Source organism: Somniosus microcephalus, unplaced genomic scaffold (assembly GCF_052327205.1).
Source record: "Somniosus microcephalus isolate GS21.2 unplaced genomic scaffold, FLI_Smic_1.0 unresolved_chr2, whole genome shotgun sequence".
Taxonomy (NCBI): domain Eukaryota; kingdom Metazoa; phylum Chordata; class Chondrichthyes; order Squaliformes; family Somniosidae; genus Somniosus; species Somniosus microcephalus.
Window position 1 is genome coordinate 86,128,403 of NW_028225180.1, and position 142,517 is coordinate 86,270,919.

Here is a 142,517-nt window from a genome sequence, read left to right on the forward strand (position 1 = left end):
GGGAGCCAATCAGCAGGCGGAGAGACGGGCCGGCAACCAATCAGGAGGTCAAGGCTGGCGGCGAAGAGGCGCCCGGCCGATTGGTCAGCGCCGGTTCCTGCGCCCACGCCGTCACAATGCCAAGAGGGTGGGACGCCGCCACCTTTTGATTGACAATCGGCCGGACCAATGAGCGGCTCGAGAGGTGGAGAGGGGGGCTGCAGCAAGCGGGGAGGAGCCGCCTTCCAGCCTCCGATTGACAGCCGAGCGCACCAGTGGGAAGGGAGCGTGGTGGGGGGCGGGAGTTCCGGGAAGAGTTCTGGTAAGTTCGAGAAGGCGCATGGTGAGGTGCTGAGATGCTTATGGATCAGGCGAAGGTGAGGGCCGGTAAAACAAAACAGCGATATTTTAAACATCTTTAATGTCTAATATCTCGGGGAGTGGCGGTGGGGCGGGGTGGGCTGTGGCTGGTCGCACGGTGGGCTTTCAATGGGCTGGCTGGAGCTCAATCACAGTGCGGGCTGAAACAGGATGGACATTACCTTCCATTAACCACACTCACACTTCACTCAATCTGACCCACACATTGCTCAGTTTCTGCTCTCCAGCTAACATTGTCTTTGGGGGCAAACTCGTGGTTTTTCTTTACTAAAATGTAGATTTTTTTCTTTAATTTTTAAGAGTCTTTCTAAATTCTTTTTTTTTTAAGGGGTCTTTCTAAATTCTTTTTTAAGTCTTTTTAAATTCTTCATTTTTAAGAGTCTTTCTAAATTCATTTTGGCTTTTTTAATAGTTTTTAAATTCTTTTATTTTGAGTCTTTAAAATCTTGAGCCTTTTTTTAAAAAAATGGAGTCTTTAACTTTATTCTTTTTGTGTTTTAAGTTTTTTTTGAAATCTTTAAATTCTTTTCTTTTAAGAGTCTTTTAAGTTCTTCATTTTGTTTTAAGTCTTTGAATTACTTTGAGTCTTTAAAAAAATTTTTTTTTATAAGTCATAGCTTCTTAATTTTCTCTAAGTCTTTAAATTATTAATTTTGTTTTTTTTAATAAATATTGGCAATGGGGTTCTACACTTTTTTGTACAGTGCCCCTCTCATGATGGTTTTTAGATCTTGACAGCTTTATACAAATGGTTGGGAACTAATTCGGCATTTTCTTGGTATTGAATCTGGTAAGTGCAGTTCCAGAGAAGTAGAAAATGATCCGAGGACAACGCTAGGCTGGTGTTTTGGGTGGAAATCCTTCAGTAGTCCCAACAATCATCACTGAGAGTCTATTTATAGTCTGTGTCACTGTTGTTGGCTTAAAAGGGAAAGGAAAGTCTCGGGGGCAGTATTTTTGGTTCAGATTGCTTTTGCTTGCCTTTTACAACCTTTTTTTGCAAAGTTGTAACTACAAAAACTTTCAACTTGTAATAGAGACTCACCAAATGGAGGTTGCTCAGGTTCTTCAGTGATGTCACCACCGGAAAGCAGCCCCACGCATTCCAGAATTGCTTTATTAAAAGTAGCAGGAGCTGAAACTCTGACTCCTCAGTTATCCAGCTGAGTGGGATTGCTCCCGGTTGGTTCTCGTAATTGTAACCAGAAAATCTCCAGCAATGACCGTGTGCGTTTCCCCCACCCAGGTTGTCGTGCCCATTCATGCCTGAAGAACTCCTCTAGCATGCTGCGCCACGGTATATTCAAGGTCCTATGTGTGACTGAATCTTATTTTCTTAAGTGACATCTTGTAATCAGCAAGTCCAGTCCTTAATGGGTAGTTTTGTTTCTTGGTAATTTTGTACCTCTTGCATGCTCATTGTTTTGTCTGACCTTGTTGCTTCTGTTCAAGACAGCTTCTGTGTATCCAAGATGGAGCTTATTCCCCCACCGTGAGAACAAAAAAATAAATAATTCCGGTAGATGTGTATTACTGCGATAACAGGTGGTCAAGGCAGTTTAGACACCAGATTGTTGCTGCTTTTGGGCTGATGTCTGTCACTTAACTCTTTCTGACTTCGAACTAGCTCTGGGTGTTGGGGTGTAGAGGGAACTTTATCTTTCATCTAACCTGTGCCATCTGTTAGTGGGTGGGGGGGGACAGACTTTGACTGTGCTGGTTGTAGAAGTGGGATTGTGTCTATTCCCTGATTTTTGCCATCTGATACTTTGTTACTGCATGATTCTGTTTTTAAAAGGTGAATTGGACAAGTGTATTGGTGTATAACCCTTTTCTCTGCTTTTCATGCTTGCTGATCAGAGTTCCACAATCCACAGCATCTCCCCATCACAGCCAAAGGACAGTGTGTGATGTCTAACTTTGGGAGAGGGGAGTTCATCCATTGCATGCACTCAAAACCATACTACAGTACAAACAAACCTTTACTGGGCAGCTGGTTATTTCAATTGGATGTCGATTTAACTAGATACAGCTCCAATAACTCCCCCCCCCCCACTCCTGTTCCATAGAAAGGTTTTCAAGCTGTCAGGTCGCTAGTCTACTGTGTGCCTGTACACCAGGGTTTCCTCGAAGACTTGCTGTCGAAAGTGTCCTGCGTGTACGAAGCACGTACGTGTTCACTGGTCCCTCGGAGCACTTCCACTGTTGCTGAATATGTATTTCTAAAAAGCAGACTTGTTCGTTTTGAGCATTGCTACAGCTTTTCATGATCCAAGGATCACAGTTGCTGTTGAACATCCAACGGGATTATCAAATTGACATTACATTTAAAAAGTTGTGTAGATATGTCTGCTCTTACCCTGACCGTAAAATTGTAGACACTGGAAAAACAGAGTATACAATTTTGCTGCTAGTTTTAGCAGTGACAATGTGGGATTGGGCACATGGATACCAACTCCTTTTAAATCTGATCGAAAGAAATGGCAAATTAAAAGCTCCTTCTGTCTGTGTATCTGGTCTGTCAGACATTTGCAGATTTAATTGTTCGTTGGAAAGCACTACACAGAACCAGATTTGACTTACCAGGCTGAAAGTGTCGGGATCAGTAGGAAATACTATTTTTAGGAAAAGTGCAAAAGGATTTCAATTCATCTGTTGGCTACCTCATCCAACTGACCTGGATACATGAGTTGCATACTGGAGCCACATATCCAACCGAATATCCATGAGCAATGATGAGTTATTCTGATTAATCAGGTGAATGTATCCAATTCCATGGTATGTTCTGTTTGTGCCAGGAATATATCCAGCAATACATTTAGTTTAGTTTATAAGTTTTTAGAATAAAGCATTGCAACCTTGCAGTGGATTATTAAGGTAATGTAACAAACTTGGTGTCTTCAAGCAGCTAAAGTTTGGTTTTGTTGTCACTGTTCCGAGTACAGAAACTATTTTAATTGCCTGGTTTAGATTTCCCGTTCACTGGTAGCAGTGTCGTTGCTACGGAAACTTCTTTGCTCTTGAGCTGAAGAGGAGTCCGCTTTGAAACAGCACTTCTGTAATAGAAAAAGTTGTGTAAACATTATCTCGGGCTGAGAACAAGGTTCCTATGGTTTTAGGAACAGGAACATGTTTGAAATTTGTTGATTTTAGTCAATTTGAGCATGAAATTCAAGTGACTTTTAAACTTCATCCCATTCGTGAGATACGGGTACAGTAGCTAGTGTTCTGGTACTGGGCGAACATCCTAGAGGTTATAATTCAAAAATTAACAAAGTTGCTGGCTTATTGTAACAACCTAACTGGTTCACTAATGTCCTTCAGAGACAAGAACTGCCACGCCTACCCGGCCTGGCCTACATATTGCTCTTGCCCCACAGTACGTGGTTCACACTCCTCAGATCAACTAGGGATTGACACTCCAAGAATAAATAATCATTTGTCAATCTGACTCACAGCAACATTTACAATGTATTTATAATTTATAGTTGTCTTTTTTCTGTGTTCATAAGTTTTGGCACATGAAGCAAGTCTGTCACTGGAGCAATAGTTAAATTTACTATAGCTTTTACAGGAATATGGTGCTTTTCATTTATACTGTTTCTGGTTTACGTGGAGCAGTCTTATTCTGTCTATAGTGGATTAGTGGTTTAATCTAGTGGGCCACCAGCTTTAAATTCCTGTTGGTCTTCAGCCAATAATGAATGAATGAAATTCTTTCAATCCTGGTACAATTCAGTGTCGTTGAAATAGCTTATGAAGGTTAACATCCTGCACGTGTTGATGTCAGGGTCTTTCCGGAATCTTTATAACAGCTGCAGTTTGGTGTAAGCTGCCGGCATGCCTCTTAGATGTGTAAAAACGGCATTTTGTACAAGTCCAGCATCCACATTCATCTGCTTGTCCCAGAGCAACCAAAATTTGATATTTAGCAATAGGGTGAGGACATGCATCTGCCATGGAGTGGTATGGTGTGCATCTGTGTCCATGAATTTCTACGTGGTGAGTTCCCAGACTCCTCCGTGGTGTTGGTGGGAATTGTTGAGCGGAGGAGTTGCCGTGATGCTAGTGTAGATTTGGTCAACGGGTTCCGAACCCATCATTGGGCTATGTTGTTTACTGCTATTCAGCTGCAGCTCATTGATGTAAGGCAACATGCAGTCCCACAACCAGGTTTTAATAAGTTGGGCTTGAATTTTTAAAATAGTTTACTAATTAAAATAGGCATAGATTATCTCTTATGAAAGCAAGAAATCATTATGTTGAGAATACAAAAAGTAAGGTTAAAATGGCTGCGTGTAGATTTGGGTCGAAAGCTGCCAATATGGTTGAATAGTAATGGATGGTAGACTCATGTTTCACCATGTGCTGTTGCAAGAACCTTATTCTAGTATGGTAACTCTTTTTTCTCTTAGGTGAATGAACTGAAGGAGAAGGGCAATCAAGCCCTAAGTGCTGGGAAAATAGATGATGCCATCATATGTTACAGTGAAGCCATTAAGCTGGACCCCAAGAACCATGTACTGTACAGCAACAGGTCTGCTGCCTATGCCAAAAAGGGAGAGTATCCGAAAGCCTATGAGGATGGCAGCAAAACTGTTGAAATTAAACCAGACTGGGGCAAGGTAGGCTATCCCTCAGGAAAAGTGTTTAACCTCTGCACAAAATAGTTGTGGCGGTCGCCTACCTAAGTCAGTGCACCTCCGGGTCATTTGTTGTACCTGTAGCACTTTGGAGAACGTTTGAGAGATGTGATAAGGTGCTGTATAAATACTAGTTGATCTGTTTTTGATGCCTTTGGTTAGTTGAGGGAGGATTGCTAGCTAGACACTAGAACTCCCTGTTTCTCTCTTAAATAATGCCATAGGATCTTTGCAATTTTCCTGGCCCACCAGACCAGGCAGACAGTTTAACTTCTCAATCGAAGGAAATTTTCTCTGACAATGCAGCACTTGGTCAGAATTGTACTAGTGCGTTAAGCTAGATTCTAACTCGGGTGAGCTCTAGGATTGAGCACCTACTCCGCTGAATATCAGCCGAGGTTACTGAGAAAAATGGTGCATTGTTCGAGCTGCTGTATTTCAGACGAGATGTTGTATCTAGGCCCTATCTGCCTGTTCAGATGGACGTAAAAGATTCTGTGGCACTTAGAAGAAGAGCAGGAAGTTCTCCCATTGTCCGGCCAGCATTCATCCACCAGCCAACACTTGCAGTTATCTCGTTGCTACTCAGGAGACCTTCCTGTACACAAAGAAAATGTCTTCTGTATTTATCAAAAAAAAGTGACTTTGTTTCAGAAGCAGTTCATTGTGTGATGCTTTTTGGGCTGTCCTGAGGGCCCTATATATATTTTAAACGTTCTCGTTCTCCGCTCTTAATTTTGAAGCTATGAATGACGCAATGGGGTGCAGCTGTTGTGGAAAGTTCCAAATTCCCTTAAACTTGTACAATAGCTTGCATTTAAATCCTTCTGCCTGAAACACACTCTTTTGTTTTAATAACTGTGCCACCTTTAGGGTTACTCAAGGAAGGCTGCAGCCTTGGAGTTCCTTAATCGCTTTGAGGAGGCAAAGAAAACGTACGAGGAGGGACTAAAACACGAACCAGGAAACCAACAGCTGAAGGACGGAATGCTAAATGTGGATGCCAGGCTAGCCGGTAAGAAGCTAACTGCTTAATGTCGGGTGGAGTTGGCAGTTTGTCCTTCTATTTGATTGCTTCCAATTCAGAGTACAATATTGTAGCAACCTAGCTAGTGGGGTGAAACATAGATAGAAACATAGAAGATAGGAGGAGTAGGCCATTCGGCCCCTTGAGCCCGCTCCGCCATTCAATGAGATCATGGCTGATCATCCAAATTCAGTACCCTGTCCCTGCCTTCTCCCCATATCCCTTGATCCCTTTAGCCTTAAGAAATATATCCAACTCTTTCTTGAATATATTTAATGAATTGGCCTCAACTGCCTTCTGTGGTAGAGAATTCCACAGGTTCACCACTCTCTGGGTGAAGAAATTCCTCCTCATCTCTGTCCTAAATGGCTTACCCCTTATCCTTAGACTGTGACCCCTGGTTCTGGACTCCCCCGCCATCAGGAACATCCTTCCTGCATCTAGTCTGTCTAGTCCTGTTAGAATTTTATAAGTTTCAATGAGATCCCCTCTCATTCTTCTAAACTCCAGCGAGTATAAGCCCAATTGACCCAATCTCTCCTCATACATCATTCCTGCCATCCCAGGTATCAGTCTGGTGAATCTTTGCTGCACTCCCTCCATGGCAAGAACATCCTTCCTCAGATAAGGTGACCAAAACTGCACACAATACTCAAGGTGTGGTCTCACCAAGGCCCTGTACAACTGCAGCAAGACCTCCTTGTTCCTGTACTCAAACCCTCTCGCTACGAAGGGCTAATACAGTGCACAGACCGGACAAGATTTGCATGTACAATTTCTGAAGTGTCCGTCTTGGCTTGGCGCGCCACTAATGAGTAGGGAAGAAAGGCAGCGGTGAGCAATGCCTTCCTTTCTTGCAAAGAAAATCCAAGTTGCTCCCGAGTGCCTGGGAACAGATCAGCCTACCGTCTGAAGCAGATTGGGGCAAGGCAACAGCTTGGAGCAATTCATTAGACAAAGTGCTTTGTAAGGTGTTTTGATGTAACGGGTAGATTTTTGTCTTCAATGTTTGGGCAGTAACCTGGCAGTTCAGACCTTTTACAGAAGCTCCTGATTTTCATTCCATCGCAATCAGTGGAATGAAAATCAGCTGGGCGAACCACTCCAGTTTGCTGCCCAGGCGGTGAAGATAAAAATATGATATGTTGCTACGTATTTACAATCCATTCCTGCTAATCGAGTCTCTTGATTAGAATTAGTGGATGATTCAAGGTGGTTTTTTTTACTCTTCAGAAGCCTCCTATGCTGTTTTGCTGAATGATTCCTATTTTCAGCACAAAGATGCCAAATAATTCTATTGTTAGACACTAGTAATTTGATTTGCTTTTTTTGCAGAAAAGAAATTCATGAACCCGTTCGCTTCTCCAAACCTATACCAGAAGCTGGAGAGCGACCCCAGGACAAGGGCACTACTGAGTGACCCGAGCTACAAAGAAATGATTGAACAGTTGAAAAACAAACCAGCTGACCTAGCCACGTACGTGCAGTCCCTTCCACTTCAGGGTATTCCATTACCTGAATTTTTTTAGTTAGATAGAAGTTACCCAGAATGCTGGCTAATGTCTAATTCCAACTCCAGGTCTAAACCCATAGCTTTGGAATATAAATGAGTACAATGCAGTGACTATTGAATGAAATGACCCCAACTTGTGCCCTTTATTTACCCATGTAGCAAGTTTCAATTTCTTTATCAATCATCTTCTCCTCTGTTGCCCCTCTCCTGAAGATGCTGACTTTCAACAGTACAATTCCCACATGTTCGTTGTGCTTCCAGTGTTACCATGAGTCATGTTGACAGGCCATTCATTTACAGGGAAGGGTGCATCACATGCACTTCCATAAGGGATCATTCATTAACCCAAGGAGACCCGGCTGAAGTGAGGCAACCCAGCAGAGACTGTGGATTAAACCGGGATCTTTCCTTGTCTATATGGTTGAACCATCAGGGAAATAAGTACCAATTTTTACAGGTCTTTGAGGGAGGTTCAGAGTTGATGTCTGTCTCTTTTTTCCTAAGCAGAATGGGAAAAGTAAGTCCAAATCGATCCATTTAAAAAAAATAAAAAAAAACTTGTGATGCAAGGCTTGTTATTAAACTGAAGACCTGACCTTGTATAATAGTGAATCCTGTTTATATTAACATTTTGCTAGCTTCAACTGGGCTGTGCATTTAACCAATCTGCCACATAAATGGGTACTGCTTAAGTGAGTGCAGTTTGAATTGCATCAAAGTTGTGACTGGAATAGCCTGAAGAATTTCAGACGTTTAATACCCTACAAAATATATAATGGCAGACAGGAGATCGCTGGTGCTCTCTTCCAGTTAGGAGCAAAGTGCGTGTTTGTTAAATGTATAGTAAGCAGCTGGTGTCCTCTGCTTTCTCAGGAGACTACAAGATCCTCGAGTTATGACGACTCTCAGTGTTTTGCTTGGAATTGATCTGCAAGGCACTGAGGATGATGATGAAGAGGAGACTCCAGCTCCACCCCCACGACGCAAAAAGGAAACTAAACCAGAGCCAATGGAGGAGGACCTCCCTGAAAATAAAAAGAAGGTACCGCACCATCTAAAAGGACCCTCTGGCACCTTGGAACTCGCTCTCTTCATTCATTTACCTGTCATTCCCATTATTATCCTAAATGTATTTTAAAAATTAATCCTTAGGCATTGAAAGAGAAAGAATTGGGTAATGATGCCTACAAAAAGAAGGACTTTGAAACTGCATTAAAGCATTATGATCAGGCAGCAGAATTTGACCCTACAAATATGACCTATTTAACCAACAAAGCAGGTGAGGATTGCAGTGAATTCTCTTTAGATGTTTTTGTTGAATGCGGCTAGACCACAAGAGTGGTGGGACACGAGTTTGCAGCAATGCTTTATTTTCTTCTCCTTCATGCATTCTTCCCCTCTGGGTCATCAGAAGGCCCGCCAGGGGTCATGACCCATCTGGCGCCAGTCTGTGTTGCCCTGGAGGAGGTCACTTATCTGCTCTCTTGGGAATTGTGCTTGATGGGGCTTCAAAAGAGAAGGGGGAGAACGGTTTTAGTTATTTTAACAATGCATGCTATTAAATTTGCAGTTGCACTGTACCTCGGAAAAGTGGCCTGCATAATCCTTGGTGCACTGAATTTCTGCGCTCTCCTTCCCTTTCCCAACTCTCCTCTTCCTTTGTGTTGAGTGGAAGCCAGACACGCACTCTGGTTGTTCAGGTACAGCTATCTCCCTTTCAGCTGATTTTGGGGTCACAATCCCAAATACCCTTGAGCTGGTTGCCTGTCCGTCCTCTCAGTTGGGTTGGTGCATGATGTGACAAGATCCAAACACGGAGAAAATGATTTCCCTCCTTTTGGTTTTTAAAAGAGAACTTGTCTTTAGTAAACATAGAAGATAGGAGCAGGAGTCGGCCATTCGGCCCTTCGAGCCTGCTCCGCCATTCAATGAGATCATGGCTGATCATCCAAATTCAGTACCCTGTCTCTGCTTTCTCCCCATATCCCTTGATCCCTTTAGCCTTAAGAACTATATCCAACTCTTTTTTGAATATATTTAATGAATTGGCCTCCACCGCCCTCTGTGGCAGAGAATTCCACAGGTTCACCCATCTCTGGGTGAAGAAATTCCTCCTCATTTCAGTCCTAAATGACTTACCCCTTATCCTTAGACTGTGACCCTGGTTCTGGACTCCCCGGCCATCATAAACATCCATCCTGCATCTAGTCTGTCCAGGCCTGACAGAATTTTATAGGTTTTGATGAGATCCCCTCTCAATCTTCTAAACTCCAGTGAGTATAAGCCCAATCGACACAATCTCTCCTCGTACGTCATTCCTGCCATCCCAGGTATCAGCCTGGTGAATCTTCGCTGAACTCCTTCCATGGCAAGAACATCCTTCCTCAGGTAAGGCGACCAAAACTGCACACAATACTCTGAGAATTACCTAGGTATAACTCTTGAAATATTGTTATGTTCTTGCAGCTGTGTACTTTGAGCAAAATGAGTTTGACAAATGCCGTGAAATCTGTGAAAAAGCCGTTGAAGTAGGACGGGAAAACCGCGAAGATTATCAACAAATTGCAAAGTAAGTGACCCATATGCAGCCTAATCATAAGATATTGAAGGATTTACTGAACCCAGTATATATGGCTACGCTACACTAAGATTCTGAAGCTTAACAGCATGTTCCCCTTAGACCAGTCATTCATTGATTGGCTCGGGCCTGGTGGATCGGTGTCACTTTTATGCCCAGTTATATTATTTTAAATCTTTGGGGGTGGGGAGGAGTTCAACACTGGTAGTATTCAATCTATTGAACTGACCGGTTCCGTCTAATTCTAAAAAACACAACTGCAAACATTTTGTAAGCAACCTTAGTACAATATACAAATCAAGGTTTAAAAAATTCTACATGGAGACATTTGCAAAGTGCGTCTAACCTAAACTTGCATATCTCCATTCCTTGGGAAAGGTTTAAATTACCTTTGTGATTGCTGCTGCCTCCGTTGTAGTATTGTTCATAGCTCGCATTTACATAACAGAAAAATGTCCCAAAGCGTTTCAGAGGCGTAATCAAAAATCATAACGTCAAGCCAAAGGAGATATTGGGAGGGATGCCCAAAAACTTGGTTGAAAGTGATTTTAAAGGAGGAGAAGGAGGTGGAGAGGCAGAGGGACTCGGGGAAGGAATTCTTGAGTCTCGGCAGCTGAAGGCACAGCCACCAATTGTGGTGCAAAAGGATCGGAGGAATGGAGAGTTTGTGGAATGGGGTTCGAGAGATTGGAAGGGGCAAGGCCATGAAGTGATTTAAACGTGGGGGTGAGAATTTTAAGTAACTGCAAGGCAATGAGGTAAGCGAAGTGGGGAGATGGAATAGTGGGACTTGATGCAGGTAGGATACGGGCAGCAGAGTTTTTGACGAGCTGAAGTTTCCGGAGGATAGTGGGTGGGAGACAAGCCAGGGGACTATTGGAATACAGGAAACTCTCGTTTAAACGGCACCTAAATATCTGGAATTCTCTATTAACCGGCAAAATTCATACTCCAAAAAACAACACCTCAATAACCGGAGAAGTTGCCGGGTCCGAGTCTCCCGCGGTGGCAGAGTTAGTCAGTGGGAGTATTTCTCCAAACTGCTACTACTCGGCTTCTTGGCGCTGTCGGAAGTCCGAACACCTCAATAACAGGAGCCTGACTCTCCCGTGCTGCCAGTAGTCTCTTCTGATCCGCCAATTACTGTATACTGCACATTTCTTGATTTTTTTAATTTTTGTTTGTTAAAAATAGCCTCAGTAGATAACCCTCTCTGTCATCTGGAATTTCTAATCAACCAGCACCATCCCGGTCCCGTCGGTGCCGGATACCAAAGAGTTTCCTGTATTTAAGTCTGCAAGTGACAGTAGTGTGGGTGAGGGTTTTATGAGCATATGGATTGAAATTGGGGCAGAAGCGGGCAATGTTAGGTGTAAGGAGGCTGGCTTTATGATGGGGTTAGAAAGCCCACCTCCAGATTGAATAGGATACAGAGGTTGCATAATCTGGTTCAGCCTGAGACGGTGGCCGGGGAAAGGGATGGAGTCAGTGGCACTAGTACAGTTTGTGTCAGGGACCGAAGGCTATGGCTTTGGTCTACCCAACGTTTAGCTGGAGGAAATTGTGGCTTATCCAAGACTGGATGTTGGAAAAGTAGTCATAGGACAGTGGAGGGATCAAGAGAGGTGGTGTAGAGGTAGAGTTGGTGTTATCAGCATACACGGGGAAAGCTGACCTGATATTTTCAGGCGATGTCTCTAAGGGGCAGCATGTAAATGAAGGGGGGGCCAAGGATGTGTCCGGGGGGAGGTGGGAAGACTCAAGGTGGAAACAGAATGTGTTGTTGGAGATTCTTTGGCTACAAGTGAAATGCAGTAGAGGAGGATAGTGTCCTGTGGCAAAGGCCGCAGGGAGTATGAAGAGGGATTGCCTCTGATTGTGACCTTGGTTAGGACCATTTTGATGCTGCAAATTGATTGGGTGGATGGATGCCTGATGTGGTGCAATTCAAACCAAGAGTTGCCAGCAAGATTTGGTAAGCGACAACGCATTTGAGGACAGGAGTCGACGGTGGATTTTTTTTTTGAGGAATGGGTGAGGGAGACATTGCCTGAGGAGAGGGAACCATTTCAAATGTCAGGAGCCCAGGCAGGGAAATTGGATGGCCAGCAGTTTAATGGGGTGAAGGGAGAAGAAAAATATTTTTTTCAACTAATTGCTCCTCCTCTTCCTTAAAATCGAATGCAAGAGGTAATGGTGGTGGAATACAATGATTAACTTTTATGGTCCTCATTCTTGATTGCCTATGACTAAGATTCTTTTACCTGATTATCATTAGTTGGGTGGAAGGGGATCAAAGTTTGTGCATGCCTTGATGCAAATAATGCCGACTTCTCAACATAGAATCATAGAATAGTTACAGCACTGAAGAAGGCCATTCAGCCTGTCGAGCCCGTGCTGGCTCTCTGCAAGAACACTTCAGCTAGTCCCATTCCCGCACCCTTTCCCTGTAGCGCTGCAAAAAAATTTCTTTCAGGTACTTACCCAACTCCCTTTTGAAAGCCACGATTGAGTCTGTCTCCACCACCCCATCAGGCAGTGCATTCCAGATCCTAACCACTCGCTGCGTAAAAAGGTTTTCCTCCTGTCGCCTTTGGTTCTTTTGCCAATCACCTTAAATCTGTGTCCTCTGGTTCTCGACCCTTCCGCCAATGGGAACAATTTCCCCCTCTCTCTTCTCTCCAGACCCCTCACAATTTTTAACACCTATCAAATCTTCTCTTAGCCTTCTCTGCTCTAAGGAGAACAACTCCTAGTTCTCTACTGTATCCACGTAACTGAAGTCCCTCATCCCTGGAATCATTCTCGTAAATCTCCTCTGCACCCTCTCCAAGGCCTTCACATCCTTCCTAAAGTGCGGTGCCCAGAATTGGACACAATACTCCCAGTTGAGGCTGAACCAATGTTTTGTACAGGTTCATAACCATTTCCACGCTTTTGTACTCTATACCTCTATTTATAAAGCCCAATATCCCGTAAGCTTTTTTAACCGCTTTCTCAACCTGCCCTGCCACCTTCAACGATTTGTGCACATATACCCCCAGGTCTCTCTGTTCATGCACCTCCTTTAGGATTGTACCCTTTAGTTTATATTGCCTCTCTTCATTCTTTCTACCAGAATGTATCACTTCGGACTTTTCTGCGTTAAATTTCATCTGCCATGTGTCCACCCATTCCACCAGCCTGTCTATGTCTTGAAGTCTATCACTAGCCTCCACACTGTTCACTATACTTCCGAGTTTTATGTCATCTGCAACTTTTGAAATTGTGCCCTGTACACCCACATCCAAGTCATTAATGTATATCAAGAAGAAAAGCAGTGGAACTAGTACCGACCCCTGGGGAACACCACTGTATACCTTCCTCCAGTCCGAAAAACAACCGTTCGCCACTACTCTGTTTCCTATCACTTAGCCAATTTCATATCCATGCTGCCACTGTCCCTTTTATTCCATAGGCTTGCCAGCAACGTTGAATCCCATTATGTGGCACTTTGTCGAACGCATTTTGGAAATTCATGTGCACCACGTCAATCGCGTTGCCCTCTCTGTTACCTCATTTAAAAAAAAACTCAATCAAGTTGGTTAAACACGATTTGTCTTCAACAAATCATGCTGGCTTTCCTTAATTAATCCACACTTGTCCAAGTGACTGTTAATTTTGTCCCTGATTTATAGTTTCTAAAAGCTTCCCCACTACCGAGGTTAAAATGACCGGCCTGTAGTTGCTGGGTTTATCTTTACACCCTTTTTTGAACAATGGTGTAACATTTGCAATTCTCCAGTCCTCTGGCACCACCCCCATTTCTAAGGAGGATTGGAAGATTATGGCCAGTGACTCTGCGATTTCTTCCTTCACTTCCCTCAGCATCCTAGGATGCATCCCATCCGGTCCTGGTGACTTATCTACTTTAAGTACAGCCAGCCATTCTAGTACCTTGTCTTTATCAATTTTTATCCCATCCAGTATCTCCTCTACCTCCTCCTTCACTAAGTCTATGGCAGCATCTTCCTTGGTGAAGACAGATGCAAAGTACTCATTTAGTACCTCAGCTGTGCCCTCTGCCTCCATGCGTAGGTCTCCTTTTTGGTCCCACCCCTCCTTATTACCCTTTTACTATTTATATGCCTATAGAAGACTTTTGAATTACCTCTTTATGTTAGCTGCCATTCTATTCTCATACCCTCTCTTTGCCCTTCTGTTTGTCCATTTAATTACATTTAGTTGACAATTTAACTTCGTTGTGTCTTTTCAGGGCATATGCACGAATTGGAAACTCCTACTTCAAGGAAAGCAAGTACAAAGAAGCTGTTCAGTTCTACAACAAGTCCCTTGCAGAGCATAGGACTCCTGAGGTCGTAAAGAAATGTCAGCAAGTGAGTTTTTCATCCTTATCTCCACACTTGTATTGTGCTTGGGTAGGATTGCAAAATGATACTGAAATTGATGCTCGAGGAGGCAGGTGGTTTTAGTACCTTGTGATCCAGGCCAGGGAATGTCCTCGCATTCCTTTTGGCTGGAAAATGGGGGTGGGAGAGACTAAAAATGGGGAAGATTATGGCTGTTTTAAATCTCTTTTTGCTATGGGGGAGGTGCTTTGCTTCTGGTGCTCTATTGCACTTGGTTGCTGCTATATATGGGAATTCCCATTATGAAAGGCTGATCTAAAATGCCTGTCTTCACATATTTTGCCTAGTTTTCCTCTGGGCTTATTTTCCAAAACACGTCCACTCCTATTTTTATAGGCTGACAAGATCCTGAAGGATGAGGAGCGGACAGCGTACGTTAATCCTGAGCTCGCCATCCAGGAGAAGAGCAAAGGCAATGAGTTCTTCCAGAAAGGTAATGTCACACTAGGATTAGGTTCTGCAGGTGGAAGCAGTGCCTGATTATGTCTTTGTTCGAAGCTTTAGTAAATTGAAGTGGAGTCATCCTCTCGTAGCAACATTCTGGCACTAGAGGGTGCTGCTACCGAAGCTGACGCTGCCATCAGTATCTCAAACAAGTTCATTGTCAGTGAACTTTTTTTTTACATTTATCTATATTTTAAAATGAATCCCAGAAAGTTTGCACACCTGCCCTGTTTCGGTGATACTTTGCATTGTACTTGTGGCGATGTACAGCTATCTGTGCTTTTGTTTGCAACTTTGTCCCCCAGTTCTTTACAGCAATTTGTTGACTGTATCAACGCTTCTGACTTTCCGCACAAAGTACGTTCGCCTTCTCCCTAGAATTTTTTTTTTTTTTTTTTTTTTTAAACCTGTTTCAACTTGTGTTTGTCATTTTAAGTTGGGATGTGTTCACCAGACTGTAACCAAACTGCAGTGGCTTGTTTCCGGAACGCTGAAATTCGAATCCACCACTTGGGGCATTCAAATTAGGGTCCTGTTGGAGCCCCACAGCAATACAGCCTGGGGTTTCAGATCTGCCAGGAATCCAGGGTCAGGCCCATCTAAATCTTACTTGGCAGGCTCCTGGTGGTGGTATCACTGCCGCCAGGACTTGCAAACCTAGAATCTTACAGCACAGAAGGAGGCCATTTGGCCCATCATGCCTGCGTCGGCTCTTTGGAAGAACGATCCAATTAGTCCCACTCGTCATAGCCCTGCAAAATGTTCTTTTTTTAAAAGTAGCGATCCAATTCCTTTTTGAATGTTACTACTAATCTGCTTGCACCATCCTTTTTCAAGTAGTGCATTCCAGATCATAACTCGCTGAGTAAAAATATTCTCCTCGTCTCCTCCCTGGTTCTTTTGCCAATTTACTCAATGCCAAATAGAATTATTGTAATGTCCTCTGGTTATCGACCCTCCTGCCAGTGGAAACCGTTTCTCCTTATTTACTCAATTTTGAACACCGCTTTGGCTGGAGGGAAATGGCTACAGGATCTGCTGCAGTGTGGCTTGTCCAGTGAACCCCAAGGCTGGGAAATCACTACTGCAATTGGTTGATTTCACTAAGTCAGTTGGCTCTCTTTTTTTAACCAACCCCCCCCCCCTCGCCACTTAGGATCTCCTGGTGTCTAGCATTTCTGACACATGGCTTTGCTACGGTGTTAATAGTGGGGAAATATGTCTGCTGATATATTCATCCTTCATTGAATTATGGGCCAAATAGGGGCAGACATATTCAACGTCCGTTATCACTTCCGTCAGATAATCCGAACAATGGAGACGGAGCCAGTGAACCGGTCCCCACTATCTTTCCAGCTCCTGACTGCCCCACTGCCACCTGGAAATGGGCGGTAGTGGGACTGAGAATGGACAGCAAATCCATTGAAAGATCGAGATTGCTCTTCCCTGCACGAGCTTGCGATCTTTCATTGATGTATCCGTTTACTTCCAGTGCTATGATTGGATAAGAGGGGGATTTGTGCTCTTGCAATATTGAATAGATGGTCCGATGTTTTTATTGTTGCTTGACTTCAGTGGGAAAGCCACTTCTATTTGGCATTGAGTAAATTGCTTTTTTTTTTAAATGAAGCATTGGGAAGTCATCTGACATTTTATTACATGTAGACTGGATGATGATGCATGTGAAGAGCTCCATTCTGGGCATGTTCCAAGTGGAAGTTTTCAAACCTGAAGTTTTTCTTTAAGTTGTTAGACCTCATTTTATAATTGGCAAGGTCAGGTGCTGTATCATCCATGCCTTCCATAATTTGAAGAGTGTGCATTGTAATGTGTCTGCACAGGTCCTGGGTGATGCACACTTGCCTCTGAATTAAACTGTGCTTATGGTATCTAATGTATGGCTGGCCCTCTCTCTTTAATCACAGGTGATTACCCACAGGCTGTGAAACACTACTCGGAAGCTATTAAACGCAATCCTGCTGATGCTATACTCTACAGCAACAGAGCTGCCTGCTATACCAAGCTCTTAGAATTCCAACTAGCTCTGAAGGTAATATTTTTAAATTAAAAAACTTTATAGAACTGTTACTCTTGAACTTCCCCCAGCTGCACTGTTTGTTGCACAGTGTGGAATGGAGTCATGCAGACCAGGAAGATCTCTGGTTTAATCCCCAGTCTGTGCTCAATTAGCTATGAAGGGGCTCGATAGGGTGGATATGGACGATCTGTTTTCAGTTGTGGGTGAGTTCAGAGCAAGGGGACAGGAATACGAGATAACAGAACAAATAAAGAATATCGGAGGATTTTCTTTTAGAATGCTGAGAATGTGGAACTGGTTGTCGCATGGAGTGGTTGTAGCAGGTAGTATTGATGCATTTAAGGGGAGACTTGCTGCATATGAGGGAGAAGGGACTAGAGATATACACGGGCAGGTCTGAAGAGGTAATTGGAATGGAAGGAGACTTGTGGAGTAGAAACACCAGTTAGACTAAATGGGTTGTTTCTGTGCTGCAGATTCTATGTAATTAACTGCTGTTGGCTGGGAGGGGGGTTGGTGGGGGGAAGAGGCAGTCAGTAGACAGCTTTTCAGCTGTGAGCAGGGAGGGGGAATATCCATTCTAGTTTGTGATTGGCCTTTGAAGGACGTGCCTGTGAATTTTAGGTGACAGGACCTGGCTTGACTCTGACCCTACTCCTAACCTAGATCAGATAGCTTGTAGGCACACTCTGCATCAAGGCTTACACTTGGATCCTAACTGGGATACAAGTACTGGAGGGCAATCAGCGTCCGCACATTTAGGAGAGATGAGCAAGTTTAGACTTGTTTTCTGGAGGTTGCTGACTCTTGATGATGTGGTTCCGGTGCCCATTTTTCACGTGAGCCTTAGCTGTGTTGACAAGCTATTCAACTATTGGGGGTATGACGACTGAGCCCAGTTGTGTCTTCAACCAATTTCAAGGCGTGCACCGTTTCCAGCTGCGATCACTGGCTATCGATCAGGAGCAGCAATTCTGGTTGGGGTTTGCCTTTTCCCTTCCTAGCCCAGGACCAGTCACGTGCCCCAAGTGCGACCGGAGTCCACCGATGCTAGCAATGCTGCTCTGGCTGGTGAGTGACCGGCTGGGAAGCAATACGTCTGCACCAACATGCCAGCTCAAACTTGCCTGGTTTAGAAGGCAGAATGCAAATTTCAGTTTGGCAATCTTCCATTCTCTAATTAATGGAGGAGCTTCAAATAAGTGCCTTTGACATCTGGCTAGCTGCTGTAGACTAGAAAAATCAAACACTTGAATGCTTTTTGTTTTGAAAAGCTGATCATTATTCATCTGTATCCATTGAGAATCAGCAACCTCCACTAAACTCTTTCTTGGGATTGAAAAGCTGTTTTCACTCGCATCCTGCTGACCACAATGATTACTGCTGTGATTGTTGTCGTTAGTAGGATGGGAATGAAAATGAATTTTCTAACTTCCTCTGAGTAGGAGTGCCCAACAGTCTACTGACTTTGCCCCGTGTTGAACACAAACTCATATAGTGGGAGCTAGGGGATGAGTAACCAGAATCGAGTGTTGACATCGCTATTCAAATGGTTGAGAGCTTAAATCTGAAACGTAGGCACTTTTAATGCTGCTATTTTAGATATATTTTTGAAGTATCATTCAGTCGGGGAAATTTCCCTCGTGCCATCCTAATGCTTGAGGCTGTAACTGCCCTTGTTACAAAATGTATTTATAGGTCTTGAAGACAGCAGTCCTGGTAAAGTGTAGAATATCCACGGTCTGATTTTTAGCATTAGTCAGTGTGATTATAAAACAAAATTCCAATCTTTGGAGTCTCTTGACTTTTTTTTCTCTTTCCAGTTTAAAATAATGGGCTGGAGGAATTTTATTCTCTTTCCCTTTCCTCGGGGCCCCCACCCCTCCATGTAATTTTATCACTGGCTTTTTATTATCCAGCTGATATTTGAAAATTATCAACTTCTCCAGTGATAATTTTCATCAAACTGGCATTTTAATCCCCTGTAAGTCTTAATTTATGACTCCTACATGAAAAGTTATTTGAACCTGTAACTAGCAATAATTTAAGATGCTTTTACTCTTCCCTTTGCTTACAGGACTGTGAGGATTGTATCCACCTTGATCCCACATTCCGTAAGTAGCTCCAAGTCTGTTGTGGGATTGTAAGTCTGTTTTGTGATGATTTTGAAACTCTGCCTATGTGAATGTCATCCCAAATTCGTACTAGTTTTTGTTGGTTGGGAGCAGGTAGAAGTAGTATTGATGGATTAGCAGTTACAGGAAACTTTGTGCTATCCGGCACCGACGGGACCGAGCTGTTGCCGTCCCATCAAAACTGCCGGACAAACCAGCGCTAATGTTGAAACATACGGAGATTTTGAGCTCCGTATCTGGCAACAAACCCTGTACAGCTTCTAAACAGTCGGCCATACCTTGCAAGCGTCTCTGTAGCTTAGCAACAGCTTCAGCGAGACCTTGCAGAGCCTGACTGGTGGAAAAAAAGCAACGAAAAGAAGAAAAAAAACTAATGAAACGGCTCCTGATTTTTGGCGGTGGCTCGGGCATTCCAGACAGTTAACCTCCGGATAAACCAAAGTTTCCTGTATTTTAAATACCGAAGTCTAACCCTATGTTACAATTTATGATTGTAACAAAATGTGCCTCTTTAAAAACTCATTCTGAAAACGCAGGAAATACTCAGCAGATCAGGCAGCATCTGTACACTTCCAAAAAAAATTAAAAATAGCAGCACAGACGCTGCCTGACCTGCTGAGTATTTTCTGTTTATAGTTCAGATTTCCAGAATCCGCAGTATTCTGCAAAATGTTTCAGAATGAAAGGCTTGTGGATTTTGATGCACCTGAAATTTTTTTTTTTTTTTTTTTAATTTTTTTGAGGAAACTTTGGTCATAATCCTCCTTTCCCCCCCACACTATTAGGTTACAGACTAGTTGTGCACAGTGACGGTTCAATGTTGAATCCTCTCCCACCGTCCCTACTGCAGCATTATCCTGTCAAAATTTAAACCTCCCACCAGTGGGGAGGCGTTGTGGCAGCATTATGATCCTGGCAGGTAAAACAATATGATTCGTCCAGGGCATGAACGCATACCAGTTAGAGGCCGGATCAGACATCTCTTGGGGAGGGCTTTCCTTTGATCACTGGGGATGGAGTGAAGGTGAATATTCAGTACATTTGAGACTGGCATTGAGTAACTGGCAACAATCCAGTTGAGTGACTGACTGGATCGCCATGGAAGTGAGATTAGCAAGACTGTAATCTAGATGCTATTTATCATAGTGTTACAACAGGTGTGCTGAGCACGGTGTAGAATGGCAGTCAGTGCATCAAAATATGGTTCCCAAATGCATTGGATGCAGGAATAAAAATCCAGTTTTAATTTTTTTTGGTCTGATGGTGGGGGGGAGTGGGGGGGGGCTGGCTGTCTACTGTAACAGATGTTGCAAATGAATTGAATTCAAATGCTCTACCTTATTCATTGTAGTTAAGGGTTACACAAGAAAAGGAGCAGCCCTCGAGGCATTGAAGGATTTCTCCAAAGCCATGGATGTTTATCAGCAAGCGGCTGGGCTGGACCCCAACTCCAAGGTATGACTGGATCATCTTTCATTTCAGCTCCTCTTCTGTTCATGTTGGCTGTGATGTAAACCTGAGGGAGAGCATTGTAAGCTGGAGTTTCTCTGGTCATGTCGTTTTAGGTGGCACAGCATGTTTGGCATTCTACAGTGCATTGCAGCAGTGCTGTAAGCTGGCTTTCTGTCCGTGGGTGATGTATTGTGAGCCGTTGGCTTTTATATAGAGCTCCAGTAGACTGGAGGTGGGCTCGTGAAGTCCCAATATTTAAAAAGGGGAAGAAACCTGACCCTGGGAATCATCGGCTTGTTAGTTTGATGTCCGTTGCAGAGAAGATGCTGGAAACAGTTCTAAAGGATGTGATTAAGATCCACCTAAAAGGCAACAAAGACAAACTGCATATTTGCAGTAAACATAAGTTTGCCTGAGTTATACTTTACAATTCCTTTTGAAGTGCAACCAAGAGCAAAGGAAATAGAAAATATACAGTCACGACTGTCAGGCTGACAAAATAAAAATACAGAAGGTAAATAGGACTGAGCTTCCTAGCTGTTGGAACATTCCAGTTGCCACAAGTGTAATCGCACCTTTGAAAGGGGGTAAACAAGATAAATTATATTGGATATCTACAACAGATGTTTCTGTTCCTGGGCAGTTGTGTATCAGTCAGACTGGGTTATTTTCTTTGAACTTAATTTTTTTTTTTAGCCCTGAAAGAATCCTGAAAATACACACTAGACAAATCTACTGTTCACGAGCACCTGGCTAGACTGGGAGAGTGGCCTGAGAGACTTTCTTTCCTGCAAGGTTTTTCTCCTGAGATGCCTTTCTTTGTCTCTGTGAAAAGGTTCTCTCTCGGATTGTCTGCTTGTGATAACATAAGAAATAGGAGCAGGAGTAGGCCAATCGGCCCCTCGAGCCTGCTCCGCCATTCAATAAGATCATGGCTGATCTGATCCTAACCGCCAATCCACTATCACAGAACCATCTCCTGAATCTAACAGAATTAGACACACGAAATAGGAGCAGGATCAGGCTACACGGCCCCTGGGCCCGCTCCGCTACCCACTGGGCCATGACCGATCCGAACCTAGACTCCTGTCCAAATTCCTGCCTGCTCCCCGTAACCCTTAATTCCCTTTACTTCTTGGAAACTGTCTATTTCTGTTTTAAATTTATGTAATGATGTAGCTTCTACAGCTTTTTGGGGCAGCATATTCCATGGACCTACCACCCTCTGAGTGAAGTAGTTCCTCCTCATCTCAGTTTTGAAAGAGCAGCCCCTTATTCTAAGACTATGCCCCCTAGTTCTAGTTTCCTCCCACAGTCCAAAGATGTGCGGGTTAGGATGATTGGCTATGATAAATTGACCCTTAGTGTTAGGGGGATTAAATACCTGGGGTTACAGGGATAGGGTGGGATATGTGTTGGTGTAGGGGTTACGGGGATTGGGTGAGATATGTGTCGGTGCAGGCTCGATGGGCCGAAATGGCCTCTATCTGCACTGTGGGGTTTCTGTGATTCTGTGATCTGGAACATCCTTCCCGCATCCACCCGATCCAACCCCTTCACAATCTTTTATGTTTCAATAAGATCGCCTCTCATTCTTCTGAACTCCAATGAGTAGAGTCCCAATCTACTCAACCTCTCCTCATATGTCCATCCCCTCATCCCCGGGATTAACCGAGTGAACCTTCTTTGTACTGACTTGAGAGCAAGTATGTCCTTTCTTAAGTATGGACACCAAAACTGTACGCAGTATTCCAGGTGCGGTCTCACCAATACCTTGTACAACTGAAGCAATACCTCCCTATTTTTATATTCTATCCCCCTAGCAATGAAAGCCAACATTCCATTGGCCTTCTTGATCACTTGCTGCACCTGCATACTAACTCTTTGAGTTTCGTGCACCAGGACCCCCAGATCCCTTTGTACTACAGTACTTTCCAGTTTCTTGCCATTAAGATAATAACTTGCTCTATGATTTTTTCCTGCCAAAGTGCATAACCTCACACTTTCCAGTATTGTATTCCATCTGCCAAATCTCTGCCCACTTACTTAGCCTGTCTATGTCCCTTTGCAGGTTTTTTATGTCCTCCTCACTCACTACTTTCCCTCCCATCTTTGTATCATCTGCAAACTTTGATATGTTACACTCGGTCCCCTCCTCCAAATCGTTAATATAGATTGTAAAGAGTTGGGGACCCAGCACTGACCCCTGCGGAACACCACTAGTTACTGATTGCCAGTCTGAGAATGAACCATTTATCCCAACTCTCTGCCTTCTGTTAGATAGCCAATCCTCTATCCATGCCAGAATATTACCCCCAATCCCGTGATTTTTTTATCTTAAGCAATAATCTTTTGTGTGGCACCTTGTCAAATGCCTTTTGGAAGTCTAAATACACTACGTCCACTGGTTCCCCTTTATCCACCCTATACGTTACTTCCTCAAAGAACTCCAGCAAATTTGTCAAACATGACTTCCCCTTCATAAAACCATGCTGACTTTGTCCTATTAAATTATGATTATCCAAATGTCCTGTTACTGTCTCCTTAATAATGGACTCCAAAATTTTACCTACCACAGATGTTAGGCTATAGTTTCCAGCCTTCTGTTTACTGCCCTTTTTAAATAAGGGTGTTACATTAGCAGTTTTCCAGTCTGCCGGGACCTTTGCCGAGTCCAGGGAGTTTTGGAAAATTATTACCAATGCATCCACAATCCCTACCGCCACTTCCCTCAAGACCCTAGGATGTAAGCCATCAGGTCCAGGTGATTTATCCGCCTTGAGTCCCATTATTTTACCAAGTACCACTTCCTTAGTGATTTTGATCGTGTTTAGCTCCTCCCCCCCCCAGCCCCCTGTTTGTCCAGTGTTGGGATATTCTTAGTGTCTTCTACTGTAAAGACTGATGTAAAATATTCATTCAGTGTTTTTGCCATCTCCATATTTCCCACCATTAATTTCCTGGTCTCATCCTCTAAGGGACCAACATTTACTTTAGCCACCCTTTTTCTTTTTATATAACTATAAAAACTCTTACTATCTGTTTTTATATTTTTTGCTCAATTACTTTCATAATCTATCTTCCCTTTCTTAATCAATCTTTTTGTTATTTTTTGCTGTCTTTTAAAGTTTTCCCAATCCTCTATCCTCCCACTAGATTTGGCTACTTTATATGCCCTTGTTTTTAGTCGAATACTATCCTTAATTTCCTTACTTAGCCACGGATGGCTGTCTTTTCTTTTACACCCTTTTCTTTTCAGTGGAATATATATTTTTTGGAAGTTGTAAAATAACTCCTTAAATGTACACCACTGATCATGTATCGTCTTACCCTTTAATCTATTTTCCCAATCCACTCTACTCAATTCCGCTCTCATACCTTCATAGTCTCCTTTATTCAAGCTTAGCACGCTTGTTTGAGATCCAACCTTCTCACCCTCTAATTGAATATGGAATTCAACCATGTTATGGTCACTCATTCCAAGGGGATCCTTTACTAGGACATTTTTAATTAATCCCATCTCGTTACACAAGACCAGATCTAAGGTTGCTTGCCCCCTGGTCGGTTCAGTTACATACTGCTCAAGAAACCCATCCCTAATACACTCAATGAACTCATCCTCAAGGCAGCCCTGCCCAATTTGATTTGTCCAATTAATATGATAGTTAAAATCCCCCATAATTATAGATGTTCCCTTATTACAAGCCTCAACTATTTCCTGATTGATACTCCGTCCAACAGAGTTGCCACTGTTCGGAGGCCTATAGACTACGCCCACTAGTGTTTTTTTCCCCTTATTATTCCTTACCTCCACCCAAACTGTTTCATTATCCTGATCTTTTGACCCAATATCATTTCTCTGTATTACAGTGAAGCCTTCCTTTATTAACATAGCCACCCCACCTCCCCTTCCTTCCTGCCTGTCCTTCCTGATTGTTAAATAACCTGGTATGTTTAATTCCCAGACATTGTCACCCTGCAGCCATGTTTCTGTAGTGGCCACAAGATCATACCCATATGTAGTTATTTGTGCCATTAACTCGTCTATTTTGTTACGAATGCTACGTGCATTCAGATAGAGAACTTTCAAAGATGTTTTGTGACACTTAGTTCCTGCTTTTGCCCTTTTTACTTTACCTTTTACTCCATACCTTCTGCCCCTTCCTGACACGCTCTGGTTTTTAATTTCCCCACTGCTACCTAAGTCTATGACCTTCTCTGTTGTCATTTGTATTATTTGCTCTCTAGGAACCCCCCCCCCCCCCCCCCCCCACTAGTTAGTTTAAAGCCCTCTCTACAGCCCTAGTTATATGATCCGCCAGGACTCTAGTCCCAGCACTGGCCAAGTGAAGCCCGTCCCAATGGAACAGCTCCCTCCTGCCCCAGTACTGGTGCCAGTGTCCCAGGAAGCAAAACCCATTTCTCCCACACCAGTCTTTGAGCCACGCATTTAACTCTCTAATTTTATTTGTCCTAGCCAAATTTGCTCGTGGCTCAGGTAATAATCCAGAGATTATTACCCTTGTGGTTCTGCTTTTTAATTTGGCCCCTAGCTGCTCAAACTCCCTCAGCAGAACCTTCTTCCTTGTCCTATCTATGTCGTTGGTACCAACATGGACCACGACAACTGGATCCTCCCCCTCCCACTCCAAGTTTCTCTCCAGTCCACAGGAGATGTCCTTAACCCTGGCACCGGGCAGGCAACACCGCCTTCGGGACTCTCTCGGCTGCAAAGAACTCTATCTATCCCAACGATACTATCCCCTACCACTACAACATTTCTTTTAACTCCCCCCACTTAAATGGCCCCCTGCTCCACGGTGCTGTGGCCAGGTTGCTCATCTTCCCTGCAGTCCCTGCTCCTGTCCCCACAGGGAGTAAGAGCCTCGAACCTGTTGGACAAGTGCAAGGGCTGCGGCTCCTCCAACACTACCTCCTGGATCCCCGTACCTGCCTCACTTCTAGTCACACCATCCTGACCCTGGCCACGGACTACATCTGAATTAATTAATCTAATTGGTGTGACTACCTCGTGATACACAGAGTCCAGGTAACTCTCCCCCTCCCTGATGTGTCTCAGTGTTTGAAGCTCGGACTCCAGCTCTTCAACACGGAGCCAGAGTTCCTCGAGCAGCCAACACTTACTGCAAATGTGATCACTGTGAGCATCAATGGTGTTCACCAGCTCCCACATATTGCAGCAGCAACACATCGCCTGATCTCCCATTCTATGTAATTAATTAAATTTATTAATATTCTTAAATATCCTCGGCCCCGATTCTAGATGGTGAATATCACACCTTAGAAACTAAACCAAAGAGATTTAAGCTTAAAAGGGAGAAATACTTACCAACCAATCACTTACCCGCTTTCTGGTGATGTCACACTTGGATTACTTTTTACCTCTCTCCTTCCCTCCGAGTTCCCAGACTGGAGACTGGTAAACCTTACCTGGTCTCTGGGACTTTGATAGCCCCGCTCTGCCGCTCAGGTTTCCCGCCGACGCTGTGAGGCCTTACCTGGTCTCTGGGACTTTTATAGCCCCGCTCTGCCACTCAGGATTCCCGCCGACGCTGTGAGGCCTTACCTGGGTCTCTGGGACTTTTATAGCCCCGCTGCTGCCGCTGAGTTCCCGCCGACGCTGTGAGGCCTTACCTGGTCTCTGGGACTTTTATAGCCCCACTGCTGCCGCTGAGTTCCCGCCGACGCACTGAGGCCTTACCTGGTCTCTGGGGCTTTTATAGCCCCGCTCTGCCGCTCAGGATTCCCGCCGACGCTGTCGTAATGGTGCAGTAAGTAGAGGAGGGTTGCTGTGGGTAAGGAGAAGGGGTAGCGTTAATCTCTCGTGCAATCCAGGACAGCACCTCCTTGGTTATTTCACAGCCTGGCGTGAAAGGTGAAGTTTGTGAGGATCCACTGAACAGGCGGCCCTGTTTTGTGGATTGATGGTTGAGAGCTGACTCCAGGCCCTGTCTGCGTAAACACTCTGCTGTCTTTGACACAGACATAACAGTGGCAAAACAGAATTGGACCCTTTCCTCCCAAAATGGCCATCACACATCGAGGGAACCATGCTCTGCACCAAGCGAGTGGATTAGTTTAAGTGAGTCTTTTGGAAGAAGGTGACGGTGGTGGTGCTGCAGTACTCGGGCAAGGCAACAGTTATAGTCACTTTGGACTCTTCTCACAACTTGTGGGGTGGGATAGTTCCAGAATGTGGGCAGTGTTGACATTGTCGATGTGGAGCACATACTTGATGGACTGTTCTAATGGCATCAAGATGCAGACATTCCTGGGCAACATCCAGTAACTAGGAGTTGCTGTGGTCAAAGCAACCCTACAGATAACTTTTTCTCAAACTTCCTTAGGAAGCTTCTGAAGGTTACCAGCGCTGCCTTGTGATGCAATATAACCGAAATGATACTCCAGAGGAGGTGAAACGGCGGGCCATGGGTGACCCAGAGGTGCAGCAGATCATGAGTGACCCAGCTATGAGGCTGATCTTGGAGCAGATGCAGAAGGACCCGCAGGCACTAAGCGAGTGAGTACATGCATCAACGTATCAAAAATTGGTTGCATCTTATTCCTGACTGTCCTGAATGAGTTTGGCGCCCCCCTCTCTCTCTGTAGTGTGCCTAGTGTAATTACCGGTGAGCAACGCTTCTCAAACTCTGAAATAGTTCATTTAGATTTGTGTTGTAGTGTGGCATTGTGCTACCCCACCATTGTGGTCTTTAAATAGGGGGAGGGAAGACAAATTTGCACTCTGCTTCATTGCTGACCTGTCGTGCCAGTGCTACTAATGCTCACTCTCCCCTCCTTTCTCCCCAGCCACTTGAAGAATCCAGTTATAGCCCAGAAGATTCAAAAACTCATCGATGTTGGTCTCATTGCAATCCGGTGATGACCATCACAAGATTTCAGCAGAGATGAGACTAGGACAGTCCTTCAGGAACATGCTCTCTGGGGATTTGGGGGGGGGGGGGGTGGGGGCGGGGGGTGGGAAAGAACAGGAGAAAAAATGAAAACAGCCAAAATAGACACTGTGTACAGCACCTCATCTTAGTTTGTATTTGTAAGATCTGATGACATTTAGCGCAATCTTGGTGCAAACCTATAAGCCTGTGCACTTTCTGTAATTTTAATTTTTTTCATTTTTAAGACAATGTAAAATGTGCATCTCTGCCGCTGTTTTCACCTTGCAGTAACCACAGAGATGTTGGGGTTTTCAGATATTTTGCAGTTTATCGCATGCAGAGAGTTGCAATAAAACGTATCCAACCAACTATACATTTCTAGTCAATTTCTATTCATTTCTGCTGCTGTAAAGGTTGCAATTTGCGGGTAATTAGCGAACGACACTGCATTGTCGTGTAAAATTCCCCTTAAGTTGAGACACTTCTGTCTTTTGGCTATTTTCCCTTCTCCATCAACAACTGAGATGGAGGAATTTCTGCAGTGTCTGCAATTTAATAAAACTTCTCCAGGGAATGGCCTGCCTGCATAACTGGCAAGTACTTCATCGTATACAACTGGTACCATTTTGTTTCTGCTTTTTCCACTGCCTCTTACCCCTCTGCCTAAAATGGGAGCTCCAGCCACCTGTGCTTCTGATTTTGAAATGTTTCTCTGAATTATTCCTTCACCCCCCCCCCCCCCCCCCCCCCACAAAGTGTTACCTTTTCCTGGGATATATTTCCATAGACTCCCTGACATACCCTCCCATTCTTTGTCAGCCTCGAAGTAAGTGTGGCTGTCAGGAGCTGGAACCCTGACTGGATTTCTCCTTTCTGTGGCCCCACCCCCCTTCTCAAACTCGAGGGTGGGAGTGACTGAGTTGTGGCACCTCGTGGTTATTCTATTGCCCATGAAAGTGCTGTGAAATGTCCACACTTCCTATATTTTAAGGGGAACTCCATTCTGTCTGAATTTGTTACGTCCTTCCAAAATATAATTTGAGGGAGTTATCCACGTAGTAATTGGCCCTTGTTTCTGTTTAACACAGCTAGGCCAGAGCTGACTCTGCAAGAGGTAGCCAGATCTGGGCAAGCCCTGCTCCAGTGATTTGCATGAATGGGAGGATTGTCCCTCATGGGTGGATATCATGTGTGAGGAAAATTCAGAATGCTGTCTTCTAAAACATTCTATCCAAGCACAAACCTATACAGGAAAAATGAAGCAGCACTGGAAGCTTGTTTGACAAAAAATACTGTCAACATCCACGAGGGGTCACCATTGACCAGAAGCTCAACTGGACCAGCCACCTAAATGCCGTGGCTATTTGAGCAGGTCAGAGGCTGGGTATTCTGCAGCGAGTGGCTGGCCTGACTCCCCAAAGTGTCTCCATCACCTACAACGCACAAGTCAGGAGTGTGATGGAATACACGCGCCTGGATGAGCGCAGCTCCAACAACACTCCAGAAGCTCGACACCATCCAGGACAAAGCAGCCCGCTTGATTGGCACCCCATCCACCACCTTAAACATTCACTCCCTCCACCACCGGCGCACCGTGGCTGCAGTGTGTACCATCTACAAGATGCACTGCAGCAACTCGCCAAGGCTTCTTCCAACAGCACCTCCACCACCTACAAGGTAGCAGGTGCACAGGAAAACCATCCCCTCCAAGTCGCACACCATCCTGGCTTGGACATATATTGCCAGAATAAATATATCTATCTGTTTTGGTGACATTAGTTGAGCGATAAATATTGGCCAGGACACCAGAAAGAACACTGCCCTTCGAAATAGTGTTAGTGGATCTTTTACATCCATTTGAGAGGGCAGATGAGGCCTTGGCTTAACGTCTCATCTGAAAGACAGCACCTCCGACAGTGCAGGACTGGGCGTGTCAGCGAAGATGATGTCTCTCGAGTGGGAGTCGAGCCTACAACCTGATGACCCCAAAGGCATCACTACCTGGTATGGCAACTGCACCGCCACAGACCGCAAGGCTCTACAGATGGTGGTGAAAGCTGCACTTTATCCACTTTGGTGGCAAAAACAGGAAGGCAGATTATTATCTGAATGGCAATAGATTGGGAGAAGGGGAAGCGCAACGAGACCTGGGTGTCCTTGTGCACCAGTCGCTGAAGGTAAGCATGCAGGTGCAGCAGGCGGTTAAGAAGGCAAATGGTATGTTGGCCTTCGTAGCAAGAGGGTTCGAGTACAGGAACAAGGATGTCTTGCTGCAGTTGTACAGGGCCTTGGTGAGACCACACCTTGAGTATTGTGTGCAGTTTTGGTCGCCTTACCCGAGGAAGGATGTTCTTGCCATGGAGGGAGTGCAGTGTCGATTCACCAGGCTGATACCTGGGATGGCAGGAATGACGTATGAGGAGAGATTGTGTCGATTGGGCTTATACTCACTGGAGTTTAGAAGATTGAGAGGGGATCTCATCGAAACCTATAAAATTCTGTCAGGCCTGGACAGACTAGATGCAGGAAGGATGTTTCTGATGGCCAGGGAGTCCAGAACCAGGGGTCACAGTCTAAGGATAAGGGGTAAGCCATTTAGGACTGAAATGAGGAGGAATTTCTTCACCCAGAGAGTGGTGAACCTGTGGAATTCTCTGCCACAGAGGGCGGTGGAGGCCAGTTCATTAAATATATTCAAGAAGGAAGGAGTTAGATATATTTCTTAAGGCTAAAGGGATATGGGGAGAAGGTAGGGACAGGGTACTGAATTTGGATGATCAGCCATGATCTCATTGAATGGCGGAGCAGGCTCGAAGGGCCGAATGGCCTACTCCTGCTCCTAACTTCTATGTTTCTATGTTAGATACTATAGGAATTAAACTACCTGCTGTCCAGGATATCTACCCCGAGAGGTGCCGGGGGAAGGCCCTGAGAATCATTAAAGACGCGAGCCACCCCAGCCACAACCTCTTCGCCCTGCTCCCGTCCGGTAAGAGATACCGAAGCATACGGTCTCATACCAGCAGGTTTCGAAACAGCTTCTACCCCCAGGCCATAAGACTCATGAACGTATAATTTATTATTTATTACTGTATTTCTATTAGTATTTTATCATTGTTATGCCATATTTATTCCAATGTTGGGAGGACTCGTAAAAATCAGCATTTCATTGTGCAGTACACACGTCTGCTGCATATATGACAAATAAAAATTGAATGAATTAATTAAAAAGGCGAGTGTGAGAGCCATAGCTGTCATCACCACACTCCCACTGGCCCTCCCATTATAACCAATCAGCATCATGACTCGTGACAGTGGGCTACAGAACAGAGGGGGTTGGTAGGGAAACCCCTTTCCTAGCATGCCGGGAGGGGTGGGCTGAGAAATGGTACGTCAGAAAAATATCAGCCCATTGGTGGTGGTGGGAAAACCACCCAGCCAGGGAACAGGAACAGAAATTCAAAGCCACAGCCTGCTGGTCACAAAATAGTAACTGCTGTGTAGGCAGCGCACAGGAAATAGGTGTCAGTGTCTGATGCGCCATCAATTACTCAAAAGACTGAGGTTGAGCGAGTAACAACCAGGCTTTTATTAACTAAAGAATGAAGGTCTAGTCTCAAGTGGTCGACCCGTCCAGAATACTAAGGGACTGGGAGGTAGTCACTTATATACCTGGAATAGTGGGAGGAGTCAGCCGAGGCATGTCCAGACCTGTACCTAGTGGAATACACATACACATACAGACAGGTATAACAGTGGTTTACCACATTCACCCCTTGTTTAAAAATGAGTCCGGCGGGGTGAAGTATATTTAAAAGTTCGTGTATTGGAGTCTCTCGGGAGGTCTTGTCTGCCGCTGTGATCGACGTGGCGACGGCAGGGGTGGTGGAGCTTCCGGCGTCGCGTCCCGTGTAGGCTGGGGCACTGGAGTGTAGTCCTCGCGGGTGACGGTCCAAGGTGAGCCGGTTGCTGGGGTTGGATATCGGGTCGTGGGGGGGGGGGGGTGGTAATGGGTAGTGGGTTACAGCGGTCCCCGAGGGTGCCGTGGGGGGGGGTGGTAATGGGTAGTGGGTTACAGCGGTCCCCGAGGGTGCGAGGTCTCGTATGGAGACTGTGTCCTCACGCCCGTCCGGGTACGCAATGTAAGCGTACTAGGGGTTGGCGTGGAGGAGGTCGACCCTCTCGACCAAGGGGTCCGTTTTATTGGTCCTCACGTGTCTTCTCAGTAGTACCGGCCCTGGGGACGTCAGCCATGGCGGTAACGCTGTCCCCGATGTGGACTTCCTTGGGAAGACAAACATTTTCTCGTGAGGGGTGGCAGTGCAGAGCAGTGACCGAATCGAGTGGAGCGCATCGGGGAGCACCTCCTGCCAGCGGGAGGTCGGAAGGCCCCTAGACTTTAAGGCTAGTAGGGCGGCCTTCCAAACTGTTGCATTCTCTCTTTCCACCTGTCCGTTCCCCCGGGGGTTGTAACTGGTGGTCCTGCTTGTGGCTATACCCCTAGCGAGCAGGTACTGGCGGAGTTCGTCGTTCATAAACGATGAGCCCCGGTCGCTATGGATATAGCTGGGGAAACCGAACAGGGTGAAGAGGCTGTTCAGACATTTAATGACCGTGGCACTGGTCATGTCCGGGCAGGGGATAGCGAACAGGAAACGGGAGTACTCGTCAATGATGTTGAGGAAGTACACATTGCGGTCGGAGGAGGGGAGAGGCCCTTTAAAATTGATGCTCAGGCGTTCGAAAGGGCGAGTGGCTTTTATCAGGTGGGCTCTGTCTGGTCTATAAAAGTGCGGTTTGCACTCAGCGCAGACTTGGCAGTTCTTGGTCATGGTCCTGACCTCCTCGATGGAGTAAGGCAGGTTGCGGGCCTTGATGAAGTGGAAGAACCTGGTGACCCCCGGGTGGCAGAGGTCATTGTGGAGGGCCCTCAGCCTATCGATCTGCGCGCTGGCGCAGGTGCCACGCGATAGGGCATCTGGGGGTTCATTGAGCTTCCCAGGCCGGTACAAGATCTCGTAATTGTAGGTGGAAAGTTCGATTCTCCACGTCAAGATCTTGTCATTTTTGATTTTGCCCCTCTGCTTGTTGTTGAACATAAAAGCAACTGAACGCTGGTCAGTGAGCAGGGTAAATCGTTTTCCGGCCAGGTAGTGCCTCCAATGACGCACAGCCTCCACAATAGCCTGGGCCTCCTTCTCGACCGTGGAGTGTCTGGTCTCCGGGCCCTGGAGGGTTCGTGAGAAGAATGCCACAGGTCTCCCCGCCTGATTAAGGGTGGCGGCCAGAGCGAAGTCGGACGCATCGCTTTCCACCTGGAAGGGGATGGATTCGTCCACTGCGTGCATGGTGGCTTTGGCAATGTCCTCCTTGATACGGTGGAAGGTCCGAGCGGGCCTCTGCCATCAGGGGAAAAGAGGTGGATTTGATCAGCGGATGGACTTTGTCTGCATAGTAGGGGACCCACTGGGCGTAGTAGGAAAAAAACCCTAGGCACCTCTTCAGAGCTTTTAGGCAGTGGGAGTTCCATAAGGGGACGCATCCGGTCCGGGGTCGGGACCGATGACCCCGTGTTCCACAACACAGCCAAGGATGGCGAGGCGGTCTGTGCGGAATATGCACTTCTCCTTGTTATATGTCAGGTTCAGGAGTTGGGCGGTGCGGAGGAATTTCTCGAGGTTTGCGTCATGGTCCTGCAAGTCATGGCCGCAGATGGTTACATTGTCTAGGTAAGGGAAAGTGGCCTGCAGCGCGTTTTGATCGACCATCCGGTCCATCTCCCTTTGGAAGACGGAGACCCCGTTGGTAACGCCAAAGGGAACCCTAAGGAAGTGATAGAGGCGGCCGTTTGCCTCAAAGGCAGTATACTGGCGGTCTTCGGGGCGGATGGGGAGCTGGTGGTACGCTGATTTCAGGTCAATGGTCGAAAAGACGCGGTACTGCGCGATCTGGTTGACCATGTCAGCTATGCGGGGGAGTGGGTAGGCGTCCAGCAGGGTGTAGCGATTTATTATTTGGCTGTAGTCGATGACCAGGCGTTGTTTCTCGCCGGTCTTAACGACCACAACCTGGGCTCGCCAGGGGCTGGAGCTGCCCTCAATAATCCCCTCCTTCAGGAGCCGCTCCACTTCGGTTTTGATGAAAACCCTGTCCCCGGCACTGTATCGCCTGCTCTTTGTGGCGATGGGCTTACAGTCGGGGGTGAGGTTAGCAAACAGTGGGGGGGGTGGGACTCTGAGTGTGAAGAGGTTGCATCTGGTGCGCAGCGGGCAATTTGGAGGCTGCGGACTGTGAGTGGGGGGAGGGGGCCACCGTACGCCATCGTAACGCTTTTGAGGTGGCACTGGAAATACAACCCCAGTAGAACGGCAGCGCAAAGTTGGGGCAGGACCAGGAGTTTAAAATTATTGAACACAGTCCTGTCTACTACTAGTGTCACCACGCAGTAGCCGCCAATGTCCGCTGACTGGGACTCGGCGGCCATAGAAATCCGCTGGTGCGCAGGCAGGACTGGGAGAGAGCAACGCCGCACCGTGTCGGGGTGGATGAAGCTCTCTGTGCTCCCGGAGTCAAAAAGGCAGTTTATTGCATGGCCGTTTACCTTAACGTCCATTTTGGACCGAGCTAGTTGGTGCGGTCTCGTTTGGTCCAGCGTAACAGAGGCCAGCGTAGGGGTCGGTGTGTCGCTGCGGGTATCAGATGGGGGGGGGTTGGCGGCCTGCTGTATCCCGGCTGGTGTCCAAGATGGCGGCGTCCATGATTCCCATGTGGCTGGAGTCATCCAAGATGGCTGCTGCTACGGTGGTTCGCACATGGCTGGGGAGGCCCAAGATGGCGGCCCGTACGGCCCACACGCAGCGCTGTTGGAGGCCCAAGATGGCGGCTCGCACGGCCCACACGCGGCACTGCTGGCGTTCGGGGTGGCTTTGGCCTTGCAGACGCTAGCGTAGTGTCCCTTTTTCCCGCAGCCCGAGCAGGTCGCATTCTTCGCCGGGCAGCGCGCTCTGGGGTGTTTGGCCTGGCCACAGAAGTAGCATTTCTGGCCTTGGGATACTGCTGTCTGGCTTTGGGACACTGCTGCGGTGGTTGGGCCGTTGTTGGGCTGTGGCTGGGGTGGCACGGTGCTATGGGGCTGTCCTACCGTGTCCCAGGTTGTCGTTCCCCGCGGCGTCCACGGTGCAGAGGAGTAGGCATCCATGCCCCGGTAGGCTGCGTCCAGTGTTAGTGCGATTTCGGAGGCTTTGTCGAGGGTGAGGTCACTCTGCTCCAGCAGTCGCTGTCGGGTGTAGTTGGACCTGTGGCCCGCTACGAAGGCATCCCAGATCAGTTCCTCCGTGTACTTAGTGGATGTTACCGCCTTACACCCACAGGCCCGGCCAAGCACGGACAGTGCTTGGAGGTATTCCTCAGTCGATTCCCCAGGTTGTTGCTTGCGACTCCCCAGGAGGTGCCTGGCGTAAACTTCATTCACAGGGCGCGTGTACTGGGTCTTGAGGAGCTGGAGGGCGGCTGTGTACGAGGTCGCGTCCCGGATGACTGAGTACACTCGGTGGTTCACCTTGGAGATCAGGACAGACAGTTTGTTCACATTGGTTACGACCGCAGTGGAGGCAGTCAGGAATGCCTCGAAGCACATGAGCCAGTGAGCAAACTTGGTGGGAGCGTCCGCTTCCCGACTGTCCAGGTCCAGGCATGCTGGTGTGAGGATCTTCTCCATTATAAAAATTTAGTTAATAAAATTGATGCGCCATCAATTACTCAAAAGACTGAGGTTAAGCGAGTAACAACCAGGCTTTTATTAACTAAAGAATGAAGGTCTAGTCTCGAGTGGTCGACCTGTCCAGAATACTAAGGGACTGGGAGGTAGTCACTTATATACCTGGAATAGTGGGAGGAGTCAGCCGAGGCATGTCCAGACCTGTACCTAGTGGAATACACATACAGACAGGTATAACAGTGGTTTACCACAGTGTCGCAATGATTGTTGTACCACTAACGGGAGGAAGGGAAGGGCCAGGAAACTAGTTGGGAAAATGAAATATTCAAAATGGTTTTGAAGGTAGGAATAATGGATAGATCAGAGAAAAATGAAGCATTATTGCTCAGATATACTAATCATGAGTTGGCAGAACCTTACTCTTCCTAATATTAGTAAGTTAACCCATACACATGAGTATTCGAACCGAGAAAAATATTGCTTTGGTGGGGTGTGCGTTTGCACCTGGATCGTTCCTGAGATCAGCTCTGTGTGGGAGATGGGGAGGGAATGCTTATCCCACTCCAAAGGGAGGAGGGTTGGTGTCAGTCTGGCTGCCTTGGGAAGATTAAAAGGCAGAATTTTGTTTCTACAAGTCTGTGTAACAACAACTAGCATTTATCATAGTAAAACGTCCCACGGCGTACCAAACTAAGTCTGACACCGAGCCACATAAGGATATATTAGGATAGATGGCCAAAAGCCTGGTCAAAAAGTTTTTAGGTTTTAAGAAGCGTCTTAAAGGAGAGAGAGAGACAGAGAGGTTTAGGGAGGGAATTCCAGGGCTTAGGGCCTTGGCAACTGAAGGCACGGCTGCCAATGGTGGAGCGATTATAATCAGGGATAGGCAAGGGGCCAGAGTTGGAGGAGCGCAGAGATCTCGGAGGATGGTGGGGCTGGAGGAGGTTACAGAGATGGGGCGGGGTGGGGGGGTGGGGCCATGGAAGGATTTGAAAACAAGGATTAGAATTTTAAAATCGAGGTGTTACTGGACCGGGAGCCAATGTAGGTCAGCGAGCACGGGTTATGGGTGAACGGGACTGGGTGCGAGTTAGGATATGGGGGGGGGGGTAGAGTTTTAGATGAGCTCCAGTTTATGGAGGGTGCAAGGTGGGAGGCTGACCAGGATAGCATTGGAGTAGTCAAGTCTAAAGGTAACAAAGGCATAGATGAGGGTTTCAGCAGCAGCAGCAGATGAGCTGAGGCGGGGCAGAGACGGGCGATGTTACGGAGATGGAAGTAGGCGGTCTTGGTGATGGAGCGGATAACTAGGTGATGGCTGCAGCAGCCCTCAGCGGATACGGAGTGTGCTACTGGGTTTTATACGAACAATGATGTCCCACACAATGCGATGCCTTGTGCATCGCAATAAATACACTCCCCACCCCACCCGAAAGCCATGTGATCTCCTGGCAGGTGAAAAACCAGGACAAGTAGGGAAAAGTAAATTTAAAATAATGGAATTTCATATTAAGCGGAGGTTGTTCAAACCTATAATGCTAACAATGGCTGAGATTTCCCACATTACAACCGTGACTACAATTCAAAAGTACTTCATTGACTGTAAAGCGCTTTGGGACGTCCTGAGGTTGTGAAAGGCGCAGGAGTAATGCAAGTCTTTCTTTTTTGTCCTTGTGACAACTCCCAGCAACCTGTTGTTCTGTGTTCTTGGCCAGGTTGGTTTGTTAGAGTCTCCTGGGCCGTGCAGCACGGGAGACAACCCAGGTGCTGTCTATCCAGAACAAGATATTTGACTCAAATCGGAGTATTGTCTTACCTCACATCCAGCAGATCGTGGCTTTCAGCAACTGATGCTCATAAAGAGACTCGTCTCTGAGTTGTTCCTGTAACAAACGGCATTATTACGTGGAGAGGTCATTGTTAGCCGGACGCACAGCCCCCCACCAGGAAGAACGATGCACTGCCTTCAGTCTGGATCCTGTCTTTCTACCTGTCAGGCTTGGGTGGCCCGAACAGGAGCAATACTCCTGCCCGCTGAGCTCTCAGGGTCATGGGATATGGGGCAAAGGTGGGTAGATGGAGTTAGGTCACAGATCAGCCATGATCTCATTGAATGGCAGAACAGGCTCGAGTGGCTGAATGGCCTCCTCCTGTTCCTATGTTCTGTGGGAGCACACAAGCCTTCCCAACACGTCAAGGGGCAGACCCGAAGGAAGGAATTTCTGAGGACAATGCCAAGGGCTTTATAGTGACCACAATCCCAACAGTTATCAATGGCATTATAGAGTCATAGCGGCACAGAAGGAGGCCATTCGGCCCATCAAGTCCGCACCGGCTCTCTGTAGAGCAATCCAGTCAGTCCCATTCCCCCGCTCTATCCCCGTAGCCCTGCAAGTTTATTTCCCTCCAGTGCCTATCCAGTCTCCCCTTGAAAACATTGAGTGTCTCCGCTTCCACCACTTCCGTCGGCAGCGAGTTCCAGGTCCTCGCCACTCGCTGCGTAAAAAAGTTTTCCCTCACGTCCCCCCTGTATCTCTTGCCCAAAACCTTGAATCTATGTCCCCTAGTCCTTGTACCATCAACTAGTGGGAACAGCCTTTCCCCATCTAGCCTATCCAAACCCGTCATAATCTTGTACACCTCTATCAAATCACCCCTCAACCTCCTTTGCTCTAATGAAAACAAATCCAGCTTCTCCAACCTGTCCTTGTAACTAAGATTCCCCCATCCCCGGAACCATTCTGGTAAATCTCTGCACCCTCTCAAGGGCCTTCACATCCTTCCTAAAGTGTGGTGACCAGAACTGGACGCAATACTCCAGTTGTGGCCTAGCCAGCGCTGTATAAAGGTTCAGCATAACTTCTCTACTTTTGTACTCAATACCTCTATTTATGAAGCCCAAGATCCCATATGCTTTGTTAACCATTCTCTCAATATATCCTGCCACCTTCAGGGACCTATGCACATTAACTCCCAGGTCCCTCTGTACCTGCACACTCTTTAAAACTGTGCCATTAAGTGTATATTGCCTCTTCCTGTTTCTTCTGCCAAAATACATCACCTCACATTTCTCTGTATTAAATTCCATCTGCCACTTGTCTGCCCATTCTGCTAACCTTTCTATGTCCCCAAGTTTGGTGTCATCGGCAAATTTAGAAATTCTACTCTGTATTCCAATATCCAGGTCATTTATATATATCAAAAAAAGCAGTGGCCCCAGCACTGACCCTTGTGGAACACCACTGTCTTCCATCCTCCAGTCTGTAAAACAGCCATTTACCACAACTCGCTGTTTTCTGTCCTTAAGCCAATTCCTTATCCAAGCTGCCATTGACCCTCCTATTCCATGAGCCTCAATTTTGTTAACCAGCCTTCTATGTGGTACTTTGTCAAACGCCTTCTGAAAATCCATGTAGACAACATCCATTGCATTCCCTTCATCAATCCCCTCTGTTACTTCATCAAAAAATTCAATTAGATTAGTCAAACACGATTTGCCTTTTACAAATCCGTGTTGCCTCTCCTTAATTCGCTTAAACCTCTCCAAGTGCCTGTTAATTTTTTTCTTGATTATTATTTCTAAAACTTTACCCACCACTTATGTTAAACTGACTGGCCTGTAGTTACTAGGATTGTCCTTACACCCTATCTTGAACAATGGTGTCACATTTGCCACTTTCCAATCCTCAGGCAACTCCCCCGCACCTAGGGAAGATTGGAAAATTATGGCAAGCCCTTCTGCTATCTCCTCCCCCAATTCCCTTAGCTACCTGGGATGCAAGCCATCTGGATCAGGCGACTTGTCCACCCAGCCTTTCTAGTACATCCTGTCTATCAATTCACCCCTTCCAATTGCTTCTACCTTTTCCACTTCTACCATTATTTTGTCAGCATCCACCTCCTTAGTAAACACCGATACAAAGTACTCATTGAGTATTCTAGCCTAGCCTTGCCCTGCGCCTCTAAGCATATATCACCTTCTTTGTCTCTAATAGGCCCCACCCCACCTCTTACTACCTGCTTACTGTTTACATGCTGGTAGAATATTTTTGGGTTCCCTTTTATGTTAACCGCCATTCTACTGTCATATTCTCTCTTTGCCAATCTTATTTTCGTCTTCACATCCCCTCTCAACTTATTATATTTGGTCTGGTTCTCCCTTGAAGAATTCACCTGACATGTATCATACACCCTCTTTTTTTGTTTCATCATCTTCTCTGCCTCCCTCGTCATCCAAGGAGCCCTTGCTTTGGTTCCCTTACCCTTCCCTCTTCTTGGAATGTACCTAGCCTCTACTTGGAACATCTCCTCCTTAAAGATCACCTATTGTTCCGTTACAGTTTTTCCTGTCAGTCTTTGGTTCCATTTTACCCTGGCTAGATCCTTTTGCATCCCATTGAAGTTAGCCCTATTCCAGTTTAGAAGTTCCACTCTAGATTGTTCCTTGCTCCTCTCCATTGCTAATCTAAATCTTATGATACGATGATCACTCGTACCCAAGTGTTCTCCCACAGACACTTGGTCGACCTGGCCCACCTCATTCCCGAGCACTGGATCCAGCAATGCCTCTTTCCTAGTTGGGCCAAAAACATATTGGTCAAGGAAATTCTCCTGAACACATTTCAGAAATTCCTCCCCCTCCTTTCCCTTTACCCTAGCATTATCCCAATCGATATTTGGGTAATTAAAGTCCCCCAATATCACCACTCTATAGCTCTTGCATATCTCTGTGATTTCCCTGTAGATTTACTCCTCTACCTCCCTCTCACTATTTGGAGGCCTACAGAATACCCCCAATAGCGTGATCATACCCTTTTTGCTCCTCAACTCTAACCAAATGGATTCTGCCCTTGTCCCCTCAAGAACATCCTCCCTTTCCAACACTACAATGTCTTCCTTAATCAGCACTGCCACCCCACCTCCCTTTTTTCCTTCCCTATCTTTTCTGAACACCTTGTACCCTTGAATAGTAAGTGCCCAGTCCTCACCGTTTTTAAGCCACGTTTCTGTTATTGCCACATCATATTGCCACACAGCTAATTGTGTTGGTAGCTCACCAACCTTTTCACCACACTTTGTGCGTTTACGTACATGCATGCTAAACCCATTTTTGAATTTTTCGTAGTCTTTCTTAGTCTGCTCCTATCTAATATGGTACTAATACCGCCTCTCGTACTATCTTCTCTAGTACTATCCAACACACTCACTCTTTTATGCACCTTATTCCTCTTTTCTACTCCTATATGCTGGTGCCCATCCCCCTGCCGAGCTAGTTTAAACTCTCCCCAACATCACTAACAAACCTCTCCGTGAGAATATTGGTCCCGGCTCTGTTGAGGTGTAATCCGTCCGGCTTGTACAGGTCCCACCTTCCCCGGAAATGGTCCCAATGCCTCAGGAATCTAAAGCCCTCCCTCCTGCACCATCTCTCCAGCCATGCATTCATCTGCTCTATCCTCCTATTCCTGTACTCACTAGCACGTGGCACTGGGAGTAATCCGGAGATTACTACCTTTGTGGTCTACTTTTTAATCTCTCTCCTAGCTCCCTAAACTCTGCCTGCAGGACCTCATCCCTCTTTCTGCCTATGTCGTTGGTACCGATATGGACAACGACCTCTGGCTGTTCACCCTCCCACCTCGGAGTGTCCTGCAGCCGCTCAGTGACATCCTTGACCCTGGCACCAGGGAGGCAACATACCATCTTGGAGTCACGTCTGCGGCCGTAGAAACGCCTGTCTGCTCCCCTAACCATTGAATCCCCTACCACTATTGCTCTTCCACTCTTTTTCCTCCCTCCCTGTGCAGCTGAGCCACCCGTGGTGCCGTGGACTTGACTCTGGCTGCACTCCCCAGAGGAACCATCGCCCTCACCAGTATTCAGAACAGAATACTGGTTGGAGAGCGCGATGCACTCCGGGGACTCCTGCACTACCAGCCTGGTCCTCCTCTTCTGTCTGGCGGTCACCCATTCCCTCTCTGCCTGCACACTCTTAAGCTGCGGGGTGACCACCTCCTGAAACGTGCTATCCACGTAACTCTCAGCCTCGCGGATGCACCGCAGTGACTCCAGCCGCCGCTCAAGCTCCGAAACCTGGAGCTCGAGTTGCTGCAACTGACATTATGTGCAAAGCAATCAAACAAGACGACCGACACCTGAACCCCTTAAAAATAATGTGTTTCAATAACCAGGGGGCACAGATTTAAAGTAACTGGTAGAAGGATTAGAGGGGAGTTGAGGAGAAATGTTTTCACCCAGAGGGTGGTGGGGGTCTGGAACTCACTGCCTGAAAGGGTGGTAGAGGCAGAAACCCTCATCACATTTAAAAAGTACTCGGATCTGCACTTGAAGTGCCGTAACCTACAGGGCTACGGACTGAGAGCTGGAAAGTGGGATCAGGCTGGAGAGCTCTTTTTCGGCCGGCACAGACAGGATGGGCCGAATGGCCTCCTTCTGTGCCGTAAATGTCTACGATTCTAAAGGGTTAGTGTAGTGTCCGCATATCAATAACACACGGACTGCAGGAGAACAATAATAACAGGTGTTTACTGAACAGAGGGTATGCTGGAACTGAAAGTACAGAAGCCTGCTACGGCTTTATATACAGGTGTGGTCACTGCCGGTACTACAGTATAAAAGCAGTTCTCTCTTAAAGGTATATACACAACAGTTAGAATCACCTCTTGTTGTGAAATCAACATTTCAACAGGTCATACTTGCATTGTGAAAATGTCATGAGTCAGTGCGTGACGTGAATCGATGTCATCCTGTGATCGCCTCCAGTCTTTCAACACTGGGTCCAGGGCTGGCTGGTCAATCACCTGCCTTTGAAAAACCACCAAAAAAAAGCCAAGTGTGTTATGTATAAGAAATGGAGCTGTAAATGATTCGGTGCCTTAGCTTCCCCACCAGGAGTGTCACTGCACACAGGGGCCAGTCAGCTCCTGTTTTGTACAGACCACAAGTGCAGTTGGGTGTTATTTTAAGAAGTAGACGGGAACAGACATACCACAGCCTCTACACGTCACACACTAGGGCAATCGGAATGGTTGGAACAGTTGTTAATAACCCCTCTCAACATGTCCAGACAGGGCATTTATCTCTTCGCATGTATCAACCTCGACTAAAATTCTCAAGCAAAAAAGAAAAAAAATCTCAAGCTTTAAACAAATTTACAACAGCAACAAAGAAGGATCTGAGTGTGACGATAAGGGGGCAACCAAACGAGGAGGAGGGCGAGGGCAATCTGACAGTTTCACAGGCAAATGGGCAGGGGCAGGAATGGCACACAGGCAGGCATTTAAAAAAGAAACCCAGCCTCACGTATATAGCTGGTGCACTGTCACCGCACGCCTGTGCATCATTGCACACTCACTCTCAGGTTGCACACTTGCAGAAACTGCCACGGCAGATTTGCTCGAAAAGTTGAGGCAAAGTGAATGCATTGTTTTTTTTGGGTTGCGGTGTGATGCAGCGTGTCGTCAGTCAGTCATCCCTGGATCTTAAGGGCCTCTCTTGAGCCCCGGGTAGGTGCATATATTTGCTTAGCCTGCAGAAGTGTGACTCGATACTCTTGCTGAACGGAAATTACTCGCAGTTTGAAACCTTCGGCGACGCCCTGCAGAAGAGCGAGCAAGGGCAGAAGCGAGCGAGGAGCAGAGGAGAAAGGTTTCGCCAGCCTGAACTCTGGAATCAGGACAACCGGATTCTGTGGAAACTGGTGAGGGGAACGTTGATACTTTGTAGGAGTGAAGCTTACACATGGGCTATGACTGGAGTGCTTTCTGCTGGATCCCCTTCCGTTGGGACTGTATGTGCGAGGTGTATGTAACTGCGTTAGCTCAGATGAGAATGTAAAAATCATAGAATCACACAGCGCAGGAGGCGGCCATTCGGCCCATCGTGCCTGTGCCGGCTCTTTGAAAGAGCTCTCCAATTAGTCCCACTCCCCCCTGCTCTCTCCCCACAGCCCTGCACATTTCTCCTTTTCAAGTATTTATCCAATTGCCTTTTGAAAGTTACTATTGAATCTGCTTCCACCGCCCTTTCAGATCACAACAACTCGCTGCGTAAAAACATCTCCCCTCTGGTTCTTTTACCAATTATTTAAATCTGTGTCCTCTGGTTACCGGCCCTCCTGCCACTGGAAACACTTTCTCCTGATCGACTCTATCAAAGCCCCTCATGATTTTGAACGCCTCTATTAAATCTCCCCTTAACCTTCTCTGCTCTAAGGAGAACAATCCCAGCTTCTCCAGTCTCATGTAATACCCTTATTCTTTTTAAAAACACAAATCAAAACTCCATCATCCACTATTTTAACTTTTTTAGTTTTTTTTACAACAATTTGTTTTGTTTATAAGGGCTTATTTACATATTTAGAATCAATGTATTTGTGTTACATAGGAACAGGAGTAGGCCATTCAGCCCTTCGAGCCTGTTCAGCCATGTTGTAATCTACCTGTTTAAATGAGTCCCCTCAGCGCCACCCCCGCCTCCTCCATTTTTCTTACGGAGGGTATGGTGTTTCTTTGTTGACCCTTTAACTGCATTTCCTCGGGGCGTTTCAACAGCTGCGGTTGGGAGGACAGGTGAGAAGGGCCGGGCCCTTGACCTCTTCGATAGTACCGCCCCCACGATGATGCCCTTTTCCCTTTCTGTCGGGACAACCCTCCTGGGGGCACAGCTGAGACCCAAGAACTCGGCAGGGGATGGAGCGTGGGCACGTATTCTGCCTAAGTCCTACTTCACTGAGGGGCAGTGGTCTGTGCTCCCATTGCACCATAGTTTCCGCTGCTTTTCTTCAGGCAGCGCAAAGAATTGGTGGCGAATTTTTGCGACGGTAGTACGCCTCTGGAGTCATGATCGGCAGGTTTCACAGATATCATCAATTCATCTCACTGTGAAACCCCCCACCCCAGGTCCCATTGGACAGCAGTGCTGAAAAGGGTGAAAGCCAAGATAGGAAGGAACGTTCAATGTGGGCCTTCAAAATACCTGTCGATTGTAGGAAGAAGAGACGAGACTGAGGGAGATGACATCTTCCACAGTTTTGTGGTTTTTGGAAAAAATGAGTTAGTGTAGAAGGCAGTGCATTGAGTCTTGATTTCAACACTGCGAGTATGTAAGACTTCTAACTTTAATAGTTATAGTCCAATGCTCTCTTGGTCGCCTCCCATCTTCGAGCCTTGAGCTCATCCAAAACATTGCTGCCCCGTGTCCTAACTCGCACCCAGTCCCGTTCACCCATCACCCCCTGTGCTCACTGACCCGTGTCCTAACTCACACCCAGTCCCGTTCACCCATCACCCCCTGTGCTCACTGCCCCGTGTCCTAACTCACACCCAGTCCCGTTCACCCATCACCCCCTGTGCTCACTGCCCCGTGTCCTAACTCGCACCCAGTCCCGTTCACCCATCACCCCCCGTGCTCACTGCCCCGTGTCCTAACTCGCACCCAGTCCCGTTCACCCATCACCCCCTGTGCTCACTGACCCGTGTCCTAACTCGCACCCAGTCCCGTTCACCCATCACCCCCTGTGCTCACTGACCCGTGTCCTAACTCGCACCCAGTCCCGTTCACCCATCACCCCCTGTGCTCACTGACCCGTGTCCTAACTCGCACCCAGTCCCGTTCACCCATCACCCCCTGTGCTCACTGACCCGTGTCCTAACTCGCACCCAGTCCCGTTCACCCATCACCCCCTGTGCTCACTGACCCGTGTCCTAACTCGCACCCAGTCCCGTTCACCCATCACCCCCTGTGCTCACTGCCCCGTGTCCTAACTCACACCCAGTCCCGTTCACCCATCACCCCCTGTGCTCACTGACCCGTGTCCAAACTCCCACCCAGTCCCGTTCACCCATCACCCCCTGTGCTCACTGCCCCGTGTCCTAACTCGCACCCAGTCCCGTTCACCCATCACCCCCTGTGCTCACTGCCCCGTGTCCTAACTCGCACCCAGTCCCGTTCACCCATCACCCCCCGTGCTCACTGACCCGTGTCCTAACTCGCACCCAGTCCCGTTCACCCATCACCCCCTGTGCTCACTGACCCGTGTCCTAACTCACACCCAGTCCCGTTCACCCATCACCCCCTGTGCTCACTGCCCCGTGTCCTAACTCGCACCCAGTCCCGTTCACCCATCACCCCCTGTGCTCACTGCCCCGTGTCCTAACTCGCACCCAGTCCCGTTCACCCATCACCCCCTGTGCTCACTGCCCCGTGTCCTAACTCACACCCAGTCCTGTTCACCCATCACCCCCTGTGCTCACTGCCCCGTGTCCTAACTCACACCCAGTCCCGCTCACCCATCACCCCCTGTGCTCGCTGACCTACACTGGCTCCCGGTCCGGCAACGCCTCGATTTTAAAATTCTCATCCTGGTGTTCAAATCCCTCCACGGCCTCCTCGCCCCCCTCCCTATCACTGTAACCTCCTCCAGCCCCTACAAACCTCCCTATCTCTGTAACCTCCTCCAGCCCCTACACACCTCCCTATCTCTGTATCCTCCTCCAGCCCTACAACACTCCCTATCTCTGTAACCTCCTCCAGCCCCTACACCCCTCCCTATCTCTGTAACCTCCTCCAGCCCCCACAACCCTCCCTAGCTCTGTAACCTCCTCCATCCCCACAACCCTCCCTATCTCTGTAATCTCCTCAAGCCCCTACAACCCTCCCTATCTCTGTAACCTCCTCCAGCCCCCACAACCCTCCCTATCTCTGTAACCTCCTCCAGCACCACAACCCTCCCTATCTCTGTAACCTCCTCCAGCCCCCTACACCCCTCCCTATCTCTGTAACCTCCCTATCTCTGTAACCTCCTCCAGCCATACAACCCTCCCTATCTGTGTAACCTCCTCCAGCCCTACAACCCTCACTGTCTTTGTAACCTACTCCAGCCCCTACAACCCTCCCTATCCCTGTAACCTCCTCCAGCCCCTACAACCCTCCCTAGCTCTGTAACCTCCTCCAGCCCCACCACCCTCCCTATCTCTGTAACCTCCTCCAGCCCCTACACCCCTCGCTATCTCTGTAACCTCCTCCAGCCCCCACAACCCTCCCTAGCTCTGAAACCTCCTCCAGCCCCACAACCCTCCCTATCTCTGTAACCTCCTCCAGCCCTACAACCCTCCCTGTCTCTGTAACCTCCTCCAGCCCCTACACCCCTCGCTATCTCTGTAACCTCCTCCAGCCCCCACAACCCTCCCTAGCTCTGAAACCTCCTCCAGCCCCACAACCCTCCCTATCTCTGTAACCTCCTCCAGCCCTACAACCCTCCCTATCTCTGTAACCTCCTCCAGCCCCTACACCCCTCCCTATCTCTGTAACCTCCTCCAGCCCTACAACCCTCCCTATCTCTGTAACCTCCTCCAGCCCTACACCCCTCCCTATCTCTGTAACCTCCTCCAGCCCCTACAACCCTCCCTATCTCTGTAACATCCTCCAGCCCCACAACCCTCCCTATCTCTGTAACCTCCTCCAGTCCTACAACCCTCCCTATCTCTGTAACCTCCTCCAGCCCCTACACCCATCCCTATCTCTGTAACATCCTCCAGCCCCACAACCCTCCCTATCTCTGTAACCTCCTCCAGCCCTACAACCCTCCCTATCTCTGTAACCTCCTCCAGCCCTACAACCCTCCGAGATCTCTGCATTCCACCAATTCTGGCCCCCGATTTCCATCGCTCCACCATTGGCGGCCGTGCCCTCAGCCGCCTGGGCCCTAAGCTCTGGAATTCCCTCTGTAAAATCTCTGCCTCTCTCTCCTCCCTCTCTCTCCTCCTTTAAGACGCTCCTTAAAAGCTACCACTTTGACCAAGCTTTTGCTCACCTGTCCTAATATCTCACATGTGACTCAGTGTCAATTTTTGTCTGAATACGCTCCTGTGAAGCACCTTGGGACGTTTTACTACGTTAAAGGTGGTGTATAAACACTAGTTGTTATTATATACCACCTCTGAATGTGTTTTGTGCTGGAGTAGTGGACAGAGAGCCAGGAATTGTGCTGTAAGTGTGCAGTGATGTGATTGTTGGTACTCCAGCCCATTGTACTGATTTCAGAGCACAACATGGCCTGTTTTGAAAATGTTGGAGCCATTGAATGGTGACGAGGCAGGAGTCCAGTCAAGAGCAGTTTATAACCACCATATTAATCCTCAGAGTTAAGTGTTTTTTATTAAGATGCTTAGTTGAAAGGTGAAGGTCACACAGTGCAAGACACCACCAAGGTTGGAAAGGGTAGGAGAGAAGACGGAATCAATCAAGCCATATTATAAAAAGGATATAGAGGCACTGGAGAGGGTGCAGGAAAGGATGAACAGGCTGGGTTTCTTTTCTCTTGAATAAAGGCGGCTGAGGGGTGACCTAATAGAGGTCTTTAAAATGATGAAAGGTTTTGATAGAGTGGATACAGAGAGAGTGTTTCCACTTGTGGGGAAGAGCAAAACTAGAGGCCATCCATATAAGAGAGTCACCAAGAAATCCAATCGGGAATTCAGGAGAAACGTCTTTACCCAGAGAGTGGTGAGAATGTGGAACTCGCTACCACAGGGAGTGGTTGAAGCGAATAGTATCGATACATTTAAGGGGAGGCTGGACAAGCGTATGAGGGAGAAGGGAATAGAAGGATATGCTGATAGGGTGAGATGAGGAAAGACGGGAGGAGGCTCGAGTGGAGCATAAACACCGGCTCGGACTGGTTGGGCCGAATGGCCTGTTTCTGTGCCGTATATCCGATGGAATCCTATGTAAGCAGTAATAGTTAGATTGATATCAAGCTTTGTGGCTTAAGTTAAAAGCTTGAAACCACTCAGAATCACACAGCACAGGACGAGTCCATTTGGCCCATCATGCCTGTACCGGCTCCTTTTCAAGTATTTCTCCAATTCCCTTTTGAAAGTTACTATTGAATCTGCTCCCACCGCCCTTTCAGGCAGCGCATTCCAGATCACAACAACTCGCTGCGTAAAAACATTCTCCTCATCTCCCCTCTGGTTCTTTTACTGATTATCTTCAATCTGTGACCTCTGGTTCCCCACCCTCCCACCAATGGAAACAGTTTATCCTCACTTACTCGATCGAAACCCTTTATTTTATAATCATCTCGGTGAAACTTGTGTGGGAGGGATTTGGTTCTGACAGTAACAGCCAGTACCGCCTTGTTTATGAAGATCTATGGCCACACCACGCCGAATGGTTGTAACACATTTATTGCAAGTTAGTCAAGGGATAATCAGCAGTTAATTATTACCAATTAAAGTAAAAAAACATACTGTGTTTATCCCAATGCTGTGTAAACAATTTACAAATGTAATTCAGTGTGACTCACAGAAAGAAAGACTCCCATTTCTTCCGCGCTTTTCCCCACCTCAGGACGTCCCAAAGTGCTTCACGGCCAATGAAGTACTTTTTGAAGTGTGGTCACTGTTGTAATGTAGGAAACGCGGCAGCCAATTTGCGCACAGCAAGCTCCCACAAACAGCAATGTGATAATGACCAGATCATCTGTTTTTAGTGATGTTGGTTGAGGGATAAATATTGGCCCCAGGACACCAGGGGGAGAACTCCCCGTGCTGTTCTTCAATAGTGGCCGTGGGATCTTTTACATCCACCTGAGAGAGCAGACGGGGCCTCAATTTAACGTCTCATCTTGAAAGACGGAAAGGGTGCAATGGACTCAAAGCAGGAGGAAAGAGGAGGGGTGGAACTTAACAGGAGCTTCATTAACTGTTCTAAAGGCACAATCCTGTTAAATGGCAGGTCCCTGGGGAACAGATACAAAATATTACTCCGAGCCAGAGCCAATGTGATCGAAGGGTCTGCAAACCGCTTTAATTCACCCGACTTCGCTTCAAGTGGAGTGTCCAAAATTACAAACGGCAGCCAAGCGCTGCACTTGAATCAAGCTGCTGAATAAGCACTGGGCGGTTGGCTGACATAAACAGTTACAGAAGCTAAACCGTCCAAAAATATCTTCAGCAGCTCCGAGACAGCACAGCACTCCTGTTCCAGCTGCTATCTTTGTTACTTGTACACTGATCCTGGGCTGTGGACAGGATACTGTGGCTTGTCAGCCAGATAAACTGCAGGCAGTGGCCGCTCTGTTTGTGACGGGACCTCGTTGCTTTACTGCACAGCGTTTGTAAGTAGAGACATGTTTGTGCAACATCTTATTTTATCTTGCAGCGAGATTGCTGGGCTTTTATTTTTGGTCAGTTTTCTCCCTCCCCCTTCTGAAGGTCCTGACTCTCACCATCCCACAGGTCCCCGGCACCCCCTCCGACTGCCTCATCCAAGTGGCCGTTCTTGATGCGTGAACCCAGGCTATGGGTGCCTGTCGACTGTTTGACTGTCGGCAAGCCCAATCTTCGGCGGCTCCTCCCAAACCCGCGGCCAAGAAGGACAAGGGCAGCAGATGCATGGGACCACCGTCACAGAATCACAGAATCCCCACAATGCAGATAGAGGCCATTTTGGCCCATCGAGCCTGCACTGACACATATCCCACCCTATCACCGTAACCCCACATATTTAATCCCCTAACACTGAGGGTCAATTTATCATAGCCAAATCAACCTAACCCGCACATCTTTGGACTGTGGGAGGAAACCGGAGCACCCGGAGGAAACCCACGCAGACACAGGGAGAATGTGCAAACTCCACACAGACAGTCACCCGAGGCCGGATTCGAACCCGGGTCCCTGGTGCTGTGAGTCCTCCAAGTCACACACACAACATCCCAACTTGGACATGTGTCGGCCATTCCTTCATCGCTGGGTCAAAATCCTGGAACTCCCTCCCTAATGGCACCGTGGGAGCACCTTCACCAAGGGTCCATTCTTGACGCCCTGCCATTTTTTATTGGTGTGCTGCCCCTCAGCAACCTCATTTGACAATACTGTACATTGACACCAATGATACTTGTCTTTAACTCCCCACCACCACCCTCAGTCGCACACTCCACTGTCACCCCTGGACTGTCTTTCAGACCCTAAAGGTCTGGATGAGTCGGGACCGCCTTCGGTTCAGATGGAAGGCATCCTGTTGTGAATCCCATCTCTCTTCCCGGCTGCTGCTGAGACTGAACTCAATAGTATGCATTCCGAGTGCCCTGCTCCACACTGAGCTGAGTTTCAAATCTCACATCCGGTACATCGCCAGGACTGATTACTTCATAGAATCATACAGCACAGGAGGCCATTCGATCCATCGTACTTTTGTCACTTAGTCCCACTCCCCTGCTGTTTCCCCATAGCTCTGCAGATTTCTCCTTTTTCAAGTATTTATCCAATTCTCTTTTACATAGAAGATCAGAGCAGGAGTAGGCCATTCGGCCCCTCGAGCCTGTTCTGCCATTTAATGAGATCATGGCTGATCTTCCAAATTCAGTACTCTGTCCCTGCTTTCTCCCCATATCCCTTGATCCCTTTAGCCTTAAGAAATATATCTAACTCCTTCTTGAATATATTTAATGAACTGGCCTCTACTGCCTTTTGTGGTAGAGAATTCCACAAGTTCCTCCTCATTTCTGTCCAGGACCCCTGGTTCTGGACTCCCCGGCCATCAGGAACACCCTTCCTGCATCTAGTCTGTCTAGTCCTGTTAGAATTTTATAAGTTTCAATGAGATCCCCTCTCATTCTTCTAAACTCTAGTGAATATAAGCCTAATGAAAGTTACTATTGAATCTGCTTCCACTAGCCAGCCTTTCATGCAGTAAATTCCATCTCTTGCATCTCCACGTTATCCAACCTTCACCTCATGACTTCAAGGCTTGATTTCAGCAGTGTTCTCCTCATTGTCCTTCCGAGCTAACCCGCACATCTGTTATCCCGAGTTCACAGTCTGCCATTGACTGCTCCTTCCAGCACATTGGCTTCAGGAATCCTCGGCCTCGTTCCTTTACTGCCTTGCTCCACCCTACCTCTGCAACTTTCTCCGGTCCTATATCCCAACATGAACCCTCCACTCATCCTCCCCTGTCCACCCGCCTCCCCCACTCCATCTCTTTCTAAACTTCTTCACCTCGCTATCTTCCTCTGAGTCAGAAGGTCGTGAGTTTCAGCCCCACTACAGAGCCTTGAGCACAAAATCCAGGCTGACACTCCCAGCACAGTACTGAGGGAGCGCCGTACTGTCGGAGGGGCAGTACTGAGGGAGCGCTGTACTGTTGGGGGGGCAGTACTGAGGGAGCACCACACTGCCGGATGGGCGGTACTGAGGGAGCACCACACTGCCGGATGGGTGGTACTGAGGGAGCACCACACTGCCGGATGGGTGGTACTGAGGGAGTGTCGCACTGTCGGATGGGCGGTACTGAGGGAGCGCCGCACTGTGGGAGGGGCAGTACTAAGGGAGCGCTGCTCTGTCGGAGGGACAGTACTAAGGGAGCGCGGTACTGAGGGAGTGCGACACTGTCAGAGGGGCAGTGCTGAGGGAGCACTGCACTGTCGGAGGGGCAGTACTGAGCGAGCGCCGCACTGTCGGAGGGGCGGTACTGAGGGAGTGCGACACTGTCGGAGGGGCAGTACTGAGGGAGTGCGACACTGTCGGAGGGGCAGTACTGAGGGAGCGCCGCACTGTCGGAGGGGCAGTACTGAGGGAGCGCCGGACGGGCGGTACTGAGGGAGAGCCGCGCTGTCGGAGGGGCAGTACTGAGGGAGCGCCGCACTGTCGGAGGGGCAGTACTGAGGGAGCGCCGCACTGTCGGAGGGGCGGTACTGAGGGAGTGCGACACTGTCGGAGGGGCAGTACTGAGGGAGCGCCGCACTGTCGGGAGGGGCAGTACTGAGGGAGCGCCACACTGTCGAAGGGGCAGTACTGAGGGAGCGCCGCACTGTCGGAGGGGCAGTACTGAGGCAGAGCCGCACTGTCGGAGGGGCCATCTTTCGGATGAGACGTTAAACCGAGGCCTGTCTGCCCCCTCAGGTGGATGTAAAAGATCCCACGGCCACTATTGGAAGAAGAGCAGGGGGAGTTCTCCCCGGTGTCCTGGGACCAATATTAATCCCCCAACCAACATCACTAAAAAAAATTATCTGGTCATTATCACCTCGCTGTTTGTGGGAGCTTGCTGAGCGCAGATTGGCTGCCGCATTTCCTACATTACAACAGTGACTACACTTCAGAAAGTACTTCATTGGCTGTAAAGTGCTTTGGGACGTCCTGAGGATGTGTAAGGCACGGGAGAAATGCGAGTCTCTCTTTCTTCCACACCTTTAAACACTGCTCTGCCTCTTTTACCTTGGTTTGCTTCTCCTTGGCCAACTTTACTCCCCTACTTCCTGCCTATGACCAGTACACTCCTCGTCTTTGTGATGATGCAAGCTGTTGTTTGAAAATAAATGAATTGTGAAGGGAGAGGTGATTGAAAAGCGGTGTGAAGTCAGAAGCATAAATCTACATCCTGCAGATCATTACAGCGCGGTGACGTGTGTTGAACTCCTTTGACTTCACTCACTGGTGCTTTAATCACACTTGGGCGTCTGAATGACTTTTTAGAGTCACGCCCAGCTAATAAAAGATAGAAAATAAACCTCCGTGTTTGCTCTCTGATTTGAACGTGGCCTCCAGTCATAAACAGAACCGGATGTAAGTCAGCCACACAGTTTCGCTGTCAATGGGCTGGAACTCCTGGCCTACAGACCCAAGGTGTGCCAGACACCCGCTGAGGCACGCAAGAGGAAAGCCACACCAGCGGGACAGTGGAGCAGCCACACTTGCTGTGCCCCGGGAGCTCCAGGCATTCATTTATACTTGTCGCTAATTAAATATCGCACACACGCAGGGAAGCGGAATCAGCGGTCATCCCGGGCTCGTGGAAGGCGCTGTAAGTCTATCTTTCCCTCCTTCCCTTCCCTTCCCTTCCCTGCCTCCCCTTTCTACAAAGTGTGTTTTGATTCAATGGCTGCTCTCCTGTTGGCAGGTATGTTGAAAGATGGCGCAGGGCCGTAATTATGCCGACGCGTCATGGGAGCTGAAGATTCAAGTTGAAGAACTGGGCCCCGATGCAGATCCCATCACGCTGAGGGTTACGGGGGACGTACACATCGGTGGTGTCATTCTCCAACTCGTTGAAAAAATCAGTAAGTTCTAATAATGGTAAACGACTGACGGTCAGCTGAGAATCGGGTCTAATGATGTCCTTTTACATAGAATCGCATTGAACATAGAAGCACAGGAACAGGCCATTCGGACCAATGAGTCTGTGCAGGTGTTTATGCTCCACATGAGTCTCCTCCCATTCCACCTGCCTCATCTCAGCCTTTCGGCATATCTTTCTATTCCCTTTTCTCTCGTGTACTCGTCTAGTTTCCTTTTGAAAGCATCTGTGCCATTCGCCTCAATCACTCCCTGTTTTTTTTTGTTTTTTTTATTCGTTGATTGGGTGTGGGCGTCGCTGGCTGGCTAGGCCTGCATTTAGTGCCCATCCCTAATTGCCCTTGAGAAGATGGTGGTGAGCCGCCTTCTTGAACCGCTGCAGTCCGTGTGGTGTAGGTACACCCACAATGCTGTTAGGAAGGGAGTTCCAGGATTTTGGCCCAGCGACAGTGAAGGAACGGCGGTACAGGTCCAAGTCAGGATGGTGTGTGGCTTGATGGGGAACTTGTAGGTGGTGATGTTCCCATGCGTCTGCTGCCCTTGTCCTTCTAAGTGGTAGAGGTCGCGGGTTTGGAAGGTGCTGTTGAAGGAGCTTTGGCGAGTTGCTGCAGTGCATCTTGTAGATGGTATACACTGCAACCACGGTGCGCCTGTGGTGGAGGGAGTGAATGTTGAAGGTGGTGGATGGAGTGCCAATCAAGCGGGCTGCTTTATCCTGAATGGTGTCGAGCTTCTTGAGTGTTGTTGGAGCTGCACTCATCCAGGCAAGTGGAGAGTATTCCATCACACTCCTGACTTGTGCCTTGTAGATGGTGGAAAGGCTTTGGGGAGTCAGGAGGTGAGACACTCGCCACAGAATTCCCAGCCTCTGGCCTGCTCTTGTAGCCACAGTATTTATGTGGCTGGTCCAGTTCAGTTTCTGATCAATGGTAACCCCCAGGATGTTGATAGTGGGGGATTCAGCGATGGTAATGCCATTGAATGTCAAGGGGAGATGGTTAGAGTCTCGCTTGTTGGAGATGGTCATTGCCTGGCACTTGTGTGGTGCGAATGTTACTTGCCACTTGTCAGCCCAAGTCTGAATGTTGTCCAGGTCTTGCTGCATATGGACACGGACTGCGTCAGTATCTGACGAGTCTCGAATGGTGCTGAACAGTGTGCAATCATCAGCGAACATCCCCACTTCTGACCTTATGATGGAGGGAAGGTCATTGATGAAACAGCTGAAGATGGTTGGGCCTAGGACACTGCCCTGAGGAACTCCTGCAGTGATGTCATGTGATTGAGATGAATGACCTCCAACAACCACAGCCAACTTCCTTTGTGCTAGGTATGATTCCAACCAATGGAGAGTTTTCCCCTTGATTCCCATTGACTTCAGTTTTGCTAGGGCTCCTTGATGCCACACTCGATCAAATGCTGCCTTGATGTCAAGGGCAGTCACTCTCACCTCACCTCTTGAGTTCAGCTCTTTTGTCCATGTTTGGAACAAGGCTGTAATGAGGTCAGGAGCTGAGTGGCCCTGGCGGAACCCAAACTGGGCGTCAGTTAGCAGGTTATTGCTGAGTAAGTGCCGCTTGATAGCACTGTCGACGACACCTTCCATCACTTTGCTGATGATTGAGAGTAGACTGATGGGACGGTAATTGGCCGGGTCGGATTTGTCCTGCTTTTTGTAGACAGGACATACTTGGGCAATTTTCCACATTGCCGGGTAGATGCCAGTGTTGTAGCTGTACTGGAACAGCTTGGCTAGGGGCGCAGCTAGTTCTGGAGCACAAGTCTTCAGTACTATTGCCGGAATGTTGTCAGGGCCCATAGCCTTTGCAGTATCCAGTGTCTTCAGCCGTTTCTTGACATCACGTGGAGTGAATTGAGTGGGCTGAAGACTGGCATCTGTGATGCAAATGCTTCAGCCTTGTCTTTTGCACTCACGTGCTGGGCTCCACCATCATTGAGGATGGGGATATTTTTGGAGCCTCCTCCTCCTGTTAACTGTTTAATTGTCCACCACCACTCATGACTGGATGTGGCAGGACTGCAGAGCTTTGATTTGATCCGATGGTTGTGAGATCGCTTAACTCTGTCTATCGCATGTTGCTTCCGTTGTTTGGCATGCAAGTAGTCCTGTGTTGTAGCCTCACCAGGTTGACACCTCATTTTTCGGTATGCCTGGTGCTGTTCCCGGCATGCTCTCCTGCACTCTTCGTTAAACCAGGGTTGATCTCCCGGCTTGATGGTAATGGTAGAGTGAGGGAAATGCCGGGCCATGAGGTTACAGATTGTGGTTGAATACAATTCTGCTGCTGCTGATGGCCCACAGCACCTCATGGATGCCCAGTTTTGAGTTGCCAGATCTGTTCGAAATCTGTCCCATTTAGCACGGTGGTAGTGCCACACAACACGGTGGAGGGTATCCTCAACATGAAGACGGGACTTCATCTCCACAAGGACTGTGCGGTGGTCACTTCCACCAATGCTGTCATGGACAGATGCATCTGCAACAGGTAGATTGGTGAGGACGAGATCAAGTAGGTTTTTCCCTCTTGTTGGTTCCCTCACCACCTGTCGCAGACCCAGTCTGGCAGCTATGTCCTTTAGGACTCAGCCAGCTCGGTCAGTTGTGGTGCTACCGAGCTACTCTTGGTGATGGACATTGAAGTACCCCACCCAGAGGACATTTTGTGCCCTTGCTACTCTCAGTGCTTCTTCCAATTGGTGTTCAACATGAAGGAGTACTGATTCATCAGCTGAGGGAGGATGGTAGGTGGTAATTAGCAGGAGGTTTCCTTGCCCATGTTTGACTTGATGCCATGAGACCTCATGGGTCCTGAGTCAATGTTGAGGACTCCCAGGGCTACTCCCTCCCGACTGTATACCACGGTGCCACCACATCTGGTGGGTCTGTCCTGCCGGTGGGACAGGACATACCCAGGGATGGTGATGGTGGTGTCTGGGACATTGGTTGTAAGGTATGATTCGGTAATTATGACTATGTCAGGCTGTTGCTTGACTAGTCTGTGGGACAGCTCTCCCAATTTTGGCACAAGCCCCCAGATGTTGGTAAGGAGGACTTTGCAGGGTCGACAGGGCTGGGTTTGCCGTTGTCGTTTTCAGTGCCGAGGTCGATACCGGGTGGTCTGTCCGGTTTTATTCATATTGTTTTTCGTAGCAGTTGTTTACAACTGAGTGGCTTGCTAGGCCATTTCAGAGGGCATTAAGAGTCAACCACATTGCTGTGGGTCTGGAGTCACATGTAGGCCAGACCAGGTAAGGACGGCAGATTTCCTTCCCGAAAGGACATTAGTGAACCAGATGGGTTTTTGCAACAATAGACGATGGTATCATGGTCGCCATTACTAAGACTAACATTTAATTCCAGAATTAAATTTAAATTCCACCAGCTGCCGTGTTTTGTTAGCAATTTTAATTGCTTTGCTGACCTTCGATGCTGCTTTTAATGGTTTCTTCACCTGTATCCCGAGATCCCCTTTGCTCTGCTACCCCATTCAGTTTCTTATTTTCCAAGGTGTCGGTGATGTTTCTATTTTTCCGACCTCACACTTACACTTACCTGTGTTAAAGTTCACTTGCCACTTCGCTGGCCAGTCTGCAAGTTTTCTCATGTCTTCTTGTATTATTGTTTTGGCCCCCCCTCCCCCCCCCCCCCCTTTTTTCTCTCTCCCACATGGCAGCTGTCTCTCATTCTGCCTGCGCATTTCACACCTAATCTAGAGCCGTCTTTTGTCTCTCCACTAGTCCTATCACCATCTCGTCTGGTTTTGAATACCTCTTAATGTCTCTTCACTTCTCTTTTGTCCTTTCATCCCCATTTCCCAGCCACCAAACTGGCCTTTTAATCTGTTTCATTTCCTGCTTTTTTTTCTCAGTCCTGACGAAGGGTCTTCGACCTGAAACGTTGACTCTATTTCTCTCTCCACGGATGTTGCCTGGCCTGCTGAGTTTTTCCAGCATTTTTCTGTTGTTCTTCTTGCACTATGTTGCATTCTTCCTCAGTGTTAGCACGACCACCCCCCAGGACCTGAGGTCTAAAACCTGAGCTTGACTCCAGTATGGGTGGGGGGATAGGTCTCTGCACTTTGCAAGCTGTGAGGGTCCATGGAATGAGACTGGGACAGTTGCAACCTATTTTGTAGCCAGCGCAACTCTGACCTGTAATTTGGCGCATTCTGACACTACTGGGGTGAAATCGCTTTGTGCGATATTAGCACACGAACGTACTCAGAAAGGGCGTAAGAAAAGCCCCCACAGATGCCTAAGGCGATTAAAGCCTGTGAGCTGCACAGACTGCGCGGGTCCCAGGATTGATCCTGCTCTGTGCTCAAGTTAGTTGAACTCGGCCACAGTTGAACTGCTACGTTTGCCTTCGGGCCGGGGAGGAGACCATCTGAAAGGGTTCCATTGCCACTGGCTGTCCGGTACTGGAGGGTGGGACTAAACTGGACAGCTCTTTCAAAGGGCCGGCACAGGCACGACTGGCCGAGTGGCCTCCTTCTGTGCGGTAAGATTCTATGATTCTAACCCACGTCGAAAAGTGCAAGGGTTGCCTGCTCTCGGCTATAGTGATTCTGAGGGGGTTGGACAGGGTGGATGTTGAGAGGATGTTTCCCCTCGTGGGAGAATCTAGAACGAGGGGTCACAGTCTCAGAATAAGGAGTCGCCCATTTAAGACGGAGATGAGGAGGAATTTCTTCTCTGAGGGTGGTGAATCTTTGGAATTCTCTACCCCGGAGAGCTGTGGAGGCGGAGTCAGTGAATATATTCAAGGCGGAGACTGACAGACATTCGAACTACAAGGGAGTCGAGGGGTATGGGGAGCGGGAAAGTGGAGTTGAGGCCAAGATCAGACCAGCCATGATCTCATTGAATGGCGGAGCAGGCTCGAGGGGCCGAATGGCCGACTCCTGCTCTTATAGTGGGACACAGAACCACTGGGTTAAAGGTCAGTCTGTAACTTAAAGCACCTTGGCCTGGAAATTAGTCTCGGCCGGTTATCAGGCGCAGGGTCATTGTCTGTGAAGCACTTTGGGACATCCTGAGATCGTGAAAGGCACGGTATAAATGGGAGTTCGTTCTTTCTTTTACCGATTCCTTCTGTGTGAGTCTATGGACAGGTGTGTAGAGGTAAGAACATAAGAAATAGGAGCAGGAGTTGGCCATTCGGCCCTTCGAGCCTGCTCCGCCATTCAGTGAGATCATGGCTGATCTTCTGCCTCAACTCCGTTCACCGGCCCTATCACCATGTCCCTTGATGCCCTTACTAGTCAGAAATCTATCGACTTCTGTTTTGAATATACCCAATGACTGAGCCTCCACAGCCCTCTGGGGTAGAGAATTCCAAAGATTCACCGCCCTCTGTGTGAAGACATTTCTTCTCATTTCAGTCCTGAATGGCCTACCCTTTATCCTGAGGCTGTGGCCCCTGGTTCTAGATTCCCCAGCCAAGGGAAACATTCTCCCAGCATCCATCCCATTAAGCCCTGTAATAATTTTGTATGCTTCAATGAGATCCCCTATCATTCTTCTGAATTCAAGAGAATACAGGCCTAGTTTACTCAATCTCTTCTCGTACGACAGTCCCGCCATCCCAGGAATCAATCTCGTGAACCTTCGCTACACTCCCTCTATGGCAAGTATATCCTTCCTTAGGTAAGGAGACCAAAATTGTACACAGTACTCCAGGTGTGGTCTCACCAGGGCCCAATATAATTGGAGTAAGACTTCTTTACTCCTGTACTCAAATCCTCTTGTAATGAAGGCCAGCATACTGTTAGACCCATGCTGATAAAGAAAGCAGGAAAGAAAGACTTGCATTTTTACAGTGCCTTTCACAACCACCAGATGCCTCAAAGCATTCACAGCCGATGAAGTACTTTTGAGGTGTAGTCACTGTTGTAATGTAGGAAACACAGCAACCAATTTGCGCACAGCAAGTTCCCACAAACAGCAATGTGATAATGACCAGATCATTTTTTTTAGTGATGTTGATTGACAGATAAATATTGGCCCCAGGACAAACTCACCTGCTCCTCTTCGAAATAATGGCCATGGGATCTTTTATGTCCACCTGAGAGGGCAGACGGGGCCTCGGTTTAACATCTCATCTGAAAGACGGCACCTCCGACAGTGCGGCGCTCCCTCAGTACCGCCCCTCCGACAGTGCGGCGCTCCCTCAGTACCGCCCCTCCGACAGTGCGGCACCCCCTTAGTACTGCACTGGGAGTGTCAGGCTAGCTTTATGTGCTCAAGTCTCTGGAGTGGGACTTGAACCCACAACCCTCTGACCCAGAGGCGAGGGTGCCACCCACTGAGCCACGGCACCATTCGAGACTCGTCAGATACTGACGCAGTCCGTGTCCATATGCAGCAAGACCTGGACAACATTCAGACTTGGGCTGACAAGTGGCAAGTAACATTCGCACCACACAAGTGCCAGGCAATGACCATCTCCAACAAGCGAGACTCTAACCATCTCCCCTTGACATTCAATGGCATTACCATCGCTGAATCCCCCACTATCAACATCCTGGGGGTTACCATTGATCAGAAACTGAACTGGACCAGCCATATAAATACTGTGGCTACAAGAGCAGGCCAGAGGCTGGGAATTCTGCGGCGAGTGTCTCACCTCCTGACTCCCCAAAGCCTTTCCACCATCTACAAGGCACAAGTCAGGAGTGTGATGGAATACTCTCCACTTGCCTGGATGAGTGCAGCTCCAACAACACTCAAGAAGCTCGACACCATTCAGGATAAAGCAGCCCGCTTGATTGGCACTTCATCCACCACCTTCAACATTCACTCCCTCCACCACCGGTGCACTGTGGCTGCAGTGTATACCATCTACAAGATGCACTGCAGCAACTCGCCAAAGCTCCTTCAACAGCACCTTCCAAACCCGCGACCTCTACCACTTAGAAGGACAAGGGCAGCAGACGCATGGGAACATCACCACCTACAAGTTCCCCTCCAAGCCACACACCATCCTGACTTGGACCTGTACCGCCGTTCCTTCACTGTCGCTGGGCCAAAATCCTGGAACTCCCTTCCTAACAGCATTGTGGGTGTACCTACACCACACGGACTGCAGCGGTTCAAGAAGGCGGCTCACCACCATCTTCTCAAGGGCAATTAGGGATGGGCACTAAATGCAGGCCTAGCCAGTGACGCCCACATCCCATCAATGAATAAAAAAAGAGGTAGGCTCTTAAGACTCTTCCTGATGGACAGGATAGTCCGATCCTCTCCTGATCTCGGCACATTTACACTTTTCAAATGGGGGCAGTGGGTCACGGAATAGATGTCTGGAGCAGAAACCCCTGGCTTTAGGAGACATGCACGAGTGGTGAATGAGATCACCAGTGTGGAGCTGGAGTACTGCAGTCTGACCTTTTATGTCGATGTGCGATGGAGGTTGTTTCTGTTTCGAGCCACTCCCTCTGCCTCCAAACTCTGAGATCCCTGGCTTTGTTGCTCGAGCCCCACCAATGAAACGCTCTTTTTTTTTTCTTCTAATTTTTCCGCCTGTGCCGATGCGGAAGGATGTGGTTGGCTCGGCCTCGGGCAGGTTGGATGAGTAAGATACAGACCAGAGCAGGAAGTTGCAGCGCGTTTCTGGCAGTCATGTGGGGACCGAGTTCAGCAGAGCAGCAGCGTCTGACACAAGCCCTCCAGAGTCTGCAGGAACTGAGCTGGGGGGGCGGAGGCAGCTCGCGCACATTTCCAGATGGGAGCCATCTTCTGTTTGTTGTGCAGAGACTTCGGCCATTTTGTGTCTTTCCTTGGAATGGCACCTGACACAGGAGAGAGTCTGAAAAGGGGAGAGGGATGTCGGGAAAATAGTCGGGGCTGGTTAACATGGTTCTGATGGTAGGAATCCTGAATTAGGGGATGGTTAACACAGTTCTGATGGTAGATCCTGGCTGATCTTCGACCTCAACTCTACTTCCCCGCCCGATCCCCACATCCCCTTGATTCCAGCAAACAATCCCCACACACCTGATGGCTCGGTGAGTAAACACGCCACCTCTGTCGTGAGATGGTTTCCCTGGTTTTGTTTCTGGTCTGCGCTGAGTTAGTCAACCTCAACCAGAGCAGCCGTTGAGGCCTCAGCGCCCCCCCGGGCCTAATGTGGGGAGAAAAGCAGCCAGGGTTCCTGCTCCTGACCAATATCCATTGACGACCGCTGGACAGTGCGCAGGCGAGGACAGCAACGGCTTGTAGTTACATAGCGCCTTTAAAGTAGTAAAACGTCCCAAGGCGCTTCACAGGAGAGTTACAATAGAAAATTTGACACTGAGCTACATAAGGAGAAATTAGGACAGGCGACCAAAAGCTTGGTCAAAGAGGGAGGTTTTAAGGAGCATCTTAAAGGAGGAGAGAGAGGCGGAGAGGTTTAGGGAGGGAATTCCAGAGCTCCGGGCCCAGGTAGCTGAAGGCACGGCCGCCAATGGTGGAGCGATTAAAATCAGGGATGCTCAGGAGGCCAGAACTTGTGGAACGCAAATATTTAGGTTGTGGGGCTGGAGGAGAACTATCTTTTAAGAGCATAAGGATTAGGAGCAGGAGTCGGCCATTCGGCCCCTTGAGCCTGCTCCGCCGTTCAATAAGATCATGGCTGATCATCGACCTCAACTCCACTTTCCCGCCCGATCCTCATATCCCTCGATTCCCCTAGAGTCCAAAAATCTATCGATCTCAGCCTTGAATATACCCAACGACTGAGCCTCCACAGCCCTCTGGGGCAGAGAATTCCAAAGACTCACAACCCTCTGAGTGAAGAAATTCCTCCTCATCTCAGTCCTAAATGGCCGACCCCTTATCCTGAGACTGTGACCCCTGGTTCTAGACTCTCCAGCCAGGGGGAAACAACCTCTCAGCATCTACCCTGTCAATCCCCCTCAGAATCTTGTATGTTTCAATCAGATCACCTCTCATTCTTCTAAACTCCAGAGAGTATCGGCCCATTCTACACAGTCTCTCACCATAGGACAACCCCCTCATCCCAGGGATCGATCGAGTGAACCTTCGTTGCACCGTTTCTAAGGCAAGTATATCCTTCCTCAGATAAGCACAGATTGTCTCTTTTGGCATGGTTTCGACTGGGATAGCTATTGGGGGGAGTTTAGACAAATGGAAGGGTACCATGGTCAGCTCGTTCGCTTCAGGTGCAGATTAGGGTGGCTCTCGCGAGCACACTAGTGGGAGGAGGAGCACATCCCGTCTAAGTGATATTTACAGGCACGGGGTCAATTAAAGGGGAGCGTCTCAATAAAGTGATTCAAAAGGCGTCTCAAGAGCCACTATCAACCTTTGCCAGAGCTGTAGGGACTGGGGTCTTAACATCCACTGCCATTCGTCATCTACAGGACGCACTGCAGCAAATCACCACTGTCACTTTGACCGCACCTCCCTCCCCTGCGACCTCTACCATCGAGAAGGTCGGTGTTCTGGGGACACCTGCACTTCCGGGTCGCACGCTGGCATGTGTGTCGGCTGTTCCTTCATCGTCGCCGAGTCAGGATCCTGCAACTCCCTCACAGCGCTGCGGGAGCGCCTTCCACCACACGGGACTGCAGCGGTTCAAGAAGGCGGCTCACCACCACCTTCTCGAGGGCAATTAGGGAGGAGCAATAAATGCTGGGCCTCGCCAGCGACGCCCACATCCCGAGAACAAAAGTAAATGATAAATTTAGGATTGATCTCGGCGTGTTCTTCACCCAACGAGCGATCCACACTTGGAATGGATAGAACAGTGGGAGGTGAAAATCCTGGAATAGTTTGACAACTATAATTAAGATGCCGCCATGTGGAAGAACTCTTCGGGATAGACGAAATGGGCCGAATGGCCTTCTGCAGCTGTCATTATCTGGTGACCTTGTGAAATGACGGCCAGGATTGAGGCGTCCCAAATTCTGACTAAATAAAGTGCCAACCTGAGGTTGGGTGTTTCCTCCAGCACCAGAAACTGCGTTTGGGGGGGGGGGGGGGGGCACAAGGTGGGCAGGACTTCTGGCCATTTTCTACTCCCTGTCCGCCCGTTTGATGCCAGGACTGGAAAATCTGCGCCACCAAATTTAAATCCCATCAATTTGCATCCAAACGCAAATTGGTTCGTTCTTTCGAGCCGCTCTCGTCCAAGCCGATCTGAGGCCGCGTCTGGCTGTACCGTAGCAAGTCTCGGGCGCGGTCTTCTAAAGCCACAATGAGCTCGCCCTTATCCTTTTTTTATGGTCGATGAGAGACCCCAGGTGAAGGGGCCAAGGCCCATACAGCCAGAGGAGACAACATACGTCTTTCTGATGAGTCGTTAAACCGAGGCCCTCGTCTGCCCTCTTGAGGCGGGTATAAAAGATCCCACGGCCACTATTTCGAAGAAGAGCAGGGGGGAGTCCTCCCCGGCGTCCTGGCCAATATTTATCCCTCAGTCAACATCACTTTAAAATAAAAACCAGAGTGACTGCTGCCAATGACTGGAAGCTCGCTTCTGCACATAGATCTGTGTTGGTTTAATTATTAATGTATAAGAACATAAGAATTAGGAGCAGGAGTCGGCCATACGGCCCCTCGAGCCTGCTCCACCATTCAATAAGGTCATGGCTGATCTTCAACCTCAACTCCACTTTCCGACTGATTCCCATATCCCTTGATTCCCATAGAGCCCAAAAATCTATCCATCTCAGCCTTGAATATACCCAACGATTGAGCCTCCACAGCCCGCTGGGGTAGAGAATTCCAAAGATTCACCGCCCTCTGACTGAAGAAATTCCTCCTCATCTCGGTCCTAAATGGCCGACCCCTTATTCTGAGACTGTGACCCCTGGTTCTAGACTCTCCACCCAGGGGGAAACAACCTCTCAGCATCTACCCTGTCAATCCCCTTCAGAATCTTGTATGTTTCAATGAGATCACCTCTCATTCTTCTAAACTCCAGAGAGTATCGGCCCATTCTACTCAATCTCTCCTCATAGGACAACCCTCTCATCCCAGAAATCAATCTGATGTTCCTTTGTTGCACCGCTTCTAAGGCAAGTATATCCTTCCTCAGATAAGGAGACCAAAATATAATAATATCGCATTAATCTGTGGAGCTCTGGGTTGGTTTAAGTATTGATGTATAATAATTTCGCGGGGGGAGGGTTGCGGAGATTTATTTGTACGGAGCACGAGCTCCGTGTGAAAGGGATGAAGAAAATGAATTGTTATTGGGGGAAATAGCGGATCAGTAACCGTAATCCCCCTGTTTTACAATTGCACTTCGAACCGAGACCGCAATAGCGGCTCTGTCACCGTTTGACTTCTTCCACCAGGAGTCTCGGCTCCGGTTCAGATGCTGCCGCGACTCCTGTGAAAGGGGAATCAACCCATAATCTGATCTTGCTTGTACAAAGATTGAGCTCGAATCTATGCTGTGAGTTGGCTTTTTAAAATGTATTCGCTTATGGGATGTGGGCGTCGCTGGCAAGGCCCAGCATTTATTGCCCATCCCTAGTTGCCCTCGAGAAGGTGGTGGTGAGCTGCCTTCTTGAACCGCTGCAGTCCGTGGCATAGTGCACGGTGGCATAGTGGTTAGCACTGTTGCCTCACAGCGCCAGGGACCCGGGTTCAAATCCAGCCTCGGGTGACTGTCTGTGTGGAGTTTGCACATTCTCCCCGTGTTTGCGTGGGTTTCCTCCGGGTGCTCCGGTTTCCTCCCACAGTCCAAAGATGTGCGGGTTAGGTTGATTGGCCATGATTAAAAAAAAAAAATTGGCCCTTAGTGTTAGGGTGGGATTAAACACGTGGGGTTATGGGGTTACGGGGATAGGGCTTGGGTGGGATGGCTGTCGGTGTAGTGACCGGGTGCTAGGGTTTGGATGATCAGCCATGATCTCGTTGAATGGCGGAGCAGGCTCGAAGGGCCGAATGGCCTACTCCTGCTCCTAGTTTCTATGTTTCTATGTGTGGTGCAGGTACTCCCACAGTGCTGTTAGGGAGGGAGTTCCAGGATTTTGACCCAGCGACGATGAAGGATCGGCGATATATTTCCAAGTCAGGATGGTGTGTGACTTGGAGGGGAACTTGGAGGTGGTGGTGTTCCCATGCACCTGCTGCCCTTGTCCTTCTAGGTGGAAAAGGTCGAGGGTTTGGGAGGTGCTGCCTAAGAAGCCTTGGTGAGTTGCTGCAGTGCATCTTGTAGATGGTCCACACTGCAGCCACGGTACGCCGGTGGTGGAGGGAGTGAATGTTTAAGGTGGTGGATGGGGTGCCGATCAAGCGGGCTGCTTTGTCCTGGATGGTGTCGAGCTTCTTGAGTGTTGTTGGGAGCTGCACTCATCCAGGCAAGTGGAGAGTATTCCATCACACTCCTGACTTGTGCCTTGTAGATGGTGGAGAGGCTTTGGGGAGTCAGGAGGTGAGACACTCGCCACAGAATACCCAGCCTCTGACCTGCTCTTGTTGCCACAGTATTTATGTGGCTGGTCCAGTTAAGTTTCTGGTTAATGGTGACCCCCAGGATGTTGATGGTGGGGGGATTCGGCGATGGTAATGCCGTTGAACGTGAAGGGGAGGTGGTTATTCCGAACCGTTAGTTGTTGAAAGAAAACGGAGAATAAACGCGCATTTGGAAAACAAGAGTTTAGAATTAGTGACGGGAAATGTGGAGAATCTGCGGTTGTAAAAAGGGAGACCGTGATATCTGGAGAGAAACAAACACTGAAACTGCACATGCCCAGCCAACTAGTTTCGTTGGCAGCAGTCGCGTCCTCAGAAAAACAGATGATCTGGTCATTATTGACATGAATCAGTCATTCATGAAAGAAAGACTTATGAAATAATACTGAGCGGCCTACGGGTGGCACTGTCCAGGGAGAGTATAAATACTCGGGCACGGGCCCAGCTTGCACAGGACATTCTTAACAGGAACTAGTGAAGGACACAATTAGACCTCCATGTTGTAAAACAGTTGATTAAAGCTTTGTTTAACGCTTAGACCAAGTGCCTAGTAGTTTTCTTACGTCAATTATCACATTGCTGTTTGTGGGAGCTTGCTGTGCACAAATTGGCTGCCGGGATTCCGACATTACAACAGTGGCCGCACTTCAAGAGTACTTCATTGGCTGTAAAGTGCTTTGGGACGTCCTGGGGTGGTGAAAGGCGCTGGAGAAAAACAAGTCTTTCTTCAACGCAGCACCAGTTTACATTGATGCAGCGTATCTCACAGAGATGAACCCCTCAACTCTTTGCAGAGGGTAGAGGAGGACATAAAGGTGGGGGTCGGGGGGCGAGAACCAAAAGAACAGTTGAAGAGGTCGGGTTTTTAAGGAATCCTTTGAAAGGAGTGAGGTGAGGTGAATCAGGAAGTAGTGACTCGTTGACGCCAGATTTTGAGTTCCAAAATACCTGTCGGAGGAAAATTACAATGATTCATTGGGCCTGTCTAATTACAATGAAAGGAGATTGCGGATGTACTGCATTCCACTGCGGGGCTCTCGCTCTTCAGTGGCAACAGTGAGTATCAGTCCCAGGCATCTCCCAATCTGGAATGATCAACATGTGACCCTTTGCTCAAATGCCCGTCCCGCCAGCTCGCCCGTAGCCCCGGGTCCAGCCTGCCTCCTGCCTCTTTCTTCAGTGCCCTCTCCTGAAGGTTCCACGGACGCCCTTACTCAAGCGGCCGAGGTGGGGCTACTTGACGACAGACTCACAGCTCAGCGTATTCCCGTTCGCCCAACACACAATTTCCAGCAAGGGGTGACTGGATAAGGATCAGAAGCAGGAACCCTAGTCGGTTTTCTATTCCCCTTGTTAGCTTAGAGACGCGGAGACCAATTGTAGTGCCCCACTCCATCCAACATCAACTAACCCAACACGGATCAGGAATGGAACCAACAACATCTTGTGTTTACACAGCACCTTTAACATAGTAAAACGTCCCAAGGCGCTTCACAGGAGCGTAAATCAGACAAAATTTGACACCGAGCCACATAAGGAGATATTAGGACGGGTGACCAAAAGCTTAATCAAAGAGGTCAGTTTTAAGGAGCTTCTTAAAGGAGGAGAGAGAGGCGGAGAGGTTTAGGGAGGGAATTCCAGAGCTTAGGGCCCAGGCGGCTGAAGGCACGGCCGCCAATGGTGGAGCGATGGAAATCGGGGGATGCGCAAGAGGCCAGAATTGGAGGAGCGCAGAGATCTCGGAGGGTTGTAGGGCTGGAGGAGGTTACAGAGATAGGGAGGGTTGTAGGGCTGGAGGAGGTTACAGAGATAGGGAGGGTTGTAGGGCTGGAGGAGGTTACAGAGATAGGGAGGGTTGTAGGGCTGGAAGGGGTTACAGAGATAGGGAGGGTTGTAGGGGCTGCAGGAGGTTACAGAGATGGGGAGGGTTGTAGGGCTGGAGGAGGTTACAGAGATAGGGAGGGTTCTAGGGCTGGAGGGGGTTACAGAGATCGGGCGGGTTGTAGGGGCTGGAAGAGGTTACAGAGATACGGAGGGAGCAAGGCTACGCAGGGATTTGAACACCAGCTCTGCACCTCGCTGGGCGGTGCCTTTAACAACTGGTCACTGGGGGAGTGAGTGGATGGTGGAGGGAACGTGGACGCTATTAGAATTTTAAATCGATCCATCTTGGAAAGTGCGCGTGTGCAGACAGGATTACAGAGGGTAGCTAATGTTACCCCACTATGAGGGTAGCTAATGTTACCCCACTATTCAAAAAAGGTGGCAGAGAGAAAACGGGGAATTACAGACCGGTAAGCCTGACATCGGTAGTGGGGAAAATGCTAGAGTCTATTATAAAAGATGTAATAGCAGAGCACTTGGAAAACAGTGACAGGATCGGACAAAGTCAACATGGATTTACAAAAGGTAAATCGTGCTTGACTAATCTACTGGAATTTTTTGAGGATGTAACTGGTAAAATAGATAAGGGAGAACCAGTGGATGTGGTGTATTTGGACTTTCAGAAGGCTTTCGATAAGGTCCCGCTTAAGAGATTAGCGTGTAAAGTTAAGGCACGTGGGATTGGGGGCAAGGTATTGACTTGGATAGAGAACTGGTTGGCAGACAGAAAGCAAAGAGTTGGAATAAATGGGTCTTTTTCCAAGTGGCAGGCAGTGACTAGTGGGGTACCGCAGGGATCGGTCCTAGGACCCCAGCTATTCACAATATGTATTAATGATCTAGACAAGGGAACTAGATGTAATATCTCCAAATTTGCAGACGACACAAAGCTGGGTGGGCGTGTGTGCTGTGAGGAGGATGCCGAGAAACTACAGGATGATTTGGACAGGTTGGATGATTGGGCAGAAGCATGGCAGATGCAATATAACGTGGATAAATGTGAGGTTATCCACTTTGGTGGCAAAAACAGGAAGGCAGATTATTATCTGAATGGCAATAGATTGGGAGAAGGGGAAGTGCAACGAGACCTGGGTGTCCTTGTGCACCAGTCGCTGAAGGTAAGCATGCAGGTGCAGCAGGCGGTTAAGAAGGCAAATGGTATGTTGGCCTTCGTAGCGAGAGGGTTTGAGTACAGGAACAAGGATGTCTTGCTGCAGTTGTACAGGGCCTTGGTGAGACCACACCTTGAGTATTGTGTGCAGTTTTGGTCGCCTTATCTGAGGAAGGATGTTCTTGCCATGGAAGGAGTTCAGCGAAGATTCACCAGACTGATACCTGGGATGGCAGGAATGACATATGAGGAGAGATTGGGTCGATTGGGCTTATACTCGCTGGAGTTTAGAAGAATGAGAGGGGATCTCATTGAAACTTATAAAATTCTGACAGGACTGGACAGACTAGATGCAGGAAGGATGTTCCCGATGGCCGGGGAGTCCAGAACCAGGGATCGTAGTCTAAGGATAAGGGGTAAGCCATTTAGGACAGAGATGAGGAAGAATTTCTTCACCCAGAGAGTGGTGAACCTGTGGAATTCTCTACCACAGAAAGCAGTAGAGGCCAATTCATTAAATATATTCAAGAAGGAGTTGGATATATTTCTTAAGGCTAAAGGGATATGGGGAGAAGGCAGGGACAGGGTACTGAAATTGGATGATCAGCCATGATCGCATTGAATGGCGGAGCAGGCTTGAGGGGCTGAATGGCCTACTCCTGCTCCTATCTTCTATGTTTCTATGATTGGACTCGGCCATATAACCAGCTCCAAGTCGCTGCCTAGACTGTCTCAAACGAGGAATAGCCGCTTAAGTAAGGCGCTGGGGGACAACCGTGAAACCAAAGCCCCGAGCTTGGGGAGAGGAGGAAGGAAAAGAGGACAATAATGTAACAGTCTGAGATTCTGAGGGAACGAGTTGGTGAGTCGATCAGGTGAAGCAGTTGGGGGGGCGGTGCCATCTTCTCTGCAAATACACCCTCCTGTAATTAGCAAACAAGGACGGCATGCTCAGAATTTCTGCCTCACAGCTATAACTTACTGTTTTAAAAAATATGCTGCGACTCCAGCCCATTAAGAGGGAACATCAGAACACGGCCTACCACCTTGAGCCTGTGTTACCTCGCAGGGCTGCCTCCGTTGTCACACAATCCCCCTGGAGGAAGGGGTTTTAAAGGCTGCACCAGGCTGGTATTTTGCTTGTGGCCACGGGTAATGTTGAACTGCACATCACTGCCTCCCGCCAACACCCTGGTACAAAGCAGCAATACACTTTTACCGTTGCTGTCTTGTTTGGCCCTCTCCCCAACACTGAATGCAGCCTGTGACTGCATGGGAAAGCCTCTGTCGTAACTGCCCGTGTGCAGGTCTAGCAGTTGTGTCGCCCAACCTCCCCTGGTGTCAGCCATGGTTCAGTGGGTAGCGCACTCGCATCGGTTCGAGCCCCCACTCCAGAGACTTGAGCCCATAATCCAGGGAGGGCTGCACTGTCGGAGGGGCGGTACTGAGGGAGCACTGCACTGTCGGAGGGGCGGTACTGAGGGAGCGCTGCACTGTCGGAGGGGCGGTACTGAGAGAGCGCCGCACTGTCGGAGGGGCAGTACTGAGGGAGCGCTGCACTGTCGGAGGGGCGGTACTGAGGGAGCGTCGCACTGTCGGAGGGGCAGTACTGAGGGAGCGCTGCACTGTCGGAGGGGCGGTACTGAGGGAGTGCCGGAGGGGCAGTACTGAGGGAGCGCCGCACTGTCGGAAGGGCGGTACTGAGGGAGCGTCGCACTGTCGGAGGGGCAGTACTGAGGGAGCGCTGCACTGTCGGAGGGGCGGTACTGAGGGAGCGCCGCACTCCCGGAGGGGCAGTACTGAGGGAGTGCTGCACTCCCGGAGGGGCTGTCTTTTGGATGAAACATTAAACCGAGGCCCCTGTCTGCAGGGCTGTGTTGAAAGAGCGAGGGGCGGGAGGGGAGTGGAACTAATTGGAGAGCTCTTTCAGAGAGCCAGCTCAGGCACGATGGGCCGAATGGCCTGCTTCTGTGCTGTATGGTTCTATGGCACATGTTCTTCCAGCCTCCGGTTCACTGAGTGTGGTGGTGGGGGGAGGGGAAGTGAAACAGCTGTGTGTAACTGGCCGCACACGGAAGTCTCTGGCTGGTCCGGGAATGATTTTTAGCATCACGAGTTTGAACCGTTGCAAGCCATCATTTTAACCAGGAAGTCTCTCGGCGGCCACTGGCCCCACTCAACTCTAGCGCACGGACCTGCATGCACGCATCCCTGTATGTAAACGCCCACGGGCACACACATGCACACAGATCAGAAACACACCGGGGTCGATCTTAACCCTCACCCAATTCCCCTCCACCCCCGGCCAGGTACGTGAGTGGGAGAGATTAATGCCCCGTGCCTGTGCCGCGCTCTCCCTGCCACCATTTTATCATCAATGACAACAACAGCTTGCATTTATATAGCGCCTTTAACGGAGTGAAATGTCCCAAGGCGCTTCACAGGAGCGATTATCAAACAAAACACCAGGTGTCCCTGACGTAAGAAAACTACTAGGCACTTGGTCTAAGCATTAAACAAAGCTTTAATCAACTGTTTTACAACCTGGAGGTCTAGTTGTGTCCTTCACTAGTTCCTGTTAAGAATGTCCTGCACAAGCTGGGCCCGTGCCCGAGTAGTTATACTCTCCCTGGACAGCGCCACCTGCAGGCCGCTCAGTATTATTTCATCAGTCTTTCTTTCATGAATGACTGATTCATGTCAGTCCTAGTGCAAGAAACACACACAGTTAGCATGCAGGTACAGCAAGCAATTAGGAAGGCAAATGGCATGTTGGCCCTTATTGCAAGGGGGTTGGAGTATAAGAGTAAGGAAGTCTTGTACAGGGCCTTGGTGAGACCACGCCTGGAGTACTGTGCACAGTTTTGGTCTCCTTATCTAAGGAAGGATATACTTGCCTTGGAGGCGGTGCAACGAAGGTTCACTAGATTGATTCCTGGGATAAGCGGGCTGCCCTATGAGGAGAGATTGTGTAGATTGGGCCGATACTCTCTGGAGTTTAGAAGAATGAGAGGTGATCTCATTGAAACATTGAGGGGGATTGACAGGGTAGATGCTGAGAGGTTGTTTCCCCTGGCTGGAGAGTCTAGAACTAGGGGCATAGTCTCAGGATAAGGGGTCGGCCATTTAGGACTGAGATGAGGAGGAATTTCTGCACTCAGAGGGCGGTGAATCTTTGGAATTCTCTGCCCCAGAGGGCTGTGGAGGCTCAGTCGTTGAGTATATTCAAGGCTGAGATCAATAGATTTTTGGACTCCAGAGGAATTAAGGGATATGGGGATAGGGCGGGAAAGTGGAGTTGAGGTCGATGATCAGCCATGATCTTAATGAACGGCAGAGCAGGCTCGAGGGGCCGTGTGGTCGACTCCTGCTCCTCATTCTTATGTCCTTATGTTGTTAAAAAATTGACATTGAACCATGCAAGGAGATATTAGGACAAGTGACCAAAAGCTTGGTCAAAGAGGTCAGTTTTAAGGAGCGTCTTAAAGGAGGGGAGAGAGGTGGAGAGGTTTAGGGAGGGAATTCCAGAGCTTAGGGCCCGGGCGGCTGAAGGCACGGCCGTCAATGACGGGGTGATTTACAGGGTGAATCAAGGGATATGGTGATCGGGCGGGGAAGTGGAGGTGAAGTAGAAGATCAGCCATGATCTTATTGAATGACGGAGCAGGCTCGAGAGGCCAAATGGCCGACTCCTGCTCCTATTTCTTATGCTGTTATGATTAAAATCGGGGGACAGCACCAGAGCCCAGAATTGGAATAGCGCAGAGATCTTGGAGCGGGTGGAGGGTAGGGGTAGGGCTGGAGGGCATACAATCAAAATTAGTTTTGGGGCCTCCGAGGGATATTCTGAGACGCTCGGGGTTTGCGGCCGACAGGGATGGTCACCTCGCCTCTGCGGGTTTTTTGTGGGCATCAGCTGACGGGATATCACACAACGGCCGGCCGACTGGGGAGTCTTATCCCGGATCCATTCCAGTTCTCGGAAAGGAGTAAAGATATTTTTTACTAATCTCATTTTTGCAGGCAATTTTTTTTTATAATGGGATTTCCTCCTTCCATGTTGGAAAAAAAGAGATAAAAGCTTGTTTGTGGATGGGCTGTGTGAGGAGTCTCCATAGCGACAGATCCCTTCTGTTTCTGGTGGCGCTGAAGTAAATGTCCATAGGGCTGGGCCAACCTCACGTAACTGACCGTGCACCGTGCGTTGAGGCTAGATGGCGAATGTCAGTGAGCTGTTGGGCCATGGGGGGCGTCACATGTCCGATTTTGTCCTCGCCCCACGATCGGCAGCAGCAGGAGCACCGGATTCTGATCAGAAGCGGGACCACTACACGTTTCCCCCCCGCCCCCCCCCCCCAGGCCCTTAGTCCAAGAGTGTTGAAGCTAACTGCCCCGCATCCTACTCCCATCCCATCTGAGATCAGCCAGCTCAAAGACTTGCATTTATACCGCGCCTTTGATGTGGTAAAACGTCCCAAGGCGCTTCACCGGAGCGTAAATTGGCACGGTGACCAAAGGCTTGGTTTTAAGCAGCATCTTAAAGGAGGAGAGAGAGAGGTTTAGGGAGGGAATTCCAGAGCTTAGGGCCTGGGCGGCTGAAGGCACGGCCGCCAATGTTACAGCAAAAGGGGCCAGAGTTGGGGGGAACGCAGAGATCTCGGAGGGTTGTCGGGGTGGAGGAGGTTACAGAGATAGGGAGGGTTGTAGGGCTGGAGGAGGTTACAGAGATAGGGAGGGTTGTAGGGGCTGGAGGAGGTTACAGAGATAGGGAGGGTTGTAGGGGCTGGAGGAGGTTACAGAGATAGGGAGGGTTGTAGGGGCTGGAGGAGGTTACAGAGATAGGGAGGGTTGTAGGGGCTGGAGGAGGTTACAGAGATAGGGAGGGTTGTAGGGGCTGGAGGAGGTTACAGAGATAGGGAGGGTTGTAGGGGCTGGAGGAGGTTACAGAGATAGGGAGGGTGTAGGGGCTGGAGGTGGTTACAGAGATAGGGAGGGTTGTAGGGGCTGGAGGAGGTTACAGAGATAGGGAGGGTTGTAGGGGCTGGAGGAGGTTACAGAGATAGGGAGGGTGTAGGGGCTGGAGGTGGTTACAGAGATAGGGAGGGTTGTAGGGGCTGGAGGAGGTTACAGAGATAGGGAGGGTTGTAGGGCTGGAGGAGGTTACAGAGATAGGGAGGGGGGGGGCGAGGAGGCCGCGGGGGGATTTGAACACCAGGATGAGAATTTTTAAATGGAGGTGTTGCCGGACTGGGAGCCAATGTAGATCGGCGAGCACAGCGGGGGTGATGGGTGAATGGGATCTGGTACGAGTTGGGATACGGGACAGCAGGGTTTCTCCACACAGACTGGGACAGCGCTGGTCTCCATGATTGACTCACTGAGCGATTGCGGGGGGGGACGGGACACTTTGAATTGCTGAATTTCAAGTGCTCATTATTGATGGACTGTCCAATCGGATTACACTGCGGGTTCATCACTTTTTTTTCCCCTCCCTTTTTGTTCTGTCAGACATCAAGAAGAACTGGTCGGACCATGGGCTGTGGTGGGAGCAGAAAAACCAGTGGGTCCTCAAAACCAGCTGGACCCTGGACAAGTGCGGGATCCAGGCAGACGCCAAGCTCCTCTTCACCGCTCAGTACAAACCGCTACGGCTGCACCTCCCCAACATGAAGACCGTGCGAGTGAAAGCGAGTTTCTCCAGCCCGGTCTTCAGGTCCATCATCGGCATCTGCAAAATACTCAGTAAGTCTTCTCCCCTCTGCCTCTTCCTGCATCTGTTCTTCCCATCCCCTTCTTTCTCTTCCCATTCTCCTCCCCTCTTCTAACTCCGTCTCTCCCCTCCTGTGCTTGGACCAGTTGGGCCGAATGGCCTGTGTTGTGGAGTATTTTAAACCAACTCTCGACACGAGGTTTTCAGATCGATAGTCAAGTTATCTTTATTACACTGGTGGGGAGACGGTCTGCTCTGTCTTTAGCCAGACTCCTCTCCAATGATACAAAGTTTAAGCAGTCTTTTGTACAAAATTTTGGCACATAATTAGCCTCGTGCACAATCCATCTTAACCATTTGATTGGGTTTCGCCCCGTGTGCACATTCGCTGATTGGTTGCCTATGCCGCGTTACGTTAAAGTACCGGAAAAGTAAATGTCCGATATCACCGCAAGCTGTTGTTGCACCTATGACCTTTGTTCATGCAAGATGGGGTCTCGCCAACATTGTGGAGTGGGCCTTTGGCGTAGCGGTAGCGTCCCCGCCGCTGGGCCAGAAGGCGTAGGGTTTCGAACCCCGCTCCAGACAGTCCCGGCAAGTGGAGTCGGAGCTCCGGCTCTAAATTCTGGGTTGACATCCAGCGGGATACTTGTGGGTGTGGGTGGCCCCCCCATCGTATGGGTTGTGGGAGCCCGTAAAACCCTCCTGCCATAGGACTAACCACCCTCATGGCTGGTACGAAGATGGTTACGGTCACGGAAGGAGCGTTAATTGCGGCCAGAAATCCTTCCACCACTTCATACAGTTCCCCAAAGGGAACAGTGTGAAGACACGTATCGACGACCAACATTGTACTTCTGACTCATTGTCCTGCCCCTCTAAGCCTTTTTATTTCCCACTCATTGGTTTTACTTTCCCGCCAGAGCAGAACTTACATCCTCTAGGCCTCTTATGGTTCCACGTCTGGCTATTTGCAATTGTCTCCAAGTTACACAGCTTGCAGTTGTCAATCATTCTAACACTACCGCAAAAATCAATATGTCATTCTTCGGTTATCTCAACTGCCAGTTCAGCAACTTAGAAAAAGCTTACTACCGCAAAGGCCTATTAGATTGTTGTCTTTGTTACACCATTCAGGGAAACTGCCAGCGATGTCAGTTTAACTCTTTCCCCACTGCAGCCTGTTTCAGTGCTGCAGGCCCGATGTCGCCACTGTGGCCTTCCCAGCGTGACCATTGCTCACTCATTCGTTAATTTGTTTGTCAGATATCCGACGCCCGGAGGAGTTGTCGCTTCTGAAACCGCCGGAGGACCCCAACCAGAAGAAAAAGAAGAAGGACAAGGACACTGGGCCGGAGGAGGGGGTGGTGGATATGGAATGTCTTGCAACGCCAACAGGGTCACAAAGTAATGATCAAAAACTTTTCAGGCCTTAAAACTTCAAAGATACATTTTCAAGCGATCAGTTTGTTTTCTAAGTGTCTTGTGTGATTGAAACTGAACTGGACAGACTGGAGAAGCTGGGGTTGTTCTCCTTAGAGCAGAGAAGGTTAAGGGGAGATTTAATTGAGGTGCTCAAAATCATGAGGGGTTTTGATGGAGTAAATAAGGAGAAAGTGTTTCCAGTGGCAGGAGGGTCGGTAACCAGAGGACACAGATTGAAGATAATCGGTAAAAGAACCAGAGGGGAGATGAGGAGAGTGTTTTTCCGCTGCGAGTTGTTGTGATCTGGAATGCGCTGCCTGAAAGGGCGGTGGAAGCAGATTCAATAGTAACTTTCAAAGGGGAAATTGGATAAATACTTGAAAAGGAGAAATTTGCAGGGCTGTGGGGAGAGAGCAGGGGGGAGTGGGACTAATTGGTGAGCTCTTTCAAAGAGCCGGCACAGGCACGATGGGCCGAATGGCCTCCTCCTGTGCTGTTTTATTCTATGATTATATAAACATGGATCACTTGAGTGATGATTTTGGACCGATCCAGACTGTACCATCTCTTCTTAGGCAGTCCCTCGGAACTGAGGATGACTTGTTCCACATTAAAAATGAGTTCTCAGGTGACTGATGAGCCCAATGCGGGACCTACAGTCTCTGTCACAGGTGGGGCAGACGGTGGTTGAAGGGGCGGGTGGGTGGGGTGCTTGGGTTGACGTGCGCTCCTTGCGCTGCCTGCGCTTGGCTTCCGCTTGCTCCCGGCAAAGAGACTCGGTGTTCGGTGCCTTCCCGGATGCTTCTCCACTTTGTGCGGTCTTGGGCCAGGAATTCCCAGGTGTCGGTGGGGATGTTGCACTTTTTCAAGGAGGCTTTGAGGGTGTCCTTGAAGTGTTTCCTCTGCCCACCTGGGGCTCTCTTGCCATGTCGGAGCTCCAAGTAGAGTGCTTGTTTTGGGAGTCTCGTATCGGGTATGCGGACGATGTGACCCGTCCATCGGAGCTGATCGAGCGTGGTCAAAGATTCGATGCTGGGGATGTTGACCAACTGACGTTGGTGCGCCTATCCTGCCAATGGATTGGCAGGATAGGCGTACCATAATTGTGACTTGACAGGCCGGCTGCCCTGTTGGATTTCCCTGATCCCACTTCTCCTCACTCAGTGGATTATTCACTTGCAAGACTTTTATCAGAATTGTAAAGTGCCTTGTGAACAGGTGCCATGTCCTGGTTGCCCTACAGGTGGCGGTGCTGAGCTTGGGCACCGGACTGTGCTCAGCATTGCCATCTGCAGGCACTGGCAGGTAGGACAGTCTCAGACTGACCCATTCACTCTGGCCACACTGGTGCCAGGAGACCTTTTTAAACATGGTCGCTGCGCACTTCTAATCTTCTGATTTCACCCTCTAGTTTTCCCTTCCCTCTGCCTGAAAGGATTGACTGTTCACGGGTCTGGGCACCATCCAGCACCTCACCAAAGGATTCTTAATCGTGTGAGCCTTTGTGACCGTGAAGGGCATTACGGGACAGGGAGGGGAGATATCGGCTGGGGATACCACACCTGACCACTATCCAGTGACTCGTGCTGCAACATGCACGTGTGTGTAGAGGTCAAGGGAGGACAGGATTGGCCTTGCATGTCATCTCTCCTCCCCCGCACTGCCCTCCTCCCCCGCACCGCCCTCCTCCCCCGCACCGCCCTCCTCCCCCGCACCGCCCTCCTCCCCCGCACCGCCCTCCTCCCCCGCACCGCCCTCCTCCCCCGCACCGCCCTCCTCCCCCGCACCGCCCTCCTCCCCCGCACCGCCCTCCTCCCCCGCACTGCCCTCCTCCCCCGCACTGCCCTCCTCCCCCGCACTGCCCTCCTCCCCCGCACTGCCCTCCTCCCCCGCACTGCCCTCCTCCCCCGCACTGCCCTCCTCCCCCGCACTGCCCTCCTCCCCCGCACTGCCCTCCTCCCCCGCACTGCCCTCCTCCCCCGCACTGCCCTCCTCCCCCGCACTGCCCTCCCCCGCACTGCCCTCCTCCCCCGCACCGCCCTCCTCCCCCGCACCGCCCTCCTCCCCCGCACCGCCCTCCTCCCCCGCACCGCCCTCCTCCCCCGCACCGCCCTCCTCCCCCGCACCGCCCTCCTCCCCCGCACCGCCCTCCTCCCCCGCACCGCCCTCCTCCCCCGCACGGCCCTCCTCCCCCGCACGGCCCTCCTCCCCCGCACCGCCCTCCTCCCCCGCACCGCCCTCCTCCCCCGCACCGCCCTCCTCCCCCGCACCGCCCTCCTCCCCCGCACCGCCCTCCTCCCCCGCACCGCCCTCCTCCCCCGCACCGCCCTCCTCCCCCGCACCGCCCTCCTCCCCCGCACCGCCCTCCTCCCCCGCACCGCCCTCCTCCCCCGCACCGCCCTCCTCCCCCGCACCGCCCTCCTCCCCCGCACCGCCCTCCTCCCCCGCACCGCCCTCCTCCCCCGCACCGCCCTTCTTCTCCCTCGCCGTCCCTCTCCCTCACCTCACTCGCCCTCCCTCTCCCTCACCTCACTCGCCATCCCTCTCCCTCACCTCCCTCGCCATCCCTCTCCCTCACCTCCCTCGCCATCCCTCTCCCTCACCTCCCTCGCCATCCCTCTCCCTCACCTCCCTCGCCATCCCTCTCCCTCACCTCACTCGCCCTCCTCCCCCGCACTGCCCTTCTTCTCCCTCGCCGTCCCTCTCCCTCACCTCACTCGCCGTCCCTCTCCCTCACCTCACTCGCCATCCCTCTCCCTCACCTCACTCGCCCTCCCTCTCCCTCGCACTGCCCTTCTTCTCCCTCGCCGTCCCTCTCCCTCACCTCACTCGCCCTCCCCCTCCCTTGCACTGCCCTTCTTCTCCCTCGCCGTCCCTCTCCCTCACCTCACTCGCCCTCCCTCTCCCTCACCTCACTCGCCCTCCCCCTCCCTTGCACTGCCCTTCTTCTCCCTCGCCGTCCCTCTCCCTCACCTCACTCGCCCTCCCTCCCCCTCACCTCACTCGCCCTCCCTCTCCCTTGCACTGCCCTTCTTCTCCCTCGCCATCCCTCTCCCTCACCTCACTCGCCGTCCCTCTCCCTCACCTCACTCGCCCTCCCTCCCCCTCACCTCACTCGCCCTCCCTCTCCCTTGCACTGCCCTTCTTCTCCCTCGCCATCCCTCTCCCTCACCTCACTCGCCCTCCCTCTCCCTCACCGCACTCGCCCTCCCTCTCCCCCGCACTGCCCTTCTTCTCCCTCGCCATCCCTCTCCCTCACCTCACTCGCCCTCCCTCTCCCTCACCTCACTCGCCCTCCCTCTCCCTTGCACTGCCCTTCTTCTCCCTCGCCGTCCCTCTCCCTCACCTCACTCGCCCTCCCTCTCCCTCACCTCACTCGCCCTCCCTCTCCCTTGCACTGCCCTTCTTCTCCCTCGCCGTCCCTCTCCCTCACCTCACTCGCCCTCCCTCTCCCTCGCACTGCCCTTCTTCTCCCTTGCTCTCCCTCACCTCACTCGCCCTTCCTCTCCCTCGCACTGCCCTTCTTCTCCCTCGCCATCCCTCTCCCTCACCTCACTCGCCCTCCCTCTCCCTTGCACTGCCCTTCTTCTCCCTCGCCATCCCTCTCCCTCACCTCACTCGCCCTTCCTCTCCCTCGCACTGCCCTCCCCCTCCCTTGCGCTGACCTCACTCGCCCTCCCTCTCCCTAGCACTGACCTCCCTCGCCCTCACTCACCCTCGCCCTCGCTCTGCCCTCCTTCTCCCTTGCTCTCCCTCTCCCTCGCACTGCCCTCTCTCCCTCGCACCGCCCTTCCTCCTCCCTCTCCCTCTCCCTCCCTCGCACCGCCCTTCCTCCTCCCTCTCCCTCACTCTTCCTCCTCCCTCCTCCCTCTCACTGTCCCAAAAGTCAGAGTAAAAGGTTTTTTCCGCTCAGCTGAACTAGACGTACGTCCGTTTGCCTGTGTGCCGTGTAAGCTGATACAGAGTTCCTTTTTGTCCCTCGGTGTAGACCAGAGGTACAACCACCCCAACGGAGCCCATTACATGAGGGACACCCCCGAGGGAGAGGTTTGCTACAGGATACTGGCCGTCAGCCAGCCCAGTGTCTCACCGGAGGTCATGGCAAAGATGAACAGGCCGAACACACTGACCGACAAGGCCCAGGCCCACAGCAGGTGAGAGAGGCAGCGCTTTAAAGGGCTGGTGATCTGTCCCTGGAAAATACAACAGGAGTCACGGGAAAATGAGGGGGAGATGGAAGGGAACTTTCCTCCACACTGCATGCTGCATCACGACAGTCAGTAATGAGATTTACATTAAGTACAAAATGCTCTCCTCCAAGAGTGAGCTGTCTGGGTGTGGAGGGATGAGAGACCCGCGGAGTCTCAGAGTTCACCTGGAACTAGGAGTGGCTGATTTGTAATGGAGGTGCAAACAGCTGACAGCGCCCTCTGATTACCTTCGACACACGGATTGTGGGCTGAGGAGTGTGAATTCGAGGTTTCTTCAGACCCGGCTGGGTTTTGAAATTGACAGCACAGGCGCTGTGGTTTTAATTTTGTGAGTTGAAACCTTTAGTCCAGCGCCCATCGCTGCCTCCCTCCTTCCTCTCCCCATCTTCCCTGCTCCCTCTCGCTGCCCCTCCCCCTCGCTCCGACCGCCCTCCCCCTCGCTCCGACCGCCCTCCCCCTCGCTCCGACCGCCCTCCCCCTCGCTCCGACCGCCCTCCCCCCTCGCCCCGACCGCCCTCACTCCGACCGCCCTCCCCCTCGCCCCGACCGCCCTCCCCCTCGCCCCGACCGCCCTCCCCCTCGCCCCGACCGCCCGCCCCCTCGCCCCGACCGCCCGCCCCCTCGCTCCGACCACCCGCCCCGACCCCCCGCCCCGACCCCCCTCCCCCTCGCTCCGACCGCCCTCCCTCAGACCGTCCTCCCTCCGACTGACCCACCCCACTGCCCTCCTCCTCCTCCCCGCCTCCCCCCTCAGCAGCCCCCACCCCCACTGCCCACCTGTGCATCGCTGTGTCCCACGGTCCAGTTGCCCTAACCCAATCCCTCCCCTCCTCCTTCTCTCACACACTGACAGTTTAGAAAGCGCAATGTCTGGTGACGTGATCTGGGTCCATTTGACCGAATGCCGCCCTCACTCTGGGGCTTTTCTTTCGGCAGATGGCTCGATTCCTCCCGCTCGCTGATGTCACAGGGCATTCATGAGAATGACAAATTACTGATCCGCTTCAAATATTTCAGCTTCTTCGACCTGGACCCCAAGGTAAGGAGTGAGTGGGGACTGACTGAGCTGTGGAGGGGAACTTGGAGGTGGTGGTGTTCCCATGCGCCTGCTGCCCTTGTCCTTCTAGGTGGAAGAGGTCGCGGGTTTGGGAGGTGCTGCCGAAGAAGCCTTGGCGAGCTGCTGCAGTGCATCTTGTCGATGGTCCACACTGCAGCCACGGTGCGCCGGTGGTGGAGGGAGTGAATGTTTAAGGTGGTGGATGGGGTGCCGATCAAGCGGGGCTGCTTTGTCCTGGATGGTGTCGAGCTTCTTGAGTGTTGTTGGAGCTGCACTCATCCAGGCAAGTGGAGAGTATTCCATCACACTCTTTACTTGTGCTTTGTAGATGGTGGAAAGGCTTTGGGGAGTCAGGAGGTGAGACACTCGTCACAGAACACCCAGCCTCTGACCTGCTCTTGTTGCCACAGTATTTATGTGGCTGGTCCAGTTAAGTTTCTGGTCAATGGTGACCCCCAGGATGTTGATGGTGGGGGATTCGGCGATGGTAATGCCGTTGAATGTCAAGGGGAGGTGGTTAGACTCTCGCTTGTTGGAGATAGTCATTGCCTGGCACTTCTGTGGCGCGAATGTTACCAGCCACTTATCAGCCCAAGCCTGAACGTCGTCTGTAAGATCTTTCTGTAAACCCTGACACTTTTGTTCTCTGTCTATGAACATCACTGTCTCTGTCTCTTTCGGCCTGTTTATGTTTTTGTACCTGTGTGTGTGTTTCCATATCTGTGTGCTCCCCTCTCTCTCTCTCTCTGTCTGTGTGTCTGTCACTCTGTGTATCAGACACTCTTACTCTCCTTATGAATCACCCTGTCCACCCATCCCTCCTGTACTTGCTACCCTGGAATGAACGGCAAGCTTCCTTGAGAAGATCAGTGGCGATTTTTTTTGAAAGTGGCTGAGACATGTGACAGTACAGAACCTCACGGTCCGCTGGGGGAGCAGTCAGTCTCCTGGTCATGGTCCAGAGGCGACAGGAGGAAAAACTTTATTTACTCAGCGAGCGGTTCGGATTTGGAATGCACTGCCTGATAGGGCGGTGGATACAGATTCAACAGTAGACTTCAAAAGGGAATTAGATAAATACTTGAAGGAGAAAAAATTGCAGGAATATGGGGAAAGAGTGGGGGAGTGGGACTGACTGGATTGCTCCTCGACTGTACCGGCGCAGACTCGATGGGCCGATTCTAGAACGGTTCCCATGGATTGGAAGGTAGCGAATGTAACCCCACTATTTAAGAAAGGAGGGTGAGAGAAAACGGGGCACTACAGACCGGTTAGCCTGACATCAGTAGTAGGGAAAAGGCGAGAATCTATTATTAAGGATGTGATAACAGGGCACTTAGAGGCAGAGTCAACACGGATTTATGAAAGGGAAATCGTGAGAGCGAGTACGACGAAGGTTCACCAGACTGGTTCCTGTGATGGGGGGATTGTCCTATGGGGAGAGATTGAGTAGACTAGGCCGATATTCTCTAGAGTTTTGAAGAATGAGAGGTGATCTCATCGAAACATACAAAATTCTTACGGGGCTTCACAGGGTAGATGCAGGGAGGATGTTCCCCCTGGCTGGGGAGTCTAGAACCAGGGGTCACAGTCTCAGAATAAGGGGTCAGCCATTTAGGACTGAGATGAGGAGAAATTTCTTCACTCGGAGGGCGGATAATCTTTGGAATTCTCTACCCCAGAGGGCTGTGGAGGCTCGGTCGTTGAGTATATTCAAGACCGAGATCGATAGATTTCTGAATATTAAGGGAATCGAGGGATATGGGGATCGGGTGGGAAAGTGGAGATGAGGTAGACGATCAGCCATGATCTTATTGAATGGCGGAGCAGGCTCGAGGGGCCGAATGGCCGACTCCTGCTCCTATTTCTTATGTTCTTATGAAAGGCCTCCTTCTGTGCTGTATTATTCTATGATTCTTTGTTCGTACTGTGTCCCTGTTGAATACAGGACTCCCTAGATCAGAGAATGCAATATTCAGAGTATGACGTTAGCCACAAAAACACTATGTTTGATCCCCTAACCTGTTGCTGTCTCTTGTCCTTCAGTATGACGTGGTGCGGATAAACCAGCTGTATGAACAGGCACGGTGGACAGTCCTCCTCGAGGAGATCGAGTGTACAGAGGAGGAGATGATGATGTTTGCAGCTCTGCAGGTACTAGATCTTTCAGCATGGGTTAGTTACAGAGTAAAGCTCCCTCTACACTGTCCCATCAAACACTCCCCAGGCAGGTACAGCACGGGTTAGATACAGAGTAAAGCTCCCTCTACACTGTCCCATCAAACACTCCCAGGGCAGGTACAGCGTGAGTTTGATACAGAGTAAAGCTCCCTCTACACTGTCCCATCAAACACTCCCAGGGCAGGTACAGCACGGGTTAGATACAGAGTAAAGCTCCCTCTACACTGTCCCATCAAACACTCCCAGGGCAGGTGCAGCACGGGTTAGATACAGAGTAAAGCTCCCTCTACACTGTCCCATCAAACACTCCCAGGGCAGGTACAGCACGGGTTAGATACAGAGTAAAGCTCCCTCTACACTGTCCCCATCAAACACTCCCAGGGCAGGTACAGCACGGGTTAGATACAGAGTAAAGCTCCCTCTACACTGTCCCATCAAACACTCCCAGGGCAGGTACAGCACGGGTTAGATACAGAGTAAAGCTCCCTCTACACTGTCCCATCAAACACTCCCAGGGCAGGTACAGCACGGGTTAGATACAGAGTAAAGCTCCCTCTACACTGTCCCATCAAACACTCCCAGGGCAGGTACAGCGTGAGTTTGATACTCGTGCTGCTGTGTACGAGGCCGAAGACGGGAGCAGGCTGGGGACAGCAATCCCTCTGGTCATGCCATCCTGCAGTCGCTGGCCTGGGAGACAAGGTAGGGATCAGCAACTCAGGGTCACCAGGGGGAAACGAGCTGCTCCCACTGCTTGTGCTGTGTAAACTTTACCCTAAATGTGCTTTTAAAGGAAATGCAGTTAATTTCATTTTTTTTATTCCAGTACCACATAAACAAGCGGTCACAGTCAGGGGAGGCAGAGGAAGTTCACAAGGACTCGGAGTTGGATGAAGTGGAGGCTGCCCTCTCCGTACTGGAGGTTAAATTGGAGGGATCGACCCCAAAGGACGTCCTGGTAAGGACGGACTGTGTCTGCATGTACACCTGTGCTGGCATGTGTGTGTGTATGTCGTCTGTATATGTTCCTCCTTCTGTATCTGTGTGTATCTTTATGTACATGCATACATATGTCTTTGTATATATGTGTGTGTTTCTTTAGCTGCATGTGTTCAGTGGTGTGTGCGCGTGTTCAGTGGCGCGTGCGCATGTTTAGTAGCGTGTGCACGCGTGTGTAGTGGCGCATGTAGTGGCATGCGCGCGTGCGTGTAGTGGCGCGCATGTGTAGTGGCGTGCGCGTGTGTAGTGGCGTGTGTGCGTGTTTAGTGGCGTGTGCGTAACTTAAGTGGCGTGTGTTTAGATTGTGGTGCGATCTAGGGTCACTGCTCATGGTCACTGTCCAGTCATGCCTGCTGGATAGCTCGGGTGTTGGGAGGGAGTCCGGGTCAGGCTCAACTGTGACGTCTTTTCTAGTCGAATAGCCAGCCAACAAGGCTCACGCAGGAAGAATGAGGTGGTGGATGGTGCCCAGTGCTGATGGAACCCGTACAGCAACACCTTCAGGAACAGGGGAAAAGAAAGAAACCTGATTACTTCCCCCCCCCCCCCCCCCCCCCCACCAAGTGTTAGGGAGTGGCGGAGGGTGGCAGGAAGGGTCCTCTGGGACAGCGAACAAACTGTAACTCTCACTGCCTCTTTTCCAGGACAGCATCACCTCGATTCCCGAGCTCAGAGACAACCTCAAGCTCTTCAGGTAAGATGCACCACCCAGAGCGGAGTTTCACAGCATTCCAGGCTGTAGGATGCCCAAACCAGCAGAGGTGAGGTGAGCCCAGGGTGCAGCCTCGAGCTATGTCAAGCTGGCAGGGAAGAAAGTTAAATGAGGGAAAAGTACATTTAGAATATGGATATTGGAGAAAGTTCTACTCTCACCCAGTCCCATTCACCCATCACCCCCCGAGCTCGCTGACCTACATTGGCTTCCGGTCTGGCAACGCCTCGATTTTAAAATTCTCATCCTGGTGTTCAAATCCCTCCACAGCCTCCTCGCCCCCCTCACTATCTTTGGAACCTCCTCCAGCCCCTACAACCCTCCGAGATCTCCGCGCTCCTCTAATTCTGGCCTGTTGCACATCCCCGATTTCCATCGCTCCACCATTGGCGGCCGTGCCTTCAGCCGCCTGGGCCCCGAGCTCTGGAATTCCCTCCCTAAACCTCTCCGCCTCTCTCTCCTCCTTTAAGATGCTCCTTAAAACCGACCTCTTTGACCAAGCTTTTGGTCACCTGTCCTAATATATCCTTTTTGTGGCTCGGTGTCAATTTATGTTTGATAATCGCTCCTGTGAAGCACCGTGGGACGTTTTACTAAGTTAAAGGCGCTGTATAAATGCAAGTTGTTGTTGCACGCTTGGAATAATCTGCAGGTATTTGGGGAGGTCATGTTAGAGTTGGATGCTGGGCTGGGTGAGTTAGGGTATGAGGAGAGTCAGTCATGCTGGGCCGAATCGTCTCTTCTTGCCCTTTGTACGTTTCTCGTGCTGAATCCCACAGCGAGGGAGTTGAAGACTGGAGCACGGGCTCGGTCTGCTTTCCCCCCTTCTCCAACCCAGGGGGGCGAGCGCAAGTGACCCTACCACTATCCCGCCTTCTCGGGGCTCGGGCCTGGCCGTGAGCAACTCGGATACTCCCTGGATAGACTCACTGAGCCATCGGGGATGGGTGACTGGGCGTTCACACTGTTCAACTACACCCCTCCCCACTCCCCTATTACACTTTATACAAATATTGATGGGCAGGAAAAGGCCTGCTCCACACGATGGCCGGAGCAAGGTGACTAAATACCTCCTACCCTTGGAAAAACCCAGCACGAAAGCGCTTAAAATCGGCCATTCTGGGAAACACAGGCCAATATTCATGCAGCTGGTGTCGACCCACTGTCCAGGTGGATGGAATCGTGGGACGCACGCGACGTGAAGAACCAACGTCTCGTCACTGACCCAACCGCAGAGGTCCCTGGCTCCCACCTCCCTCGAAGACGGTGGTCGGCGCTCAACCCAATCTGCACGGGGTACGGACGATGCGGCCACCTGCTGCACAAGTGGAAGACGAATGACGACCCGAAGTGCGACTGTGGCCATGGAACACATCGCAGCAACCAGCCCACTGAGATCTGTCGCGGGAGGCACCTCATTTCCCCACTTGGTATCTCGGGAGGCCATCAAATGGAGAGCCAAACTACACCTCCCGTTAGAAGAATTCGACAATTTCAGATCATAACATATATATATATTTTTTATCCACACTTTTGTTCTGTTCTCTCCCACAGGGCAGCTGTCTTCCATTCTGCCAGCGCATTTCACACCTCATCTAGAGCCATCCTTTGTTTCTTAACCTGTCCCATTACCACCTCCTCTCGCCTTGAATATCTCTTAATGTCTCTCAACGACACAAAGCTGGGTGGGTGTGTGTGCTGTGAGGAGGATGCCGAGAAACTCCAGTATGATTTGGACAGGTTGGGTGATTGGGCAGAAGCACGGCAGATGCAGTATAATGTGGATAAATGCGAGGTTATCCACTTTGGTAGCAAAAACAGGAAGGCAGATTATTATCTGAACGGCAATAGATTGGGAGAAGGGGAAGTGCAACGAGACCTGGGTGTCCTTGTGCACCAGTCGCTGAAGGTAAGCATGCAGGTGCAGCAGGCAGTTAAGAAGGCAAATGGTATGTTGGCCTTCATAGCGAGAGGATTCGAGTACAGGAGCAAGGATGTCTTGCTGCAGTTGTACAGGGCCTTGGTGAGACCACACCTTGAGTATTGTGTGCAGTTTTGGTCGCCTTATCTGAGGAAGGATGTTCTTGCCATGGAGGGAGTGCAGTGAAGATTCACCAGACTGATACCTGGGATGGCAGGAATGACGTATGAGGAGAGATTGGGTCGATTGGGCTTGTACTCGCTGGAGTTTAGAAGAATGAGAGGGGATCTCATTGAAACTTATAAAATTCTAACAGGACTAGACAGACTAGATGCAGGAAGGATGTTCCCGATGGTGGGGGAGTCCAGAACCAGAGGTCACAGACTAAGGATAAGGGGTAAGCCATTTAGGACAGAGATGAGGAGGAATTTCTTCACCCAGAGAGTGGTGAACCTGTGGAATTCTCTACCACAGAAGGCAGTGGAGGCCAATTCATTAAATATATTCAAGAAGGAGTTGGATATATTTCTTAAGGCTAAAGGGATCAAGGGATATGGGGAGAAGGCAGGGACCGGGTACTGAATTTGGATGATCAGCCATGATCTCATTAAATGGTGGAGCAGGCTTGAGGGGCCGAATGGCCTACTCCTGCTCCTATCATCTATGTTTCTATGTTTAATCTCTCCGGCCGTCTATCCTACCACAGACCTTCCCTTTTGTTCTTTCATCCCCTCCCCCATTTCCCAGCCACTACACTTGCTTAAAAATCTGTTCCATTCTCTGCTTTTTTCCAGTTCTGACGAAAGGTCATCGACCTGAAACGTTAACTCGGTTTCTCGCTTTACTGGTGCTGCCTGACCTGCTGAGTATCTCCAGCGTTTTCTGGTTTTATCTCCCATGATAAGCTTTTCCTGTCTTACGAAAGTAGTCGTACTTTCTAACCTCTCCGCCACCATATAATCGCCAAGAAGAGGGAGGGGGAGGTAGGGGGGGGGGGCGGGGAAAACCCCCAGAGAAGATCTCATGGTCAACAAGGGGAAAAGCTCCTGGAATATTCCTCTCCGACCCCCCTCAGGCAATCGAAAACCCGGTCTGGGAGACCGTGTGTTATCTGTTAATCCACTTGCCTTCTTTATGATGGGATCTTGGCCCCAGTCAGGAACCGGTCCAGCCCCCTCTTGAAGGTGTGCAGAGAGTCCGCACCCACCCCACCAGCCAGCAACCCCGTTCCAGAGGCTCCTTACTCTCCGGGACAAGAAGAACCGCCCAACGTCCCATCTATTCCTACTCTGGCGTAGTTTAAATGCGTGTCCCCTGATCCTCCCCAGTCAGTCAAACTGGAATAATCTATCTAGAGTTGGTGACGACGCTGGATCAGCCAACGTCCGGGATGTAAACAGCCAGTGGGACAGCGGGGATACTCGCGGCAGGGAGCGCGCAGACATTCACGCAGATCTAATTCTTTGCCCGTTTTCCCTGTCTCTAGGCCCAAGAAGCTGACACTGAAAGCCTACAAGCAGTACTGGTTCATATTTAAGGAAATGAGCATCTCGTGCTACAAAAACCAAGAGTCTTTTGGGGAGCCTATCCACCAGATGAACCTCAAGGGTGAGGAATTTCGGAAGCTTCTCGGGCATCTGAGGGGGTGGGTGGGGGGAGGAAGGGGGGATTAGGCCCGAGAGTGGGTTGTAGAGCGTACACAATGGGGGCAGGTCACCGGGGAAATGGAAAGTGGGAACGCTGAGCAGAAGGGAATGCCAGCCCCGATGCACAGTCTGTGAGGCACCTGGTTTCACCCCCCGCCGGCCCGTGCTGAGTCTGCAGATTTCAACGAGGGCCAATAGTTAAAAGCCATGAGAGTTGGCCTCGGGAGAAAGGAAATCGTCCGGGGACCTCGCTCACCAACGCTGTCTGGTGACTCCCCGCTCGGGAGGAGCCCGCATTGGGTGAGGACTGCATCGAGCTCTGATGCCCACCCCACCCCCCCCTCCTCCCGATGCTCACACTCACTGCCCAGCCTCTCTCTCTCTCTCACACACACACACACACACACACACACACACACAGAATGGGCGCTCGGGGTGAGGGGGTATGAAGAGAGATTGGGTCGATTGGGCTTATATTCACTGGAGTTTAGAAGAATGAGAGGGGATCTCATTGAAGCTTATAAAATTCTAACAGGACTAGACAGACTAGATGCAGGAAGGATGTTCCCGATGGCGGGGGAGTCCAGAACCAGGGGTCACAGTCTAAGGATAAGGGGTAAGCCATTTAGGACAGAGATGAGGAGGAATTTCTTCACCCAGAGAGTGGTGAACCTGTGGAATTCTCTACCACAGAAGGCAGTGGAGGCCAATTCATTAAATATATTCAAGAAGGAGTTGGATATATTTCTTAAGGCAAAAGGGATCACGGGATATGGGGAAAAGGCAGGGACAGGGTACTGAATTTGGATGATCAACCATGATCTTATTGAATGGCGGAGCAGGCTCGAGGGGCCGAATGGCCTACTCCTGCTCCTATCTTCTATGTTTCTATGGTAGCAGAGGGGGACCCGCGCTCACTGAACCGTGCCCCAGCGAGAGTCAGCGCCTTCAGCAGAGACAGAAAACTGAAGAGGAAACAAACTCTGTGTGGCCGACTCCTGCTCCTATGTTCTTATAAGCACTACACTACCGTCAGACAGTCCAAGCTCGCTGGCCGCACTTTAACCCTGCCTCAACGTTCTTCCACCCGCCCCGCAGGTTGTGAGGTTGCTCCTGATGTCAACATCGCCGCTCAGAAGTTCTGCATCAAGCTGCTGATCCCGGCTCCGGAAGGGATGAACGAGGTCATCCTGCGCTGCGAGAATGTGAGTACACAGGTTGGGATCGAACAGGAGGATGGTGTGGGTGGGGGCAATGGGGGAGTTTATTTGGTCTGTACAGGCGCTGGGACAGACCGCGTAGCGGGGCCATGGGTCCTTTCAGGCCCTGACACAGCGGGAAACTATCGGTATAACTGATGGCCACGGTCTGCTAGTGTGCGAGAGCTTCAAATAAGTGGACGGACATGGGGTTTGTCGCGGCGGTTTTGGCAATCGCTGTCATGCCGCAGGCCGGGCTCGGTGCATCCCTCTTGTGGCAGAGCCCTGGGACAGCACCGCCCGGGAGCTGCCTCCCTCCTCCTCTCAGCTGGGGAGGAGTACATGGCATAGAGAAAGAGACAGGAGAAAGGGGGCTGGTGCGGCAGTGGGAGCTACAGTTGGCCTCAGTTCCCCGTGGGTTAGGAAGGGGTGAAGCCGCCGAACTCCTGTTGGAGAGTGTGTGGTCGTCAGGGTGCCGCAATACCCCCCGCGGTCGAATAGCCAGGCGGCACTCGCTCTGTAACCTCGCACTCGGAGCAGCTACCTGGGCAAGGTGACTGTGGAATAGTACTCCGGCAAGTGTGAGGATGTTTCCACTGATGGGTGAGACTAGAACTAGGGGGCATAATCTTAGAATAAGGGGCTGCCCTTTCAAAACTGAGATGAGGAGAAACTTCTTCACTCAGAGGGTAGTAAATCTATGGAATTTGCTACCCCAGAGAGCTGTGGAAGCTGCAACATTAAATAAATTTAAAATGGAGATAGACATTGTCCTAGCAGATAAGGGAATTAGGGGTTACGGGGAGAGGGCAGGGAAGTGGACGTGAGTCTATATTCAGATCAGCCATGATCTTATTGAATGGTGGAGCAGGCCCGAGGGGCCGTATGGCCTACTCCTGCTCCTATTTCTTATGTTCTTATGTAGGAGAGGAGAGGAGGGGGGCGGTGAAATTGGAGCAAAATCTTTTTTTTTTTAAACGAGAAAAGGACTTGTTGCTGACGACTAGTTTTTGCCAGGAGGAACAGTACGCCAAATGGATGGCAGCCTGTCGGTTAGCGGCTAAGAATAAAACCATGGCAGACAGCTCCTACCCCAGCGAGGTCCAGAACATCCGCTCCTTCCTCACTATGCAGAAGGTCAACTCTGACTCGCAGGTGACCTCCAACACCAACGCAGAGGACATCAACACAAAGTCGCTCGTCTCGATCAGATATCAGAAGAAGTACAAAGTCAAGCAGGTAAGGGAGCTCCCACACATCACCCTGAGACACGGTGCACCCTAACTCATGGTGTTCAGGGGCTACTGTCAGCAGCTCTGCACTATGTACGGACAGGACAGGGATCTGTGATTCCCCCACATACACACACTCAGTGGTGGGACGGGGGTCTGTGTCTGTGATTTCCCCCCCACACACACAGTGATGGGACGGGGGGGTGTGTCCGTGATTCCCCCACACACACACAGTGATGGGACGGGGGTCTGTGTCTGTGATTCCCCCCCACACACACACAGTGATGGGACGGGGGTCTGTGTCTGTGATTTCCCCCCCACACACACACACAGTGATGGGACGGGGGTCTGTGTCTGTGATTTCCCCCCCACACACACACAGTGATGGGACGGGGGTCTGTGTCTGTGATTCCTCCACACACACACGGTGATGGGACGGGTGGTCTGTGTCTGTGATTCCTCCACACACACACACAGTGATGGGACGGGGGGGTGTGTCCGTGATTCCCCCCCACACACACACAGTGATGGGACGGGGGTCTGTGTCTGTGATTCCCCCACACACACACAGTGATGGGACGGGGGGGTGTGTCCGTGATTCCCCCCCACACACACACGGTGATGGGACGGGGGGGTGTGTCCGTGATTCCCCCACACACACGCGGTGATGGGACGAGGGTCTGTGTCTGTGATTCCCCCACAAACACACACACACAGTGATGGGACGGGGGTCTGTGTCTGTGATTCCCACACACACACAGTGATGGGACGAGGGTCTGTGTCTGTGATTCCCCCACAAACACACACAGTGATGGGACAGGGGTGTGTGTCCATGATTCCCCCACACACACAGTGATGGGACGAGGGTCTGTGTCTGTGATTCCCCCACAAACACACACAGTGATGGGACGGGGGGGTGTGTCCGTGATTCCCCCACACACACGCGGTGATGGGACGGGGGTCTGTGTCTGTGATTCCCCCCCACACACAGTGATGGGACGGGGGTCTGTGTCTGTGATTCCCCCACACACACAGTGATGGGACGAGGGTCTGTGTCTGTGATTCCCCCACAAACACACACAGTGATGGGACAGGGGTGTGTGTCCATGATTCCCCCACACACACACACGGTGATGGGACGGGGTTCTGTGTCTGTGATTCCCCCACACTCACGGTGATGGGATGGGGGTCTGTACCTGTGCGGTTTTAGCTGGTTTAACTCCCACACTTGGGGCTCCCTAACCCTCGGCTCTTGCCACCTAGGCTTGAATGCTCTGGACATGTGGCGCCTATAGAGGGAGATCGTGCGCCCGATATCAGGCAAACTGAAACTCTCCCTGGGCGGGATTCTCGATAGCTTGATTCAGAGACTCGGGGTCACCTGGCTGATCAAAGAAAACAGAACACAAGCTCTAACCTTTGTCGCGTTGCCTCTCGCAGTTAACCCCTCGTATTCTGGAGGCTTATCAGAACGTCGCCCAGCTTGCCCTCGTGGAAACCAAAATGAAGTTCATTCAGGCCTGGCAGTCGCTCCCGGAGTTCGGACTCTCCTACTTTGTCGTCAGGTAACGGTCGCGGCGTTTTATACATTTGAAACTGATTTCAGAAGACGGAAAACGGGCTGCGATCGTGATCTCCCAACGCACCGGGAGCGCGCAAGTGGAATCTTTACCTGGTCTCATAATGAGGAAGGAAAGAACTTACATTTATATAACGACCTCAGGACATCACGAAGCTCTTTACAGCCCGTGAGGTACTTTTTTGGAAGTGCAGTCACTGTGGTAATGTAGGAAACACAGCAGCCAATTTGTGAAGAGCAGGATCCCACAAACAGCAATGTGATCATGACCAGATCATCTGTTTTTCTGATAGATGTGCAATTTAGGCAGCACGAGACTCTGTTGGGTTTGTACGGGCTTCAAGGGAGCGAAACTCTGTTGGGTTTGTACAGGCCCTGGGTCGCTTGGAGAGGCTCGGTGCTGATTTGTGACTGTTCGGACAGGTTCAAGGGCTGTAAGAAGGATGAGGTGTTGGGCATCGCTCCGAACCGGCTGATCCGCATCGACCTGAACGTGGGAGACGTGGTGAAGATGTGGCGTTTCAACAACATGAGGCAGTGGAATGTCAACTGGGACATCCGACAGGTACAATATTTATTATTGACCTTTTTATATCAAGAAAGATAGACTTACATTTATATAGCGCCTTTCATGACCTCCGGATGTCCCAAAGTACTTTGCAGCCAAATAAGTACTTTTTTTGAAGTGGAGTCACTGTTGTAATGTAGGAAAGGTGGCAGCCAATTTGCGCACAGCAAGATCCCACAAACAGCAATGTGATAATTACCGGATCATCTGTTTTTAGTGATGTTGGTTGAGGGATAAATATTGGCCCCAGGACACCGGGGAGAACTCCCCCTGCTCTTCTTCCAATAGTGGCCGTGGGATCTTTTACATCCACCTGAGAGAGCAGACGGGGCCTCGGTTTAACGTCTCATCCGAAAGACGGCCCCTCCGACAGTGCGGCGCTCTCTCAGTACCGCCCCTCCGACAGCGCGGCGCTCCCTCAGTACTGCCCCTCCGACAGCACGGCGCTCCCTCAGTACTGCCCCTCCGACAGTGCGGAGCTCCCTCAGTACTGCCCCTCCGACAAGTCTCTGGAGTGGGACTTGAACCCATGACCTTCTGACTCAGGCGAGGGTGCTGCCCACTGAGCCACTGCCGACACTTTCAGAACCGTGTTGGGATTCCAAGCGCCCACGGCTCAGTGGGTTAATGCACCGCCTGGTGTGGTCCCAATCCACACAGACCCGAGTGTTGAGTTTGGAACGTGGGAGGCCGTTCAGCCCATCGAGCATGTTCCATCATTCATGGCTCTCGTTGCCTGATCTCAGCAGGGACCGGCGTTTGGGGACTTCAGTTAGTCTCCCCTGGGACAGAGAAAGATTGTGGAAACAACTGGGTTCAGTAAAATCAACTTTGGGGGGGAAAAAAGTCAAACTAAGATGAGGCCCATCAATGGTGTACGTGTTCCTCCTATTTCTGAGCCCCTTATGATGTTGATCTACCTCACAACAACAGTGAGCAATGTCCCCGTTAAGCTGTGCAGCCACTCAGCGGTCTGGAGGTCCCGCGCAGGCCGCTTGCCAGCTTTTCAATGGCTAAAACATAGAAACATAGAAGATAGGAGCAAGAGTAGGCCATTCGGCCCCTCGAGCCTGCTCCACCATTCAATGAGATCATGGCTGATCATCCAAATTCAGTACCCTGTCCCTGCCTTCTCCCCATATCCCTTGATCCCTTTAGCCTTGAGAAATATATCCAACTCCTTCTTGAATATATTTAATGAATTGGCCTCTACTGCCTTCTGTGGTAGAGAATGCCACAGAAAACCGTGCATGCGCAATAATTTGAATGGGCCGCACACCTTAAATTTTTTTTTAAAAAAAATAAAAAAAAATGATTAGTCGGAGCATTGGCAGTGAGCACTGGACAATACCTGGGAAAGCTTCAGTAACTGACTTACTTGGGAAGTGCATGGGAGACCTACTGACGCAGGGAGTGTCTGAGACAAGCAGAGAGGGGCTGAGTCACAGCGCATGGCGAGAGAGAGCAGGGCGAGAGCGATCCATCTGCAAGAGAGAACGAGAGGCTGAACCACAGAGGCAGTAAGCAAGAGACTTATTGACAGAGGCATGGCTGAGAGACTGTGAATCATAGCTGATATCAGTGAGAGGGACAAAGCCTCTGATTCAAGACCCTGTCACTTCCGACTGATTTACAAACCGTCTCGTACGGAGAAGGGATGAGGTATGCAGAAAAGGTATTGAATTCAGTAAAAATGTAGGTGCTTTTTTTTTTTTAAGTTAATGGTTACACCCTTACCTTGGCTGCGGTACAGAACTGTCAAGACAGCCCCTGCTCCTCCCTCACTCCCAGATCAGTTCACAGTCTCTTTATATAATACACTCTCGGGCATCCACGACCATAGTTTAAAAAAAAACGTTCTGTTCTACAAAAAGGTCAGTGTTACCCCCGCCCCGGTTGGTCTTAGACATTTTTTAAAATCCTCGCTGGATTATTTTTGGTGCATTTGCTGCGCTGAGCCCCGTGTGTTCCCTGAGTGGGCGTTACAGGCCGGTCTCTGGGGTCTATTGTAGGCTGCCTCTTTCAACACACTGTGCTCGTCTCACCTGTAATAGGCGGACCGTGGCCCCTCTGAGGGGTAAACCCGGTGCAAAGGGTTTAAAATGACTGATACTCTGAAACTCAAACTTGCACGCTCTAAAACACAGATCAGAAACACTTAAACATGGACCAGCAACTTAAACACAGACCAAGAGTTAAACGCAAGTCCTGACTGAGCTCACAGAATGAGACGTCATTTAGGAAAAGGCGCGGAAGAAAACTCAACACTGGGTTTAGAATCATCAGAATCATACAGCACAGAAAGAGGCCGTTCAGCCCATCGTGCCTGTGCCGGCTCTTTGAAAGAGCTCTCCAATTAGTCCCACTGCACCCCCCCCCCCACCGCGCCTCCCCTGCTCTTTCCCCATAGGCCCTTTTCAAGTATGTATCCAATTCCCTTTTGAAAGTTACCATTGAATCTGCTTCCACCGCCCTTTCAGGCAGCGCGTTCCAGACCACAACAACTCGCTGCGGAAAAGTAAATTGCTCCCTCCTCTGGATTCGTTGCCCACGATCTGATGTCTGTGTCCTCTGCTTACCGACTCTCCTGCCAGTGGAAATGTGGGGTATAATGTGAGAGAGTGCGAGGTTATCCACTTTGGCAGGAAAAATAAAAGAGCAAATTATTATTTAAATAGAGAGAGATTACAGTTCAGGGGGACCTGAGGGTCCTTGTGCATGAAACGCAAAAAGTTAGCATGCAGGTACAGCAAGTAATCAAAAAGGCAAATGAAATGTTGGCCTTTATTGCAAGGGGGTTGGAGTATAAAAGCAGGGAAGTCCTGCTACAACTGTACAGGGTATTGGTGAGACCACACCTGGAGGACTGCGTACAGTTTTGGTCTCCTTATTTAAGGAGGGATATACTTGCATTGGAGGCAGTTCAGAGACGATTCACGAGGTTAATTCCAGAGATGAGGGGGTTGACTTATGAGGAAAGGTTGAGCAGGTTGGGCCTATACTCATTGGAGTTTAGAAGAATGAGAGGTGATCTTATTGAAACATATAAGATACTGAGGGGGTTCGACAGGGTAGATGCAGAGAGGATGTTTCCCCTCGTGGGGAAATCTAGAACTCGGGGGCACAGTTTCAGAATAAAGGGTCGCCCTTTTAGAACTGAGATGAGGAGGAATTTCTTCTCTCAGAGGGTCGTAAATCTGTGGAATTCTCTGCCCCGGAGAGCCGTGGAGGCTGGGTCATTAAATACATTTAAGGTGGAGATAGGCAGATTTTTGCAAGATTTCATAGAATTTTATAAGTTTCAAACAGGACTAGACAGACTAGATGCAGGAAGGATGTTCCCGATGGTCGGGGAGTCCAGAACCAGGGGTCACAGTCTAAGGATAAGGGGTAAGCCATTTAGGACAGAGATGAGGAGGAATTTCTTCACCCAGAGAGTGGTGAACCTGTGGAATTCTCTACCACAGAAGGCAGTTGAGGCCAATTCATTAAATATATTCAAGAAGGAGTTGGATATATTTCTTAAGGCTAAAGGGATCAAGGGATATGGGGAGAAGGCAGGGACTGGGTACTGAATTTGGATGATCAGCCATGATCTCATTGAATGGCGGAGCAGGCTCGAGGGGCCGAATGGCCGACTCCTACTCCTATCTTCTATGTTTCTATAAGGGAGTGAAGGGTTATGGGGAGCGGGCAGGGAAGTGGCTTTGAGCCCAAGATCAGCCATGATCTTATTGCATGGCGGAGCAGGCTCGAGGGGCCAAGTGGCCTATTCCGGCTCCTATTTCTTATGTTCTTACGTATTAATTTATTTTCGGGAGTTTAATTTGCACGCCCTCATTTGTGTCCGTCCTCAGGTTGCGATTGAGTTTGACGAAAACATCAACATCGCCTTCAGCTGCGTGACGGCCGACTGCAAAATAGTCCACGAGTATATCGGCGGTTACATCTTCCTGTCCACCCGCGCCAAGGACCAGAGCGAGACCCTGAACGAAGAACTCTTTCACAAGCTAACGGGCGGACACGAGGCCCTTTGAGTCAGGCAGAGTGTCGCTCTGTCGCCGGGAGACACCACTATACGTCACAGAACTAAAAAAAAAAAAAGCTTTGTGTATTGAATGAAAAGTAATAGTTTTCCCCCCTCAACTTTGAATGCTAACTGAATTAATCCCGCTGGTCCAGCCAACTGAGCACGACACAGCTTTAACAGCACGAAGGAAGGGGTTCCCCTTGTGTGTGCGTGTCTGTACCACCTGGGGATGCTTTAGATACTTCTTAATGGCCGTCACTGGGAACGGTCACTCGTCATGTGCAGTCACTTCTGGTGCCGTCACTTAACCAGTTGTTCTTTGTTTGAAACCCTTTCTCCCCCTCGCTATGTTCGGCCTGCCTCTTGTATCGATGAACTGTGAGAGGGATGTCCGCCCTGCTTGCTCCTCTTCATCTTTCCCTCCCCTTCCCCATCTCTCTCCTCTTCCCCCTTCTATCTCTCTCATTTTCTCTCTTCTCCCCCTCACTTCCTTCCCTCTCTCCTTTACATCGAATTACGTAGCACCTACAGCACAGAAACAGGCCGTTTGGCCCGACTGCTCCGTGCTGTTGTTTATGCTCCACACGAGCCTCCTCCCAACCTTCTTCATCTAACGCTGTCTCTCCCTCTCTCTCTCTCTCTCTCTCTCTCTCTCTCACACGCTCTCTCTTCTTCCCTCTCTTTATATCTCTGTCAGAGCCCAGTAACATAACAGTTAAACTGGTCACTTTCCGGCCTTGTAATAGTTCTTTGCGGAACACCTCCGTTCAGTCCGTGAGGATGACCCCGAGCTTCCGGTCGCCTGTCACTTTAATTCACTGCCCCATTCCCACTCAGACCTCACCGTACTCGGGCTCTTGCATTGTTCCACGGAAGCCCAGCGTAAGCTCGAGGAACAGCACCTCATCTTCCGATTAGGCACTTTACAGCCTTCCGGACTCAATATCGAGTTCAACAATTTCAGATCATAACCTCGGCCCCCATTACATTTTTTACTTATTTTTTATCCACACCTTTGTTTTGGCCCTTCCCCCCCCCCCCCCTCCGCTTTTTTTCTCTCTCCCACATGGCAGCTGTCTCCCATTCTGCCAGAGCATTTCACACCTAATCTAGAGCCGTCTTTTGTCTCTTCACTAGTCCTATCACCATCTCGTCTCGTTTTGAATACCTCTTAATGTCTCTTCACTTCTCTTTTGTTCTCTCCCAGCCTGGCCTTTTAATCTATTTCATTTCCTGTGCTTTTTTAGTCTTGACAAAGGTTTTGACCCGAAACGTTGACTCTATTTCTCTCTCCACGGATGTTGCCTGGCCTGCTGAGTTTTTCCAGCATTTTCTGTTGTAATAGTTCTTTGACCCTGGCAGCCAAACACGGAATGGTATTTGTCTGCGAGCAACTGCCTCCCTTGTCTGTGGGGATGGGGAATCAGTCTTTCTCTGCCTCGATCACACAGCGAGCAGCAGCTGTCACTAACCACAGGCCCCGTGCTGGGTTAGTTTCTTAAAATGCGCAACCCTTCAAGTGAGCAAGTCTTGACCCGACTCAACTTTTCCCTCAGCAAGAATTGCCGTGGACACTTTGTCCGGAAGACGTGAATCCCAATCGGTATTTGGCAGCACCTTCTGGTGCAGGCAAGGAGCTGGTCCATGGGGGGTGCGGAAGAGCTGCTGCAATGAGGCCCGGAGACCAGCAGGTGCAGGAACCTTGAGGAACAGTCGGGGATCGATTGGGAAGATGCTTCATGCAACTCGCCGAATCACTTGGACTCTCAGCCTCTCCGCCACTGGAGGGAAACCTGCCCACTGATGGATGAATTGAGTTGAGGATGGTCATGGAGAGGCCTGAACATGACCACCTGGGTTGAAGCCCAGCATGTGAGGGGCTGCCATTCATACCAGTGACTCCAAATAAGCATGTAACTGATCTTAGTGTAGAATCCCAATGGACCAAACCTCGTCCCATTCACTCCCATTGTACACAATCCAAATGGACCAAACCCCTTCCCATTCACTCCTATTGTACACAATCCCAATGGACCAAACCCCTTCCCATTCACTCCCATTGTACACAATCCAAATGGACTCAAACCCCTTCCCATTCACTCCTATTGTACACAATCCCAATGGACCAAACCCCTTCCCATTCACTCCCATTGTACACAATCCAAATGGACCAAACCCCTTCCCATTCACTCCTATTGTACACAATCCCAATGGACCAAACCCCTTCCCATTCACTCCTATTGTACACAATCCCAATGGACCAAACCCCTTCCCATTCACTCCCATTGTACACAATCCCAATGGACCCAACCCCTTCCCATTCACTCCCACTGTTCACAATCCCAATGGACCCAAACCCCTTCCCATTCACTCCCACTGTTCACAATCCCAATGGACCCAAACCCCTTCCCATTCACTCCTATTGTACACAATCCCAATGGACCAAACCCCTTCCCATTCACTCCTGCTGTGCACAATCCCAATGAAGGGTGGAAAACTGTGGAAATGAATTGCATTTGCCAGTGAGACTTGCTGACTGAGAGCTGAAAATTCACTTTTTTTGTTCAGAGCTGAAAAGATGTTTATCAATCTTTGGCTTGGTACTTACTTCAGGAGGACTCCTTGCCCACGGGGAGATGAGGGGGAAGGGGACCTGTTCGTGACTGAACCTGTGGAGAATCGGTACCTCTGACTTTGGCTGCAGTTTGTGAATCATGGCTCTGTTCCCGTTCCCACTTCTCATTTTTGACTGTGTCAACCACGCAGTATCCTGGCCCCTTTGCATCATGACTGAACTTGGAAGAACGCTCCTTGTGGGAAAACTGGAGTCATTCGCCAGCTCCTGGGGATTCAGCAAATATCACCTGCCGGTATAAGAACAGCTTTGTGTGAAAAAGGAGTTGAGAAATCACAGTGACGTTGATGTATATGACACGCACTTCACAATAGGGTTACAGACAGAAACCGAAGGCACCGGAGCATTTTAAACACAGTTTTTTTTATATTCCTTTTTAATAATTCAAACTAATCGATTGTATTTATGCAATAAACTATTTTTGTTTTGCCTCTTCGGCGTTTCGGTTTATTGCGTCTGTTTAAAGTTTAACCCCTCCCAAAACCTTTGGGGGGAGAAATTGGGTGAGTAGCGCCACCTGTTAGCGCCTAAAGAGGCAGTCAGTGGCTGTAGCGCCACTGGCTGCGCCTCCCGCGATATTCAGCAGGGGCGCTAATGGTGGCGTTAGCCATTTGCGCTGCGCCGCCACCGATGACGTCATCGGTGTGTGCAGCGCCCCGTTCGCGATATTTGGTAGCGAACGGCGCAGTTGCACCGTTCGCTACCCGCGCCCGGTTCACGGGGCCTTACTGTGCCGGCAGCGGCGCAAGTTAAGGTGGAGGTGCGGGGCGGCCGCCTTTTTTGGTGGCCGCCTGCCAGCACCTCCGTCCCCAGCCTCCTGACCCCCCGCCCCCCGCGGCATTGCCGGCTGTTTCCCGAGAGCCCGACACTTCTCCTTGGTGTCGGGCTCGTTTGCCGGCACTCGCGAGCGGGGATCGCGCTGTTGCAGGCCCCTCCCCCTTAACAATGGGAGGAAGGCCTGCAGTACCGCAGCGTGCCGTGCCGCAGCGTGTGGCGCTGCGGCACGTTGCGCTGCGATATTCAGTTTCAGCGCCCTAAGAGGGACGCGGAGCGCCTCGAGCCTCGCCCCGTCTCCCTCTAGGGGCAATGGAACTGAATATCTGACGATCGCTAAAGCCTCGAACGCTGCGCTAAATCCTGCACTCAGGCAACTTTTGCGCCACTTTGGCGCCCCAACCCAATTTCTAGGCCTTGGGCTTTTAATTCCCCCCTCAGACTGGCTCGTGTGTTCGAGTTAAATTCCCATCCTGACTATTTAAACAGAGCCGCTAACCTATTTAAACTAAATATGTTGGTGACTGTGTTACATTCAACGGGTGCATGTGGGAATTCAACCCAAAGGGTGTAAATTTCAAAGCTGGGTTTTTAAACAAGTCAGAAACGAGTTGAGTTCCTCGGATCCCAACCTACAGCACAAATCATACCCCTGAACGGCTTTACAATTTCACGGGACAGGGATGAGAGGAAATCGCCCCACGTCTTACTTTCTAGTTTGTAGTACAATATGCTGTGAGCAGTCCATGGTATCAACTGACCTTTCTGAAGGATTAGATAAGACCTTTTGGACCACTGACACTCGTCACTCTTTATCCTAACTCTCCCATCAAAGCCCATCCCTCCAGTACCCTAACTCTCCCATCGAAGCCCATCCCTCCAGTACCTTGACTCTCCCATCGAAGCCCATCCCTCCAGTACCCTAACTCTCCCATCGAAGCCCATCCCTCCAGTCCCCTAACTCTCCCATCGAAGCCCATCCCTCCAGTACCCTGACTCTCCCATCGAAGCCCATCCCTCCAATACCCTGACTCTCCCATCGAAGCCCATCCCTCCAGTACCCTGACTCTCCCATCGAAGCCCATCCCTCCAGTACCCTAACTCTCCCATCGAAGCCCATCCTTCTAGTATTCTCACTCTCCCATTGAAGCCCATCCTTCTAGTGTCCTAACTCTCCATTGAAGCCCATCCCTCCAATAAAACTCTCAACCCAAAGCCTATCCTAGTACTTTCACTCTCCCATTGAAACCCATCCCTCCAGTACCCTGCCTCCCCCATCGAAGCCCATCCCTCCCGTACCCTGCCTCTCCCATCGAAGCCCATCCCTCCAGTACCCTAACTCTCCCATCGAAGCCCATCCCTCCAGTCCCCTAACTCTCCCATCGAAGCCCATCCCTCCAGTACCCTAACTCTCCCATCGAAGCCCATCCCTCCAGTACTCTACCTCTCCCATCGAAGCCCATCCCTCCAGTACCCTAACTCTCCCATCGAAGCCCATCCCTCCAGTACCCTAACTCTCCCATCGAAGCCCATCCTGTTGTGTATGTAATATGTGTGCTACTTTGAACCTATGGACAGGACTGCACTACTTGTTGGGCGTAGTGATACGCAGTACCACTCCTGGCCATAGGGGTATAAATAGTACTGTGGGTACTGATCTCCCCTCAGTTCCCGCCTGTGGGCATGAAGTAAAGACCTACGTATAGTCCCTACCTCCAACCAGTAAAGACCTGTTTTATTGTTACTGATTAAGTCTGAGTATTAATTACTTGAACAACTCACAGATTTAACACTGGCGACGAGTCTGATTCGGACCCTGCGGCAGTCACTCCACGGCAGCTTCGTCCACAGCCAGGACGTTGCAGAGAGGTTTCCACCCTCTCCACCCCACTGGAAGACATCCTGACCTCGGAGCCTCCATCGGCGACCGTCAGCTTCTTCTCCAGCTTGGTGGTGGGTAAGCCGTTGTCTGAGCCGGGCAGCGACGCGACAGGCAGTCGACCGCGTTGGCCGCACGAACGGGGCTGGGGGAGCTGGAGGAATAGGGCGCGAGAGCCGCTTCGAGCGGGAGGCGTTTCAACGGAGCGATCGCATCTCCTGATAAGAGCCGAGAGCCGCTTCGCGATCCAGCGATCGCATCCGCTGATAAGGGCCGCACTCGGGCGATCGCGGCGAAGATAAGGGCTGCACTCGGGGGCTGAAGGGAGACGGCGTTGGGGGACGGGTGAAGACCGCCAAGCGCGGGAAAACCGCCATTTTGTGGGCGGAGGACGACGGCAAGAGCGGGAAGCCGCCATCTTGGATAGCAGTAAAAAATTTAAAAAAATCTGAGAAATTGCAAATCTACAATGCCTAAACACGGGAATATTAGCACCTTTGATAGTGACCTCGAAGATTGGGCCATATATGTTGAAAGAGTAAAAAAATTATTGTAAGGCCAATAAAATTCGTGACCAAGATAAAGCTCTAACATTATTAAATTTAATGGGTGCGAAGACATACGGGCAATTGAAACACCTGTTATCACCAGATGAACCGGCGGATAAGACGTTCGATGAGATTGTTACTGTCCTGAAAGATCATCTAAACCCCACGCCGCTGATGCTAGCGGAACGATTTAAATTTTACGACAGAAGGCAGCTACAGCATGAAAGCAATGCTGATTATTTGCTGGAATTGCGTAAATTAGCGAAATATTGCCAGTTTGGAACGGGACTGACAGAGGCACTTCGAGACAAATTTGTGTGTGGTTTATTTAAACAGGATACACAAAAGCGACTGCTCGAGGAGAATGAGCTGACGCTTGAGAAGGCGGTCACTATGGCAGCAGCACACGAAGCCGCAGCGAGAGGCACGGCAGTAATGCAGCTACGGTCACCGGAGCTCAGTGCACACAAATTGGGTGTGAGTTCTGGCAAATGTTATCGTTGTGGAAAGACAACGCATGATCAGAACCAGTGTTGGTTTAAAAACCAAGAATGTAGAACTTGTGGTAGGCTTGGACATATAGCTAGAGTATGCAGGTCAGCGAAGAAGACCAGCAACAAGAAGTCACCGCAAGGAAAATACGCAAAGGTACACAAGGTGACCGAACAGGAGTCCGATTCAGACGCTAGCAGTAATGAACTGGCTAGCTTAAGAGTACTCAACGCTGGTAAGGGTGCAGACCTCCAGACAATTTGGGTCACTCTTCAGATAGAAGGAGTCCAAGTAAAACTGGAATTGGACACTGGATCGGCATTGACGGTCATAAATAAGAAAGATTACGGAAAGTTATTCCAACATATTCCCCTACAGGATACGGGGATTATATTGGAAACATACACGGGGCAAAGAGTGTACCCCATCGGGAAAATAGAGGTTGCAGTGGTCCACAAGGGCGAAGACAGTCAAATAATGGACTTATATGTGATATCTGAAGGAGGTTCTCCACTACTAGGACGGGAGTGGATTAGGAAAATGAATATGGACTGGCATTTCCTACAAACAATAACGAGTGAGAACTCGGTGAAGATAGTCGGCCCAGACTCTGGAACGGATGATGGTAAGCCCAACTCAGGTGCAAAAGACAAAGTTTCAGCACAGAATTCCACTGAGCAACAACAACATAGTTTAACTGTGGATTCTGAGTCTGGCAAGTCTACTGATGTGCCCATTTCTGAGGGACACCGGGCTCGAACTCAACTCCATTTCAAACTACAACAGCAATTAGAACAAATGCTTCGCCGTTGTGAGCAAGAGTTGAATGCAACGAAAGAGTTCTTTGATATAGAGTTGGAGAATCTGGAAAGACAACATAAGCAGCTGATGGAGAAAATGGAGCAGGAGCACACAAAACGTCTGATGTCAGAGGAGTTAACGGTCAGCCAACTCCTGCATATGCTGAAGGACAGGACTCTGAAATGGGAAAAACTTGAACACGAACTTCAATATTCAAACGAAAGGGGTTCGGAGCTCTCAAAGGTTATTGGAAGAGCTGAGGTGGCAACACAGACTGAGATGACTGCAACAGAGCAGCCCTTGGATGCCAAAAGTACGCTGACTCACGTCAACGTAGAACAACAGACCGCTGAAACAGCTGCTCCGGTAGAGGGATTGAATAGTCCGATCAATCAATCTCCAAAAGAAGTTGAAGTAGTAAAATCTCAAATGAGGTCATTAGTAAACGACTTGCTGAAAGCCCAGAAAAAGCTGGATGAAGAGGTACGCATGAAGAAGTCTCTTCAGGAAAGATGTCTGGACTTGGAACAAAAGCTGGCTAACGCCCAGCTGGGTATGGAGGAAATAGAAGACCCTCTCGCTGGCCTAGATCAGGACGACACCGAATATTACTATGTCCTGTCCTGCCCAACTTGTAACTTCGACTCCCACCATACAGAAATCATGGAGGAGCACCGAAAGTCTACGGAACATCGGGAGAAGGTGGCTCTACTACGGAAAAAGGAGGGAGAGAAGGAGGAACTGCGCATGCAGCTGGCAGCTGACAGTGGAGCCCAGAGAGTCTCCAAGAAGCAGAAAAGGAAAAGTCGAAACAGAAGATGACCCATCTGAACCATTATTACCTCTACCAGATCACACACGTGGTCCCTCCGAACGGAGCCAATTCAGTTCGGAAGTTCAAACTGTTAAATCCATGGAAGGACTATTGAATGAGTCACTCCAGCAACGTGAACCGACTCCACCACAGAGATTGAATCTGTGAACTGTTTTCCGCAGAGACTGAATCTGTGATCTGTTTTGACATGAAGTTATCTATGTTATTCTGTTATGTAAACCTGAAGTTATATATGTATATATGTTATTACGTTATGTTAAATGGGGAGATGACTGTAAAGCTAGGAAGGGAGGAATGTTGTGTATGTAATATGTGTGCTACTTTGAACCTATGGACAGGACTGCACTACTTGTTGGGCGTAGTGATACGCAGTACCACTCCTGGCCATAGGGGTATAAATAGTACTGTGGGTACTGATCTCCCCTCAGTTCCCGCCTGTGGGCATGAAGTAAAGACCTACGTATAGTCCCTACCTCCAACCAGTAAAGACCTGTTTTATTGTTACTGATTAAGTCTGAGTATTAATTACTTGAACAACTCACAGATTTAACACATCCCTCTAATCATCTAGGTCTCCCATTGATGTCCATCCTTGAGTATATTCAAGACAGAAATCGATAGATTTTTGGGAATTAAGGGATATGGGGATAGTGCAGGAAAGTGGAGATGAGGTAGAAGATCAGCCATGATCTTACTGAATGGTGGAGCAGGCTCGAGGGGCCGAATGGCTTCCTCCTGCTCCTATTTCTTATGTTCTTAAACTTTCATCTCTCAATTCCCGGTTTCAAAATCAGCCCAGGAAGAGGCGGTGCTGATCTCTGAGCGTGTTGTGTGTGGGGGGGTGGACAGGAGGTAGATGAGTGCTGGAGTCTGTCACAATGCCAGTTTCCCACTGTTAAGGTTCCGGTGATGCTGCCTTGGAATACAAAGCAAGATAATATCTCCCTTTCCCCCAAGGTGTCATCTTACCTCAACCTATACAGACAGATGTGGGAAATGGATGCCTGGAAGTAGATGGACAGTGTGTCTGTGTGTGTGTCTGTCTGTGTGTGTGTAGGGCTCCATACGAACGTCTGAATTAGGAGCAGAAGTCGGCCCCTCGAGCCTGCTCCGCCATTCAATAAGATCATGGCTGACCTGATTACTCCACATTCCCGCCTACCCCCTGTTATGTTCATTAATAACTAGTCATTTTTATTAAGAACAGCTAGCTTTTGCTGGACACTTTATTGAGCACATGTGGACTATAATAAAAACGACTAGTTATTAATGAACATAACATGGTACCAGGAGTGGGGTAGCCTAGTGCATCGTGGGTAGCCCACTCTTATATACATACAGCACCACCTAGTGTACCATTCCAGAATGACAGGTTACTGATCATTATACCCCCGATAACCTTTCACCTCCTTGCTTATCAAGAATCTATCTACCTCTGCCTTAAAAATATTCAAAGACTCTGCTTCCACCGCCCTCCTGAGGAAGAGAGTTCCAAAGACCCACAACCCTCTGAGAAAAAATTTCTCCTTATCTCTGTCTTAAATGGGCGACCCCTTATTTTTAAACAGTGACCCCCTAGTTCTAGATTCTCCCACAAGAGGAAGCATCCGCTCCACATCCACCCTGTCAAAACCCCTCAGGATCTTGTATGTTTCAATCAAGTCACCTCTTACTCTTCTAAACTCCAGCTGATACAAGCCTAGCCTGTCCAACCTTTCCTCATAAGACAACCCGCCCATTCCAGGTATTAGTCCAGTAAACCTTCTCTGAATGGCAATCGAAGGGGATTGTGAAGAGGGCTCAGTGCAGGACAGGGTATCGGTGAGACCATAACTGTGCCTTAGGAAAGTAAGGATCGTGATGTTTTGTCTGTTTCTTTGTCTGACGTCGTCAGTCTATGGGTAAATTCGCCGTATGTTTCTTTCTCTCTGTGTCAGTTTTGTATATTGGTCTGTGTCAGTCTTTATCTCCGTCTGAATCTCACTATCTTTCTCAGTCCGTCTATTTCTGTGTGTGTGTGCCTGTATCAGTCAATCTCTCTATCTCTAAATCTTTCTGCCTTTCTCTGTACCTGCCTGTCTGTCAGTTCCACCTCTTAGTCTCTCTCTCCTTCTCTCCCGCCCCTCTGTCTGTCTCTCCCTCTCTCTCCCTCCTTCCCTCCCTCCTCTCCCTCTCTCTGCCTGTCTGTTACTCTGACTCTCCCTCTCATTGTCTCTCTCTGTTACTGTCTGACTCTCCCCCTTTCTCTGTCTGTCTCTCCCTCTCACTCCCTGACTCTCCCTCCCATCTCTCTCTGTCTCTCTCACTCCGACTCTCCCTCCCGTCTCTCTCTCGCTCACTCCCTGACTCTCCCTCCCGTCTCTCTCTCTGTCTCTCTCACTCCCTGACTCTCCCTCCCGTCTCTCTCTCTCACTCTGACTCTCCCTCTCTCTCTCCCCTCTCTCTTTGTCTGTCTCTCACTTTCTCTCTCAGTCTCTGACTCTCCTTCTCGTGTCTCTCTCTCTATCACTCTCTGACTCTGTCTGTCTCCGTCTCTCTCTGACTCTCCCTCTCTGTCACTCTGTCTCTCCCTCCTTCTCTCTCCCTCGCTCTCCCTCTCTGTCACTCTCTGACTCTCCCTCTTGTTGACTCTCTCTCACTCTCTGTCACTCTCCCTCCTCTCTCTCCCTCTGTCACACTCTGACTCTCCCCTCTCTCTATCTCTCTCTCTCTGTCACTTTCTGACTCGCCCTCTCGTCTCTCTCTCTTTCTCTGTCACTCTCCCTCTCTCTCTCCCCCCCCTCTCTCTGTCTCTCTCTTCCTCCCTCTCCCTCACTTTCTGACTCTCCCTCTTGCTGTGTGTCTTTCTTTCCCCACAGTTTATATACTGTGATGTTAGTGTCAGATGGTGTATGAGTAATATTGTTCTGTAGTGTGCCTCATGAATCAGGCTGGGTTTGGAATGAAAAGCCCCGGAATGGAGCTGAAGCGCAGTGGCTGTTCGCTAATGCTGTCTGGAATGTGCAGCTGGGCCTGTCACTGCAGCCTGAATCATATTAAACTGGCCCTCGGAACTCGATGTTTGGCCAGATTGACCGCGTGAACTGATGGGTTTTTGCATCACCAACTGCCACGCTTGGCACTCGGACCCACCATCTGTGATGGGTTAGCTGCAGGTTGGAAGGGTGTAATGCTCAACACAGGTGAGCATCCAGAAAAAAGGTTAATGCGTTCCGTTACCATGGCAACATGTGCCACCTGGTTTCAAGGCTCTGACCTTTGATTCTCTAGCAAACACGCCCATGCACACAATGCTGCTAGTAGCCTCAGATAAGATCTCCCCAAACCTCTCTTTCAATCGAGATGATTGCTCTTTATAAGCAGGTTGGACACCGAGTGCCCCTCTGACCCATTCCCCCATCTGGAACTATAGAGATTGTTTCGCTCGCACTGTCAGCCGTGGCTCAGGAGGGTAGCACCCTTGCCTCTCAGTCAGAAGGTTGTGGGTTCACAGTCCCACTCCAGAGACTTGTGCACAAACATCCAGGCCGACACTCCAGGGCAGTGCTGAGGGAGCGCCGCACTGTCGAAGGGGCAGTGCTGAGGGAGCGCCGCACTGTCGGAGGGGCGGTGCCGAGGGAGCGCCGCACTGTCGGAGGGGCGGTGCCGAGGGAGCGCCGCTCTGTCGGTGGGGCGGTACTGAGGGAGCGCCGCACTGTCGGAGGGGCGGTACTGAGGGAGCGCCGCACTGTCGGAGGGGCAGTACTGAGGGAGCGCCGCACTGTGGGAGCGATGGAAATCGGGGGATGCGCAAGAGGCCAGAATTAGAGGAGTGCAGATATCTCGGGGGGTTGTGGGGCTGGAGGAGATTACAGAGATAGGGAGGGGCGAGGAGGGCCGCGGAGGGATTTGAAAACAAGGATGGAAATGTTAAAATCGAGGCGTTGCCGGACTGGGAGCCAATGGAGGTCAGCGAGCTCACAGGGTGATGGGAACTATAGAATGTTCAGAGAAGGTTCACGAGGTTGATTCCTGAGATGAAGGGGTTGTCTTATGAGGAAAGGTTGAGCAGGTTGGGCCTATACTCATTGGAGTTTAGAAGAATGAGAGGTGATCTTATTGAAACATATAAGATTCTGAGGGGGCTCGACAGGGTAGATGCAGAGAGGATGTTGCCCCTCGTGGGGGAATCTAGAACTCGGGGGCACAGTTTCAGAATAAAGGGTCGCCCTTTTAGAACTGAGATGAGGAGGAATTTCTTCTCTCAGAGGGTCGTAAATCTGTGGCACTCATATCACAATAAGTTGCCTTTCACGACTGCAGGACATCCCAAAGCACCCTACAGACAGTGAAGTCCAATGCCTATAAAGCATTGAATTCAAAATCTACATCATCGAATCCCTCCACAGCCTTGCCCCCCCCCCAACCCCCCCCCCACACCCACCACCCCACCCCCCCACCCCCACCCCACCACCCCCCCCCACCACACCCCCCCCACGCCCCCCCTTCACCTTGCCCCACGCCCCCCCTTCACCTTGCCCCACGCCCCCCCTTCACCTTGCCCCACGCCCCCCCCTTCACCTTGCCCCACGCCCCCCCCTTCACCTTGCCCCACGCCCCCCCTTCACCTTGCCCCACGCCCCCCCTTCACCTTGCCCCACCCCCCCTTCACCTTGCCCACCCCCCCCTTCACCTTGCCCACCCCCCTTCACCTTGCCCCACCCCCCCCTTCACCTTGCCCCACCCCCCCCTTCACCTTGCCCCACCCCCCTTCACCTTGCCCCACCCCCCTTCACCTTGCCCCACCCCCCCTTCACCTTGCCCCACCCCCCCCTTCACCTTGCCCCCCCTCCCCTTCACCTTGCCCCCCGCCCCCCCCCCTCACCTTGCCCCCCCGCCCCCCCCTCACCTTGCCCCCCCCGCCCCCCCATCACCTTGCCCCCCCTTCACCTTGCCCCCCCCTTCACCTTGCCCCACCCCCCCCTTCACCTTGCCCCCCCGCCCCCCCATCACCTTGCCCCCCCGCCCCCCATCACCTTGCCCCCCCGCCCCCCATCACCTTGCCCCCCCGCCCCCCATCACCTTGCCCCCCCGCCCCCCATCACCTTGCCCCCCCGCCCCCCCATCACCTTGCCCCACCCCCCCCTCACCTTGCCCCACCCCCCCCTCACCTTGCCCCCCCGCCCCCCCCTCACCTTGCCCCCCCGCCCCCCCCCTCACCTTGCCCCCCCCGCCCCCCCCTCACCTTGCCCCATCACCTTGCCCCCCCTTCACCTTGCCCCACCATTGGCGGCCGTGCCCTTCAGCTGTCTGGGTGATAAACAACGTCCCCTCGAGGCTGCGCGCGTGTGCAGCCCCACAGCAATCGGGAAGGTTCCTCGCAAGCTGCTCCTTCTAAAATACCGCATGGCAAATTTAAAGGTACCCCGCGCAGAAAACAAACTTAGAGTGAACATTGGCGCTAAGATCTCGAATTCCCTCTCCGAACCTCCTTAAAACCTACCTGTTTGACCAAGCAGATTTAATAGTAACTTTTAAAAAGGGAATTGGATATCTTCTTGAAAAGGGCAAATTTGCAGGGCTATGGGGAGAGCGCAGGGCCGGGGGGGGGAGGATGGAGTGGCGGGACTAATTGGAGAGCTCTTTCAATGTGGGCACGATGGGCCAAATGGCCTCCTTCTGTGCTGTGTGAGTCTACGCCCACCCACCCCCACACCCCCAATTAAAAAAAGGAATTCAATATGTTGTTGATTTTCTAACTCGCAGAAGCAGCCGTTCCCAGGAAAAACAGAGCCAGAGGCAAGGAAGGAGTCAGAGGTGACAGCTGGATCTCGTTGAGTACATTGGCAACAAGGGAGGGAGAGGTAATTCTATATTCCTCAATGTAGATGGTTTTGTAGGTTTTTCAGCGGTGAGTGGGGGGGTGGTTAAGGACAAGTACGTGAAGCCTTTGAAAGATTACACCCCCCAACCACCACTCCCACATCGTAACATTCTTTCCTTTGTGGAGGACAGGTTTTGTTATGCCCCCTTGGCCGCTCGTCAGTTCCTCCCGCTGTATCTCACGGAGCAGGAATGTGAGCATCAGGTCAGTCCCCCACAGCTGGCGGATGTGACGCCGGGGCTTCACGTCTTTATAAGGAAAGCTTCTCACTTCAAAACAAAGAATTGTGTGTGTGGTCCTCCTGCAACTGGAACAGGGCGGGGACCCAGCAGACCCCTGGAGTGACTCGGAGGGGCACAGACCATTGACTTGCAAGGGGCCAGCCTGTCCTGGATTAACTGACAAATTTTCCACTAAAAAAGGGGGGAAAAAAAGACTCTCTGGATATATATTTTTTTTAATAAGGTTGCCCAGTGTCTGACTCGCCTAGAGAGCCATCCCCACACTTCAGATTCTCCAAACCAAACTGCTGAGAATTCCACATCAGTGGAGTCAGAGCTACAACCCACTGACCAGAGAACTTAGGTACAGGTTGGTTAGAACTGAGGTTTAAGGCCCCCCCCACCGGAGTGAGTCTGTGCGGGATCTGGTGGAGCTCGAAAATGTGTGTGTGATTGACCGGTCCCGACACTTTTCTGGCCAGAACCACCTTAGCCATTAGGGCATTGAGTTATTGAGTTATCAGCAGCTGAGAGGGAGGAATCTCAGACCCCAGTGACAGGTCTACCTCCCAGGTCTCAGGACCTGCCCAGCTCAGATCTACCCCTCCTGGTCCCAGGACCGGCCTGTCTCAGGTCCACCTCTCCTGGTCTCAGGACCTGCCCAGCTCAGATCTACCCCTCCTGGTCCCAGGACCAGCCTGTCTCAGATCGACCCCTCCTGGTCCTAGGACCTGCCCAGCTCAGATCTACCCCTCCTGGTCCCAGGACCTGCCTGTCTCAGATCTACCCCTCCTGGTCCCAGGACCGGCCTGTCTCAGATCTACCCCTCCTGGTCCTAGGACCGGCCTGTCTCAGGTCCACCTCTCCTGGTCCCAGGACCGGTCTGTCTCACATCAACCCCTCCTGGTCCCAGGACCTGCCTGTCTCAGGTCCACCTCTCCTGGTCCTAGGACCGGCCTGTCTCAGGTCCACCTCTCCTGGTCCCAGGACCTGCCTGTCTCAGATCCACCTCTCCTGGTCCCAGGACCTGCCTGTCTCAGATCTACCTCTCCTGGTCCCAGGACCGGTCTGTCTCACATCAACCCTTCCTGGTCCCAGGACCTGCCTGTCTCAGGTCCACCTCTCCTGGTCCTAGGACCGGCCTGTCTCAGGTCCACCTCTCCTGGTCCTAGGACCGGCCTGTCTCAGGTCCACCTCTCCTGGTCCCAGGACCTGCCTGTCTCAGATCTACCTCTCCTGGTCCCAGGACCGGTCTGTCTCACATCAACCCTTCCTGGTCCCAGGACCTGCCTGTCTCAGGTCCACCTCTCCTGGTCCTAGGACCGGCCTGTCTCAGGTCCACCTCTCCTGGTCCCAGGACCGGCCTGTCTCAGGTCCACCCCTCCTGGTCCCAGGACCTGCCTGTCTCAGGTCCACCTCTCCTGGTCCCAGGACTGGCTTGTCTCAGGTCCACCCGTCCTGGTCCCAGGACCTGCCTGTCTCACATCAACCCCTCCTGGTCCCAGGACTGGCTTGTCTCAGGTCCACCCGTCCTGGTCCCAGGACCTGCCTGTCTCACATCAACCCCTCCTGGTCCCAGGACTGGCTTGTCTCAGGTCCACCCGTCCTGGTCCCAGGACCTGCCTGTCTCACATCAACCCCTCCTGGTCCCAGGACTAGCCTGTCTCAGGTCCACCCCTCCTGGTCCTAGGACCTGCTTGTCTCAGGTCCACCCCTCCTGGTCCTAGGACCGGCCTGTCTCAGGTCCACCTCTCCTGGTCCCAGGACCGGTCTGTCTCACATCAACCCCTCCTGGTCCCAGGACCGGCCTGCCTCAGGTCCACCTCTCCTGGTCCTAGGACCGGCCTGTCTCAGGTCCACCTCTCCTGGTCTCAGAACCTGCCTGTCTCAGGTCCACCTCTCCTGGTCCCAGGACCGGCCTGTCTCAGGTCCACCCCTCCTGGTCCCAGAACCTGCCTGTCTCAGGTCCACCTCTCCTGGTCCCAGAACCTGCCTGTCTCAGGTCCACCCCTCCTGGTCCCAGAACCTGCCTGTCTCAGGTCCACCTCTCCTGGTCCCAGGACCTGCCTGTCTCAGGTCCACCCCTCCTGGTCCTAGGACCTGCCTGTCTCAGGTCCACCTCTCCTGGTCCCAGAACCTGCCTGTCTCAGATCTACCCCTCCTGGTCCCAGAACCTGCCTGTCTCAGGTCCACCCCTCCTGGTCCCAGAACCTGCCTGTCTCAGGTCCACCCCTCCTGGTCCCAGAACCTGCCTGTCTCAGGTCCACCCCTCCTGGTCTCAGAACCTGCCTGTCTCAGATCTACCCCTCCTGGTCCCAGGACCGGCCTGTCTCAGGTCCACCCCTCCTGGTTTCAGAACCTGCCTGTCTCAGATCCACCTCTCCTGGTCTCAGAACCTGCCTGTCTCAGATCCACCCCTCCTGGTCTCAGAACCTGCCTGTCTCAGATCCACCTCTCCTGGTCCTAGGACCTGCCTGTCTCAGGTCCACCTCTCCTGGTCCCAGGACCTGCCTGTCTCAGGTCCACCCCTCCTGGTCTCAGAACCTGCCTGTCTCACATCAACCCCTCCTGGTCTCAGAACCTGCCTGTCTCAGGTCCACCTCTCCTGGTCCTAGGACCGGCCTGTCTCAGGTCCACCTCTCCTGGTCCTAGGACCTGCCTGTCTCAGGTCCACCCCTCCTGGTCCCAGGACCGGCCTGTCTCAGGTCCACTTCTCCTGGTCCCAGGACCTGCCTGTCTCAGGTCCACCCCTCCTGGTCCCAGGACCGGCCTGTCTCAGGTCCACTTCTCCTGGTCCCAGAACCTGCCTGTCTCAGGTCCACTTCTCCTGGTCCCAGAACCTGCCTGTCTCAGATCTACCCCTCCTGGTCCCAGGACCGGCCTGTCTCAGGTCCACCCCTCCTGGTTTCAGAACCTGCCTGTCTCAGGTCCACCTCTCCTGGTCCCAGAACCTGCCTGTCTCAGGTCCACCTCTCCTGGTCCCAGGACCTGCCTGTCTCAGGTCCACCTCTCCTGGTCTCAGAACCTGCCTGTCTCAGGTCCACCTCTCCTGGTCCCAGGACCTGCCTGTCTCAGGTCCACTTCTCCTGGTCCCAGAACCTGCCTGTCTCAGATCTACCCCTCCTGGTCCCAGGACCGGCCTGTCTCAGGTCCACCCCTCCTGGTTTCAGAACCTGCCTGTCTCAGGTCCACCTCTCCTGGTCCCAGAACCTGCCTGTCTCAGGTCCACCTCTCCTGGTCCCAGGACCTGCCTGTCTCAGGTCCACCTCTCCTGGTCTCAGAACCTGCCTGTCTCAGGTCCACCTCTCCTGGTCCCAGGACCTGCCTGTCTCAGGTCCACCTCTCCTGGTCCCAGGACCTGCCTGTCTCAGGTCCACTTCTCCTGGTCCCAGAACCTGCCTGTCTCAGGTCCACCCCTCCTGGTCCCAGGACCTGCCTGTCTCAGGTCCACCCCTCCTGGTTTCAGAACCTGCCTGTCTCAGGTCCACCCCTCCTGGTCCCAGGACCGGCCTGTCTCAGGTCCACCTCTCCTGGTCCCAGGACCGGCCTGTCTCAGGTCCACCTCTCCTGGTCCCAGGACCTGCCTGTCTCACATCAACCCTTCCTGGTCCCAGGACCTGCCTGTCTCAGGTCCACTTCTCCTGGTCCCAGGACCTGCCTGTCTCAGGTCCACCCCTCCTGGTCCCAGGACCTGCCTGTCTCAGGTCCACCTCTCCTGGTCCTAGGACCTGCCTGTCTCAGGTCCACCCCTCCTGGTTTCAGAACCTGCCTGTCTCAGGTCCACCCCTCCTGGTCCCAGGACCTGCCTGTCTCAGGTCCACCCCTCCTGGTTTCAGAACCTGCCTGTCTCACATCCATCCCTCCTGGTCCCAAGACCTGCCTGTCTCACATCAACCCCTCCTGGTCCCAGGACTGGCTTGTCTCAGGTCCACCCCTTCCAGCTGGTTAGTTGCCAGAGATATAATGCAGTGGATTCCCAATAAACATACGAGTTTGCCAAGAAATGTTATGTTGAGATAAGGACTCTACAAACTCGAGCGAACACAGGCAGCTTGTATCAGAGCCAGTACAATCAACTAATTATATAATTCAGCCTAAACCCAAACAGAAAACATTGAATGATTCTGCTAAATAAATAGCACTACATCTGCAAATGTGTCAAAATCCTGACTAAAATAAGTAGAGTGAATATATTTAATGTGCCGAGTGTGTCAAACCGATAACAGGGAAAGTTATGTACATGAGTTACTCTGTAACGATCAGGAATTGTATATGATGAGAGTGAATGGGAAGGCATTTGATCCACTGGGATTCTGTACAATGGGAGAGAATGGGAAGGGGTTTGAGTCCATTGGGATTGTGTACAGTGGGAGTGAATGGGAAGGGGTTTGGGTCCATTGGGATTGTGTACAGTGGGAGTGAATGGGAAGGGGTTGGGTCCATTGGGATTGTGTACAGTGGGAGTGAATGGGAAGGGGTTTGGGTCCATTGGGATTGTGTACAGTAGGAGTGAATGGGAAGGGGTTTGAGTCCATTGGGATTATGTACAGTGGGAGTGAATGGGAAGGGGTTTGGGTCCATTGGGATTGTGTACAGTGGGAGTGAATGGGAAGGGGTTTGGGTCCATTGGGATTATGTACAGTGGGAGTGAATGGGAAGGGGTTTGGGTCCATTGGGATTGTGTACAGTGGGAGTGAATGGGAAGGGGTTGGGTCCATTGGGATTGTGTACAGTGGGAGTGAATGGGAAGGGGTTTGAGTCCATTGGGATTATGTACAGTGGGAGTGAATGGGAAGGGGTTTGGGTCCATTGGGATTGTGTACAGTGGGAGTGAATGGGAAGGGGTTTGGGTCCATTGGGATTGTGTACAGTGGGAGTGAATGGGAAGGGGTTTGGGTCCATTGGGATTGTGTACAATGGGAGTGAATGGGAAGGGGTTGGGTCCATTGGGATTATGTACAGTAGGAGTGAATGGGAAGGGGTTTGGTCCATTGGGATTATGTACAATGGGAGAGAATGGGAAGGGGTTTGGTCCATTGGGATTGTGTACAATGGGAGTGAATGGGAAGGGGTTGGGTCCATTGGGATTGTGTACAGTGGGAGTGAATGGGAAGGGGTTTGGTCCATTGGGATTATGTACAGTGGGAGTGAATGGGAAGGGGTTTGGTCCATTGGGATTGTGTACAGTGGGAGTGAATGGGAAGGGGTTGGGTCCATTGGGATTGTGTACAGTAGGAGTGAATGGGAAGGGGTTTGGGTCCATTGGGATTGTGTACAATGGGAGTGAATGGGAAGGGGTTGGGTCCATTGGGATTGTGTACAGTGGGAGTGAATGGGAAGGGGTTTGGGTCCATTGGGATTGTGTACAGTAGGAGTGAATGGGAAGGGGTTTGGGTCCATTGGGATTGTGTACAGTAGGAGTGAATGGGAAGGGGTTTGGTCCATTGGGATTATGTACAATGGGAGTGAATGGGAAGGGGTTTGATCCATTGGGATTGTGTACAGTAGGAGTGAATGGGAAGGGGTTGGGTCCATTGGGATTGTGTACAATGGGAGTGAATGGGAAGGGGTTTGGTCCATTGGGATTATGTACAGTGGGAGTGAATGGGAAGGGGTTTGGTCCATTGGGATTGTGTACAATGGGAGTGAATGGGAAGGGGTTGGGTCCATTGGGATTGTGTACAGTGGGAGTGAATGGGAAGGGGTTTGGGTCCATTGGGATTGTGTACAGTAGGAGTGAATGGGAAGGGGTTTGATCCATTGGGATTGTGTACAGTAGGAGTGAATGGGAAGGGGTTTGGTCCATTGGGATTGTGTACAATGGGAGTGAATGGGAAGGGGTTTGGTCCATTGGGATTGTGTACAATGGGAGTGAATGGGAAGGGGGGGCTTTGTGCCATTCGGATTCTATGCTCAGATGAGGTATATGCTTACCTGGGGTCACCTGTGACATCTAAAGCTGCTTTGTATAAAGTGGAATTTAAAAAAAAAATGTCCCAGTAGAGTTCAGGCAGGGGTACCTCGACAGCAATCAGGAGAGCCACCCCACACTGATCTTTCCTCCACCCTACAATAAGGACACTCAGGTCAATTGTAGCACCCCTATCGCAAGCCAAGCTGGGTGCAGCTAGCCCAGCACAGGCAGGGCGATCGAAGGTGGCACCTTTGTATGGGCCCAGCTTCACACCGAAAGGTAAATCCTTGAACTAACACAGGGACGTCCAAATGCTGGCCCTTGGGCCGCATGCAGGGCCTGAGCCTCAGTAACCCAGCCCTTGAAGCCGAGGCATCTCGGACTGATGTAAAAGATCCCACGGTACTATTGTGGAGAAGAGCAGGGGAGTTCTGGCCAGTAATTACCCCTCAATCAACATCACTAAAACAGATTATCTGGTCATTATCACATTGCTGCTCGTGGGAGCTTGCTGTGCGCAAACTGGTTGCCATGATTCCTACATTACAACAGTGACTACACCTTAAAAGTACTTCATTGGCTGTAAAGAGCTTTGGGACGTCCTGAGGTGGTGCAAGGTGCTATATAAATGCAAGTCTTTCTTTCTATTGCTTGTATTTCTGACTCGTTACTTTGCCCTGTTGGAAATTCCTTGACCTGGAGGTTTGGAAAGGGCACAGTTGCCTCACTGGATAAATCCTAAATCATTAACAGTGAGATCTATCAGCATCAGTGAAATAAAGAATAGATTTGCCTTCCAAAGCTAGGCTTTATTAACTTTAAAATCTGCAGCACATCTTCCCACATCCAGTCCCAACCAAAGCTGGAAAAGAACTGAATTTAAGGTGGCCACAACACATCATGTGATCATCAACTACCAATGAGATTACAACATATATCCCAAGGCAGTTAACAAACAACCAATCACAATACTTTTACTAAACAAGGAATAATCACCACAATCAGCAACTTCAGCTAGCTACAGATTTTTTTTATTCGTTCACAGGATGTGTGCGTCACCGGCAAGGCCCAGCATTTATTGCCCATCCCTAGTTGTCCTTGAGAAGGTGGTGGTGAGCCGCCTTCTTGAACCGCTGCAGTCCGTGTGGTGAAGGTGCTCCCACAGTGCCGTTAGGGAGGGAGTGCCAGGATTTTGACCCAGCGATGATGAAGGATCGGCCGATATACTTCCGAGTCAGAATGGTCTGTGACTTGGGGGAGAACTTGGAGGTGGTGGTGTCACCATTAATGGGAGCATCAATTTAATCTTTATATGTAGCTTCGAGGCTCCATATTATACACCCAACTGACCCACAAAGACAAACAGCTTGGGCACTCCTGGACTAAGGCATCACAGAACTCACTACCACATAGAGCGGCTGAGGTGAATAGCATAGATGCACATAAGGGGAAGCTAGATAAACATGAGGGAGAAAGGAATAGAAGGGTGAGGTGAAGAAGGGTGGGAGGAGGCTCGTGTGGAGCACAAACACCGGCATAGACCAGTTGGGCCGAATGGCCTGTTTCTGTGCTATAAATACGATGTAAAGAGACTGGAAGTTTAGGCAGTGGATTTAGGTGTGCAGAGTGACTGAGCGATTTTTACAGTATGATACAAGTGTCCACCTCCATGGCCTCGCCCCTCCCTATCTCTGTAATCTCCACCAGCCCTATAATCCTCCGAGGTCTCTGCCCTCCGCCAATTCTGGCCTCTTCAACATCCCTGATTTCCATCGCTCCACCACTGGCGGCCGTGCCTTCAGGCGCCTGGGCCCTGAGCTCTGGAATTCCCTCCCTAAACCTCTCCGCCTCTCTCTCCCCTCCTTTAAGACGCGCCTTAAAACCGACCTCTTTGACCAAGCTTTTGCTCATCTGCACTAATATCTCCTTTTCTGGCTCGGTGTCAAATTTTGTTTTTTTTGCAAATGCGCCTTGCTTCTTTTGGAACCACGGGAAGAGATTTCTAGTACAGCGCGAAGCCAGCAGTGCATTGTTGTGGCATGTCATCATGGCAACCCTCCAGGCTTCATCTCGCAATACTGATTCAAGTTTTGATACTACATTCAAAAGCTGGGCTGTCGGCAGGTCCGACTCAGTGTTGGTGTTATGCAGCTGTTCCTTGGCGTGTCTGCGCAGAGTGTGGAAGGGTGAGGCTGCGTTCCTTGACCATGTGGGCCACAGCTTTTCCCATGAGCTGCTGTTAATATCTCGAGATAGTTCTGGGTGTCAAAAGTGTGAATTCCTATCGCTGATGTTCTCTAACCACAGTGAGCATAAAAATCAATCCCCCACACACACAAAAAAGGCATATACAGAAACCAACTCAACAAATATAATGTGGATATAAAAAGAAAAGATTGCATTTATAATAGCGTCTTTCACTACCACCGTACGTCCCAAAGCGCTTTACAACCAATGAAGTACTTTCTGAAGTGCAGTCGCTGTTGTAATGTGGGAAACGCGGCAGCCAATTTGCACACAGCAAGCTCCCATAAACAGCGATGTGATAATGACCAGATCATCTGTTTTCAGTGATGTTGATTGAGGGATAAATATTGGCCCCAGGACACCAGGGAGAACTCCCCCTGCTCTTCTTCCAATAGTGGCCGTGGGATCTTTTACATCCACCCGAGAGGGCAGACGGGGCCTTAGTTTAACTCATCTGAAAGACGGCACTTCCGACAGTGCGGCGCTCCCTCAGTACCGCCCCTCCGACAGTGCGGCGCTCCCTCAGTACCGCCCCTCCGACAGTGCGGCGCTCCCTCAGTACTGCCCCTCCGACAGTGCGGCGCTCCCTCAGTACTGCCCCTCCGACAGTGCGGCGCTCCCTCAGTACCGCCCCTCCGACAGTGTGGCGCTCCCTCAGTACTGCCCCTCCGACAGTGTGGCGCTCCCTCAGTACCGCCCCTCCGACAGTGTGGCGCTCCCTCAGTACTGCCCCTCCGACAGTGCGGCGCTCCCTCAGTACCGCCCCTCCGACAGTGCGGCGCTCCCTCAGTACTGCCCCTCCGACAGTGCGGCGCTCCCTCAGTACCGCCCCTCCGACAGTGCGGCGCTCCCTCAGTACCGCCCCTCCGACAGTGCGGCGCTCCCTCAGTACATAGAAACATAGATGATAGGAGCAGGAGTAGGCCATTCGGCCCTTCGAGCCTGCTCCGCCATTCAATGTGATCATGGCTGATCATCCAAATTCAGTACCCTGTCCCTGCCTTTTCCCCATATCCCTTGATCCCTTCAGCCTCAAGAAACATATCCAACTCTTTCTTGAATATATTTAATGAACTGGCCTCCACCGCCCTCTGTGGCAGAGAATTCCACAGGTTCACCACTCTCTGGGTGAAGAAATTCCTCCTCATTTCAGTCCTAAATGGCTTACCCCTTATCCTTAGACTATGACCCCTGGTTCTGGACTCCCCGGCCATCAGAAACATCCTTCCTGCATCTAGTCTGTCCAGACCTGACAGAATTTTATAGGTTTCGATGAGATCCCCTCTCAATCTTCTAAACTCCAGTGAGTATAAGCCCAATCGACACAACCTCTCCTCATACGTCATTCCTGCCATCCCAGGTATCAGCCTGGTGAATCTTCGCTGCACTCCCTCCATGGCAAGAACGTCCTTCCTCAGGTAAGGTGACCAAAACTGCACACAATACTCAAGGTGCGGTCTCACCAAGGCCCTGTACAACTGTAGCAAGACATCCTTGTTCCTGTACTCGAACCCTCTTGCTACGAAGGCCAACATACCATTTGCCTTCTTAACCGCCTGCATGCTTACCTTCAGCGACTGGTGCACAAGGACACCCATGTCTCTTTGCACTTCCCCTTCTCCCAATCTATTGCCATTCAAATAATAATCTGCCTTCCTGTTTTTGCCACCAAAGTGGATAACCTCACATTTATCCACATTATAGTGCATTTGCCATGTTTCTGCCCAATCACCCAACCTGTCCAAATCGTACTGGAGTTTCCCGACATCCTCCTCGCAGCTTACCCTCCCGCCCAGCTTTGTGTCGTCTGCAAATTTGGAGATATTACATCCAATTCCCTCGTCCAGATCAAAGCCTTCAGGCTTGTTTTTTTAACGCTCTTAGACCTATTAGAATTATTATTTACTGTGGCCACGTTTGATTTAAACCGTTGATTTCTCTGACTGCCACTTTTGTTTTTCTCCTTCCTATCTTTTGCTTTTATCCCTGTTTTCCTTTCCTCTGTCTCCCTGCTCAGGTTCCCAACCCCCTGCCATTTTAGTTTAAACCCCCCCGAACAGTGCTAGCAAACCTCCCCGCAAGGATATTTGTCCCGCTCTGGTTCAGGTGCAACCCGTCCGACTTGTACAAGTCCCACCTTTCCCAGAAGCAGGCCCAGTGATCCAGGAAACTAAAGCCCTCCCTCCTGCACCAACTCTTTAGCCACGCATTCATCTGCTCTATCCTCCTATTCCTATACTCACTAGCACGTGGCACCGAGAGTAATCCAGAGATTACAACCTTTGAGGTCCTGCTCTTTAATCTGCTACCTAGCTCCCTAAATTCTTGTTGCAGGACCTCATCCCTCTTCCTACCTATGTCGTTGGTCCCAATGTGAACCACGACCTCTGCCTGTTCACCCTCCCCCTTCAGAATGTCCCTCCGACAGTGCGGTGCTCCCTCAGTACCGCCCCTCCGACAGTGCGGCGCTCCCTCAGTACCGCCCCTCCGACAGTGCTGCGCTCCCTCAGTACCGCCCCTCCGACAGTGAGGCGCTCCCTCAGTACCGCCCCTCTGACAGTGCGGCGCTCCCTCAGTACCGCCCCTCCGACAGTGCGGCGCTCCCTCAGTACCGCCCCTCCAATAATGCGGCGCTCCCTCAGTGCTGCCCCTCCGACAGTGGGGCGTTCCCTCAGTACAGCCCCTCAGACAGTGCGGCACTCCCTCAGAACTGCCCCTCCGACAGTGCGGTGTTCCCTCAGTACTGCCCCTCCGACAGTGCGGCGCTCCCTCAGTATTGACCCTCCAATAGTGCGGCGCTCCCTCAGTACTACCCCTCCGACAGTGCGGCGCTCCCTCAGTACAGCCCCTCCGACAGTGCGGCGCTTCCTTAGTACTGCCGCTCCGACAGTGCGGCGCTCCCTCAGTACTGCCCCTCCGACAGTGCGGCGCTCCCTCAGTACTGCCCCTCCAACAGTGCGGCGCTCCCTCAGTACCGCCCCTCCGACAGTGGGGCGTTCCCTCAGTACAGCCCCTCAGACAGTGCGGCACTCCCTCAGTACTGCCCCTCCGACAGTGCGGCGTTCCCTCAGTACTGCCCCTCTGACAGTGCGGCGCTCCCTCAGTATTGATCCTCCAATAGTGCGGCGCTCCCTCAGTACTACCCCTCTGACAGTGCGGCGCTCCCTCAGTACAGCCCCTCCGACAGTGCGGCGCTCCCTTAGTACTGCCCCTCCGACAGTGCGGCGCTCCCTCAGTACTGACCCTCCGACAGTGCAGCGTTCCCTCAGTACAGCCCCTCAGACAGTGCGGCACTCCCTCAGAACTGCCCCTCCAACAGTGCGGTGTTCCCTCAGTACTGCCCCTCCGACAGTGCGGCGCTCCCTCAGTATTGACCCTCCAATAGTGCGGCGCTCCCTCAGTACTACCCCTCCGACAGTGCGGCGCTCCCTCAGTACAGCCCCTCCGACAGTGCGGCGCTTCCTTAGTACTGCCGCTCCGACAGTGCGGCGCTCCCTCAGTACTGCCCCTCCGACAGTGCGGCGCTCCCTCAGTACTGCCCCTCCAACAGTGCGGCGCTCCCTCAGTACCGCCCCTCCGACAGTGGGGCGTTCCCTCAGTACAGCCCCTCAGACAGTGCGGCACTCCCTCAGTACTGCCCCTCCGACAGTGCGGCGTTCCCTCAGTACTGCCCCTCTGACAGTGCGACGCTCCCTCAGTACCGCCCCTCCGACAGTGCGGCGCTCCCTCAGTACCCGCCCCTCCAATAATGCGGCGCTCCCTCAGTGCTGCCCCTCCGACAGTGGGGCGTTCCCTCAGTACAGCCCCTCAGACAGTGCGGCACTCCCTCAGAACTGCCCCTCCGACAGTGCGGTGTTCCCTCAGTACTGCCCCTCCGACAGTGCGGCGCTCCCTCAGTATTGACCCTCCAATAGTGCGGCGCTCCCTCAGTACTACCCCTCCGACAGTGCGGCGCTCCCTCAGTACAACCCTCCGACAGTGCGGCGCTTCCTTAGTACTGCCGCTCCGACAGTGCGGCGCTCCCTCAGTACTGCCCCTCCGACAGTGCGGCGCTCCCTCAGTACTGCCCCTCCAACAGTGCGGCGCTCCCTCAGTACCGCCCCTCCGACAGTGGGGCGTTCCCTCAGTACAGCCCCTCAGACAGTGCGGCACTCCCTCAGTACTGCCCCTCCGACAGTGCGGCGTTCCCTCAGTACTGCCCCTCTGACAGTGCGGCGCTCCCTCAGTATTGATCCTCCAATAGTGCGGTGCTCCCTCAGTACTACCCCTCTGACAGTGCGGCGCTCCCTCAGTACAGCCCCTCCGACAGTGCGGCGCTCCCTTAGTACTGCCCCTCCGACAGTGCGGCGCTCCCTCAGTACTGACCCTCCGACAGTGCGGCGTTCCCTCAGTACAGCCCCTCAGACAGTGCGGCACTCCCTCAGAACTGCCCCTCCGACAGTGCGGTGTTCCCTCAGTACTGCCCCTCCGACAGTGCGGCGCTCCCTCAGTATTGACCCTCCAATAGTGCGGCGCTCCCTCAGTACTACCCCTCCGACAGTGCGGCGCTCCCTCAGTACAGCCCCTCCGACAGTGCGGCGCTTCCTTAGTACTGCCGCTCCGACAGTGCGGCGCTCCCTCAGTACTGCCCCTCCGACAGTGCGGCGCTCCCTCAGTACTGCCCCTCCAACAGTGCGGCGCTCCCTCAGTACCGCCCCTCCGACAGTGGGGCGTTCCCTCAGTACAGCCCCTCAGACAGTGCGGCACTCCCTCAGTACTGCCCCTCCGACAGTGCGGCGTTCCCTCAGTACTGCCCCTCTGACAGTGCGGCGCTCCCTCAGTATTGATCCTCCAATAGTGTGGCGCTCCCTCAGTACTACCCCTCTGACAGTGCGGCGCTCCCTCAGTACAGCCCCTCCGACAGTGCGGCGCTCCCTTAGTACTGCCCCTCCGACAGTGCGGCGCTCCCTCAGTACTGACCCTCCGACAGTGCGGCGCTCCCTTAGTACTGCCCCTCCGACAGTGCGGCGCTCCCTCAATACTACCCCTCCGACAGTGCGGCGCTCCCTCAGTACAGCCCCTCCGACAGTGCGGCGCTCCCTCAGTACTGACCTTCCGACAGTGCGGCGCTCCCTCAGTACAGCCCCTCCGACAGTGCGGCGCTTCCTTAGTACTGCCGCTCCGACAGTGCGGCGCTCCCTCAGTACTGCCCCTCCGACAGTGCGGCGTTCCCTCAGTACAGCCCCTCAGACAGTGCGGCACTCCCTCAGAACTGCCCCTCCGACAGTGCGGTGTTCCCTCAGTACTGCCCCTCCGACAGTGCGGCGCTCCCTCAGTATTGACCCTCCGACAGTGCGGCGCTTCCTTAGTACTGCCCCTCCGACAGTGCGGTGCTCCCTCAGTACTGACCCTCCGACAGTGCAGCGCTCCCTCAGTACTGCCCCTCCGACAATGCGGCGCTCCCTTAGTACTGCCCCTCCGACAGTGCGGCGCTCCCTTAGTACTGCCCCTCCAACAGTGCAGTGCTCCCTCAGTACTGCCCCTCCGACAGTGCGGCGCTCCCTTAGTACTGCCCCTCTGACAGTGCGGTGCTCCCTCAGTACTGCCCCTCCAACAGTGCGGCGCTCCCTCAGTACTGCCCCTCCGACAGTGCGGCGCTCCCTTAGTACTGCCCCTCCAACAGTGCGGTGCTCCCTCAGTACTGACCCTCCAATAGTGCGGCGCTCCCTCAGTACAGCCCCTCTGACAGTGCGGCGCTCCCTTAGTACTGCCCCTCCGACAGTGCAGTGGACCCTCAGTACTGCCCCTCCGTCAGCCTAGATTTTTGTGCTCAAGTCTCTGGAGTGGGACTTGAACCCACACGCTTCTGAATCAGAGGCGAGGGTGCTACCCACTAAGTCATGGGTGACACATGCACAAAAGAGATCTGTGCTACACTTTTGAGGTTGTTTTCATATCTTCACACTCTTCCCTTGGAGATTAGTGTGAAGCAGTGGAAGGATTCATGGACTGACTAACAGTCTGACAGGACGTGAGCACTCCTTCAATGGCTGTGACCATCATTATACCAGCCCATAGGGTGGTTCGTCCTATATGGCAGGAGGGTTTTATGAGCTCCCACAACTCAAACGATGGGGGCAGTGGGGTCAACCACCTGACATGAATATCCCACGGGCTGTCAACCCAGAATTCTGAGCCGGAGCTCTGGTCTCCACTCACCAAGACACACCTGAAATACTGTGCACAGTTCTGGTCTCCATACACGTAGAATCATAGAATGGTTACAGCACAGAAGGAGGCCATTCGGCCCGTCGAGCCTGACGTAAGAAAACTACTAGGCACTTGGTCTGAGTATTAAACAAGGCTTTAATCAACTGTTTTTCAACATGGAGATCTAGTTGTGTCCTTCACTAGTTCCTGTTAAAGAATGTCCTGCGCAAGCTGGGCCCGTGCCCGAGTATTTATACTCTCCCTGGACAGCGCCACCAGCAGGCCGCCCAGTATTACGTCATAAGTCATTTCCACATGAATGACAAGATTCATGTCAGAGCCCGTGCCAGCCCTCTGCAAGAGCACTTCAGCTAGTCCCACTGCCCCACCCACCACCACCCCCCCCCCCCGCCCTTTCCCCGTAGCCCTGCAATTTTTTTTCCTTCAGGAGTTACAGTTCTGATAGAGTTAAAATTATGAACAGGGTTCGATAGGGTAGACGTAGAGAAGATGTTTCCCCTTGTGGGGGAGACCAGAACTCGGGGCCGTCAATATAAGATCGTCACTAATAAATCCAATAGGGAATTCAGGAGAAACTCCTTTACCCAGAGAGTGGGGAGAATGTGGAACTCGCTCCCACAGGGAGTGGTTGAGGCGAATAGCAGAGATGTGTTTAAGGGGAAGCTAGATAAACACACGAGGGAGAAAGGAATAGAAGGATGTGCTGATGAGGGGAGATGAAGAGGGGTGGGAGGAGGCTCGAGTGGAGCAGAAACACCGGCACGGAGCAGTTGGGTCGAATGGCCTGTTTCTGTGCTGTAAAGGTCTATGTCTATGTCATTCTATGTCTGCAGCAGGGGGTTTGAACCCTGCACCTTCTGACTCAGAGGTGGGAATGCCACCACAGTTCTGAGGTCTGGGGAAAGAATGAGTTACGAGTAGGAGACGGTCTTGAGTCTTGATTTTAACAGCAAGAGAGGAGGAAGACCGTATGCAATGTATTTTCATCACTTATGCTAATGTGCATCCAGATTTGTAATGGCTTCATTATGAGAGGGAGGCCACATGACTGATTGCCGATGCTCCCTACTGTGTGAGCCCAGGTTCCCTACAGTCCGGTGCTATCGCGCACACAAGCTCGCCGTGCGACCCGCGTGATTCATTAAGACTTTGGTTTCGGGAAGTTTTATTCAGGACGGGCCAAATCGATAAAAAGGCTGGTTTCGTCATGACGTTCCTCTCAGGCTCAGCCAGGCAGTGCTTGGTACTGTGGGTAGGTGGGAGCGAACAGCAAAAATTGCTGAGCATTCTTCAGCATGGTCATCTTTCACAGTCCTGCCCAAAAAAGGTAAATTGGAAAAAGTAGTGTGGGACAACGACCGCACCTCTACTGTGGAATGTCTCAGGGTTCCAACTTGCTGCACTGACTAAGGCAACAGAAAAGCACGCTTGGCACTAACCTTTCACCTACTTCTGTCTCGCCTGGTTCCCAGAGGCGGAGATTGATTAACCCTTAGAGTCACAGTCATAGGGAAAAAATTCAGTTGTTTGCGTCTCCCGTTAGCGCCGTAAGAGGGCGCTAATGGGGCGCAAAGCAACTAGCGCCCGGGCGCGGCGATGTTTGCACCGCTCGCGAAATTAACTAGACATGTTGCGGCGGCGCTAAACACTACCGCCACGATCTCCTGCGCCGGCAGATCATGACGTCAGTCGAGTGCGCAACGCCCCGGTAGCGTCCCGGACCGGATATTGAGTGGCGCCCCCTGCCTTACCGCCTGCCGCTAGCAACGACAGGTTGAGGGGAGTGTTACGCTGTCAGGAAGGGACTGGGGGAGCGCTATTTAAAGGCGACCGCTTCTTGCCTTTTTTTGTTGGTGACATTTTTTGCACCACGCATTCTGAGAGAGAGAGAGAGAGACTTCTGGAGAGATTCAACGCTGTGTGCAGGAGTTTTGGGGACTGAGCAGCACTTTGCAGATTCATTTTGATTTGCCCTTCCTTGCTTCACCAGCGCTCTGAGGTAGCGCCTCGCTCCTCGGCATTTGCACCTTAAGACAGGTGTGAAGCACCTGATTTAGCGCTCCAATCACCTCCAGGGGCGATAAAAGCCAAGTTTGCTGTTGGAGGCGATAATTAGCGCCAGGCGCTAAACTTTGCACACGGTCGATAATGGCGCCCCAAACAGGGCGATACTGAATTTATTCCCCATAGAGTCATAGAGTTATACAGCACAGAGAGAGGCCATTAGATCACCTTTCAACCTTCTACACTCGAGGGAATACAAGCCCAGTCTGTGCAACCTGTCCTCAGGCGAGGAGAGAGTTAAAGGTAAGACGTTACTGAGATGCAGCTTCCTCCCACCAGGCGGTTTGCCAACACCGACCACTTCACAGATTTGACGATGTTTAGGTGTTCAAACCCAGCGAGACAGCCAAGTGACTCAAAATCGATAAGCAGTATTTCCCCGGTTATGGGCTGTTGTGTGTTTTGACTCTGACTGTTTGTTGAGTCTGTCCCACATTTGGAATGCTGCCGGCCCCTCTCTCCACAGCCCGAGAAAATTCCCGAGAGTAAGACTCAATTTTGTTCCTGTTTGTTGCTAGTTTATGCCCCTGATGGTGCTGACTCAGGCCAGGGCTATGGCTTGATGGGCTTCGGCAGCCTTCCACTGCTTCACCAAAGTGCCCGGCCTCTGTGTGTGAACCCACTCGGGGGAGGTCCGTCAGGTTATTCCACCGTGGCGGCATCACACCCGAGCCCGACCCGGCCCTCTGCCCAACAGCCACCCATGTTGGAGAGGGAACCGTGGCTTATTTTTTTCCCCTTCCCTAACCCAGTTGAGATGAGCTATCCCAGTGCAGGCTAAAGGGATTTCACTTGGGTCAGCGCCTTTATCCAATAAATGGAGAAACAGCCCTGGCTCAGTGGGTAGCACTCTCACCTCTGAATCAGTAGGTCGTGGGTTCAAGTTCCACTCCAGGGGTTTCAGCACAAAATCCAGGTTGACATTCCCAGTGCAGTACTGAAGGAGCGCCGGACTGTCGGAGGGGCAGTACTGAGGGAGCGTCGCACTGTCGGAGGGGCAGTACTGAGGGAGTGCCGCACTGTCGGAGGGGCAGTACTGAGGGAGCGCCGCACTGTCGGAGGGGCAGTACTGAGGGAGCGCCGCACTGTCGGAGGGGCAGTACTGAGGGAGCGCCGCACTGTCGGAGGGGCAGTACTGAGGGAGAGCTGCACTGTCGGAGGGACAGTACTGAGGGAGCGCCGCACTGTCGGAGGGGCAGAAGTGAGGGAGCGCCGCACTGTCGGAGGGGCAGTACTGAGGGAGTGCTGCACTGTCGGAGGGGCAGTACTGAGGGAGCGCCGCACTGTTGGAGGGGCGGTACTGAGGGAGCTCCACACTGTCAGAGGGGCAGTACTGAGGGAGCGCCGCACTGTCGGAGGGGCTGTACTGAGGGAGCGCCGTACTGTCGGAGGGGCAGTACTGAGGGAGCGCCGCACTGTTGGAGGGGCGGTACTGAGGGAGTGCCACACTGTCGGAGGGGCGGTACTGAGGGAGTGCCGCACTCTCTGAGGTGCAGTCTTTCGGATGAGACGTTAAACCGAGGCCCCGTCTGCTCTCTCTCAAGTGGACGTAAAAGATCCCACGGCACTCTTTCGAAGAAGAGCGGAGGAGTTATCCCTGGTGTCCTGGCCAATATTTATCCCTTAATCAACATAACAGAAACAGTTTATCTGATCATTATCACATTGCTGTTTGTGGGAGCTTGCTGTGCGCAAACTGGCTGCCGCATTTCCCACATTACAACAGTGACTACACTCCAAAAGTGCTTCATTGGCTGTAAAGCGCTTTGAGACGTCCGGTGGTCATGAAAGGCGCTGTAGAAATGTAAGTTTCTTTCTCTCCACTGCCATGTAATCTCCTGAGAGAGGCAAAGAGCCAGAGAAAAACCCAGGGCCAATAAGGGCAACAACAAAAAAATCCCTCTGGAATATGCCTCTCTGACCCCCCTCAGGCGATCGAAAACCCGGTCTGGGAGACCGTGTGTTATCTGTTAATCCACTTGCCTTCTTTATGATGCGATCTTGGCCCCAGCCAGGAACCGGTCCAGCACCCTCTTGAAGGTGTGCTGAGAGTCCGCACCCACCCCACCAGCCAGCAACCCCGTTCCAGAGGCTCCCTGCTCTCCGGGACAAGAAGAACTGCCCAACGTCCCGTCTATTCCTACTCTGGCGTAGTTTAAACGCGTGTCCCCTGGTCCTCCCCAGTCGGTCAAACTGGAATAATCTTCTCAATCAGCGCGCTGGCCAGCCCTTTCATTGTTTCATGAATAATGTCACAAGTCCCGTGGCAGCAGACGAACAGAGTCCATGGGCATCGATCGACTGCCCTCTGGTACCTCACCCGACCGGCCGTTGCTGATTTTAACTCGCCCTAATCAGGGGGCCGGCGGGGCGGGGGGTGAGGGGGGAAGGTCACTCTAGCCCCCCAGGCTTCTGCCTAATCCCATCACTGCCTTTACACCAGATTCCCGATTCAGTCGCGACGCCAACAAAGATGGCGGCCAGGAGACCAGCTCTGGTCCCGCAGCCAATGTCCTTCTTAAAATGGCTGCCATCAGTCACGTGACTGCCGGCGTCCATTTTTAAAAAGGACGTCGAGCTTCACTTGACGAAGTTTCCCCTCTTTCGCTGACAACTTTCACCTGACAACTGAAGTATATTTTTTGGAAAAGCCCGTTGTTTTTTGTTTTCAGCCGGTGTGCTGTGGTGGAATGGGAGTTTGTGCCCAGGTTCCAAGAAGAAGCCAAACATTTCTCTACCGGGGATGGGTGGCAAAATGCAGAGGCCGAATCGTGGCGTGCAAGCTCCTCGCAACGGTTACAGCACAACATTGGCACAAGGCTTTGGCAGCAAGTCTTCCTACTCACCCCCACCCTGTCACCGGGGAAAACGGCTCGTAATGTGGGGAGGCTACCAGAAAAAGAAGGGGTGAAAGTATGAATGAATCCCCTAGATTCAATCACCTTTTAGTTCACCACATCTGTTTCTGTTCAGTGGTTCTTATTGTTTAGATTTTAAACAGACAGCGGGATGCACATTTTTGAACTTGCTGATGTTTTTCGGGGGGTGGGAAGGGAGTCAAGCTCCTTGGTTCATGCGGAGTGTCACTACTCCTGGCAGGAGACGGTGTTTATCCAATTGCGCCTCTCCCTCTGGTTGCCATGGAGCTCTGGCCAAAGAAATGCATGTGGTCTTTTTTTAAAAAAGAAAATGAGGCTTGCTGTGTAACAAGTGAGATTGCTCAATCAAGCTGGCCGCCCCCGCTCCCGCCCTCCTTAAAATGGCCGCCAAGAGATTTTTGGTGGCCATTTTAAGAAGGATATTTGACTCTACTTGAACTTTGCACCTTTTTAATCTTCTCTGGGCCCCTCAGTCGTAGGGGAATTGAAAATATCCCACGTTAAATGTTTATAAAGCATTGCAGATGGAGGTGTTAAGGGGGGGCCATGCTTTTGACCTAGTGGCCATTGCAAGAGTGGCATTAGATAGAACGTGGCCTCCTTGTCCTGTTAGCCACATTTGGTGTGTGGACCAGGGGCCCTTGGGAATGGGCCAGAGGGAAAGGAATCATCTAGCTCCCCGGGCAGTCCAGAAAGAACAGCGCCTGTCACCACCTCAGGACATCCCAAAGCGCTTCACGGCCACTTTTGAAATGTAGTCACTGTTGTAATGTAGGAAACGCAAACCACAAGTTGTGCACAGCAAGATCCCACAAACAGATAATCTGTTTTAAGGTGTTGTATGAGGGAAAACACCCCTGCTTGTCTTCGAAATAGTAGCCATGGAATATTTTACGTTCATCTGAAGAGGGCAGGCAGGGCCCTCGGTTTAACATCTCATCCCAAAGACGGCACCTCCGACAGTGCGGCGCTCCCTCAGTACTGCCCCTCCCACAGTGCGGCGCTCCCTCAGTACTGCCCCTCCCACAGTGCGGCGCTCCCTCAGTACTGCCCCTCCCACAGTGCGGCGCTCCCTCAGTACTGCCCCTCCCACAGTGCGGCGCTCCCTCAGTACTGCCCCTCCCACAGTGCGGCGCTCCCTCAGTACTGCCCCTCCCACAGTGCGGCGCTCCCTCAGTACTGCCCCTCCCACAGTGCGGCGCTCCCTCAGTACTGCCCCTCCCACAGTGCGGCGCTCCCTCAGTACTGCCCCTCCCACAGTGCGGCGCTCCCTCAGTACCGCCCCTCCGACAGTACGGCGCTCCCTCAGTACCGCCCCTCCCACAGTGCGGCACTCCCTCAGTACTGCCCCTCCCACAGTGCGGCGCTCCCTCAGTACTGCCCCTCCCACAGTGCGGCACTCCCTCAGTACTGCCCCTCCCACAGTGCGGCGCTCCCTCAGTACCGCCCCTCCGACAGTGCGGCGCTCCCTCAGTACCGCCCCTCCCACAGTGCGGCACTCCCTCAGTACTGCCCCTCCCACAGTGTGGCACTCCCTCAGTACTGCCCCTCCCACAGTGCGGTGCTCCCTCAGTACTGCCCCTCCGACAGTGCGGCGCTCCCTCAGTACCGCCCCTCCGACAGTGCGGCGCTCCCTCAGTACCGCCCCTCCGACAGTGCGGCCCTCCCTCAGTACCGCCCCTCCCACAGTGCGGCGCTCCCTCAGTACCGCCTCTCCGACAGTGCGGCCCTCCCTCAGTACCGCCCCTCCGACAGTGCGGCGCTCCCTCAGTTCCGCCTCTCCGACAGTGCGGTGCTCCCTCGGAGTGTCAGCCTAGCTTTATGTGCTCATGTCTTTGGAGTGGGACTTGAACCCACAACCTTCTGACTCAGAGGCGAGTGTGCTACCAACTGGGCCACAGCTGACACTTTAGGGAGCAGGGAGTGGCTAGTCATGATGCTCCGGCCATCGGGAGAGCAGAGCAGGCTTGATGGACCATTTCCCGACAGCGGTCTGGAGGTCACCAGCTTTTGAATGGAAAAACCGGGCAGGCGCGTAAATTTGAATGGGCCACGCAGCCCGTTAAAGGGGCCGCACTCCCGGAAAAAAATTAGAGGGAACGTTGTTTCCCGCCTGCCATTTTCGTCTGTTCCTATGGAACCCGTACCCCAGCGCAAGTCAGAAGGCGGGGGGGGGGAGGGGAAGAAGGGGGTGAAACTGGACATGAAAAAAAAATCAGCTCAATACAATTCTGATTTTTAATTAGCTCCAGGCACTCTTCTGGGGGGTTTTTAAAAATATTTTTGCCAGCATCCTGTGGCATCAAAGGAACTCATGATTTGCATTGCTGAAGCCCTCCGGTGATTTACATGCACCAGTCGGCTGCCTAAAGCCTCCGCAGTCTGAGCCCCCTGATTAAGAAATTCCTGACGCCTTGCCAGGAAGCTCGAGGTTACGTCATCGTTTGGTGCTCTATATAAACTGGACAGAGGCACATTGGTGAGCAGCTCGTACGAGGAGAGAGACAGAGAGAGACAGAGAGACAGACAGACAGACACACACGCTGCAAAAACCAGTCTCCAGGAACTGAACTGAGAGTGTTCACAGACGGCATTGGGGCAGTGAATAGACAGGAGGCAGTCAAATAAAACAGCGGAGAAAGGAGCGAATTTTCAGCAGGACAAGCAGGTAAGCCCCTTGATTTTTTTAAAACTCTTTAGTGTTCTGAATTAAAAGCAGTAATTATATAATACAGATATAGAAAGACTTGCATTTAATACTGCGCCTTTCACGACCTCACGATGTCCCAAAGCGTTTTGCAGCCAATTAAGTACTTTTTGAAGTGTAGTCACTGTTGTAATCATCGAATAACAGAATAGTACCGCACAGGAGGAGGCCATTCGGCCCATCGAATCTGCGCTGGCTCTTTCGAAGAGCAATCCAGTTAGTCTCACTTCCCCGCTCTTTCCCCCTATCCCTGCAATTTTATCCAGTTCCCTTTAGAAGGCTGCTATTGAGTCTGCTTCCACCCCCCTATCAGGCAGCGCATTCCAAATCCTCACCACTCGCTGCGTAAAAAAAGTTTTTCCTCCTGGCGCCTCTGGTTCTTTTGCCAATCACTTTAAATCTGTGTCCCTCTGGTTATCGACCCTTCCGCCATTGGAAACAGTTTCTCTTTATTTACTCTATCTGAACCCTTCATATTGTAGCCAATTTGTGCACAGCAAGCTCCCACAAACAACAATGTGAGGATGACCAGTTTTTGGTGATGTTGGCGGAGGGATAAATATTGGCCAAGACACCCGACGTGGACCTGAGTCATGCAGCTGGGGAAAGCTCCCTAGTTCAAATCCCTGGCCTCCGCTGAGTTAGTCGATCCCAGGCTGTCCACAAAGGGCCTCTGCATTTAACCTCCGCACTCCCTGAGAATGGTGGGGGGGGAGGTGGGGGGAAATCAGTCTAGGATTGCTGCACCTTGCCGCTGTCACTGCTCAAAATGCAGTTACTAGGCGGGGACTGGATGCTTGCAATGCCTCTGATGGTAGGATAACCTACAGACACTGGGTGTGTCCTGAAACACTGGGTCAGGCACTGGAGAGCAGCCAGCACCTTTGGAGAAGAAAGCAGGACTTGCATTTATATAGCGGCATTCACGGCTTCAGGACGCCCCAAAGCGCTTTACAGCCAATGAAGTACTTTTTTTTGAAGTGTAGTCACTGTGATAATAACGTAGGAAAAGCGGCGGCTAATTTGTGCACAGCAAGCTCCCACAAACAGCAACGTGCTAATGACCAGATAATCAGTTCTGAAGAAGGGTTTCGACCTGAAACGTTGACTCTATTTCTCTCTCCACGGACGGTGCCTGGCCTGCTGAGTTTTTCCAGCGTCTTCTGTTGTTATTTCGGATTTCCAGCATCCGCAGTATTTTGCTATCATAATCTGTTTTAGGTGATGGTTGAAAGATAAATATTGGCCCCAGGACACCGGGGAGAAAGTATTAACTATTGGCTCAGAGTGTGACTGACTCTACTGATACACTGCTCTGTTCTTATCCAGGTACCATGGTGATCCGGTTATCCGCTGTCCATGTTTTACTTGTGGCCATCAGCATCACTGCCTGTGGGGAAACAGCCCCCACATCCCCGAACCTCGGCTCCACGGATTGGCCGGCAACTGCGGGGAAGGGTCCCAATCTTGACCTGATCTCGGAGAAGCCCCACACGGTTACCAAACCCACCAGGACCACGCGGAAAGGCTACATCCAGATCAACGTCAGCGACGATGATTACGAGTATTATGACGGGGAAGTGCTGACGGACGAGCCGGTCGTGCCGGGGCCCATGGACAGGTGCGACTACAACCCTTGCGGCCACATGCAGGTCCCGTGCGCGGAGCTGCAGCTCACCAACTCGTGCCTCTGCCCCGGCATCTCCGGCGAGGGCGTCGCCCCGGAGCAGCCCAGGATGCAAGAGACCACCGGGGTGTCTGACTCCACGGCCGTCGTCCACTGGTGTGAGCCGCTGTCTGCGGTGGACAGCTACCGGCTGGTGTTCAGGCTGCTCGACGCCGCCGCCGCCGGCAACGTCACGACCCAGCTCATCCAAAACCGCGCCCGGGTCTTCACGCTTAACGGCTTGGTGCCGGGCACCAGCTATGTGGTCTGCGCCGTGGCCTCCAACCCTGCCGGCTCCAGCCGGGTGGCCGAGCGGGATCTGGGAGCCGCGCCTGGGTTCGGGCCTTGCGTCACTTTCAAGACAACGTCCGCCCGGGCGCTGATGCGCCACATCGCCATCGCCATCACCCTCCTGCTCCTCCTCGTCGTCGCCTGCGTCCTACTGCGGTGCTTCTGCACCAGGCGGCAGAAGGCCGCATCGCACGATTCCTCAGCCTCTCCCTCGCTCGGCATCGGGCTTCAGAACCCGACCTACGAGCACGACAAGGCCAGCTCGCTCCCGTCCTAAACCAGGGCTCAATCAGCGAACTCCGGACTCTTGCCTCGAGGACAATTTTAAGCACTGAATGTACGTGCCCCAAGTCTCTCTTTGATTGCAGTTATTTTTCATGGTGAATGTTAGCGTGAGATGATAAGCCCTGTGGGGGCAAGAGAACACTGAGGGAACTTAACTCCATGGTGTGACCACCAGGCCAATGCAATGATCAACCCGAGCAATGTTAGAAGAAGCCTCCTGAAAGATTGTGATTACAGATGAAGAAGTCCATCTTAGTTGATCCATCCAGAGAGGTCCCATCCTAAAGCGGCCCATCCACCCATATGTTTTCCGACAGAACCTGTGAGGATCGGCTCATCCTATCAGCTGGTTGGATAAGGAAGGTGCCTGAGGTGAGCAGGTGAGATGGAGACGGGGAGAAAAAGGGGTCAGTAAAAAGGGACCCGCACTGTTGGGTTTTGCCAGAATAATCCAATCGAGCTCCGCACGCCCCCATCCGCACCTACCAACCCCCCACCCCAACTCCCGATACACACATACCTCCTTCCAAGCCTCCATTGTATTCGTTGTGTTAGCAACAGCGTGCGGTCACTCTCGTCAGGACCTCGCCAGGCGCTTGCAGCCACGCGGACGAGCTAACGGGAGACCAATCTTTTTTGTGCGTCTGGATCTCGGCGCTCGGTACAGGCCGGCTGGCAACTGCAGAAGGAACCGAGGAGGAGTGCGGTGGTCAGGCATCCCTCGCAGAGGCAGCAGTGCGGGACGGCGAGACGGACAGGGTCCACTGACTCAATGCTTAGCTCCACGTGAGGTGGAAGAGGATGTAAGGGCAAGAGGAGAGATTCACCTCACTGAAGCTCGTGCCTTTGGTCTCCCTAACTCCGCCTCGATCACCCTTCATGGCTTCATCAGTATCGTAATAAAACTCACTACGCACTTGGTTCGAGTATAAAGCAAGGCTTTAATCAACTTGTTTCAGAACATGGAGGTCTAGTTGTACTTCACTAGTTCCTGTCTTACAAAATGTCCCTGGGCAAGCTGGCCCACGCCCGAGTATTTATACTCCTTGGACGGCGCCATCAGCTGGCCGTCCAGCGTTATTTCACGAGTCGTTTCTTCATGATGATGAAATTTATAACAATCTGCACCATTGGGCTTCATCTAGCGCATGTTCGGCTGTCGCACCCAACATTTTTAAGACTGGAATCTGAGTCGGATTGATCGTCTCTTCGCTGCCTGACTGGGGGACCGAAGTGTCCGGTCACCAATGTTAATTTGCCCTCGGGTTAAATAAATCCATTCCTCCCCTCACCCCTTTCTTACAGAGAGGCAACAGAGCAGATTACTGTGCAACATTCCTATCTTGATGACTCAGTCTGTGTGCGATGTATTTACGTCTGTTGTCCTTTTAAAATTCTCCGTGCGGTTGGGTGACTCGAGGTCCGTTGGGTTCCTCGGATGTCAGAAAGCTTCAGGTGGAAGCTGGTGTTCCGATCTACTGCCCAACCCAGGAGGTGCTTGTACTGAATTCCTGCAAGGCCGTGTCTTATTCTGTACATGATTTCTCAACAAGTTAAATTTGCTTATGTTCTCTCACTGCTGGGGCCTGGTTGACATGGTGGGGGGGGGGGGGGGGGGCGTCGGTGATGGACACCAGGCTCCTCCAATCAAATCACGTGGTTTGGTACGCAATGATCTCAGGAATTATTTTATTGGCCGACGCTTGTACATATTATGGTCTGCCTGCTATTGTACGATTGGCAAACGGTGATGGTTTTAAACAGATCTTTTGCACATTTCCGATGTTAATAAAAAGTATTTTTTGTAAATCTCTCTCTCCTGTAAATTCTTTACATTTTATTTTCACGTGTGCCCAGACTGTGAGAGTTGGCAAAAAGAACTTGCACTTAAATGGCACCTTTGGGATGTCCCAAAGTGCTTTACAGCCAATGAAATACTTTTGGAGTTTAGTCACTGTAGTAATGTTGGAAATGCAGCAGCCAATTTGCGCCCAGCAAGCTCCCACAGGCAGCAATCTGCTTTTTATGATGTTGATTGAGGGATAAATATTGGCCCCGGGACACCGGTGAGAATTCCCCCTGCTCTTGTTCAAAATAGTGGCCGTGGGATCTTTTACGTCCACCTGAGGGAGCAGACGGGGTTTAACGTCTCGTCTGAAAGACGGCACTTCCGACAATGCAGCTCTCCCTCAGTACTGGCACCGGGGAGTGTCGGCCTGGATTACGTGCCTCTGGAGTGTGACTCGAACCCACAACCTTCTGACTCAGAGGCGAGAGAGAGAGAGAGTGCTGCTCATTGGGCCACGGCCAACACGTCGGAATATCTGACTGTGGACGCTGTCACAATCGAGCCACATCCTGTCCTCATCCTACATCCAAAGCACATCCCAGACGGCTACGCCCAAACGCATCCCAGATGGACTCACCAAGTAGGGATGTTGGGCAGGAGTCCTGGACAACTTTGACCCTCCCTCGTCCAGGCTGCTAAGGCTAATTTGCAGCGCTCCTACTGTCAGCCTCCCGCCTGAGGTCAGCTGGAACTTGCATTTGTATTGCACCTTTCACATTCTCAGGACGTCCCAAAGCCAATGAAGTATTTTTGAAGTGCAGTCACTGTTGTAATGTAGGAAACGCAGCAGACAATTTGCGCACAGCAAGCTCCCACAAACAGCAATGAGATAAATAACCAGTTCTTTTCTTCTTCTGATGAGTCCAATGCGGGACCTACAGTCCCTGTAGCAGTACGGCGTTCCGGTCTGTCGCTGTTGGGGTTGTCCATGAGGGTCCTGACGTTCCAGGTCCCGAACTTCATTTTAAAGGGTGGAAGATGCCTGAGCGTGAGTTCTTTTAACGTGGGGTGGCCGTTGCACACCAGCTACCACACGGGCTTGACAGAGCAAGGTCTCGGTCCAATGGCAAGGGGATCCAAGACGATTGGAGACCAGGCTCTGCTACAACGGCCTAGCACACACACACACACACAAACCAGTTAATCTGTTGTTTGGTCCCGTTGGGTGAGAGCGGAACGGGGTGGAGATCACTTCATACGAAAGGTAGGTCTCCTGCAACATAAATCAGGGCCGAAAGAATCTATCCGGCAGATGGCGCCACAGTCCAGGAATCTGTTGATAGAATGTCGAGGGGGACAGGTTTGTGTCGGCACCTCCTGCCACTCTGTTTGAATCGGATGCATGTCAGTACGGTACAGGCCCGCTGCACCAACCCATACACCAGAAAGAAACAAAGAAACATAGTAAAATAGGAGCAGGAGTCGGCCATTCGAGCCTGCTCCGCCATTCAATATGATCATGGCTGATCCTCTATCTCAATACCATATTCCCGCTCTCTCCCCATACCCCTTGATGCCTTTTGTGTCTAGAAATATATCTATCTCCTTCTTAAATATATTCAGTGACTCAGCCTCCACAGCCTTCTGTGGTAGAGAATTCCACAGGTTCACCACCCTCCGAGTGAAGAAATTTCTCCTCATTTTAGTCCTAAATGTCCTACCCCGTATCCTGAGACTGTGACCCCTCATTCTAGACCCCCCCCCCCACCAGCCAGGGGAAACATCCTCCCTGCATCCAGTCTGTCTAGCCCGGTCAGAATTTTATACGTTTCAATGAGATCCTCTCTCATTCTTCTAAACTCTAGTGAATACAGGCCTAGTCGACCCAATCTCTCCTCATACGACAGTCCTGCCATCCCAGGAATCAGTCTGGTGAACCTTCGCTGCACTCCCTCTATGGCAAGTATATTCTTTCTTAGGTAAGGAGACCAAAACTGCACACAGTACTCCAGGTGTGGTCTCACCAAGGCCCTGTGTAACTGTAGTAAGACATCCTTGCTCCTGTACTCAAATCCTCTTGTAATGAAGGCCAACTTAGTATTTGCTTTCCTAATTGCTTGGAGTCGGTCAGCACAATGAGATGGCAGCCATCAGTGTCCCAGCTTCCCTGGCAGGCACTGAGCCACATAGAGACCAGGAGGATCCCGGGTTGCGGTGCCCACCCTGTGCCGAGCTAGCTGATCTCGGAGAGGCTGCAAGATGGGGTGCTACAACAGGCCTCAGCGACCCTGGCTGGGGAGGGGATGGCGGGGGGGTGAAATCAGGCTGCTCCTGCTCCTGATTGCTATCAATTTAGATGTCGGATGAGAACAGGATTGGGGGGTCAGACAGTGATGCCCCAGCAGTCCAATAGCCTGCGAACATTCACTATCTTGGCTCACTTGGGGCAATGTACTGGGTGCCTGCGGAACGGGGGATGAGTTGGGAAGTTCTTGGGGTGAGGTTAATTTTTAACCAAATGATTCACACGCACTCATGTTGGACAAATACAAGCAGTGAGTTTGGAGCCGGGAGTCATGCTTTAAGAACGTCACCTTCTGGCCACAGTAGCTTGCCTTTCCGAGGTTGGAAGCTCCAGTTGATGTTGGAAGTGAGGAATTGTCCCCATTAATGAGACCCCCGGAGTTTCTTCCATTTGCCGAATCCTTTACATACCCTTAAACTTCGGTGTGCCTTATCCGCCCTTTTCACCTAAACTTTGCAAGCAAACAGGAAAGGAGTTATGGCCTACTCCTACTTTTAATTCGTATGTAAAACGGCGGAATTGAATCTCTTATCTGAGGACTGATGGATGTGTTTCCCTCGTTAGTCTTGGACCTCGCACCAACCTTCGCCCGAAAGCAAATGCACGTACACATTGGCAATGGTAGCAATCCGGTCCCGCACTCAATCTTCACAAGGCAAGGCAATGAATGGCGGCAGGCTATTCCACTGTGTGGGGCAGCTCGCGTCCTCACCTGACACTCCAGGATGTGGTTGCTAGGTGGCGATCGGGACTGGGATGCTTCCCTCCTCCCTAACCCAGGGGACCACTGAGACTAATTGCAGCATCCCCCGCCCCTTGCACCACCCCCCTGGATGAGATCAGCTCACAGATCGAGCAACGTCCCTGGGATCTTCCTGCTCTGTATGGCTCCGTACCACACCAGGCGCTTCATTTCACTGCCAAGCTCCCTTGATCTTTTTAACCCTATCAGCTCTGAGTGCTCGATCTCTTCTGGCTGCTGTTATTCAGCCCGCGAAGGGCAGTCACCGTACAGCTGGCCACATGGTTTTACAGTTAGATACCTGACCTTAAAACTGTGCCCCATTTTGGTCTCCGTACCTAAGGAAGATTATATTTACCTTGGAGGCGGTGCAACGAAGGTTCACTAGATTGATTCCTGGGATGAGGGGGTTGTCCTATGAGGAGAGATTGTGTAGATTGGGCCGATACTCTCTGGAGTTTAGAAGAATGAGAGGTGATCTCATTGAAACATACAAGATTCTGAGGGGGATTGACAGGGTAGATGCTGAGAGGTTGTTTCCCCCTGGCTGGGGAGTCTAGAACCAGGGGGCACAGTCTCAGGATAAGGGGTCGGCCATTTAGGACTGAGATGAGGAGAAATTTCTTCACTCAGAGGGAGGTGAATCTTTGGAATTCTCTACCGCTGTGGATGCTCAGTCGCGGAGTATATTCAAGATGGAGATTAATGGATTTGTGGACACTAAGTGAATCAAGGGATATGGGGATCGGGCGGGAAAGTGGAGTTGAGGTCGAAGATCAGCCATGATCTTATTGAATGGTTGAGCAGGCCCGATGGCCTAGTTCTGCTCCTAATTCTTATGTTCTTACGCCTTTTCAAATTGCATCGATGAGCAAGTCACCATCTTCCAGTTGGCTTATCACTCTCTCTCTCTCTCGCCCCTCTGAGTCAGAAGGTCATGGGTGTTATAAATCTCATCAAGAAACTACTTATGAAATAACACTGGATGGCCAGCTGGTGGCGCCGTCCAAGGAGTATAAATACTCGGGCGTGGGCCCAGCTTTCCAGGGACATTTTGTAAGACAAGGAGCTAGTGAAGTACAACTAGACCTCCATGTTCTGAAACAAGTTGATTAACCCAGGGACATTTTGTAAGACAGGAACTAGTGAAGTACAACTAGACCTCCATGTTCTGAAACAAGTTGATTAACCCAGGGACATTTTGTAAGACAGGAACTAGTGAAGTACAACTAGACCTCCATGTTCTGAAACAAGTTGATTAAAGCCTTGCTTTATACTCAAACCAAGTGCGTAGTGAGTTTTATTACGTCAGTGGGTTCCAGCCTCCACTCCAGAGACTTGAACCCCCCCCCCGCCACCCCCCAACCCAGGCCAACGCTCCCAGTACAGTACCGAGGGCGCGCTGCTCTGCCGCAGGCGCCGTCGTTTGGATGAGGCGTTAAACCGAGGCCCCCGTCTGTCTGTTCAGGTGGATTTAAAAGATCCCATTGGGAAAAGGGCAGGGAGTGTGTCTGGTTGTGCATGAGTGTGAGTTATGCACACACACACACACACACACACACATCTGCAGGCTTTCTGCAGCAAGGATTTTATAACAGGGCTCGGAGTGAGAAACTCCTGGGTTTTTTTTACAAATTAATGGCCCGCTAACAAAATCAGATGCACAGGACCGTATGCTTGGAGTCATACACCCCGACAAAGTCACAGCAGGTTATTAATTTCAGAGAAAGCCGTGAGGAGGGGGGTCTCGCCCTCTCTGCTCCTGCTGCAGTTACCTGCTGGCACCACCCTGTGGTAAGGGTGCAGAACTGCAAGCGAGGTATCTGGAAAAATGCCCCATTGGGGTAAGAGTTAATTAAAACACGACTGATTCCTGCTTGAAAGGCACATGCACCCTGCAACCTCTACTACTTATTCAGGCAAGGTAGAAAAATATCCCTCGACGTCCGTATTCTTGAAGCTAATGTGCGTCCATCACACTTAAAAGTGTCAAAAGTATACATGTATAAATAAAGACTTGCATTTCTATAGCGCCTTTCACAACTACCGGACGTCCCAAAGCGCTTTACAACCAATGAAGTGCTTTTTGAAGTGTGGTCACTGTTGTAATGTAGT

The 142,517-nt window shown here is 51.0% G+C and overlaps 4 protein-coding genes across 5 annotated transcripts in view; all 4 read left to right on the forward strand.

Annotated features, from left to right (window-relative positions):
• The first annotated feature begins 273 nt into the window (after positions 1–273).
• On the forward strand, positions 274–27,889 carry stip1 (stress-induced phosphoprotein 1). The gene is made up of 14 exons (XM_085976270.1): positions 274–356; positions 4,776–4,985; positions 5,877–6,018; positions 7,366–7,507; positions 8,417–8,585; positions 8,696–8,822; positions 10,010–10,112; positions 14,377–14,497; positions 14,867–14,963; positions 16,900–17,024; positions 19,090–19,126; positions 20,499–20,602; positions 26,968–27,140; positions 27,431–27,889. The coding sequence occupies exons 1-14, from the start codon at positions 336–338 to the stop codon at positions 27,501–27,503; spliced, it is 1,644 nt and encodes a 547-aa protein (XP_085832396.1). The 5' UTR covers positions 274–335; the 3' UTR covers positions 27,504–27,889.
• A 14,666-nt stretch (positions 27,890–42,555) lies between these two features.
• On the forward strand, positions 42,556–100,323 carry fermt3a (FERM domain containing kindlin 3a). Of its 2 annotated transcripts, none has more exons than XM_085976271.1 (15): positions 42,556–42,953; positions 53,159–53,318; positions 74,294–74,527; positions 75,762–75,902; positions 79,909–80,074; positions 81,068–81,170; positions 83,235–83,342; positions 84,196–84,327; positions 85,013–85,062; positions 88,488–88,609; positions 89,746–89,852; positions 90,864–91,085; positions 92,519–92,643; positions 93,081–93,222; positions 97,083–100,323. In XM_085976271.1, the coding sequence occupies exons 2-15, from the start codon at positions 53,171–53,173 to the stop codon at positions 97,260–97,262; spliced, it is 1,980 nt and encodes a 659-aa protein (XP_085832397.1). In that variant the 5' UTR covers positions 42,556–42,953; positions 53,159–53,170; the 3' UTR covers positions 97,263–100,323. The 2 variants fall into 2 exon arrangements, with proteins under 2 accessions (XP_085832397.1, XP_085832398.1); XM_085976272.1 differs by lacking the exon at positions 42,556–42,953 and adding an exon at positions 52,795–53,062.
• A 32,872-nt stretch (positions 100,324–133,195) lies between these two features.
• The window catches only part of LOC147092946 (histone H3.3A), a 40,411-nt gene continuing 31,089 nt past the window's right edge, over positions 133,196–142,517 (forward strand). The window contains exon 1 of the mRNA XM_085976277.1: positions 133,196–133,285. The gene's annotated coding sequence lies outside the window, so the exon portion shown is untranslated. The remainder of the gene's footprint in view (positions 133,286–142,517) is intronic.
• LOC147092947 (LRRN4 C-terminal-like protein) lies at positions 133,197–137,375 on the forward strand. The gene is made up of 2 exons (XM_085976274.1): positions 133,197–133,285; positions 134,654–137,375. The coding sequence occupies exon 2, from the start codon at positions 134,659–134,661 to the stop codon at positions 135,556–135,558; it is 900 nt and encodes a 299-aa protein (XP_085832400.1). The 5' UTR covers positions 133,197–133,285; positions 134,654–134,658; the 3' UTR covers positions 135,559–137,375.

What these genes read in the sequence shown, in the direction of transcription:
- stip1 (XM_085976270.1), top strand. Translation starts at nt 336, where the DNA reads ATGCTTATGGATCAGGCGAAG. An exon ending in GATTATCAACAAATTGCAAA is followed by an intron (nt 10,113 to 14,376) that starts GTAAGTGACCCA and finishes GTGTCTTTTCAG; the next exon opens with GGCATATGCACGAATTGGAA. An exon ending in CCACCTTGATCCCACATTCC is followed by an intron (nt 19,127 to 20,498) that starts GTAAGTAGCTCC and finishes TATTCATTGTAG; the next exon opens with TTAAGGGTTACACAAGAAAA.
- fermt3a (XM_085976271.1), top strand. Translation starts at nt 53,171, where the DNA reads ATGGCGCAGGGCCGTAATTATGCCGACGCGTCATGGGAGCTGAAGATT. An exon ending in TGATGTTTGCAGCTCTGCAG is followed by an intron (nt 83,343 to 84,195) that starts GTACTAGATCTT and finishes TTTTTATTCCAG; the next exon opens with TACCACATAAACAAGCGGTC. An exon ending in CGACCCCAAAGGACGTCCTG is followed by an intron (nt 84,328 to 85,012) that starts GTAAGGACGGAC and finishes CCTCTTTTCCAG; the next exon opens with GACAGCATCACCTCGATTCC.
- LOC147092947 (XM_085976274.1), top strand. Translation starts at nt 134,659, where the DNA reads ATGGTGATCCGGTTATCCGCTGTCCATGTTTTACTTGTGGCCATCAGC.